General features: G+C 49.2%; 4 protein-coding genes across 10 annotated transcripts; 3 read left to right on the forward strand and 1 right to left on the reverse strand.

The window, feature by feature from the left end:
- Window positions 1-5,800: 5,800 nt before the first annotated feature.
- TTLL9 (tubulin tyrosine ligase like 9) lies at window positions 5,801-46,594 on the forward strand. Of its 3 annotated transcripts, XM_047747202.1 has the most exons (15): window positions 5,801-5,871; window positions 9,022-9,065; window positions 15,825-15,917; window positions 18,562-18,673; window positions 19,384-19,569; window positions 28,811-28,879; window positions 29,523-29,597; window positions 31,116-31,206; window positions 32,574-32,614; window positions 33,522-33,609; window positions 38,457-38,515; window positions 39,329-39,525; window positions 40,893-41,006; window positions 42,256-42,380; window positions 46,369-46,594. In XM_047747202.1, the coding sequence occupies exons 1-15, from the start codon at window positions 5,857-5,859 to the stop codon at window positions 46,443-46,445; spliced, it is 1,386 nt and encodes a 461-aa protein (XP_047603158.1). In that variant the 5' UTR covers window positions 5,801-5,856; the 3' UTR covers window positions 46,446-46,594. The 3 variants fall into 3 exon arrangements, 2 of the variants coding, with proteins under 2 accessions (XP_047603158.1, XP_047603159.1); XR_007130435.1 differs by lacking the exon at window positions 46,369-46,594 and having other exon boundaries at window positions 39,329-39,454; window positions 42,256-42,364; XM_047747203.1 differs by lacking the exon at window positions 33,522-33,609 and having other exon boundaries at window positions 39,329-39,454.
- Window positions 46,595-48,658: 2,064 nt separating this feature from the next.
- On the reverse strand, window positions 48,659-54,546 carry PDRG1 (p53 and DNA damage regulated 1). The gene is made up of 5 exons (XM_047746678.1): window positions 54,372-54,546; window positions 52,807-52,882; window positions 52,212-52,286; window positions 50,188-50,268; window positions 48,659-49,578 (listed from the first exon to the last, which is right to left on the reverse strand). The coding sequence occupies exons 1-5, from the start codon at window positions 54,456-54,458 to the stop codon at window positions 49,496-49,498; spliced, it is 402 nt and encodes a 133-aa protein (XP_047602634.1). The 5' UTR covers window positions 54,459-54,546; the 3' UTR covers window positions 48,659-49,495.
- Window positions 54,547-69,133: 14,587 nt separating this feature from the next.
- Window positions 69,134-96,408, forward strand: XKR7 (XK related 7). Its single transcript, XM_047743652.1, has 3 exons — window positions 69,134-69,720; window positions 89,733-89,935; window positions 91,196-96,408. The coding sequence occupies exons 1-3, from the start codon at window positions 69,134-69,136 to the stop codon at window positions 92,149-92,151; spliced, it is 1,746 nt and encodes a 581-aa protein (XP_047599608.1). The 3' UTR covers window positions 92,152-96,408.
- An 8,644-nt stretch (window positions 96,409-105,052) lies between these two features.
- Window positions 105,053-121,556, forward strand: CCM2L (CCM2 like scaffold protein). 5 transcript variants are annotated; one of them, XR_007130154.1, is made up of 11 exons: window positions 105,053-105,134; window positions 106,981-107,148; window positions 108,702-108,785; window positions 108,882-109,065; window positions 109,636-110,096; window positions 113,599-113,734; window positions 115,638-115,701; window positions 118,627-118,756; window positions 119,320-119,458; window positions 119,565-119,781; window positions 120,349-120,484. XR_007130154.1 is itself a non-coding variant. In XM_047746006.1 (10 exons), exons 1-10 carry the CDS (start codon window positions 105,105-105,107, stop codon window positions 120,660-120,662), a joined length of 1,710 nt encoding a protein of 569 aa, XP_047601962.1. In that variant the 5' UTR covers window positions 105,053-105,104; the 3' UTR covers window positions 120,663-121,556. The 5 variants fall into 5 exon arrangements, 4 of the variants coding, with proteins under 4 accessions (XP_047601962.1, XP_047601961.1, XP_047601964.1 ...); XM_047746006.1 differs by lacking the exon at window positions 119,565-119,781 and having other exon boundaries at window positions 120,349-121,556; XM_047746005.1 differs by lacking the exon at window positions 119,565-119,781 and having other exon boundaries at window positions 108,702-109,065; window positions 120,349-121,556.
- Window positions 121,557-138,208: the final 16,652 nt, after the last annotated feature.

The raw sequence follows: 138,208 nt of genomic DNA on the forward strand, positions 1-138,208 counted from the left end.
AGGGGACAGACTTAATATTTTGGCAGTGTAGCTGATGGGACTTGCAAATAGGTTGGACATGGGGAAAAGGGGGGAATTCTAGGACCATTCCCCATTTCCCTGCCTTGAAAACCACTGTTTGTATCACAGAAGTGAAAGCAGGACCTCATCTATTCAACACATATCTGTTAGGCAACAAGTTATACATGAGTCATTACACCAAAGATGTGCTGACTTGAGTTTCCCAGAATGCCCACCCCACAGATGGCGTAAAGAAATGCTGGTGGAGGGGTCTGCAGACTAGTTCCTAGTTCTGGCCCTGGCTTTAGCAGCTCTATGGCCCTGGGCAGGCGACCAAATGCCCCTGGATCAGTTTCCTCATTCATAAACGGGCAATAATTAACAGTGCCTTGGACTTGGACTTGGTTGTTGGGGGAATAAGCAAATCACATGTACAAAGGATCTCCATCACGTTAAAAGTTCTGTAAAAACACCAGCTGTAGTTATTAGGCTTAACACATTTAGTGTCTATGAACTGTTCCGCCTTCGGAAGTGTTAGCTGTTGCAAAGCTCAGTTTGCCTTAAATAAGTCAGGGAGAGATTGTTTTGCAAAACCAGGAATATGAAGATGCTAAAACACAGGTCTCACTTTGTCACTTCCTTGCTTAAAACCCTTCAACGTGGTTCATTGTGGTAGGCAACATAACGGTCTCCCCCAAGAAGTCTATGCTCTAATTCCTAGGAATTGTGAATATATTATGTTAGATGGGGGCATTAAGGCTGGTGGATGGAATTAAAGTTGCTAATCAGCTGATCATGAGATGACAAGACTGTCCTGGATTATTCACGTGGGCCCAATGTTATCCCCCAGGTCCTTAGAAGCGAGAGAGGGAGGCAGGAGTATAGAGTTGGGGGGGCGGGGGTATCTGATGGTAGAAACAGAGGTCAGGAGTATTATGATTGCTGGCTTTGAAGATGGAAGGGGGTTGGGAGCTGAGGAATGCAGGTAGAAAAGCAAGGAAACAGATTCTCTCCTAAGGCCTCCTAGGAACCCAGCCTTGTTGACACCTAAATCTTAGCCTAGTGAAACCCACTTCAGACGCCTGACCTCAAAAACTACAAGCTCATACATTTGAGTTCTTTCAGGTCACTCAGTTGGTGGTAATTACAGCTGGAATAGGAACCCAATACACCCACCAACGTCCTTAGGAAAAATTCAATCTGTTCAGCATCGGACGCAAGGCCTTGTGGGATCCGGCTTCTGCCTCTCTGACTTTGAGCAAATTTCTTAACTTTCGTGAGTCTCAGTTCATCTGTAAAATGGGGAGGAAAAACCTCTATAGGTCTGTAGTGAGAGTAATGGGAGGATATACTTCAAGTACCTAGTAGAGAGACCGACACATGATGCGTCATCATTATTATCATCGTGGAGCATTTGACAAGGAGTTAGGAGGCCATGGTTCTGCTCTCCTCACTAGGGCTCTGTTTCCACATTAGTAATAAAGGAAACAACAACAACATGGGGGTTTGGCAGCCTCATCTCTCCCCTCTTCTTCACGTTCTCCTGGCCACTGACCCACATTTGTTTCCACAAACATGCTTCATTCTCTCTGATTCCCAATTTCGCACATACCATTCTCTCCACCTGGAATGTTCTTCCCATTCCCATTACCAGTCTAACTCTCATTTCTTCCTGCCAGTCCTTGCTGACCCCAATAAAAAATGGTAAGACCCCACCATTATGCATTCCCAAGGCATCCTAAACTTCTTCCTCTATGGGAGTACTGATAGTCTTCTTTTTTTTTTAAAGACTTTATTTATTTGACAGACAGAGATCACAAGTAGGCAGAGAGGCAGGCACAGAGAGAGGGGAGGAAACCGGCTCCCTGCTGATCAGAGGGGGCTTGATCCCAGGACCCTGAGATCGTGACCTGAGCCGAAGGCAGAGGCTTTAACCCACTGAGCCACCAAGGTGCCCCTGATAGTCTTCTGATATCCTTTTTTTTTTTTAAAGATTTTATTTTTATTTATTTATTTGACAGAGAGATCACAAGTAGGCAGAGAGGCAGGCAGAGAGAGTGGGGGGAAGCAGGCTCCCTGCTGAGCAGAGAGCCTGATGCAGGGCCCAATCCCAGGGTCCTGGGATCATGACCTAAGCTGAAGGCAGAGGCCCAACCCACTGAGACACCGAGGTGTCCCTGATATTCTTTTTTCAAAATATTTTATTTATGTATTTATTTTTAGAGAGAGAGAGTGCAAGTGAGAAAGAGCATGAGCTGAGGGGAGGGCAGGGGCAGACGGAGAGGCAGAGGAAGAAGCAGCCCGCCAGCTGCTGAGCAGGGAGCCCCACAGTGTCGGGGGGGCGCCATCCCAGGACTCTGGGATCATGACCTAAGCCAAAGGCAGACACTTAAATGACTGAGCCTCCTGGGCTCCCCTCTAGTCTGTATTTTTAAATTTTTAATACCAATATCCCCATAAGTATGTAGAATATAATCTTGTATGTTTATAATTAATACAAATTTCAATCTTTAAAAATATTTATCATTCTACAACTCTTTTATTTTTTAAAGATTTTATTTACTTGAGAGAGAGAGAGCATGATCTAGAGAAAGAGCAGGAACAGGGGGGAGAGGGAGAAGCAGACTCCCCACTGAGCAGGGAGCCCAATGCAGGGCTGGATCCCAGACCCTGGGATCATGACCTGAGCTGAAGGCAGACACTTTAACTGACTGAGCCACCCAGATGCCCCTACAGCTCCCTTTTATTCATTCAACACTAGGTTTGGGGGATATTTTTATGTTGGTATAGATCTGGGCCATTAATTTTTATCACTATATAGTATTTTTTTTAGAACTTATTCCATTTTATTAATCATCTCATTATGAGTAGACATTTAGATTTTTTCTAGTATTTCCCATAATTATAAAGAATGTTGCAATGAACATCCTTGTACATATGACCTATGAACAAGGATGAGAATTTCTTTAGGGAAGAATGTCATCTGGCACATTAGCTCCAAAGTGATAGTCCCTGGGCTGTGTAGGTGTATTCAGAGAGCCTTTGGATATCTGTCCAGTAGAGGAACCAGGTTGTAAGTTGTATGCATTTTCAACTTTATGAGATATTGCACATTGTGTCCCAAATTGTGAATCTACCAACTGCATATGATAGTTCAGATTCCCACATCCTCAAAAACACTTGACTTTGAAACGTGTTTTTATTTTTGTCTAGGTGATATGTTTAAAATAATATTTTATAATTATTTTGATTTACATAGTTTGATGTTCTTATTGGCTACTGGAGTTTCTTTTGCTTAAAGTCCTCTATTCATATCTTTTGTCCATTTTTCTTTTCTCTTATGAGGTGGGGGGTAGTCTTTTTCTTAATGGTTGTAGTTCTTTGAGTACTAGTCCTTTGTTACACCTATTGCCTCTTAGTGTGTAGCTTGTCTATTAATAATCTTATATAATTATGTATTGAGAGAGAGGACATGAGTGGGGGAAGGGGGTAGAGGGATAAGCAGATTTCCCACCAAGCAGGGAGCCCGATCTGGTGCTCTATCCCAGGACCCCAAGATCACAACCTGAGCTGAAGTCAGAAGCTTAATTGACTGAGCTACCCAGGTGTCCTATTTATTTATTTGAGAGAGAGAGAGAAAGGGCACAGATGAGAGCACAAGGTGTGGGGAAGGGCAGAGGGAAGGAGGAGAAGAGGAGAATCCCACATAGACTCCACCAAACACAGAGCTGACTCTGGTATCGATTCCAAGAGTCAGTCGCTTAACTGACTGAACCAACCAGGTGCCTCACCCCCTTTTTAAACATTTTAATAATTTATTTATGTAGCTTGTCTTTTAGTTAAACTTACAATGTCTTTTGTATTATGGCAGTTTAGATTTTGAGAGAGCCACAGATTAATTTTTTCTTCTATGAATTGTGCTTTATTAAGAAATCCTTCAAGCATCTACCTTCAGCTCAGGTCATGATCCCAGGGTCCTGGGATGGAGCCCTTCAAAGGGCTTCCTGCTCAGCAGGGGAGTCTACTTCTCCCTCTGCCTGCTGCTTTGCCTGCTTTCTTTCTCTCTCTCTCTATCAAATAAATAAATAAAATCTTAAAAAAAAATCCTTGGGGCATGTGGGTGACTTAATCAGTTAAGCACCTGCCTTCAGCTCAGGTCATGATCCCAGGGTCCTGGGATTGAACCCTGCATTGGGCTCTCTGCTCAGCAGAGAGCCTGCTTCTCTCTTTCCCTCTGCCTTTGCTCTGCCTGCTTGTGTGCTCTCTCTCTCAAATAAATAAATAAAAATCTTTTTAAAAAAATAAACACTTCCCCACTTAGATATCATAAAATATTATGTATATGTACTTATTTTTCTAATAGCTTGAAATATTTGTTTGCCATATTTATTCTTTAACATGCTTGATTTTTTTTATTCCTATGCAAAGCCAGTTTCTCAATGGCATTTACTGATTTATGATGCCACTTCTATTGTACATGAAGTTAAAACACACACACACACACCTGTACCTGTTTCTAGGATCCCCATATCATTCCTGATATTTGCATCTCTTGTGTTGAGAAGGTTTCTCAAAAGTCCTGGTTGGATTTGAAAAAATACACATCTTTTTTATATTGAGTCTTCCTGTCCATGAACATGGTTACAGCCCTCCATTTATTCAGGTCTCCTTTAATGTCTTTCAATGTTTTGTAATTTTCCCTATGGGAATATAAACCCCGCAAGAGCAGATACTTGGTTTTGTTCACTGCTGTGTCCTCATAGAGTCAAGAATGAAGCATACTTGGGGCACCTGGATGGCTCAGTTGGTTGAGCAACTGCCTTCAGCTCAGGTCGTGCTCCTGGAGTTCTGTGATGGAGTCCCAGGTCCAGATCCCAGCTCCACGGGGAGTCTGCTTCTCCCTCTGACCTCCCCTCTCATGCTCTCTTTCTCAAATAAATAAATAAAATCTTTAAAAAAAATGAATGAAGCATGTCATAGAGGCTTACTAAGAGTTTGTTGTTTAACAAAATGTCTTGCATATATTTTATTAGATATATTCCTACATAACATATTTTGTTGCTATAAAACAAACAACACCTTTTTTTTTTTTTTTTAACAGTTTCTAATTAGCTATGGTGGTTGGTGTGTAGATCCAGGACTGTGGAGAAACGAGGCAGGGAAAGGCGGGGAGCCGATACAGGGTGCAATGACAAATAAATTGCTACTTCAGGTCACGCGCCGTGGAGAGATGAGACCGGATTGGTGTTCTTCACGAATTGTGCTCTTCAACTGCAGTGCCAAGAATGAACTGGAATGGATAGGGCAAAGGTGGGCACTGGCCGACTGGTGAGGAAGCTACTACAGGCGTTCAGGTGAATCCTGGCTTCGAGTTGGGGCCTAAGAATTAGAGAAGTGTTCGAGAAAAAGCAGAAGTGGCCGCGTTACTAACTAACCAAATGACGAGGCGACTTAGTGAGGGGCCGAGGAAGGAAACTTAGAACCATTGCGTTTACCAAGAGCTGACAACTTTTCAGACTGAGCGCTCGCAGCTCCCGCGAAACGCAGCTGGAAGAGGCGCTGGGCAGTCAGTGCCCGCCGAAGGCAGCCAGTCCCTGGCGGAGCGCGCCCTAGAGTCGCGGAAGAGAGCGGCTGGCAGAGAAAGGTCTAACGAATAAGGCGGTCTGGGCAGCCGCGGCGCGCAAAAGTTTCAGGGTCTGGGATCGGACACAAGCCCACGAATCCCGCGGAGAGGAGGGCCCTCGGCTCATCCAATCAGAGCGGCGGATCCGGGCGCCCTCTGTCGCTTTGGCAACGGGACGCGAGGCCTGAGCGCGGCTAGGCGGCGGTTGGGGTCCCGCGCTGGGGGATCGTACCATGTCGCGCCCGAAGGTAGGAGTGCCACGGGATCCAGATGTTTTCATCGTCCTTCGAGAAAGGAGGGAGGCTACGGAGGCATCCGACTTGGGGTCCCCGCGAAGTGGTTCTGGATAGAATGGGAAGAAAACGATGAATACAGACAGAGAAAAGACTTCAAGCCCTGGCTGGCCGCGCGCCGCCGGAGGTGCTGCGCGGGTCCACCACCAGGCTTGCTGGCGGAAAAGTTAGGAAAATCTGGGATTCTAAACTGTAATCAGCGATTTCTGTGACCCTGGGGGAACATCAGAATTTTCGATTTCCTGACCTGAAAAAGCTCTTAGAAATCCGTTCATCCCGCCTCTCTCTTGCCTACCCATCCATCCATTCATTCATCCTAAAACGCTAATCAGGGCCTTCTTTAAACTGAGCCCAGTGCTGACCAGTAAGGACACGGAGGTCAAACAGACAAGTCCCTGTCCCTTAGGAGTGCACGGGCCAACTCCCCCACTTTAAAAAGGAGAAAAGTGGGGGGGGGGGGAGAAAAATGCGACCCAAAGAAGGGTAATGAATTACTCTGGAATCCAGCACCCCTCCCAAGCCTGCTTGTATCCCGTGCTCTACTTCTCATGAATTGGCACCCCCATTTCTTTAATTCCCTCTCGCAACAAAAGAGTGATTACATTGGCCCCACTCAGATAATCCAGGATAACCTCTCTATTTTAAAGTCAGTTGATTATATCTGCAATCTTAATTTCCTCTTGTAATGTAATGTATTTACAGGTTCTGGCATATTAGGACATGCACATCTTTTGGGGGAGCATTATTCTGCTTACCACAATATTCTATCATCAAATAATTGGAAAATGAAATTTTAAAAATATTATTTAAGATAGCATCACAAAATCAAATACTTATGAATAATTTAATTTAAAAGGTCCCAGATTTCTGTACTGAAAACTAAAAAATATTGTGGAAAAAAAAATTTTAAAAAGACTTAATTTAATGGAGAGATAGACCATGTTCATGGATTGGAAGAGTCAATACTTGATGATGTCACTTCTCAAAATGATCTATAGATTCAATATAATCCAAATAAAATCCCAACACACTTTTTTTTGGTAGAAATCAGCAAACTGATTCTAAAATTTATATTGAAGTGCAAATAACCCCAAACTGCAAAGGCAATCTTGAAAAAAAAAAAAAAAAAACAAGGATGGAGGACTTATAGTACCTTATTTCAAGATTTACTAGAGGGATGCCTGGGTGACTCAGTCGTTAAGCATCTGCCTTCAACTCAAGTCATGACCCTAGGGTCCTGGGATAAGAGCCCCCACGTGTCTCTCTGCTCAGTGGGAAGCCTGCTTCTCCCTCTCCCATTCCCCCTGCTTGTGTTTTCTCTCTCACTGTTTCTCTGTCAAATAAATAAGTAAAATCTAGAAAAAGAAAAAAGATTTACTAGAAAGCTATTGTAATTAAGACAGTGTGGTAGTGACATAAGGGTAGACAAACACTCTAGAGATAGACCTACATATACACAGTCAACTGAATTTCAACAGAAGAATCAATGCAATTCAGTGAGGAAAGGAAAAGTCTTCTATTTTTATTTTTTTTAAATTTTATTTATTTATTTGTCAGAGAGAGAGAGCACAAGCCGGGGGAGTGGCACGCAGAGGGAGAAGCAGGATCCCTGCTGATCAGGGAGCCTGATGTGGGACCCTATCCCAAGACCTGTGATCATGACCTGAGCAGAAAGCAGATGCTTAACTGACTGAGCTACCCACACACCCCAGGAAAGGTTTTTCAACAAAATACTGGATAAATGTAAGGAAAATAGAACTGAAAATGTGAAGGAGTATACAAGATATAATCAAAAAAGAGTAGGACACTTTACAGTGCTGGGGGAGTTGGAGGGGCTTGAATATGATACTGGGATAAGAGTCCATGTGCTGTTGTAGGGTGTTAACTTCCGTCAGTTTCATAAAGCAGTATCCTCTATCCATTCCACTGGCTTTTTGAGGGATAGGATGGTGTGGTAGGCAGAATTCTAGTAGGCCCCCAAGATTCCCACCCTCTGTGTACACACCTTGTATAATTCCCTCCCCTTGAGTGTGGGTGGAGCCTGTGAATTTGATGGGATAGTTACTACCATGATTATATACCATGCATCATACAGGGGTGACTTGGAGTGGGGAGGGTTGGAAGTCAGAGGGATGAGCTCCTACTGGCCTGGAAGAAAGCAAATATCCATGTTGTGAACTGCCTAGGGTGCCATGATGAAAGGAACTGCAGGGGGCCTCTAGTTGCTGAGAGCAGTCCCTAATCAATAGCTAGCAAGTAAACAGAGACCTCTGTCATTGCAACCCCAAGCAACTGAACTCTGCCAGCAATCTGGATGATCTTGGAAAAGAACCCCAAGCAGATGCATGAGAATCATAACCCAGGCCGTCATCTTGGTTGTAGCCTTGTGAGACCTGGCTAGAAGATCCAGCTAAGCTATGGCCATGGAAACTCCAAGACATAAATTTGTACTATTTTAGGCTGACAAGTTGGTGGTAATTTGTTATGCAGTATTAGAAAACTAATGCAGATGACAAGTCTGTCCAAGTTGCAATGGTCATCCTGAACAAGACCAGTTTTGATTTCTTTTTTCATACCTGCCACTAGGGATTAGTCTTACCAGGACTAAAGGCCAAACTGTTTTAGATGCGGTAGAAGCAAAATAATACCCACCCCCAACACCCATTGAGGATTTGAAAGGTCCATTTTGGGTGGAAGAAATTAACTTCATTCTGAATCTTTGACCCAGCCCCTTCTGGACCATGGATCTAACCAAACATTCAAGTTTCAGTTCCTTCTCACAGAGCCTGCTGATCTCAGCCCTCAAAACCGGGGTTCAGGGTTGGACCTTTGGAGCACTGAAAACTACGTATTCACTCTACTGGTCATGCCTGTGGAACAATCCTATGAAGTGGGTCCTTGAATACTTAGAGATTTATTCCAAGGATCAAGTTGCTGGGAACATGTTGACCAATGTGAACTTGGCCAGGCTGGTCCTTCCTGTCTCAGGATCTGGGCAGTGTTGTGTCTAATAGTTTGAGCTTTTTAATATCTGCAGTAAATTGAGCTGGGAAGGCAGGGTGGGTATACAGAACCAGTTACATCGCTTTTCTTTTCTTCTTGCAGAATCAAAATTACAAGGGCCACGGATTGTCAAAGGGAAAAGAGCGGTGAGTGGTCCCATGCAATCTAATAAACCCAGAACTAATGAACTAACTACCTTCCTTCCTTCCCTTTTTCAATCTCTCCATCCCCCTTCTTTACTTCAATAATGATAATGATAATAATCAATCACTGAGCACTTAACCATGTGCCAGGCTGTATTATCTCCTTGAGTCCTTACGACACTCCTTTGAAGTTGATACTACTATTGGGTCCATTTTATAGATGGGGAAACTGAAGCTCAGAGAAGCTAGGTAACTTGCTCGAGACTGTAGGATCATAGTGGCAGAACTGGGCTCCCAGGCCCATGTTGTATCTACCTATGCCCTCCTGCCTCCTTCAACGACCATGTGCTGGCTTGATAAGTCCAATGTCTACTCTACTCTATTCTTCTGCTTCCCTCTACGGCAGTAACCCGGGTGCAGAACTCAGCCCCTCGCTGGATCCCCCAAATGGAATCCACTCACACAAAGCAGGAGGGAGCACTGTAGGCTTGACTGAAGTTTTTTTGTGGGGAATCAGGGGAGGTTACATCGCACACACTGACACATATTCTAGATATTTCTATTCTTATTTCATTAGCTATTTCTCTTCTTTCTAAAGTCACTTCTGGTGGCACTGCCACCGAGGAGGGCATGTGTAGTCCCTGATCCTTCCGTCCCACAGCACCCATCAGAGCAATTCAGCACTATTCCAGGTGCTAACCCTGAACTTACACACCCACTCCCGCCCCAACCCCAAAAAAGGGCACTTCAGTTAATGGGATCTGTTTTAGGGTGGACACCAATTAGAGATGTGTTTAGCTACAAGTAATAGGAAACCCCACCCAAAGTAGTTTAAAAAAAAATTGTATTAACTTTCTTCATGTAACAAAGAGTCTGGAGGGCCGGTGAGGTGCTTCAACACTGTCAGAGCTGGTGTCTCTGTGATGGTCTTGACCTTCACCCTATGGACACTAAGTGGCTGCTACAGCTCCAGCCTTCATGTTGAGATCAAGATGGGAAGAAGTGGGGAAAGGAAGTCTCAAGCCACATCTCTTTCTCTCTTTGTTTTAACCAAAAGAATCCATGCTTTCCCAGAATGCACCCTCTTTAGCTATCTTAAGTTTTTATCTTACTGACCAGAATTGTGTGATGTGGTCCACCTCTGGCAGCATGAGGCAAGGAAAATGTCACATACATGATGTTATACTATTATTCTGTGGGCTGCTTTTGTCACATAAAACTATATTTTCAGTATTTATCCATGTTGGTACATTTTAACTACTCTGTGTGTTCCATTGGATACCGCTGGTTATTTACCTATTTCCCGTTGAAAGGCCTTTCGGTTGTGCCTTAGTATTGATTTCCTCCAGAAGCAGACCCCGAGACAAGGATGCGAGAGCAGTTTATTTGGAAGGTTGGAAGGTGATTCCAGTAAGCACTGGCAGGGAAGTAGGGATGTGAGACAGCCAAGGGAAAGAAACCAATAAAAGGTCCATTACCGACAGGTTATTGTGGTGGGCACGTGAGGCTCGGTCCCACCGGGGCTTCCTAGGAGATAGTGCAAAACACACCGCAGGCTCATCCCAACAGAGCCAAGAGGGGCTGGAGGATTTATCCATCAACTCTGGTTGTCATTGGTTGAGTGCCGTTGGGGGAGGGGCACTTTGGATTTGCTTTAAGCCTCCCCCACCCTCATCCCCCCACCCTTACTGTGTGCTGGCAGTGGAAAGCCCTCTGACTGACTTGCACAGGAATAGAGAATGCCCAGAGAACCAGGGTGGACCACCAACTGTGTGCTGTAGGTTATTTCTATAAAAAAAATATGAGCAGTTACAAATGAGCTTCCCCGTACCTGTAATGCCCAGTTGCATATGTAAGGTAGCTATCTAGTGTCTAGACCTAGGAGGGGTCTGCTGCATTTAGAGTATGTGCAAATTCAGTTTTACTAAACACTGCCATGTGTTCCCCAGAGTGCCTTCTACCAGCACAGCAAGAGTTTCCAATTTTAGCCCATTGTTGCCAAACTTGGACTTTTCGAGTTTTTGCCAGTCTAATGTGTACGAATAGTACCTGACAGTTTTAATATGCCAAATTGCTCTCTAAAGATTTATCCAATTTCCAGTTCCATCAGCTTTAGAGGGTAATTATCATTTCCACAAGCTTGCGAACACTTGGTATTTGTCTGATTAAACATGTCCACCAATCTGATGGATTTTGAAATTGTACCTCTTCGTTGTTTGGGATTAAATTTTTTAAAAAAGATTTTATTAATTTATTTGACAGAGAGAGATCACAAGTAGGCAGAGAGGCAGGCAGAGAGCGGGGTGGGAAGCAGGCTCCCCACTGAGCAGAGAGCCTGATGCGGGGCTCGATCCCAGGACCCTGTGATCATGACCCGAGCAAAGGCAGAGGCTTAACCATCTGAGCCACCCAGGCGTCCCTGGGATTAGATTTTAAATACTCCTTACGTAACTACTTTAGAGCAGTGGTTCTTAAAATTTGAGCTCAGTAGGGGAAGGGAAGGAAATCTGAAAGGGGAGGAGTCAGAGAGGGAGACAAACCGTGAAAGATTATGGACCCTGGGGAAACAAACTGTAGGTTTCAGAGGGGAGGTGGGTGGGGGATGGGGTGACGGGGTTGGGCATTAAGGAGGGCATGTCTTGTGAGGACTACTGGGTGCTACATGCAAATAATGAATCATTGAACACTATATCAAAAACTTATGATGTACTATACAGTGGCTGACAGAACATAATAGAAAAAATTAAGCTCAGGATCTCTCTGCTACTAAAAAACTATTGTGGACTCCTATTAATTTTTGTGTGGTTTATATTTATCAATATCATATTAGCAATTTAAAATCATTAATTGAAATATATTTATTCAGTCATTTAAAAAGCAACCATATATTCCACCTGGTAGCATAAATAATGTATTTTTATGAACTATAACTGTGTTCCCCCTCCCCCAAGTTTACTAAGATGAGTAGTCATTGTTTTTACATTTTTGTGAATTTCTTTAATGACTGGCACAATAGAAAACATTTGGCTTCCCAAAGCTTCTGGATTCAATCTGTTGTGATACGTTGTTTCGGTTGAACAGGAAGAAAATCCAGCCACACAAAGATATGTAGTTGGAAAAGGGAGGCCTTTATAAACCTCTGAAAGAGGGTTGGAGACCCTGAGGAATACTGGGACCACCCACCAAGAACCGCTGTTCTAGGGAATTACAATCCGCATCCTTAACTCATCAGCATCCTTAACTCATCACTGTCTACCCTGAATCGGTATTACACCACTTTTGGCACAACCTGAGAACCCTAGAACTGCGTGCTCTGTTCACTTCCCTCTGGTCCTTGGTGCTGTTATTTTTGTCATGTATTTAAACACTAAAGAAAGTTCTTCAGCCTGAAGGAAAAGTATACCGGATGGAGATTCAGATCAACAAGAAGAATAGTGTGTGGAGACAAAGCGAGAGAGAGACTGATTTTCCAGAGACTGTAAGCCCTTTGCTCTGACTAGTAGTTAGGTTGGGGCTGATCATTAGAGTTCTCCTAAAGCTGAGTGGAACATGGACTGGGCTGAAACGTTATTTTATTTATTTTTTTTTTTAAAAGATTTTATTTATTTATTTGACACAGAGAGAGAGAGATCGCAGGTAGGCAGAGAGGCAGGCAGAGAGAGAGGGGAAGCAGGTTCCCTGCTTAGCAGAGAGCCTGATGTGGGGCTCGATCCCAGGACCCAGAGATTATGACCTGAGCTGAAGCCAGAGGCTTAACCCACTGAACCACCCAGGTGCCCCTGGACTGAAACATCAGTTACACTGAATTCACTCCAAGCCCTCCTGTACTGCTGTTTTGAGCTTCTGCCCTGGGAGGGGGTGGACAGCATTTCCATTTTTGTTTGTTTATTACGGTTTTTTGGTTCACTTTTGGATTCAACTCTGGCAAGGCTGCCTAAATGCACACACCACATTAATGTGCGGGAGTCTGGGATTTCTCTCTGCTTTACTGTGTTCTCTACTCTCTTTCTTTCTTTTTATTTATTTATTTTTTAAAAGATTTTATTTATTTATTTGAAAGACAGAGATCACAAGTAGGCAGAGAGGCAGGCAGAGGGAGAGGAAAGGAAGCAGGCTCCCCGCTGAGCAGAGAGCCCGATGCGGGGCTCCATCCCAGGACCCTGGGAGATCATGACCTGAGCCGAAGGCAGAGGCTTTAACTCACTGAGCCACCCAGGCGCCCCTGTCTTTCTTTTTAAAGACTTTATTTATTTATTTGACACACAGAGAGAGTACAAGCAGGGGGAGCAGCAGGCAGAGGGAGAGGGAGAAGTAGGCTCCCACCACCAAGCAGAGAGCCCTACGTGGGACTCGATTCCAAGACCCTGGGATCATGACCTGAGCTGAAGGCAGACGCTTAACCAACTCAGCCACCCAGGCATCCCAACTACTGCTTCTTTTTGTCACTGTGTTGATCTGGTTTGGTTTGGTTTTGGAAGGGGTCTCTTCCAGATTTTGATTTGGTTGGCCACCCTACTTACTGTCTAAGCTCAGCTGCTTTCCCCTGGTGCCTGCAAGGTCTCTCCTCCACGGCTGGCTCATACCTCCACTGGCCCTCACTCAGACACCCCTAGACCTAGAAACTTCAGCATCTCTCTGCACCCCCACAAGGGGTTTCTCTCTGGAATCAGTTGGTCATGTTTCCTTTTGTCCATGGCTCTCCACTAGCCCCATAGTCAAGTGTGATATTTATTTTGTACACTTTTCCCCCCTTGTTGTTACTATAGGATTAGACGTCTTTCATATCCTTTTATGTTGTAACCTGTAGCAGAAATCCTTTCTTTGGTATTTTAATTTACTTGGTTGTTGGGAAGGTTGAGTATCTTTACACATGCATACTGGTAAGTTTCCTCTCTTGTGATTTGCCTGTTCATATCCCTTAGGCACATTTCTATTGAGTTCTTTGTCTTTTTTTTTTTTTTAAGATTTTATTTATTTATTTGACAGAGACACAGGGAGAGAGGGTACACAAGCAGGGAGAGAGGGAGAGGGAGAAGCAGGCCTCCCTGCTGAGTGGGAAGGCCTATGCAGGACTCGATCTGAGGACCCCGGGGTCATGACCTGAGCCAAAGGCAGATGCTTAACAACTGAGCCACCCAGGCACGTAGAGTTCTTTGTCTTTTTCTTAATGACCTGTAGGAACTCTTTTTGTGCTTAGTCCTAATGTTTTATGGATTGTAAGCATTGCAAATATTTTGTCTTAATCTATAGCCAGTCCTTTAACTTTATTTGTGGTATATTTTGTTACGGAGTTCTGTTGTAAGTACAGAAAGGTGTATACGTCATAAGTTTACAGCTCAATGAATTTTCATCAACTTAATATGCAGGAAACAACATCACCAACACCCCAGAATGCCATTCATGCTCTCTTCCAATCATTCCCCCACAGAAGTAGCCATTATCCAGACTTCTAAAGATGTGTTACATTTTAAAAAAATTAAATATTGACTTTGAGATAATTGTGGATTTGTATGCAGTTGTAAAAAATAGTACAGTGAGATCCCATGTGCCCTGTACTTGGTTCCCCCAATGGTAATAGAGAGTGAAACGATATAGTACAGTATCACAACCAGGATACCGACATCCGTAAGGAAAATTCCCACCACTACAAGGATCTCTCATATGACCCTTTTTTTTTTTAAAGAATTTATTTATTTATTTGACAGACAGAGATCACAAGCAGGCAGAGAGGCAGGCAGAGAGAGAGAGGGGGAAGCAGGCTCCCTGCTGAGCAGAGAGCCCAATGTGGGCTCAATCCCAGGACCCTGAGATCATGACCTGAGCCGAAGGCAGAGGCTTAAACCACTGAGCCACCCACATGCTCCTCTCATATGACCCTTTTATAGTCACACCCACTCCCTCCTTCTCCCCCTGCCTGCTACTGCAGTCCCCCTCTTCCCCCACAATGTCCTTAATGCTCAGCAACTGCTAATCTGTTCTCCCTTTCTTTCTTTCTCTCTTTCTCCCTTCCTTTTTCTTCCTTCCTTTCTTTCTCCCTCCCTCCATCCCTCCCTCCCTCCCTCTCTTTCTTTCTTTCTTTCTAGATTTTAGTAATTCATTTTCCAGAGGGAGAGCGAACACAAGCAGCGGAGTAACAAGCGGAGTGAGAAGGAGAAGCAGGATCTCCACCGAGCCAAAGGCAGCCGCTTAACCAACTGAAACACCCAGGCGTCCCTGTTCTCCATTTCAATAATTTTGTCACTTCAAAAAGTTATATAAATGAGATTGTACAGTCTGTAATAACGTTTGGGATTGGCCTTTTTCACTCGGCATAATTCCCTAAAGATGCATCCAAGCCGAATATATAAATATTTCACTCTTTTTTATTGCTGACTAGTATTCCACTGCATGGATGGACCACTATTTGTTTAACCATCAAAGGTTAAAGGACATCTGGAGTTGCTACCAGTTTGGGACGACTTTTTTTAGGATTATTTATTTATTTATTTATTTGTCCAGAGAGAGAGAGAGAGAGAGCGAGAGTGCAAGCACAAGCAGGGAGAGAGGCAGGCAGAGGGAGAAGTAGGATCCTCACTGAGCAAGGAGCCTGATGTGGGACTCGATCCCAGGTCCCGAGATCCTGATCTGAGCCAAAGGTCGATGCTTAACCGACTGAGCCACCCAGGCATCCCCTAGTTTGGGGATATTACTAGTGAAGCTGCTATGAACATCCCTGTCCAGGTTTCTGCGTGATCCTGAGCGTTCCGTTGCCTTGTCTTGCAGAGAGCAGAGAGCGTCCATCCGATTCAAGACCACTCTCGTGAATACACTCATGGACGTCCTTCGCCACAGGCCAGGCTGGGTGGAAGTAAAGGAGTAAGACGCCTCCCCGGCCCCTGCCAACCTTGTCCCTTCTTCCCTTTGCCTCAAGGTCCTTGTCTCCCTCTGTTTTCTCCCAGTTCCCCTGGGTGGCAGCTGGGATTTGTCCCAATTTGGCTGTGATAGGGATCTTTGTATATTTAGCACTCAAAATGTGTCGGACGCCTTACACATACCCTCTGTCTTATTTAAGCCCTACAACCATCCAGCAAGATATGATTACGGTCAGAGGTATTAAGCCAATCATTGAAGGTCACACCTTACAGAAGTGTTAGAGTGAGGTTCACACCCAGGTGTGAACAGCTAGACTGTCCAAAGCCAGTGTCCTGGCGTTCTCCAGAGAATTAAGGAATGTAGTCATGACCAACTAGCTAGCTTGAATCTGCCAATGATGGCAGGTCCAGGTCAAAGGCTTCTCTTCCTTGACCACTTACTGGTTCTGTGACCTTGAACAAGTTACTTGACCCCAAGCCTGCATTTCTTCTTCTATGCTGAATCCTGGGGATACTGAGATGAACAAACATCCATGCCTGGCACATAGTAGATGCTAATCTAACTTAGGGTTAAGGTTTGGATGCATGTAACAGAGACCCAAAGGAAAAGAGGCTTTGACAGACTAGAAGTTTATTTATCTCTCTCATTGAAGTCCAGATGTAGGGAGTTCAGAGATGGTATAAAAATTTGGATCTGGGGTGTCTGGGTGGCTTGGTCATTAACTGTCTGCCTTCAATTCTGGTCATGATCCCAGGGTCCTGGGATCGAGCCCTGCATCGGGCACCCTGCTCAGCAGGAAGCCTGCTTCTCCCTCTCCCTCTGCTGCTCCCCTGCTTGTGTTCCCTCTCTCACTGTGTCTCTCTCTGTCAGATAAATAAATAAAATCTTTTTTTAAAAGAAAGAAAGAAAGAAAGAAAGAAAGAAAGAAAGAAAGAAAGAAAGAAAGAAAGAAAAGTGAATTTGGATCCATCCATTTCCATCTTTCCATTCTGCTATCTCTTGGATGAGGCCCTTGTCCTCACAGTCTAAGGTGAGCCCTAGCCTTACATCCAGAGTCCAGAGTCCAAGCCACAGTCCCTCCATAGGAAGGAGGCAAGAAAATGCACGCCCTGCCCTTGAAGGACTCAGCCTAGAAGTCTCTCACACTAGCCAGAACTTAGCTTAGCTGCAAGAGATTCTGGAAAATGCAGTCTTTATTTTGGAAAACATAGATGACATTTTCCCAGGTAAATGTCGGGAATTCTGTTACTATAGAGAATAGATATGAGGGGTCAGGACAATCAGCTGCCCTGATGTAGTGCGCAGTGAATATTGTTGTCTAAAAGCAGCTAAGCCTGTTGGACGTTCTTGAGTGCGTTCCGTGCATGACGTCTGACCTTCTGGGAGCTGCTTTTATCGTATCCATTTACTGAGAGTGGGAAAGCTGGACATAGAGGAGTAAAAACTGCCATGTTTGAGGTCACTCGGCTTGTGAGGGCTTGGGCTAGGATGGCACCTGGTCAGCCTGCGTGCCGAGTCCAAGGCTCATCTCTATCCTGTTCTCACAGCTTCTCCATGAATAAGGAAACAAGTGAGTGAATGGGGGAATTCAGGATTCCCACTGCCTGGTACTGGAGTCTAGTCTCCTCCACACGGGGCTGTAATTTTTTACTTAAGAAGAAGTTGGGGGCATCTGGGTGGCTCAATGGGTTAAAGCCTCTGCCTTCAGCTCAGGTCATGATCCCGGGGTCCTGGGATCGAGCCCTACGTCGTCGGGCTCTCTGCTCGGCAGGGAGCCTGCTCCCCCCCACCCCCACTGCTGCCTGCCTCTCTGCCTACTTGTGATCTCTGTCAAATAAATAAAAATCTTAAAAAAAAAAAAAAAAAGAAGTTGGAAGCCGGCATGGTGGCTTCCCACCCACATAGTTTTCCCACCCACATAGTTTTCCCACCCACATAGTTTTCAAGCGCTTCCTCTCGGCCCCACAGCTGTGGCATCAGACTGGGGAGACTAGCCTGGTTTCCTGTCCCTCTCTAGTGTGGAGGGAAGAAGCAGGTGGGAATTTGGTGTTGGGCAGGCACCTGTAGGAATCCTGGGGCTGCCAGGGCCTCGGTGAGCAGGGTCATCCTCATCTGAGGGCTCCAGGGACGATTGCTGTCACCTTTTGAGGTTGCTCTGAGGCTTTTTGGACTGGGAAGGCCTTGCAGATGTTACCTAACTGCGCTGCTTGGTCATGTGGGCTGGGGATGGCGGGCTGGGCCACAGAGATGTTTCCTGGGCCCAGGCAAGGAATGTGACCAGGTGAGGCTGGCTGGTTGTCATGGGCCATAGGGAGTGGTGGGGACTGTGACCTGGAGGGGGCGTGCCCTGTCTAACTTGGCGGTGGCTCCTCCCTCCAGCTGACAGGTGCCAGGAGGCATCAGGGCACTGTGCAGCTGCTCTGCTGATTGGTCAAAGGAAGACAGCAGCCTGGATTTGTGCATGAACATTTCTCTAGTTTTCACTCTGTCCTCACGGACAGCACCGCCCCCACCCTGCCCCCTGCCAAAGACTCCTCAGGGACACACTGCCACTTGCCACTTGCCCCTCGCCCAGACCCCCAGCTGTGCTGAGGTCCTCAGGTCATGACCTTTGTTGTATCCTGTGTGTCCCCCCCCCACCCCACAGTGAAGGGGAGTGGGATTTCTACTGGTGTGACGTCAGCTGGCTCCGGGAGAACTTTGACCACACCTACATGGACGAGCACGTGCGGATCAGTCATTTCCGAAACCACTACGAGGTGAGCTGAGCTGGGGCAGCTGGGAGACCAGGGCGGCCAATTCATGTCACTAGATGTGGCAGTGGGCAGCTGTGAGGGTACAAGGACCGGCAATGGAAAAGCGGAAGGGAATGTGGGGTAGGTGCCAGGTGGGGAGCACGTGCACAGATACACGAGAGCTAAACAATGTGAGAGAGTGAGGACCTGGTACCTAAACGACAGGCTGCCTTGGCGTGGGGACTGACGTCACAGTCTGGTTGGCATCTCAGCACTGGAGATGGGTGGGGCATGCCGAAGCAGCGGGATTTTTGAGCCATATGATGACTTCAGGGGAGAGACAAGTTGAGCAACGAGGAGTCCAGAGATGGGAGGGAGGTCCAGGAGGAACCAGACGGCAAAGATGGGACCGGAGGAGAAAACGAAGCCGAGATTTGAAAAGGTTAGTGCAGCTTAGCGTTAGAAACATGAACTTGGGAGTCAGACGGGCCCGGGTCAAATCCTTGCTGTGCCTCCGTTAGCTGGGTGACTCTGGGCAACTGACTTAACCCTTCTGAGCCTTGGTTTTCTGGCCTATAAAATGGGGATCATTACAGAATTGCAATTACTCTTCCTGTGACTGTTACTTGGCAGGCCAGAGGTTGCGAGGACCGGCTGGGATGGTTGGGGCTGGGGGCCGGAGCAGGACGACAGGCACAAGCACTAAGGGCCTGCTCACCCACCCTGCTGCGCAGCTGACCCGCAAGAACTACATGGTCAAGAACCTGAAGCGGTTCCGGAAACAGCTGGAGCGCGAGGCCGGAAAGCTGGAGGCAGCCAAGTGCGACTTCTTCCCCAAAACCTTTGAGATGCCATGCGAGTATCACCTGTTCGTGGAGGAGTTCCGCAAAAACCCGGGAATCACCTGGATCATGAAGCCCGTGCGTGCGCAGTGCCGGGAGCAGGGGGAGGGGGGCGGTGGGAGGGAGGGCTTCCCAGACACCAGACAGAGCAGGGGTCCCTCATGGGGCATCCCAGGAGAGAGCTCTGCCTGGCAAAATCAGCCTTAGAGGCACCACCTGCCTCCCGCCGAGGGCTGACTTCATCTCCTCTTTGCAGTGTGTGAACCCAGCAGCTATGACAGCTAGCACATAGTAGGTGCTCAATGCGTGTTTACTAGATGAACAAGTGATCCTCAGGACACCAAGGCAGGGAATCGTAAGGCTTGCTGGAGCTCAGATCCCCAAGAGAAACACGTGTCAGGCCATGCCCAGCACTTTCCCTGTGCTGCCCGGGTCCCAGGATGGCCCTTGGGAGGAGCTATTACCTCATTTCAAAGAGGAGGAGAATGAGACCCGTGTATTCAGACATTCCATAAATACTCATGGAGCACCTGCTACATGCCAGACTAGGCGCGCTGGGGACGCAGCCCTCAGCAAGCTGGAAGTGGGTCTCTGCCTTCCTTGGTGGCAGACAAAACAGAGGACGTCTGCATGCCTCGTGTTGTGTTAAGTGTCAGTAGAGAGGAAACAGTAGGCGGCTCCCCGCTGCCTGGCAGGCTTTTCTGAAGGGAGACTAGGCTCTGAGGCCAAACCCCTTGGTTCAAATACTGCCTGGACCCCTTACTAGCTGTGTGACCTCAGGTAGGTCACTTAACTTCTCTGTGCCGCAATTTCCCCATCTGCAAAGTGAGGCTGCAGTCCCTGGCATATAATGCTGTTGGGTGACTAAGTGAATCACCACAGGCAGAGCGTGCATGAAGTCCTCCATGAGTGACAGCCGCTGCTGCGGTTATTGTTACTGAAAGGATTAGTATTGGCCGTGGCCTGAAGGATGCAGAGGGTCAGATCCCCTGGAGAAGGGCAGACACAGGGAAGAGCATTCCAGGAAGAGGGATGAAGGCCTTGCATCCAGAGGTAGCCCTCGAGGGATCCAGAAACTGAGTGGAGGCCACGGGTGGCAAGTACCCGCCAGCCCCTCGGTCCCTCCTCGTGCCAGGGCTGCTTTCTCACCACAAAGCCACCAGAGCCTTGAATGGCATAAGCAAAGCCCCCTACTATTTCCCAGGCTGGGACACAGACCCCAGGAAGGGAGCTGTGCAGAGCAGAGTTGGGGGCAGCCCTTCCTGGTGCAGCTGGGAATGCAGGCCAGTGTTGGCCAGTGTTGCGCAGTCGAAAGGGCAGACGAAATCCTAGGATGCTCCCAGCTGAGTCCCAGGCAGTCATTTACTGGGGCCTCCTGCTCCTGTCCCTGCTGAGGCCTGCTGAGAGCCTAGCATCCCCTTCTTTGCAGCCAGAGTGGAAGGGGTTAGGCAGATGAGAACTGCAGCCCACTGGGCGGTTCTAGCTCCCAGCATTATCCTCCGAGACAAATGGTAGTTTGTGCTAATTGGGACGAGCAGTCGCATATTAAGTTGATGCCTTTCCCAGCCCACGGCCTTTGTTAGAGGCAGACGCAAGATGGCTGTAATTAAGACGTGGCATCTTGGCGGCAGGGGAGCGTTCTTGCCCCCGCAGAGCTGCGACAGCGTGTCTGGGGTGTGGGGTGCAGAGAGTGGGTGCTCTGGGCTCTCTGTCCCTGCTGCTTGTGAGCCGGCTGACCCCGAACGGGTTCCTCGGCCCCTCTGGGTCTGCATCCTCATCGGCGCTACAGCGGAATTGACGAGTGTACCTGCCTGGCGGGGTTGGGAGAGAATCCAACAAAGGGATAACACATTACAAACGTGAGTTATACACGTGATACAAAGGGCTTGGCCCTTAGGTGTCTAGGCATGAACCATTTTTACTGGGATTTCTGAGAGTCCAGGCAACACCCTCTCTCCCCCTGCCGCTGGAAAGCATGAGGTCCGTGCTTCCCAAACCCACCACGCACCCACAATCATTGGGCCTCTGGTTCAAGGCAGAACCTGGTAGGGCCCGAAAGTCTGAGTTTCTAACCAGCTCCCAGGGGTGAGGCCCCTGCAGCTGGTCCCCGGACCACACTTTGAGGACCAAGACTGTAGAGAAGTGATTCTCAAACCTGAGAGCGCATCAGAATTTTCTGGAGAGCTTTTTTTTTTTTTTTTTTTAAGATTTTATTTATTTATTTGACAGAGAGATCACAAGTAGGCAGAGAGAGAGGAGGAAGCAGGCTCCCTGCTGAGCAGAGAGCCTCACGTGGGGCTTGATCCCAGGACCCTGAGATCATGACCTGAGCCAAAGGCAGAGGCTTAACCCACTGAGCCACCCAGGCCGCCCCTCTGGAGAGCTTATTAAAGCCCCTCCTCCATTCCTTAGTGTCTGATTCAGTAGGTCTGGGGGAGGGGGGGCGGTGGGCTAAGAATTTGCAATTCTAACGGTGTCCCAGATACAGTAGCCAGCGTTCTCCAGAGCAGTGGAGCTGAGAACCACTGGGCTAGGGTATTAGGCCGTGCAAAATCAATCAACAGGTCCTGTTGTGTGGATTCCTTTGGGGTAGGAAAATGTAAAAAAAAAAAAAAAAAAATAGGACATTACTCCAAATTTAGAAAACAGAGGGAAAAAAATCCCAAATCCCTCCACTCTTTCCACAAGGCCTGTGTTTGTGAGCCGGGTTGTCCTTGCACACCCACACATAAGAGTTTTCACATAGTTGCCGTGGTGGGGCTGGGGAGGGCAACCACGGGCCTGCCTTCCCCTCTGGCATCTCCTCTGCGTGGTTCCCTAGGGCCTGCTGACTCTTCTTCCTCTTTAGCAGCAGCAGAGCAGGGGCAATGAGGGGGCGAGTTGGACTCTGAAGGAAATAAGCAGCATTGTCCCCTCCATGTCACCCTCAGGGACCCCTCCTCCCACAGAGCCTGAGCCCCAGCCCATCTCGGAGCTTTGCTATCGCTCTCAGACTGTAAGAACAAGCCCCTGGATTTGCCAGGTGATGCAAAAATGGCATCGATCCAAATTTCCTTTCCATCTGAACATTCTCTCCTGTACCTCAGGCCCTCTGTGTTGGCAGGAGGTAGACAGGACCCAGAACCTGGGACCACAATTGCTTGTCTAGCCTCCCTCACATGGCTTGGGGCGGCAGGAGGGAGGCAGGTGCTGGCTGTCAGGGCCCAGGCCTGTCCATCCATCCTAGGGCCTGTCCATCAGTCCCTCCGTGTCCGCAGATCTGGTTGAACATTTCACTCAGGGCTGTGAGTGTCCTGGGCAACCACTAAGATGCTCCCAGCTCTGGGGGCCTCTGTCCAAATTGCAGACAGGAAGAGCAGGATTTAACCTTCTGTTTCTCAAGTTTACCCCATCAGAGCTTCTCAAACCTTTTTACTGCAATCGTCTAAGAGTTCGGGGGTGCTTTGGGCAGCACATACCAGAAGCCCCAACTAACGGGAGCTCAAACAAGACGGCAGGGGCTCTTATGAGTCTCTTTGGCATCTGATGAAAATTGTGTTTCACACTGTCACGAAAGAATGTTTTTAAAAGGATAAAGTAATTTGATTATAAAAGGAAGCAACTACATTGAAAACCAGTTATGAAACAGTGAGTGGGTCCCCTGAGAAACAGATGCCAAGGCAAGATGGAACATGCCAGGGGTTTAGCCTGTAAGGAGTAGGGGGAGGGAATAGGGGAGCTGGGACGGTTGTCAGGCCCTAGTGTGGGAGAGAGGAAGGAAGAGAAGCATCTAGAGGCCTCGAGAAGGCCTCTGGCCAGAGGAGGTCCTTGTCTCCCCGGAGTGGGCCAGGCTTCTTGTCCCCATGGTCCTCAGTTGGTGACAGGAGCAGCCCCTGCAGGAGAGGCACAGCACCAGGCAGGCACAGTGCCCACGGCTGGAGTGGTCGCTGACCTTTGGTCCAGCAGTCAGCATGACCCTCCCATTAGAGACCAGCTAGAGCCTCTCCAGGACCGCCAAGCCAACTATGAAATGTTCTTGATGCCACAGCAGTTTCATTAACAGCTCAGGAGAGCCTAACAGCAGGTCCGTAGTTAGCCTAATTTCAAAGTCATAATGAGCGTAAACAATGTTTTGAGATATTGGCCACAACCATAACGTGGTATGAAAATAACTGAGATTTCTTTTGAAAGTGAAGTCACAGGTGTGGCCAATACTACTCTAGTCTGTTGTCCACATTCATGATGGAAGGCCATGGGAAAATCTGCTTAGGATGAAAACTGTTCTTCTCATTCTAGTTTACGGATGCCAGGACATTTCCTTTAGTGATGAAAGGTCGATTCCAGGAATGACTCAACAGCCTTGGTGGTCAGCCCAACAGCGTCATCTGTCCCCACCCCAGTGGGCTGGCTGCTCCCCTCGGTCTCAGTGTGGCTGCCACACCTTTAGCTTTGTCTCCTCACCCCTCTACCTGCCACAGGAGTAAAGGAACACCCTGGTCTTGTGTCCCTTTTGAAGAAGACACGAACTTCCCAAAGGTCACTGTGGCAGACTTCCCCTGCACCTGTGGGCCCATGTGTGAATTATCCAAGTGGCGGCAGGGGCGTGGGACCACCGGGAAGGCTCAGACTCCCAGAGGGCAGGACCACTGGGAAGAGCTGATCCAGGTGGGGTTCTGCTTGGGGGAGCCTGGCTGGCTCAGTGGGCAGAACGTGTGATTCTTGATCTCAGGGTCATGAGTTCAAGTCCCACGTTGGGGGGTAGCGCTTACATTAAACAAACCAAAAAAACAAATGGGGTTCCATTGGCAGGGGAAAAAAGGGAATTTTTCCCTACTTAGGGTTGCTGAGTAGACCACCAATCACATCTATAACCCCCAGTGAATGCCACGTGATGAATGGCCCCCAGGGGCAGGGCAGGAAGCTGGCAGCGGGCTGAGGGTCATGAGTGACCACAGGTGGTGCAAAATCAAAGTATGGGTCATTTGGATAATCCGTTCATATTATTTCCCAATTGATTTATCTCTTTTAGAAAAATAATATATTTTAACTCCCAAATTATCAAGTAAGCTTGCTACTCCCAGGAGTAGGACCATGTCTGGTGTGTGATTTTGTGTCCTCCCTGGCCCTTTGCAGGCGGTGCGTGAGCCTCGGGCTTGTGAAGCAGATTTCACTACTTGGGTTTGTCACCTGCTGGTTGGGTAACCTTGAACAGAGTGCTTGGCCTTGTTGCTTGGTTTCCTTGGCTGCAGAACGGGGATAGTATTAATGCCTACATAGAGGATTTTTTGGAAAAGCTTTAACGAGGTTAAGGTGTGGAAATCTTGGTGCCGGGCGCGTAGGAAACAGCCACAATTGTTATAAACCATTCCCCCAACATTAGTGCTCGGGTTCGATGGCTGCACCCCAGAACTCAGTGGCTCCAAACGAAAGTCATGTCTTATTTAGCTCCTGAGCCTCCACTTTGGAGAGCGCTTGACAGGGAAGGCTCCTGGCTGCTCCAGTGTGTGCTGGGATGGCTCCCTCGAGGGCTGAAGGATTCGCTTCCAAGCTGGCTCACTCCCTCAGCTGGCAAGTCGGTGCGTGCTGCTGGCTGGGAGCTCAGCCAGGGTGGAGGGCAGGAAGACTCAGTTGCCCTCCGTGTGAGCCTCTCCATGTGACCCGAGCTTTCTCCCAGCATGGTGGCTAGCTTCCAAGGGCAACCATCCCCCAGGAGAAAGCTATATTGCCTTGATGTCCCAGCCTTGGAATCCACACAACGTCACTCCTGCCGTATGCGCTCAGTAGAGACAGACCTAAACGCTCGCCCAGATTCAAGGGGAGGGCACATCGACTTCACCTCTTGTCAGAGGGTGGGGGTAGCAAGGTTCTGGAAAAACATATGGGACTGGAAATATTTTTGGGACTGTTTTTGCAAACTACAATCTGCTGGAGCTAGATAGTAGGTGATTTCCAGTCTTAACAACCTTGATATATTACCAAGCAGGAAGTTTATTTCCCTGTTGGGGATGGTTCCCCTAGGAAGGCAGCTCCTGGAAAACGCATGTTTGCTAACATACTGACAATGCTTTAAACAATAAAGGCATTTTATTACCTCATCTAACAAGAAAGCCAGAGGTAGGAAGTTCCAGGCTTAGGGAGGGGCTCAATGATGCCATTCAAAGCCCAGGCTCCTTATCTTTCTTACTTGTCTGATCACTCTGCAGCCTCTGCGTATTGGCTTTCTGCCATCAGACATGTCACCGTGTCACACCACGTGTGACAGCCGTAAGCCTCACCACCTCAGACGACAGCATTCAAAGAAAGAAGGAAAAGAGCCAGGCATCTCTTTGTCTCCCCCTCACTCCCTCCCTCTCTCCTCTTCCTCCTCCTTGACGCTGATCTTTTTAAGGAAGGGTTATATTTTTTTATATTTTTAAGGGTATCTTTAAGGAAGAAAGTCATTCTTAGAAGCCCCAAAGCCCCAAGCGGGTGTCTCTGTAGGTCTCATTGGCCAGAACCAGTCACGGGGTTCCAGACAGCTGCAAGGGAGGCCGACAGAACAGGTGTGTGGTCTCTCTGGCCTCCGTGTGAGAGGTGGGCTCTGCTGGCCAGAGAGAAGGAAGGGAATGACTGTAGGGAAGGCAGCCCATGAAGGTTGGGGAGTGGGGGGCTCCTAGATCAAAAGGCAGGAGACTTAATAAAACTTCTCCCCTGAAGTTCAGCAAAAAATATGCGCGAGTTATGGGGGCACAGCTTGGTAAATTTTCACAAGTTGTGCACATGAGCTCTGAGGCCATAGACCGAGCAAAGCCGCCAGCCCCTCAGCAGCTCCCCCGAGACCCTCTCCCTCTCACTACCCCTCCAGGCCCCAACAGCATAGATGCCTTTGTACTTTATATCCTGGGAAACATGAGGTATGTCTGGTCTCTCTCCATCAACGTTGTGTTCACACCATTCATCCCGACTGACGTGGGTGATTGCATGCTGCTCGTCGTCATTGCTGTGTCCTGTTCCGCCGCGTGACTCTTTACCCACCTGGGAGTTTCAAGATTGGAGCTGCTGGGACTCGTGCTGCCGTGGACATTCCTGCGCGTGCCCGTGGGTGCCCGGGTGCACGCGTTCCTGCCGTGCAGGGGCCTAGCAGAGGACCTTCCAGGCCGGAGCAGGGGCCTGGGTTCAGCTTTCGTGGATGCTGTCTGGTTTCCAATGATGTGCACTCTCCCACCAGCAGCTGTGAGGGCGGTCTCCCCAGTCTCACTGACCCTGGCTATTGTTTGTTTTTCATGTTTTAATCTTTAAAAAAAGATTTTATGTATTCATTTAAGAGAGATAGAGATCGGGGAGGGGCAGAGAGAGGGAGAAAGATTCTGAAGCAGACTCCACACTGAGCGCAGAGCCCGGCATGAGGCTGGATCTCACCACCGCGAGATGGTGGCCTGAGCCGAAACGAAGAGTCAGTTGCTGACCTGCTGAGCCACCCAGGCACCCCGCTGTTTGTTTTTAATTTAATTTTTTTTTTTGAGTTTCCTTATGGTTTTTAAAATTTTTTTAAAGATTTTTATTTATTTATTTGACAGAGAGAGATCACAAGTAGGCAGAGAGGCGGGCAGAGAGAGAGGGGGAAGCAGGCTCCCTGCTCAGCAGAGAGCCCGATGTGGGGCTCGATCCCAGGACCCTGAGATCATGACCTGAGCTGAAGGCAGAGGCTTAATGCACTGAGCCACCCAGGTGCCCTCAATATAATTTTCTTTTATTATGTTAGTCACCATACGGTACATCATCAGTTTTTGACGTCATGTTCCATGGTTCATTGTTTGGGTGTAACACCCAGTGCTCTGTGCTATCCATGCCCTCCTCCATACCCATCACCGGGCTCACCCGTCCCCCCCACCTCCCTCCCCTCTAAAACCCTCAGTTTGTTTCTTAGAGTCCACAGTATCTCATAGTTCGTCTCCTCCTCTGATTTCCCCCGCTTCATTTCCCCCTTCCTTCTCCTAATGTCCTCCGTGCTATTCCTTATGTTCTACAAATAATTGTCTTTCTCTGTTTGACTCAAGGAACATGGAGTGGTATCTTCTTGGGATTTTCATGTGCATTTCCATGAGACTTATGAAGTTGAGTGACTTTTCTTTGTTTACACTGGGTGAGCTTCTTCTGTGAAGTGAATTTAAGTCTTTCGCAGGGCCATAAGCTGTTGGAAGCCCTTATGCGCACTGAGAAGGGGCTTTCCAAAATAGCAGTGCCCAGGAGGCGTCGCCTGAGCCACTAGCCATCCTCCATAGCCTGTGGGCACCCTGTCTTCTGGGTGTCCACAACTCGGAATCAGGCACGCAGCGCTGTTGGCATAGCGGGGCTGGGTTTCGGCTCCCACTGCTCCCAGGGCTGGGGGCCCTTCATGCTTTGGCAACCTGGACAGCCATACCCGACCATTCTACCTGCCCCTACATTGTACAGAGAACCTCACACTGGCCACCTGGGCCATGCTCAGAGGAGAACAGAGGGAAAAGAGAGTTTGCATTGTCTGGGTGCAACGACTCGGGGGGACCTGCTCGTGGCTACAGATGATCAAAGGGCTGTTCTGGGGCCCAGGGATCAGATTTGTTTTGGGAGGCCCTACAGGCCAGAGCCAGGCAGGCAAATCTGAGCTCAACAGAGGTTAGGCTATGAAAGCTCCATGAGGTCTAGGTCACTGTGAGTGCATCATGCCCAGCACACAGTAGTCACCTCGTATTTGCCTTTGGGGTGACTGCTGAATAGTGCTGTCCTGCAACAGATGGGCTGCAGCAGGAGGTGGGGTTGGGTAGTGAGCTCCCCAGCACTGTGGTCAGGCAAAGCCAGGCAGGTGACCATGATAGAGGGATTTCACGGAGGGAGTAATGCGTTTGGCGCTGACTGCTCTGCATGATATGAAAGATGTTTCCAGCCCCTAGACTCTGTGAAGCTTATGAATTACCCATGCCAGGATTCAGTAAAGGCAGACTGATCAGTATTAGTTGAAGCAAAACCTAATTAGGAAGGCAAATTGATTTCCAAAAAAAGAATTGGAGGATGTGTTCCCAAGACTGTTAGAAATGGTTTTTTAATTGTTGGCTCTTTTGTATTATTCATGCCACTGTATGCCTTTGTGAGCAAAGTGGGCCTCTGTCTCCTCCCCACTTCCTCTCCCTCTTGCCAGGCTTAGAGCTTTCTCTGTGGCCAGGCTGCATGGTGCTGGGCTGGGTCATTCCTCTGGGGAGAGCTGGAAGCCCATGGGAAAGGCAGAGAGGAAAAAATGGTGGGGAGGTGCCCCAGGCACTCCGGCCAACAAGGAGCCACACGGAGCTGAGAGCCGCCCTCTCTGTCCTCCCCCCTCCCACCACAGGTAGCCCGCTCGCAGGGGAAGGGCATCTTCCTCTTCCGGAGGCTGAAGGACATCATGGACTGGAGGAAGGTGAGCTTACCTCTCCCCCTTGCACCCGAAACCTCCCTCTGCCCTTGCTGCAATGAGGGGGCCCCCCTTTCCTTCCTTCAAGGCTTGGAGGGCTGACAGGGAGGCTCTGGAGCAGACCCCTGGAAGGGGGTCTCCGAAGCCAGATTGCCTGGGTTAAAATCTTGATTTTGCCCCTTAATAGCTGTGTGACCTTGGGTAAGATACTTCATCTGTCTGTGCCCAGGGAAATAGGGGATAGTAGTAATAGGACCTGCTGAGGACGCAATGAGTTAATATGACTAAAACCTGAGAACATGGCCTCTGTACCCAGGCCTCCTGCTCCCCTGGCCGGGGAGAGTTTGGCCAACTCTTCCTGCAGATCCTAGGCTGAGCCTGAGGTAGCTCCCTCCCTCCCCACCACGCCATCCCTACCCCAGATGTGGTGTTAGTGGAAATCCTGGGTCCAGTGCTGTCTCAGTCACTTGGCAGCTCTGTGGTCTTGGGAAAATTGCTGAGCCCCTCTGAACCTTGGAGAGGCTAATAGTGCAGAGTGAGGGAGAAGGGCAGGATGACCTCCTACACAACCAGCACCTGCCGCATGAGCTGGTACTCAGTGAATTTCCCCTTCCCCTGCGTCTCCCAATTCCTCCCATGAAACCGGCAGGGTACCGCAGGAAAGAAGCTCACTAGCTTAGAAGCCCCGCCAGCCCGCAGCACTGTCAATCCTTCTGGAAGCCATGTGAGTACAGGTAGGGGGTGGTCCCGCGCCCAGGAAGGGAAGGCCCGGTTACCTTGGGGTGGGGGTGACAGTAAGTCTAGGAAATTCTGCCCTGGGGGCCAGGAACCCTGACTTCCAGGGGCTCCCTGCCAGTGGGCTGTCCTGTGACCTCACCAAGTGTGTGACACTTGCTTTCGGGCCTCAGTTTCCTCACAAGGTTACTGTGAAGGGGAGCAGTGGGTGAGAAATGGCTTTGCAGATGTTAAGGTGCCGCGCAGCAGGGAGAGAAGGCGTTGCTGTCTTCCTGAGCTGGGCTGGCAGGGAGAGAACTTGTAGGGAGAGAAGGGACAGGAATGTCCTTGGGCATCTGTGTGGTGTGACAGGCAGCGCTGACCCATGGAACCTTCTACAGAGCGGGGGAAGGGGGTGTGTCTGTGCTTTCCCCAGCATGGAGACCACTAGCCATGGTGCTGACATTGAGCGCATGAAAAGTTGGTGCCGCTTAAGGGCTGGATTTTTTTTTTTAAGTTTTTATTTATTTATTTGACAGAGAGATCACAAGTAGGCAGAGGGGGGTGGGAAGCAGGCTCCCCGCTGAGCAGAGAGCCTGACTTGGGGCTTGATCCCAGGACCCTGAGATCATGACCTGAGCCGAAGGCAGCGGCCCAATCCACTGAGCCACCCAGGCGCCCGAGGGCTGGATTTTAAACTTCTTTCCCTTTCTTTCTTTTATGTATGTAAAATTTACCATTCAGACTACTTTTCAGTGTAAAATTTAGTGGCATAAATTATATTAACATTGTTGCGCAACTGTCACCACCATTCACCTCCAGAACACTTTCATCTACTTTCAGAAGTCTGTCCTCAAGAAGCACTAACTCCCTATTTCTCCTCCCCACCCTGGCCCCTGGCAGCCATCCTTCTACTTTCCACTTCCGTGGATCTGACCACTCTAGGGACCTCCTCTAAGGGGACTCAAACAGCATTTGTCCTTTGTGTCTGGCTTATTTTGCTTAACATAATGTCCTCAAGGTTCATCCATGTGGGAGTACTTAATTTCATTTACTTTTAATCTTTTTTTTTAAAGATTTTATTTATTTATTTGACAGAGAGAGATCACAAGCAGGCAGAGAGGCAGGCAGAGAGAGAGGAGGAAGCAGGCTCCCTGCTGAGCAGAGAGCCCGATGCGGGGCTCGATCCCAGGACCCTGAGATCATGACCTGAGCCGAAGGCAGCGGCTTAACCCACTGAGCCACCCAGGCGCCCCTACTTTTAATCTTTTAAATAGAAATGGATGGCACAGGTCTGGAGGTTAAATGCCAAGGCTCTGGGCCCAGCCTACTGGTCTACCACTGCACGGCTGTGTGACCTTGAGCAAGTCAGTCCCCGCGCTGTTCTTCAGGTTTTCATCTATAAACCGGGGATAGCATGAATACTTCTCTGATAGGGATTGATATGCCCCGAGGAGAGTACCTAACAGAAAGCCTCCTACACAGGGAACGTTCCATAAATGTTAATAATAGTTATTATCACAACTAGGACGCAAGAAGTTCTGATGACCAAAAGGATGAGATCCCTGTGGAGAACTACGTGGCTCAGCGCTATATCGAAAACCCCTACCTGATAGGAGGTGAGATGGCAGCCTCTGCCCAGAACAGCGTCGGAGCTGTGTGGCCGCTCTCGCCTCTCCAGGCAACATCTTCCCCTCCCTCCTCCGGTGACCCCATCCTTTTTTATGGCTTTAAACACCCTCCCAGATGCCAGAGATGCCAGCTTTCTGTCTCTAGCTGAGACATCACCCTGACACCCTGGATTCTGATGTCCCACAGCCTGTGGCATGCCCTCGTGGGCACCTCCCAGCAACTCAACACAACAGCGAGCCTGAAATCCAACCTCACCCTTACCCTGCTATGCAACTCATTTCCCAGCGTCCCCAATGTCCCCAGCCCCTCCAGCCCTGGTTGCTAAGCCAGAAGTTGGAGACCATTCTGGGTATGTCGGTCTCTTCTTCTCCCTACTCTGACCTCCATCAGGCTCACAAACAGCTCTTGAATCCATCTGACCACCTCCATCCTGGTTCTGGCCACTGTCCGCTCCTGTTCTCACTGGTACCCACTACTGCTCTGGTCCCCTGTGCTACACACCAACACAGTAACAGGGGGACAAGTCTCCCTTCAGGGGCTTCCCATGGTTGGCAAAACAAAATCCAAAAACTGCACACGAACTCCTCCAAGACTGGCCCCTGCTGACCTCGCTGACTCTGCCCCCTCTGGGCCTTCTGCCCCAAGACCCACAGTCCACCCATGTGGGCTAGGAGGGCACCTCTCTTCCTCTAGGTCACCACTTCTCCATGAAGCCTCCTTGATCCCATCTCTTCACCATTTCCCCAGCATTTCTTAAGATTTTGTTTATTTATTTGATGGGACACCTGGGTGGCTCAGTCAGTTGAGCCTCTGCCTTTGGCATGGGTCGTGATCCTGGGGTCCCGGGATAGAGTCCTGCATTGGGCTCCTTGTTCAGCGGGGAGCCTGCTTCTACCTCTCCCTCTGCCTGCTACTCTCCCTGCTTGTCTTCTCTCTCTCTGACAAATAAGTGGGTAAAATCTTAAAAAAAAAAAAAAGAAAAAAGAGATCTTTTTGGCTTTTTTACAAAAACAAATATTTATTTATTTGAGAGAGATAGAGATAGTGAGAGACAGCATAAGCTGGGAGGGGTACTGGGGAGGGGCAGAGGGAGAGAGGGAAGCGGGGTCCTAGCTTAGGAGGTCTGAGGCTGGGCTCCATCCCAAGACCCCAAGATTGTGACCTGTGCCAAAGGCAGAGGCCTAACAGAGCCACTCAGGCATCTGGCCTTTCCCCGCCAGTCACCCTCTCCTTGTACCTTGTGTGCCTTTATTGGCGTTCACCTCTGTCCGTCCATCATTATAACCCTCAAACCTAGCACGCTGCTGGGTACACAGTTGGTATTTGTTGCATAAATTCTTTCCTTGCCTCACAGGCCGCAAGTTTGACCTACGTGTCTATGTACTGGTGATGTCGGTGAGTAGCTAAGAGGGTCCCCTCCTCCAGCCACAGGTAAGGAACAGCTGGACTGGGAGACAGGAGTCAGAAGCCATTCTGGGGGGCACTTATGTGAGCTTGTCTGATTTGGCCTGCCTGGGAGAGCCCAGGAGGCTTCTGAAGAGAAGGGGGAGGATAGGTAAACAGATCCCACTTTGCCATCCCAGGGTCTGGATTTGCCCTCTAACTGTTCTTTATTCACTCAACCATCCATGGTCACCACAGCTAACTTTTACTGAGCACCTACTAAGTACCACGCCCCGGTATTTGGCAGAGTTTATTTCATTCAATCCTCCTAATGACCAGAGAGGTCGGCTCTATTATTATCTTCATTTTACAAATGAAGAAACAGATACAGAGGGGTTGAGTGACTTGCCCAAGGTCACACTGGTGGTTGACAGAGTTGGGGTTCAATTCCAGGCAGCCTAGCCCCGGAGCCTGCTCTCAAAGGAGGAGTTGCTATGCTCCCTCCCCCGACCCACTCATTCAACAGCATTCAAACCTTCATGGTGTGCCAGTGTATGCAGGCGTAGGACATAGGGCTGTGGGAGGCAGGCCCAGCCCTGGTGCTCCTGAAGCTTACCACCTGGTGGGGAATAGGGACACACCCTGAGCTGGGGTATTGCTTGCTGTGATGGAGCAGAGACAAGACCTGTTCATTCTGTTCCCTTCTGCATCTTCTTCCTACTCCCAGCACCAGGAAGGGAGGGGATAGAATCAGAGGAGGCTGACTTTGGAGCGGATTCTTAAGGAGTGATGCAGTGATGCGGGAAGGGAGGAAGGGAACTCCAGGTGGGGGAAACAGCAGGTGCAAAAGCTCAGAGGAGCAAAAGAGCTCCTATTCACTCCCTCCTCTGCTTGTCCCTCCTTTCCCTCCTGGATGCAGTACATCCCGCTTCGGGCCTGGCTGTACCGGGATGGCTTTGCCCGATTCTCCAACACCCGCTTCACCCTGAGTAGCATTGATGACCAATGTATCCTGGGATCGCTGCCTACCCATCTCCCCTGCACCCTGCCCCTTTCCCATCCCCCAGCTGCTCAGGGAGAATTTATTCATTCCACAGAACCCCAAGCTGTGGTCTGGCCACAGCAGATAGGACCTCGTCTCTTCCTCTGGGCCCTGACAGTCTTGTGGGGGGTGGGGGAGCCGCTAGTGATCCCAGAAGAGCGGCCCTGATCCGCTCAGAGCATCTCTCCCCAAACTGCTCTGCTTGACCATCGTTTGGGTGGTGTGCCGGCCATGTGCACTGGTTCATAGTCCTTGGATGGGGGAGTCTGAGCCCTTTTGGAGAAAGTTTGCAGCCTTTCAGATGCTTTAGTCATTGACTCACGTGTTCACTCAAACACGATGCCCTTTCACCCATTGCACTGGCAGAGGCCAAAAATTTGGTAACACGCTATGCTGGCGAGGCTGGGGGAACACACGTGTTGCCCTTGGAGTAGAAATCTGGAGTAGACAATCTGACGAATGTCTATCAAAAGGCAGAAACACCTGTGCTCTGACCTAGCAGTTTCTTTTGGGGAATTTACACTCTACGTATACTCAGTATAGGAAGAGAGAGGTTGAATGGTTATGCACTGTATAGTCTTGTTTGTGAGAGCAAAACAAACAAAAACAAAACAAAACAAAAAAAAACAATAGGAAATAAAACGAATAGCTCATTTACACAGTGGGATATTACGTGGCTGTTACAAAGGCATGGGGGGTGTGCTTTATGAAATATTTAATAATCTCGGTGGTGTGTTGCCAACTGGAAAAAAACAAAGTATAGAACTCAAAAGTATGCTTCCATTCATGTGACAGATCATATCTGTGTGTGTGTATCTGTGCACAGATCTCTGGAATGAAGTACAAGAAATTGAAAACAGAAGTTGCCTTTGGGAGGGGACTTGGGCAGGTAGAGACAGGTGTGGGGAAGGAGATAGGTCCTCACACACATTTTGGAGCCTTTTGACTTTTGAAGCATAAAAGTGTATTATTAGAATATTAGAATATTGATATTAAAAATAATGTTTCTAAGATTTTTAGACGTAGGCATCAGAAGAAAAGAGGTTGACAGTACAAAAACGGAGATGAAACTAGGTTACCTGCATGTGGGAGAGAAGGAATGGCAGGTGTTGGGTCTGCTGAGCTGCTGGTGTGGGCAGCCCAGCCAATGCTTCTAGCCAATGCTCCTAGCCAATTCCCGCCTCTCGCCTTAGTTTTGTCTCTCGATTACGGGTCTGTCTGAGCTACTGTCTGTACGTTGCCCACATGCTGGAATGGGAGTGGGCCCTCCTGGCAATTTCCTAAGAATTTCCCCCCTATCTTTCCAACTTCAGCATTTCTAGAATGTTTGTTTCATTTTGTAATTCCAACAAGCATTTATCATATCCAAGTTAACATCTATTTTAGGTTCATTTTTTGGACTCCATGTGTTTGGTTAAGATTAAATCATGCACGTAAAGCACTTAGGACAGAGCTGAGCCCAGCATGAGTGCTCAGCACACGTTAGCCAACCGCTCTCCCCTATTTATAAATGTTTGTGTATCTCTGGGGTCGTGGGGCCTTAATAAGCAAATCCCAGCCTCCTCCAGGACTGCTTTCTAGTGGATGAGTCTTGCTGTTTGTGCAGTGAGTGAACACACATTATTTTCGACAATGTCTTTTCATTGCTTTTAATTTTTAAATGTTAAAATATTTAAAACATATAGAAAAATGAAGAAAAGACTCTCGAAGAAATCCTGGCACCCATCATCCAGATTTGATAGATGTTGATACTTTGCCACATTTGCTTCTATTACACACCCAGCTTTTAAAACAATGAAGCAACTTTGGGGGCACCTGGGTGGCCCAGGCAGTTAAGTGACTGATGCTTGGTTTCAGCTCAGGTCATGATCTGAGGTCATGGGATTGAGCCCCACGTCAGGCTACACACTTAGCACAGAGTCCGCTTGGGCCGCTCCCCTCTGTTCTCTCTCTCTCTCTCTCTCAAATAAATAAATATCTCTTTTAAAAAGATAAAATAATAAAGCAACTTTGGATCACAAAATAATAAGACCCATTTTAACCTGACCTTAAATATATATATTTACATTTTTATATAGAGTTCATACACACTTATTCCAATATTATATGCACATATATACATACACACACAAAATACAAGAATAACCACTTCAACACTGTAATAATAAATAGAAATAAGTTAAAATACCCTTGCAGAATGGTAAAAGGAATGCTAAAGCATCTGTATGAAATTGTTACATGGAGGTCAATTGGACTGTCTTGGAAGGGCATCCAAGATAGACTATTAAGTGAATAACAACATGCAGGGATAGAACCGGTAGGTTTATGATCCTGATTTGGCTTTTACGGAAGGATGTTTCTGTCTAGAAAAAAAGTAAGAAAGGATATTCACTAATTTATTAATTCTGCAAACCATGGAGGATTAGGATCAGGTCAGGAACTTTTATTTCCAACTTCACATGTTTTCCTGTATTATTTTTTACAACCATTATATAGTTCTTTAATAATAAAAATAATAAAACACTTAAAGAGTATAGCTTTCACAATACAAGTAGTATAGCTTTTTTTTTTTTTTTAAAGATTTTATTTATTTATTTGTCAGAGAGAGAGAGGGAGAGAGAGCGAGCACAGGCAGACAGAATGGCAGGCAGAGGCAGAGGGAGAAGCAGGCTCCCTGACGAGCAAGGAGCCCGATGCGGGACTCGATCCCAGGACGCTGGGATCATGACCTGAGCCGAAGGCAGCTGCTTAACCAACTGAGCCACCCAGGCGTCCCCAAGTAGTATAGCTTTTTAAAGACAAATCAGAAAATTCGGGAAATGTACAAAAAGAGGTGGAGGGGGGGCGAGGAGAAAAGCCTTCTCTAGTCCTGTTTTCTTCAGACAACTACTAACCCTTCCAATGTATTTCTTCCCAGGTTCATTTGTATGGCTTTTTCTTGTTGTTGTTTGTAGTTTATGAAGGAGTGATCCCACCATATAAACATAACTGTTTTTCGCTAAACGTGTCAGTATTTTCCTTGTAGAATTTTTTATTAGTTATAAAATATTCCACGGAGTGGATTTACTGGTTTACTAATCCTCCATGCTACAGGCATTTGGAAATATTCAGTTTCCTCCAGTTATATAGAATGTCACCAAGAAACATACTTTTTATAAATCTTTTACTATATTTAAAATTTTTCCTTCAGATGACATTGCAGAAGTGTAACTGCTGGGTCAAGGGCTTATGGCTAGATTCTTTTCCAGAAGGTTCTTTTGTATTTTTACTCTTCCATTGACAAGGCCCTTTTTATCCCTGCTCTCCAGTTCTGAAGACAACCATTTTAAAAAGACATTTCCAGGGGTGCCTGGGTGGCTCAGTCGTTAAGTATCTGCCTTCGGCTCAGGTCCTAATCCCAGGCTCCTGGGATCGGGCTCCCTGCTCAGTGGAAAGCCTGCTTTTCCCTCTCCTACTCCCCTTGCTTGTGTTCTCTCTCTCACTGTGTCTTTCTCTGTCAAATAAATAAATAAAATATATTTTTTAAAAAGACATTTCTGAAACAACTGGCACATGTAGGTGAAGTATATATGGGCATTCATTATACTTGCAATGATTCTGTGAGTTTTGAGTTTTTCCAAAGAAAAAGGTTAATACATAGGTAACCGACTTAATGGGGAAGCAGGGTTTTTTCTTAAAATTTGCATTTCTTCCAATTGTATTTTTGTCCCCTTTACATGCCTTTAAAATTGGGAATATTTTATTACTGGAAACTTCAGGCATTTTCCCAGATGGTATTTTGCCAGTTATGTCTCCTCTGGTGTGTTCGTATCCCTCTATCTACTCATCTCTTAGGGCCATAAATTTTTATTGTTAACAACTTATGTGGGATTTTCTTGTGACAAAAAACATTAGCCTGTCCTAGTTGCTACAAAGAATCTTGTCTCTAGTCATGCTTGCTTTTTCTTTCTTTTTTTTTTTTTAATATTTTATTTATTTATTTGACAGACAGAAATCACAAGTAGGTGGAGAGGCAGGCAGAGAGAGAGGAGGAAGCAGGCTCCCCGCTGAGCAGAGAGCCCGATGCGGGGCTCGATCCCAGGACCCTGGGACCATGACCTGAGCCGAAGGCAGAGGCTTTAACCACTGAGCCACCCAGGCGCCCCCATGCTTGCTTGCTTTTTCATTCTTGCCTTGGTAATCTGATCATTTTTATGTTTACATAATTGGTCCATCCACTGACTTCCTCTTGATTTCTATCGTCATTTCTTTTCTTTTCTTTTTTAAGATTTTATTTATTTATTTGAGAGAGAGAGAGAGAGAGAGAGAGAGAGTGAGAGCATGAGAGGGGAGGTCAGAGGGAGAAGCAGACTCCCCATGGAACTGGAAGCCTGACGTGGGACTTGATCCCAGGACTCCGGGATCATAACCTGATGCTGTCGCTTAACCAACTGAGCCACCCAGGCGCCCCTCTATTGTCATCTCTAAGCTAAAAAAAAAATTTCCTGCTGAAAGATTTTATAATGAATCAGTTCCATTTCTCTACAGATTGGTTTCGATGGTTTGCTTACTCTCTCTCGCTTTCTCCACCTCTGTACCTGACTTGTTCAGAGGTTAAGTGACTTGTTCAGGGATGGCATCCAGCAAAGATGCTGGCAGTATTTGAACCCAGGCCCATCTGATTCCAAGGCCCACATCGGTGCTGTCTGGGCTGTTTGGTAGCCTTCCTCTTCAATGGCCAAGAACAAGTCTTTGTTTGATCTCTGGCATGGGAAGTGGGACAGGGTTTGTCCTTCTTGTTCACACGAGTCCTTGACCATAAACCTCTCCTAGATGTTCACCTCACCAATGTTGCTGTGCAAAAGACATCTCCTGACTACCACCCCAAGAAGGTGAGGAAGCCGGGCTTCTGCCCTCTAGGTCCACACATTTGGGACCAGGTTGCGGTGGGGAAGTGGGGTGCCAAGGAGCCCGGGACAGGCCTATGTTGGGCTCATAGTTCCCCAGTGAGGTCAGGACCACCCTTCCCACTTACAGGGCCCAGGGCAGGAGTATGGATGGAGACCCCCACATCACGTGTTTAAATAGTTAATTTACGACTCAAAGAAACACACCTTAAAACAAAATGTGTTCTACCCTCCTACCTTGACAAGTGTATTCTCATCTATCTTTCCATCTCTCCATCTCCCTGTCATCTATCTACCTATCATCCACCTGTCCATCCATCTGTCTAATAACCTGCAAGACGAGGTTCAAATTTAGAATTCTCAGACTTCCCAGAGTTAAGAGCCAGAACAGTGGGGCACAGGGAGAACTGCCCCCCCAGCTCACACCTGCTCCCTTCCTTTCCCTCCCCCAGCTCCATCCCGCACAGTGGGGGTCGCCTGCATGCACACACTCCCATTTTCCCAAAAGCAGTAACCTGTTGCTCATCTTTGGGCCTTGGGCACACACATGGTCAGTGCAGTCTGTCCCCAGGAAGGCAGGCCTGGGGAAGAAGCGTGTGCAGGGTGTTTGAGCAATGACTTATGGGGTCCTGGGTATCCTGGAGGCACGGGCCCTGGGCAGGCACCCCCTACCTGGCCCAGCATGCCGTAGTTTTGCTTCATAAGAGGGAATGTTTGAGGGTCCCAGAAGGCCGGGTCCTGGTTAATTGAGGCTCCTTCTCCCTCCCCCCACCCTGACCCGGGCACTTTGGGCCCCAGGGCTGCAAGTGGATGCTCCAGCGCTTCCGTCAGTACCTCGCGTCCAAGCACGGGCCCGAGGCGGTGGAGACGCTCTTCAGCGATATGGACAACATCTTTGTCAAGAGCCTGCAGAGCGTGCAGAAGGTGATCATCAGTGACAAGCACTGCTTTGAGCTGTACGGCTATGACATCCTCATAGACCAGACCCTCAAACCGTAAGTGGGTAGCCTTGCGGCCTGGAGGGGGCAGATGTGGTACACACGCCATATCTGGGTTTGATCTCTGCCACTTCCTTGTGGTGTGCCTCTGTCTGCCCATCTCTAAAATGGGCATTGTGCTTATAGCATTAGTATGAGGAATGACTGATGTACTGTCTATAGAGCACTGAACCCCATGCCTGGCACAACAGACCTTTCCAGAACATCTGCTGAGTCAGGGATCCTTCCCTAGTATTGGGCAAGAAACTTCTTTGTAAGCCCTGCTGTTTTCAGGATACAAAGTGTCACGTAAGGGAATAGTTACCATGTCACTTCCTGCCAAGAATTTGGTGCCCTCCCACAGTGCCCACGGAGGGGGTTGAACTGATGAGGAAACAAGCCTGAGGTGCCAGGGACCATAGTGGTGGCCCTTATGCGATACAAAAGGACCCAGGAGCCCAGTGGGGTTGTTCAGACGCTTGAGGCTATGCAGTAAGTCAAGGACAGAGCCAGACCCTGGGTCATCATTTCTGGGCCAGCACTGAGGCTCCTGGAGCCAGCCCCTTCACCGGGGCCTGTACGGTATGGACAGGCTCTCAGAGGTAGGAGCTAGAACCCTAGAATGAGGCCTACGTCAGATGCAGCTTCGAGAGAAACAGGGTTCTATGGCCAGTCTCTCCTCTGCCCCCTGCAGCAGGACAGGGCTGGGGAAACAAGCTTGCGGCAGGGTGGGGGGGCTGCATCTGCCACCAACCTGCTGGGTGAGCCCTTCCCTCTCTGGGCCCCAGGTTCCTGTCTGTAAACGACTGGGTTGCACAAAATCAGAATTTGCAAGCTGGAGGGCCTTGGGCTGCTTTTGGCCCAGAGTTTGGACTTCAGATGATTTTTTATTTAAATACATTGACAATCTCTAAAAAAAACCAGGGAGACATTTACACAACAGTCTGGAGTTTTGCCTTTTCTGGAAAACCCAGAGGGTCTGCCGACTCTGGGCTCACACTCCCGCAGAGGGGCTTTGGCCGGCCTGCGCCAGTCTCCACCCCTCCCAGCTCCTGTCCCCTCTGCAGGCAGGCATTCACTGGGAAAGAGGTCTTGTGCTCGGGGCTCTATTGGAAGAAGAGCAATAGGAGGGCGACAAGATCATTCCACCCCCTCCAGCTTGCCTCATTTAGGTACCACCTGGCCCCTGTGGGGATTTCGAGTTTGTGACCATTATTTTCAAAAAGTTTTAGCCGCCGAGACCTTTCTCCTAGTGGAAAAATGGAAAGAGCGATCTTGGTTGAATTGAGGGTTAGGCCCATGCACACATGAAGTCTCTCTGCAAAATTCCAAGGGGCCCCATGGACCAGATAACCCTAAAGCCCTCCATTCCCATCCTTCCCCAGGTGGCTCCTGGAGGTCAATGCCTCCCCATCGCTGACAGCCAGCAGCCAGGAGGACTATGAGCTCAAGACCTGCCTCTTGGAAGACACCCTGCACGTCGTGGACATGGAGGCCAGGTGAGGGGCGGGGGCCAGCCTCGCTCAGGCACCCCTGTACATGACAGCTGGGGCTCCCAGCAAGGAAGACAGAGAACTCACAGCACTAGGACTTGAGCGGCATGTAAGGATGGCCTCGGTCTGCCTGCCATTTTATGGGTGGATAAACTGAGATGTCCACACATGGTTAGATCATGGTCCAAGGATTCAGCCCTTCTGGGGCAGAGCAGGACCAACTACAGGCTTCTGAGATTCATCCCAGCAGGATTTCCTCCACACTTCTTGACCATATGAGACCTTGGACTTCACCTGTCTCAGCCTCAGTTACTTCATCTATAACATGGGAAACATCATGTTTACCTCTCAAGATTGCTAAATTAATTTACCAAGATTATTTATTATAAAGTGCCTAGCTCACCATAAGTGTTCAGTAAGAGTCTATATATTGTTATAACAATGTGTATATAATGGGAAAATCCAAGAACGGACTTGAGGAATGGCTGAATCCAGGTGCTCCATTGATACTGGTTGGTCTGTCTGCTCACTGGCTCGTTCTCTCTCTGTCTCACTCATTCCATTTCTCTCCTTTTCTTCCTCCCCATTCCCTGTCTCTTCCCTATGCATTAGCTTTTTCCCAATTATTCCAGCAAGTTTGAAAGCTCTCATTCTTATTGGTGGGGATTCTGTCACATGTCCACCTCTGAACCAATCATCATGACTCTGATTAACTGGACCTACATCTCATGCCCATCTCCCAGGGTGTCAGGATCAGCCCCCACCTGAGCCATGTGAGTGAGAGAGGAAGGAGTGGTTCTCACAGGAAAAGCCAAGTACCCTTAGGCTGAAAGAAGCTGAAATGGGTGCTAAGCAGGTAGAACCTCAAGTGTCCTCTATATCTACCTTCACTTATTCATTCAACAAACATTTGAGACCCTATACTGTGCAAGGACATGTACTACACCCTGGGGACACAGTAGAGGACACAACAGACCTAGTCCCTGCTTTCCTGAATTTTATGGCCTGAGAAGGACAGCAGACTTTAAGTATAAGTAGGTTCATGTTACTGAGGGCACGGGTGGGAGCCTGGGAACCACATGGGAGATGACCACTCTGAGACCTGTGTGGGCCCCCAGGAAATGAGTGGACAAAAGAAGGAATTCTGACAGCCTGGGCACCAGTAGGGTGCGGGGAGGGATCAGGGGACTAGCCTGGGTCTCCGGCCCCCAACAGGTGCACCTTCTTTACCCCTTTGTATCTCCTGCCCATCCAGGCTCACAGGAAGGGAGAAGAGAGTGGGAGGTTTTGACCTTATGTGGAATGATGGCCCTGTCAGCAGAGAAGAGGGGGCTCCTGACCTGTCTGGAATGGGGAACTTTGTGACCAACACACACCTTGGTATGTGGGGCTAGATGGGGAATGGGGACTGGGGATGGGTTAGGAGAGGAGCCAGGTAGTCTAAAGACAGCTTGGCACAATGGTTAGACTGTTTTCATTTGACCTACCATTTACCAGCTGTGTGACCTTGAGCAAGGGATATAACCTCTCTGTTCCTCATCTGTAAAATGGAGATTGAAGAGTTTTTACTCTCAATATACGCCTAGAACACCACCTGGTACATGGGAAGAGATATTAATCTGTCAGGAGGTGGATTTCAAAAGGCTTATGTGGAAAACAACCAAAAAAAGAAAAAACCAAACTATGTTAAAAGAAATTAAGGACTTTAGGCCTTGATTTTATTCTTGATTTTCAAAAAATGAAAAATTTTCCTGATTATAAAAAGTATTCACTCATAGAATATTTGAAAACCCAAAGGAAGTAAACCATCCAGACATAACCAACTCTAACAATCTGTTGTATTTCCTTCCAGGGTTTAAAAAATGCATATATTCACAGTTTTTCTTTCACAAAATGGGTACTGGGCTGGAGTTTTGAGCCCCACTTTTCCACATAGCATATTCCATGTCATTCAATGATATTAATAAGAGCCTCTCTTCTGGAACACAAATTCAGAGCTAAATATTTTATATACACATACATTATTTCATTTTTAGGCAGCTTCTATCGTTTTACAAATGGGGAAATTGTCTCCAGATCTTACATAACTTGCTGAGGGTCCCAGTTATAAATGGTGAGCCAGGACTTGAACCCTAGTTTCTCTTACTCTAAAACCTGAATGGTTGGCCACTAGAAAATCCTGTCCCTTACCACAGTTAAAAGCAAAATTACTATACGGCTGTAAAGTATTTCAGCTCGTATATGTGCCAAACTTACTAAATCCATTTCTTATAATTGAGCATTTGGCAGGATTCCAATTTTTTAGTTTTATAAATAATGCCATTCCGTGATGAGCATCCTCTCACATAAGGCTCAGCTGAAATTTCTGGCTGTTTCTTTAGGACAGATTCCTAGAAGTAGAATTACTGGGTCAGAGGGATGAACTTATTATAACTAAATTGCTTTCTAGAAAGATTACACAAATGTGCCTGCTCTGAATTAAAAAAAGGGGGAAAAAAACACCCTTTGTCAACCTGATAGGCAAAAAGTTCTGATTCGTTTTATATGTACTGCATTGGTTATTGGTGAAGTTTTGGATTTTTCAATTTGCGTTTCTTCTTTTGTAAGCAGTCCATATTCTTTATGTATTTTTCAGTGGGCTGCTTTCTAAACTTAAAAAGGCCTTGGGTATTAATATATTGATGATATTACCCCTCTGTCAAACTTATGGTAAATATTTTCCTGAATTTGTTTATTTGTTTTTTAAATTTTATTTGTGGTTTTGTTTTTTTTTATTAGAAAAAGTTTTAAATCTTTTTTAGGGTTTGGTATGTTTTAGGATTGAGTTTGGCAGCAACCAACTGAAGAGCCAGCTAATAGTTACACAGAGAGGAGTGATCTATCTCGAGCCACAGGTCTTGGGGAGGCCAGGCAGGGCTAACACAATGGATGTAAAATGCCCCCAGAGACCCAGCACTTTCCTCTTTCTGCTTTGCCACACTTTGCTTGTTGCCTCAAGGTTGCAAGATGGCTGCTCCTACTCCAGACACCGTGTCCTTGTCCCAGGCAGGAAGAAGCAGGAAGGCCCAAGGGCCAAGGATCTTCTTTCAAGTTTTGACTCTATTCCAAAAGAATAGAGTCAACCCTCCTGGGGCTGACATCTTACTGGCATGAACTGAGTTGTGTGGCCATGCCAGCTGCAAGGAAGTCTGGGATGTCAAGTAATTTGCTTGAGGAAGGCGGAGGAGAGGGTGTTTATGAAAAGCTTTTCTCCATCCTATTCCCTAGGGTCTGTGGCATTATGTTGTTGGAAGATGACTATCCAGGGCTCTCGAGCTTTGATGTGCATGTAATCATCTGGAAATCTTGTTAAAATGCGGATTATGATTCAGTAGGTCTGGAGTGGGGGCTTAAGATTCTGCATTTCTAACAAGCTCCCAGGTGGTGCTCTATTAGTTAACTGTTGTTATATAACAAACCAACTCTTCCCAAACCCAGAGGCTTAAAGCAATCGCTGTCTTATTTGCTGATCCTTCAGGTCTTGCCTGGGGTTACTCAGAGGGCTGCAGGCGCCTGGCAGATTCACTGAGAGCCAGTAGCTTAGAATAGCCTCGTGTGGTGGTTGAGACTGGCCATCCGCTGGGCCTCTCTTTCCAGGAGGCCACTCGTCCTCCAGCAGTCCGGCCCCACACGGTAGTCTCAGGGTTCCGAGAAGGTGAGAGAAGTCCTAGGGAAGCCTCTTGAGGCCTAGGCTCGGAAGTCCCGCAGTATAGTGTCATTCTGCCGCCATCCACCCGTCAAAGCTGCTTCACCCCAGATTCACAGGGCCGGGAAGTAGCTCCCACCTTCAAACAGAGGAGCCACAAAGCCCCTTTTGCAGAGACACGTGCAGAGAGGAACGGAAGGGCTTGTTGTAGCCCATCTTTGCCAGCCACCTGCCTCAGATATGAATGCTGCTGGTCTCTGGACCGGGTCTGAGTGGCCAAGATGGAGAGAACCATGGTTCTCTCCATCTTGGCTGCCGGAGGACACCTGCAGGAGCTTTCAAAAATACTAATGCCCGCTGAAGGTAAAGGTACATTGGTCAGGCCATAAGTCTTCTTTATAGGTCCCAGGTGACTCTAAAGTGCAGCCTCGGTTGACAGCCACTGCTTTAGAAGTCTCTTAAGTAATTCCCCAGCCTCCAGTCGAGTGTCTGGATGGAGGGTAGTGAGTACAAGACGAGCTGGTTGGGGTGGGAAGAGCATGGACGAAGTGAGTTAGGGAAGAGTTGAGGGGTTTTTGGGTGAAAAGATCAGCAGGCAACTCAGAGATGAGTCTAGAACTCCAAAACCAGGTTTGCACTGGACACGAAGCTTTGGGAGTTATGAAAGAAGCAATTAAAGCTAGGGTTCTGTGGAACACACTTTGGCAAACCCTGGGGACACATATAGCAGGTCCCCACTGGTTGAAGCTTTGATGGCCAGTCAGTGCCTAGAAGGCAGGGATGGGGCGCAGGGCTGCTCAGAAAGATGGCAGGCACTTCCAGGTCAGTGTAGTGGTGGCCACAGCCATCTAGCCACTCAGCCAGCATTGGTGAGCACCAACCAAGGGCCTGGCACAACTAAATGACCATGGAGCTGTCTCGTGGACCCACCGCGAGGACAAGCACGAAGTGGGTGACACCATCAATGTGCTGGGAGAGGAGGCATCTCAGAAGCTTGTGTTGGCCTCTCAAGCGGGGACCACCTGGGACACGCTTCCAGGAGCATAGGGGCTGCTCATGGGGAAAGTTGATCTCTAACCGCTTGTGCCTGTCCTATGGGCTGGGGAAGGGGATGAAGGTAGCACCTCACCTGGTAGGGACCAGGCACTGTGCCAGCTTGCATGCGTTTCCAGCAAGTGCAGCCAAGAGGACAGGTCGTGTGGAGCTCTGGTTAAGAGCTTGGCCTCTGGTGCTACAGACCCTGGGTTCAATTTTCAGTTCTGCTACTTTTGGTGTGATTTGGAGCACATTTAACTTTCCTGAACCTCAGTTTCTCTTTTATATATCATTCCTGTGAAGGCAGAACATATGAATCCACATTCAGCACCTGGGTCAAAGTTAGCTGAAGTGAATGTTACATTTTGCTTTTGGTGAGCCTTATATCCACTCCTGAAAGCAGGTGTCCTGGGTTACGGATGAGAAAACTAAGCTGGAGGCGGGTCAATGACCTGCTCAAGGGCCACGGAGTGGAGGCAGTACGCAAACAAACCATAGGCCATCCAGGGCTGCACGGCTCCTGTAGGCCCTTCCTCCCTCCCTCCAGGTAGGGGGAGCACAGGCCCCATCCAGCCCCCCCACGCCCATACCTCCACTACCAAATCCAGTACCAAGGCCATCCCAGCCAACACTCCGATTCTCTTCTAGGCTGCGTCAATGACCGGAATAACCAGCTGAGGCAGCTGTTCCGCTCCCTTCAGAACCAGAAGAAAGCCTCCAGTTAGTCCTGGCTGCAGGGACAGCAACCCGACCAGGAGGTGCTCCCCCACAGTCTCCTCCCCACCCATTCCCAGCACAGTGGCACCTCCAAGCACTTACCTCCCTCCCTCTGGCCTGGCGGCAGCTTTGCAGACTGCCCAGGCTACTGCCTGCTCTCTGCTTCTCTGGGTCCCCACCCTGGGCACCTCTGCACCCAGAGACAGCTAATCCCTGGGACTGGATGTGTTTTAACCTTGTGGGATTGGCATGGCTATCGGGCCCAGTGAGAACAGCTGCGGCAAGCCCTACTACCCCAGAGAGACCACATCTAATAAATGAGCACAGGCCTTACTTACTTGGAGTCACTGCACACTGGGCCCCGGCTCAGGGGATGCTATTGGCTGAAGCCAAGTCCTCCCGGATTTGACCCTTTGATGTCTCAAAGATTAAAATGATCCCTCGGGAGGAAGGATTCAGGGGCTAGGGAACTGGTCTTAAGGCTGACTTGCAAGCAGTTACTAGATTGTATTTACTGGGCTCTGGGGAAGGGCTGATTCTTAAGTACATCTTTGTCTCCTTTCAACACCCTGACCTGGTGTGTCAGGGAACTCATGGAGCTCCCCCAACCATCTGAAAACCAGTGGACCAGAACATCCCCATTTCTCAGATGGACAAGGTAAGGATCGGGAAGGCAGGGCTGCTTAGCAAGTGTCTTTGCAAAGGTGCACTCATCTGAGTCAGCTGGGTGGTGTAGGTGCCTTCTGAGTCTTCCTGGGAGCTGAGCATTTTAAACCCGAAAGCCTTGGCTTGGCAGGAAAGGAGATGGCGTAGGGAGTTGGGCGAAAAGTCAAAAGTTCTGCATTTTCTCCATATTCCCCATTCCTAAGCCTCCTCTTGGTTTAAAAGAGATTGCCACAGGGCAGGCTGTGGGCGAACCGCTCCATGGGGGACCTACCTATGGGACCCAGGTAGCACCTGTTGCAACTCTCCCTGCTGCTGCGTGACAGCTCTTGGGTTGCAAATAGCAGATTCTGACTGCCTAGGGAAGGGCTGGGTGTTTGGAAGGAAAAATACTGGCAAACCCCAGAAGTGAACCATCTAGCCTTGGGAAGGCCAGAAGCCAAGCCACTCTGGGCCTCCTGCCTCCAGAGCGTGGGGACTTCCTTGCATCCTCGTGTCAGAGGCAAGACCAGACAGCCCCAGACACAGGCTCCTCATTTCCAGGACAGCCAATCCGATTGGCTCTCCTTTGGCCTAGCCACCACCCTGCTAGACAGGCAGGCGTTAACGTTCAGATAGGAATCCTGGGCCAGGGACTGCAACAGCCATGTCCATGTGTCCTTGTCTTTCACCCTTGTGCTCCAACCCTGCAGCTTCTGTCTTTGGGACAGGTCGGGGGGCACGGGACACCATGAGGCAGTGTGTGCACACAGATGATTGGATTAGACCCCTCTGTTCACTTGCTTTTCTCGCTTACTACATCTGGGAACTTACTCCCAGGGAGTGCTTAGAGAGCTTCCTCATTCTTTTTTTTTAAAGATTTTATTTATTTATTTGACAGAGAGAGATCACAAGCAGGGAGAGAGGCAGGCAGAGAGAGAGGAGGAAGCAGGCTCCCTGCCAAGCCGAGAGCCCGATGCGGGGTTCGATCCCAGGACCCTGAGATCATGACCTGAGCCGAAGGCAGCGGCTTAACCCACTGAGCCACCCAGGCACCCCGAGCTTCCTCATTCTTGATGAGTGTACCGTATTCCACTATCTGAAGCTATCCATTCCTTTAACTAGTCTACTATGGACAGACATCTAGCTTCCGATTCCATCTCCCCACTTTAGGGAAAGCACATGCTATTCTACTTAAACTCAAGATGCAGAATCAGGTATGGGCCAAATTTGGCTTATGTAAGGTGTATTGTTTGGCCAACACCCAAGTCTCTGAAAATCTCTGCATTAGCAATATTTGAAAGACAAAATTCAACTTAAAAATCCAAATTTCTAGCTCCTCTTGAAAACAACAACAAAAATAAAACATTAAGATCTGGCCATACCAGCCTATGTTCCTGAACCATTATGGGCTGGAGCCAAGTGGGGCGAGGGGACCAGGTGAGGCCATTACTGTTGTTACTGCCTATCGAGTCCTGCCATCATTTCCCAACAGGAGCCACTGTCCCTTCGTAGGTGATGTCCTCAAGGCAATGTGCCCTCAATTAAGGACAAGATGAGGTAAAGAACAGAGCTACCGTTCATTCCCTTAGGAAACGTTTATTAAGCCCTCAATGAACATGAAAGACACAGTGCTGCCCTCACAGCACACTGACCCCAGGATCAGAGAGCACGGAGGGCAGGCAGGAACTCTGAGCAGTCCAGCCCAGGGCCTGCCTTCAGAGGCGGCGGAGAGATGTGAAGAGGCAGCTCCCTCCCCCACCCCCAGCGCAGGACTCTGCAAGGACTTTCTGACTCAACAGCAGGTGCCGAGTCTGCTATGCAGCACCCGCTCTGGGCTCCATCCCAAGGGCAGGCAGGAAAAAAGGGCCACAGCGGAGGCCGTGGTGGGGAATGGCGTGTCTGCCCCACAGATGGCTGCGGTGACCTATGAAGCACCGAGATTCTGTCCTTCATTCAGAAACCACCTGTGAGCTTCCCGCTTTACTCTAATTCCACTACATGCTGCTTGAAAATGCCTCTGTTCCTGAAAGGAATGCAGGAATGATGCTCCCTGCTGCTGCTGGGGGCCCATCTGAACAGCAGGCCCTTGTTAGAAGTGCCTGCTGCGGTCATTCTCACCCCCACGGGCACTGCCCCCGCCCACCGCTGGTGGCTGCCAAGGCCCATCAATGGGTCTTGTGTCCATCCAGCTCCAATGGTGGGACCCAGCAGACACTGGCAGGCCGAGGGCTCCCTCCTGCCGTCACAAAGTCACAATCCCCACAGACAGAGGTTTCTCACGCTCAGATTCCTGACACCAATCTCCTAGCAGTGTAGATCATGTCCTTGCAGGTTATGAAGCTGGAGAGTCCCGGGTCCTCCATGACCACAGGGGGAGATGCTGTCATAGGTCCCCCATCACGGTTCTTAAGCTTCATCCTTTTAAAATGATCTTGAGAGCTTTAAGTTCATCCTGGTTGAGGGGGTTCAGGTTAAAACCCTTCAACTCTGGTTTGCCTAAGGGGAGAAAACAATCCATCAGCAAGTCGGGCCTCCTGTTGTCCTTCCTCCTGCTGGCCCTGGAGTCAGGCCCAGGAAGGGGTTTTTGCGGCATCCATGCTGCCAAACACTTAGCCTTAGGGTCTAACAGGAAGGGCCTCGAGTTCTGCAGTGTATTGGACAAAGCACACAGTCCCCAAGAACCTGCAGAGTCACGACTGCTGCTCACAAACCTACTGATTGCTGCCACACCTGCGACCGGTCTGCAGAGGTTAGGGTCACCCAGAAGTTCAGCTCTGACCTTGACCATCTGACCTGAGGCCCTCTGAGTCCCCTCAGTCAGAGCTGTTCTGGTTCCTGTACCATGCCCTAGGATAGAACGTAAGACACCCGAGGCTGTTCCTCTTACGGCAGAAGACAACTTGACACAGGAGTAACACCCCACAAACCTCTGTCCATTCCATCTCTGGGCAGCTATGACCACCACCCTGCCCACAGCCTCCGGGTGGCTCATGCGCCACCCAGGCCCTCGCCCACCCACCTGGGAGAGGCTTCCCACCCGTGCTCTGTAAGTCCATGTGGGCGGTTCTCTCCCCTCCCGGTTTCCAGTTCCATCCAGGCCCATACCTTGGGCCTCAAAGAGGCGGTTAACCTTCACTTTAAGTTGTTTCCGGAGTTTCTCTATTTCTTTATCCAGATGATCCTGATCTGAAAAAGATGAGGTGGGCAGAGGATGGGGTTATACTACAGACACACTGACCCAGAGGCAGCTGGGGATGTCAGCTTTTCTCCAGCCTCCTTGAAAGCAAGGGCTCCTGGCATTTGGGAAGAAGGGGACCTCAGAGACCAACTGAGGAAGGAACTAAAGAGCTAGAGGAGGGAGGTGATTTGCCCAAGACAGCTAAGAGAGCCCAGGACAGGAAGGACCCACCTCTCTGTCCACTGACCTGTTTTCATTATGCAAAGTACCTTTGGCTGTTCGGGGGTAGGGAAGGCAACATCTGGACAGTAGGTCCCCCACCCACTGTGAAATTACAGAATACTGAAACATGAGACCAGAATGAAGAACCTAGACCCAGCCCATCCCAGACGGTTGGAAAATGTGTGGCTAAGGAATCTCACAAACCCAAGTCCATCAAGGTGAGCAGTTTTTAAACAACATGACCGTGGTAACATGTGACCTAAACAATCAATGGGCAAGCCTGATGCTCAGGCTTAACCTATTCACCGTGAACAGAAAAGATTATCTTGCCAAGATGGATGCGCCTGAATGCAAACTGCACTGTGAGAAGTAGAGGCTACAAAGCTTGGTGATGCAACTGCCTAATGTCACCTGACTCCACCTGCTCACGATGACATGCTGGCTAGTCTATCCTCCCCACAGATTTTCGCTCTTTCTGATGGGGCGAACACCAGAGCAGCCAAGCCCTCTAGCCTGAGCAATGGTTCTGGCGCTCATGGTAAATGAGCAACCCTGGTCTCTTATGAGCTTGTTGAGCTCCCATCAACCCCCGAGAACCAGTGGTGATAATGTCCCAGAACCCTTCTAGGTATGGTGCCAAGACCACACTTGTGGGCCCAGACAGCTGAGGATCAAATCCTGAACCCAGGCCAGTGACCCCTCTGAAAGCTCAGCCTGAGTGGCCTCCCCACCACTCAAGTGCAATGACAACTCTTAATTTTATAACCGTAATAGTAGTGTGTATTTTCCAATAGGAATCTGGCAAGTTCTCTAAGTTGATACAGTCTCCTTTGCTAAAATTTTATTTCAACAAGGATAGAGAAATTCTGCCTTCAGGGACAGAGGCCACCTTGCTGGTCCTTTGGCACATATATTTTCAAGGGTAGGGGAAGAGAAAACATGCATAATCTTTCCTTTTTCCAGCCAAGGACGCATCTGCACCTTAACCTTTTGCCTTTATGATGGTTCTCCAAAGAGCCTCCAGGATCACAGTTGTGAAGATTTGAGTAACATGCTGAGTGCCCAGGCTGTGGCAGACCCTAGAGGCTCGCTCTCCCCAAACCTCCATTTTCAGTGCAGTCTCTACGGCAGGGCTGTGAAACAGAAAAGCGCACTGTGCCAGGCTCCCTTGCAGCTACAGGGGTGGGGGGCACATGACGCAGTTCTCGCTAATGAGATGTGAGAAGTCTGAGGAGAACAGCAATATTTCTAAACAGAAGGCAAGGCCATAAATGGAGAAAGCAAGCCCTCTGCCATTCCTGCAGGCTGGCCTATGGACATGAGGCCTGAGATGATGACACAGCCCCTCCAAGAATACATGAGGGTGACCTTGCTGAGTGTCAGTGCCCGTCCTAGACGGCCCACCTGTGAACAACTGACGAGAAAAACAGAACCAGATTTCCCAAACCTCCATTTATTGGGTTTTTCTGTATTTGTGGCCCAGCTCGTTCCTCACTGATAAACAAGCACTAAGCTATGTACACAGAGTTTTATCTGTGCTCTGGGGATGCATCCCCTCCTTCAGAGATGAGGAAATAAGACTGGCAGAGCAGGGATTAAAACCCACACCCGTCTGAGCCCTGTAATGCAGCTGCCTCTCATTAGATGGCCCAAAGCCTGACTCAGTTCTGGGTTAAGACCGAGGCTGGCAGGGGAGACGTGTCCCTGACGCATCCCCAGAAGGCCTTACCTTTCTCAATCATTTCCTTCGTTTGAGAATGAGGCATCTTGATAAACATGTTCCCGAAGCAAACCATCACATCTTCTGAAATGGCAAATGGTCACTCTGTCAACAAATATTTTTGAACACCTATTCTCTGCCAGGCTTTGCTTTAGATGCTGAGAACACAGCAGAACGAGACAAAGTTTCTGCCCTCATCGGGCTTATGATATAGTGGAGGAGAAGGAATAAATAAGCAAAGATACAATTTGTGAGACCCTGATAAGGCTAAGTACTCTGGAGAAAAATAAAGCAGGGTCAGAGGGATTGCCTCACTGATTATGTGACATTTGGGCAGAGATCTGAAGAAAGCGAGGCATGAACCCTGCAGACATCTGAGGAAAGAGTGAGCTAGGCAAAGGAAACAGGAACAGCAAAGACCAGTAATTTGCTTGGGGTCTTAGGAACAGCAAGCAGACCAGTGTCAGACCTGCAACATTTTCTTCCTCATCTCCACAAGCTGTGTCACATATGTGTGGCTTTTGGTCTCTCTTAGGGACAAGTTGAAAGCCTTGGAAGGAAAACAACACACCTCCAGGGCTATAGTGACAAAACCTTGACTTACCAGAGAGGCTGAGATCCTTCTGCAAGGCCCGTAGGCCCTCCCGGTTCTGATTTCTTTTGGTGTCCAGGTCCACAATCTGCAAAGCACAGGGGCAGGAGGGAACTCAGCTCCCTCCTGTCCCAAACCGCCACCTTCCAACAGACCAGGGGCTGTTAAAACCCAACAGAGACAAGGCATCATTCCTGGGTTTCTTCCAATGTGACGCCTAAAGCACACTGATGTGTAAATGTATTTCTTCCCCTATTCGCTTTCCAGGTCTTTAAAGACCATGCTCTGTGCAGGGTGCAGGTACTCTCCCCACAGAGAAGTGCTGGGGAAATATTTGCTGATTAAATGGGATAATTCATTATTATTCACAGGAGAGCTAATGCTCAAGCTTTAGAGCATTTCAGAATCAGGAGGGGAGTCAAAGCCTCCCCCTGGACAAGCTCCTCCAGCTGTTTCTGACCTAGCATCACAGAAGCTACTAAGGAAGTAAGGAGGCAGTACAGTTTCTTGAGAGCGTTGGCTCTGGAGCGTCTGCAATACCAAGTTTTGAATGTGAGCTGTGTAATTTCACCTTCTGAGAAGTGGAGAGACGAATGGCACCTACCTCCCAGGTTACTGAGCCAGGAACTAAATGAGCTAGCATAGAACCTGACACACAGTAAGTGCTTAAGACATTTTAATCGCTACTTTATTATCATCACGCATACCCTGATGCAGTGTTTAATTTAATGGGCACTTATCCCAGTCTTCCACTTTTCAGTAAATACCCTACCAATCATCCAATTATTCTAACTGGAAATGAGGAGTCATGAATCATTCTCCACTCCTCCTACTCCCTCAACCCACATACTTACCATCATCAAGGCCTACTAAATCCGCCTCCAAAATATACCTCTGACCCACTCATTTGTCTTCATCACCACCTCCCTGGCCCAAACCCATCCCTTGCCTGAACTTTGGCAGTGGCCCCTCACAGGCCCCTTGCCCCCCTACGTTCTGTGCTCCACACAGCAGCCAGAGGAATCCTTTCACAGCCTAAATCCAGTCACATCACTCTCCTTTCCCCCAATAAATCTCTCCAAACACTTAGCACTTAAATTAGCACAAGACCCAGACTTCCTATGCAGGTGTACAAAGCGTCCCCACCTGCCCAATCTCAAGACTACTTCGGTCTCTTTTCTCTTCCTCTTCTCCTGAGAGCCTTGGCGAAGGCAGTGCACCCACGGTCGGTGGGATGGGGCCTGAGGGGGAACTGCATTCTGAAAAAGGTGTTCAGGTAAACCACACAAAGATAGCGGCTCGGGATCCGGAGGGCACGGAGAGTGAGGGAGGAACGATGGAGACAGAATCCCCGGCACCGACCAGGCGCTCATTTAATACGTGCTAATAAATACGTGAAGCGCGGCGCCGTAGCAGATGTCTGGCCCACCTTGCCTCCCCACAGCCCCACGTCTGTGGTCACCGCCATGAGCCCCACCAGCCCACTGGGATTCCGAAACCCGCACGCGGCCTACGGCGCTCGCCGCCAGGCCCCAACCGCCGAACCCCGGCCCCAGAGCCACGAACGGGGCTCCTACCTGCCGCTTGTCCGCCAGCACCTCCTCGGCGAGCTCTTCCACCTCCACCAGGTACCGCAGCACCCGCTCCGCCTCTGGTGACAGCATGGGGTCCGCCAACTCTGACTCACGCCGGCCGTTACACCGCTTAAACTCTGTTCGGGAGCGGCGTCGGCTGCGCACGCGCCTGGGCAAGGCTTCCGGCGCGCAAGCGCAATTAAAAGAACTGTGGTGCGCAGGCTCCAACTCGCAAGCGTCCGCAGGACGCGAGAGGCGGGGCCTACCTTTGGGGGTGAGATTGGAGCGGCCCCTGCAGGCTCAGAGGGGATAGTCCACAGAGCGGCCTCCTATGCTTCCTACCTCCCTTCCTCTGTTGAGCACCTGCGAGGGGCCAGGCAGTCTTAGGTGCTGAGGGTGCAGCAGTGAATAAAACATAGTCCCTGCCCTCGTGTAACTTCATCTGAGTGGGAAACACGACAGTTCATGACAAAACAAGTAGTTACATACTATGGCAAGCAGTGATAAGTGTTTTGGCATAATACAAATCATTCTTCCCCTGTCTAAGGAACACCGAGAAAGCCTGTGTATCAGTGTGACTTCTATTTAACCTCTGACACCTTCAGTTTCCAATTTATAAAATGGAGTGATACAAATCCCCCTCATTGTCTCTCTGCAGGATCAGAAGGAGGCAGGAATCATTTTTAAAATTCAACTTTGGGGGCACCCGAGTGGCTCAGTGGGTTAAGCTTCTGCCTTCAGCTCAGGTCATGATCTCAGGGTCCTGGTATAGAGCCCCATATCGGGCTCTCTGCTCAGCAGGGATCCTGCTTCCCCCTTTCTCTCTGTCTGCCCACTTGTGATCTCTCCCTCTCTCTCTGTGAAATAAATAAATAGAATCTTTAAAATAAATAAATAAATAAAATTCAGCCTTCACCAGTATTTGTTAAACCTCTGTCTTGGGCCCAATGTCCAGAGCAGTTGACCTAGACCCAAAGAAGGGGCTGGAAAACCATGTGCAGTGAGCGATGAAGCGTCAGCTCAGAAAAGAAGTTCCATAAGTGCTAGAAAGCAAATCTGCGTAGGCCATGGGATTTGGAAGGAACTCCAAGAAAAGGAATGCAGGTGGAATGTGGCTGTCCTTCAGAACAAGAGGGCTCCCTAGAGATCTTCATGCCCAAACCCTTCATTATACATGTGAAAAAGCTGAAGCCCAGAGGGAGGTGAGGATCTTACAAAGTCAACAGCAGACCTGAGACTAGAATTCTGACCTCCTGCCTCCCTGATTCCAGCTTTTTTATGCTCTCATTCGGCCTCGCAACCAAGCCCTTTTATATCCCTTGTCTTGTTTGAATTTCACAATTTGTGTAGAGATGGGTTATTACTGCCCATTTCATAGCTGTAAACTGAGGCCAGGAGAAAGGCAATGCTTTGTCACACAGAAAGTCAGGAGCAAATGTGTGTCTAGGTTCTGGTCTCTATACCACGGCTGTCTCTGAAAACCAAAAAAACCTCTTCCCCAGATTGTCGCCCCAGAAACTCCAATAGGAACTCCTCCTTGCCTGGCCTTGGCTTCCTTCAAGTGCCAGAGACAGAGCTAATTTTCTCTAAAGCTGCCCTGCCTGGGGGAAGAAGGAGCTTCATTAAGGACTCCTCACTGAGGGTGAATTTGTCGCCAAACCCAAGATGTTTTGTGTAAACACCTTCTGGTTCAGAAACGCAGGCACAGGCCCTATGAAGGAAGGAGGAAGATTTGCCAAAGGAGAAACAGGGTTTACCAGGCATCCCTAGGGCCTAGACCCCGGGACCAGGTCTCTTCTGAAGACATTGGGGCCCCAAGAGGGCTAGAGCAGGCTGACCCTTGACCCCTGCCAAATGAGCCTGGATGGGGAAGGGTTAAAGTAGGCTCCCAAATTGACTGTGACTGTCCCTTAGAGAGCACTTCTGGCCACTGAAAGTGTTGGGGAGGGAAGTCATATGTTTCATTTGTGTTTGGAACCATTTATTTCACAAATATTTATTGACTGCCCAGACCCTGTTAGAGGACCTCTGCCGTGAGCAAAATCCAGACATGGCCCTTGCCCTCAGAAAGCTTCCAGTCTGGCAGGAGAGACAGATGATAAACACAGGAACAAGTAGATATGTGTCAGGTGGATAAATGCTATGGAAAACAGCAGTTCAGGACAAGATAGAGAAAAACTGATGGAGGGGCTATCTGCAACAAGGCGGTCAGGGAGGGCTTCTCTAATGAGGTTGCCCTGGAGCAGAGATGTGGAATAGGTGAGGGGTGAGCCATGTGAATGTCTGGGGGAAACATGTTCCAGGTGGAGGGAATAGCAAATGTGAAGACCCTGAGATGAGGCTTTGTTTGGCAAATTGGAAGGCTAGCAAGGTCAGTGTAGGTAGAACAGAATGAGCAAGGGGAAGAAGATAGGAGATGAGGTCAGAAAGGGGATATTGAGCAGACAGTTCTATAGAAGAGGTTGTAGGTGCCCTGCCCAAACCGGAGAAGCCCTCCCTGGATGTCAGCTGCACACAATGGTGCACAAGCCTGTGGCTTCCGGCTTCTCTCTGCTCACAGATGCGAGCTGACTGGGGGAATGCTGGTGAATGAAGGCCCACAGGAGTGACCCTTAACCAAGAAGACAGAAGAGTTAGTGACTGCATATTCCGGCTTCGTTGTCCCTCTTTGGGAAACCCAAGAGGAAGGCTGCTACAATCATCTAAGAAAGTGAGGATGGTCATTGCATCAAGGAGTAGCATTGGGGGTAGCAGGCAAGGGGGGGGGGGCGCATCTCAGGGCCTTTGCACTCACTCCTCATTAGCCTGGATTAATTTTCTCCTGCACCTTTGTACCTGTGTCAAGGTACACCTCCACTAATCAGCTTGGTGTCACCTCTTCCCAAGGGTCTGGAGTCTCCTCTAGACTCACACAGCTTCCCCAGTGTCCCCAACTCTGTGCTTAAATACTATCTTTTTCTCCAATCATCTGCCTGTCCAGCTGTAAGCTCGAGGGCAGAAACCATATCTGTCTTGTTCTCTGCTGTGTCTTTAGAACTTAGAACGGTGCCTTGCACACAGTGGGTGCTCAGCCAATGTTTACAGAATAAAAGAGTAGACTGAACATGAAGCAGAACTTTCTAAAATCCACAATATTCAAAGATGGGCAGAACTAAGGCGAGGGTAACTAGTTCGAATCCCAGAAGGAAGCCTGGACTGCCACATGGTCAGGATATTGCAGAAGATGAATCCCTCTGCAGGCTCGAGTGGGGGTTCAGGGGTGGACAGAGGTCTGGGGGTGCTGATCCCTAACCAGAAAAACCCTGCTTGGTCACACTGGGCACCCCCTGATCTTTTGTCGCCCTCAGCCCAGGCCAGAAGGGACATGGCTGCTGGGACTTTGGTGTTTGGGGACTGGAGCCAACAAGATTAATGCTGTACCCATCCCCCTAGGATCTCCTTTTACTGTGCACCCTCTTTGGATATGCATTCAATGACCAGCCCTTGTCCACAGGCTGCTGAAGCCTCCTGGGGTGACTTATCTTCTGCCTAAGCTATAACCCATTATTTCAGAGATATGAAAGCCTACCTTCCTTGCCTGGGATGCTGGTGCCTGTGTGGGTGGATAACTCGGAGGTATGACTTACATCCTACAGTCCCCCCATGGGCTCAGGCTAAAGTTGCCATTCACAGGACACCTGCAAGGTCTTCTGGGCTTCTGCTCCTTCCCTGTCCTGCTTCCCCCACCCCTTATGGTCAAAAACCCCCCCAAAACTCACATCTTACTCAGTAAAAGCCAAACTCCTTGCCCAGACCCATGAGACCCTCTCTGCCCAGCCCTGCCTCTCTGAGGCATTTCCTGCCTATCTCACCACTGTTTCCCTCTGCCCTCATGGCTGCACGTCTCCCTCCTTCCCTTGCTACAAGTCTTGGCTTAAATTTCACCTTCCCAGTGAGACCTTCCCTGACCACTCGCCTGCATTTAAAACTGTAAACCTGCTCGTCCCTGTACTCTGATCAACTTCCTCTGCTCCACTTTTCCTCCTTTTTCTCATAGCATTTGTCACTTTCCAGTGTGTTATGTAATTAACTTACTTGTATTTACTGTTAGTCTCCTTCTGCTAGAAAGGGAGTTCCGCGAGAGCAGGAATCTTTGTCTCATTTGTCACTGATGTATCCCAAATGCCTAGAACAGTGCCTAGTGCATAACAGGTGGTCAGTAGGCATTTTTGAGTGAATGGAGGAAGGAAAGAGCCAGAACTCTAACCGGGCAGATTCTCTTTGAGGCCAGGCTCTTAACCCCTATGCTGGAGGTGGGCAGTGGGAGTGGCAGATCGTGCCAGAACTTTTTGGCTAAGGTAAGGGAATTGGATTTTGTTCATAGATCCGTGAGAGGCTACTGGAAGGTTTTGAGGGAGTATGGAACATGATGGAGTTTACTTTGTGAAAGCATTCTCCGGCTGTGGGGCTAAGATGGGTTAAAAAGGGGGAGGGGAACAGCCCCAGGAGTGGGAAATTAAGGGTGGGAGAGTGATGATGGGGACTTGGAGAGGCAACAGGACCGTAGCTGCACTGGGGCTGGGAGCAGCAAGAAGCCCGCTTAATACCCCAATTCTCCAGGCAACCTGGGTGGTTGCCTCATGGGCTCTGGCCTGTGAGTAGTCCAGGCCGGGCCTCCCAGCTGCTGACAACGTGCCCCTGTCCCACAGATGGACTGTTTGCTCTCCTGGGTGGTCCCCAGCCCCTCTCTGCTTCCTTTGAGCCCTTGTGGGCTTGGCAGGTGGAGGGGAGGGCTCCACTCCTTCTCCTCCTCTGACCCAGAGAATAATCCTTATATTCATACGATCTTCCTCTGTGCCCTCACCTCATCCTCCCACACCCCCTAGTAACACAGAAACCTGATTCCCATAGGGCAGATGAAGACACTGAGGCCCGGAAAGGGGATGAGACCCCGCTGAGGTCATGCAGCCAGATGGGGACGCCAGGTGGGGACCTGTCTTCCAGCTCCCCTCGCCCCGATTTCGTCAGGCAACAGACGGTCCCATGGCTCGACTTGAAAAATCTTAAGTGACCTCAAAGAGAATGCAAGGCCAGAACATTCCAGGCCTCCTTGCACTGGACTTTACTACTACCTTAAACACTAAATCTATTCATTTTAAATTCCAGGAATAGATTCTTCTTACCAAAAGTGAAAACATTACAGAAAAGACTCAAGTTCCTTTTTGACACCCCTCCCCCCATCCCAGTTCCCCTTAGAGTTCCTGTTTGAGTGCGTCTTTTCAGAACTGTGATATTCATTTAAAGACATAGTTAGGAACACCCAGAAAATATGGGCAACCATCATGTGGGTGGCAGGGCGGGATGGCGGATGGAGGGCAGCACTCACAAATGCATCCCTCTGTAGTCTGTTTACTCTTGGACGTTTTTTTAAAAGATAATTTTTAAAATAAAGGTTTACTTATTTATTTATTTGAGAGAAAGAGAGCACAAGCAGGGGGAGAGGCAGAAGCAGACTTCCCACTGAACCAGGAGCCCAATGCAGGGCTCGATCCCAGGACCCAGAGATCATGACCTGAGCCGAAGACAGACACTCAACCACCTGAGCCACCCAGGCACCCTCTCTTGGACATTTTTGATTGGTATATTTAGATCACTCTCCTGCCTTCTGACAGCTGCCATGTTTTCTATGGTGTAGAAGTACCATGTTTCATTTGTTTCTCTAGCTTTCTAAATTAAATTTTACATTTATTTCTTATGCACTGAAGTACAGAGGGTTGACTAGGTCCCACCACTCAGTTCTTAGCACAGGGTCAGGAGGTAATCTGCAAGGATCCTCTCTTGTTTGTACCATTTCCTCCTTTTCCTCCCCAACCCCCTCAATTCTGACCTCACTAAAACTCTCTCCGTGTTTGATAGACGTCCTTAAATATTTGAGACTGCTTACAAAATGCACAATAGCTGTTTTGTGTGCTTATGGGTTTTTAAAAAAATTTAATGAAGGTATCACACACACAAAGAGAAGAGGACAAATCGTAAGTATATGACAGTTTGTGAACTTTCAAAAATGCAACACGCCTATGTAACCAGATCAAACCACAGAACTAGGAGATCCCTTCCAAGGCCTCCTAGCCACTGCCCTAAGACTAACCACCACCCGCACTTCTAATACCAGCCATTGATTTTGTCTGTTTTTGACATTTATACAAATGGAATCATGCAGTGTATGCTCTTTTGTGTCTGACTTCCTTTGCTCATCATTTTGTTCATGAGATTTATCTCTATTATGTGTGTAGTTGGGATGGATCACTTACTTTCAATGCTGTAAAGTATTCCACTGGTCGAAATACAACACAATTAAGCCATTCTGCTGCCATGGGTGACATATGGTGGGTTCCAGCGTGGGGCTGTTACAAAGTGCAGATAGGAACAGTTGTATGTCTATGAGTATAAACACGTATGTAAGCCTTGCTGTTGTGTCTCTATCCAGGAGTGGAGTTGCTAGGTTCGGCCAGTTTTAATAGAAATGGATAAACTGGATATGTGTTTTAAATCCAGATAAATATTATTGTGATACAACCCATGTTCATGTCCTGCTCCTTTATTTTTTCTCATCTGGTATTTTCAGCTCTATCCATCTACTCTGTGTATCTCTAGGTCCTTCCTCCTGGAAGCTCCAGAGAACCCGAGCTCCTTCTCCCCTCATTTCAATTGTCTTTTCCCTTGGTTGTGGATGCTTGAGTTCCCTTTCTTCTCTCCATCAGTCCACACAGAGCCACCCTGATCATGCTAGCGTGCTATTGCCTTGTCATAAGGCATGAATATGCTTCTTTTCCCTAAATATTACCACACTCCTCTCCAGAACGGCTGTGCTCATTTACTCCCCTACCGGTGATGCATATCCTCACTGATGTTGGACATTAGTCACCTGTCTCTGGCTGGTCAGTGTGGAGGTAAGCATCGTATTTATTGAACAATTCTTTCGTGAAAGGACATTTAAGTTGTTTTCTGTCTTTACTAGAAGTGCTGCAATGACCTTTTAGGGCCATGTCTCCTGGTGCTTGTCTGTGAGCTCAGCTTCTTCTTGGCCTCATCTTCCTCCACACTTCTTGAACCCTAGTCCCCCAACATGTCCCAAGGTTCTCACCTCTCTGTCTTTGCTCAGGCTGTGCCTTCTGCCTGGAATATTCTTCGCGTTCCTTCTCCACTTGTTGAGTGCTTACTCTTCCCCTAAGGCCCCTCCTCCTAAGAAGACACCCTCCCCCAACACCCCTAACTCCCCAGGAAGCTCACTCTCCCTCAGGTCTTCCACAGGAAATTTGGTCCTTCTTTTCTTTTGACACCAGTCATTTTTTTGTTTTGGACTACCTGGTTTTTTTTGCCACTGTTTTGGCTTTCTCACTGGTCTTGGAGCCCGCTGGGGCTAGGGGTTCCATGGGCTTCCTTTCAGGTCCCCAGGACCTGCAGGAGAGGTCTACTGAATGGTTGAGTGTACCCATGACCTAATCATGTGTTGGAGGAAATTAAGGATCCAGTCTGTCTCGCTCACCTCTCTCCTCTTCTTCACCAACTAGAACCTTTGAGGAGTTGCTCGTTCCACTGGAAAGAGGGTGAAACATGGAGTCAAGACTTCCCCTGTCTTGGGCGGAGAGGAGAGGCTCAACTCATCTGTAAAATAGAGGTTGGCATTCACTCAGTCACTCAAGGCAGTGGTTATTGAGTGTCTAGCCTATGCCAGGCCATGGGGACCCACTGGGAAATAGGACAGGCCTAGTCTGTCCCAAGTCCTGTGGGGTTTTAGTCACAAGGAAAAGATTGACATTTGTGCATGTACCATTCTTTTTTTTTTAAATTTTATTTATTTATTTGACAGACAGAAATCACAGGTAGGCAGAGAGGCAGGCAGAGAGATAGGAAGGGAAGCTAGCTCCCCGCTGAGCAGAGAGCCCGATGTGGGGCTCGATCCCAGGACCCCAGGATCACAACCCGAGCCAAAGGCAGAGTCTTTAACCCACTGAGCCACCCAGGCACCCTGCATGTACCATTCTTAACTGCAATAAGGTTCAAATGAAAAGCTCAGAGTCCAATAAGATTATATATCTTAACCTACCTTTAATCAGGCAGTGGAGTAAAAGAAGGTTTTTTAAAAAAGTGACCTTTGACCCAAGATCTAAGGATGACAAAAAAAGAAACTAAGCAAATGGAGAAGCTATGTGTGAAGGTGAGGTAGAGAAACTATTTCCAGCAGGGGGAACAGCACATGCAAAGACACTGTGGCAGGAGGGAACTTAGAGAAGTCAGTGTGGCTAGAACCCAAGGAGAAGGGGAAAAAAGGATAGGAGTTGAAGTTGAATGGGTAGGCAGGAGCGAGGTCACAATGGACGGCCTGGTGGGCAAAGTGACATTGAGAAGTGCACTCATTCACTCGATAAGTAATTATTAGACATCTTCTGTTAGCTGTGCTCCAGCAGTGAACAAGGCAGACAAGGTCCTTGTTCCCACAGAGCCCACAGTCTGGGGGCAGATAATAACATTAAGCAGAGGAGGAATGGCTAATCTTTACAGAGGCCCTAATGTGTGCCAGGAAAGGTGCTGAGCACTTTCCCCATACTATCTCCTTTGATGCTTACCACCACACATCATGAAGTAGGATACTTTTTTTGAAGAAGAACCAGGCTTAGCAAGGTGGCATGATCCCCCCATCTGCAAGGAGTCTTGAGGCTGAATTGCAGTCCATTTAAAAAAAAACCTTTTATAAGCACTTTTACTCAATGCCAGTATGTGTGGGACACATTGGCATGGTCTCTAGAGAGGTGTCTCTCTAAATTATCAACGCACATACCAGTCCATCAGCAAATAGATTTAGTCTACAGATACCCCAAATGGTGTGTCCACAAAATTATTCACTGACAGATTGTTGTAACAGACCAGAGACAACCTAACTGCCCATTATTTAGGGGGTTGGCGAAGTAGAGTATGGACCATCCTTGCAAGGGAATGCTGTGAAGCCATGAAAAAGAGCCAGGGCACTCTGCACTGACGAGGAGTGACCTCCCAAAGTGCTATTCCATGAACAAAACACAAAGGACAGAACCATGTATAATTAAGCTATGTGTTTCAAAATGGTGAAATAGGGTTTAGAGATAAGTAGATGAAAGAGAGACTGAGAGAGGAAACTTGTCATTAAATGCCTCCAGAAAGGAGAGTGATGGCTGGAGGACAAGGTAGGACAAACAAATGGGTCCCCTTTGCACCTCTGGACTTTGAGCCACGTGACTGTGTTAACTACTCAATAAGTAAGTAAATAAACACAATCGTTTAAAGGACTTTCAGATTCCATCGGAGGAAAGTGACATCAGAACAGGGAAGACCTTCCAGGGTCATTGAATTGAAGGTATCTTAGTGACTCCCTTGTTTTACAAATGAGGAAACTGAGGCCCAGAGAAGATAAGTGAGGTGACTCGTTCAAGGTCACCTAAGCAGGTAACGACAGACTCAGGACTGGCTGATACTTCAGTTATAGACTTGTGTCCTTTCATGTCACAGCTGGCTCACGATCCCTACACATGGATGTGCTAAGTTGCACTAAGTGTGGAGGACACAGTGGTGAACGACATAGGGATGATTGCTGCCTTCACAGATCTTACATTCTAAGCAAGAAACAAACAAACACATATTATAACATCATACAGTGAATAAATGTTGTGGATAAAAATAAGGCAGGTGAAGGGATAGAGTGTCAGGGGAGAGTTACCAGGAAAATCCTTCTAAAGAGGCAACATTTTACAGAAGAGTAAAATGGAGCCTTGTGAATACTTGGGGGAATTGTGGGGACAAAGCCAGGCAGGAGGGATTAGGTTGGGATGGTAAGAGAGTAGCAAAGAGCCAGTGACTGGAACAGAATGAAGGAAGGAAAGACTGGGGGAGGTGAGGTTAGAGAGGAGAGCAGGAAATTGTAGGCAGGGCTGAAGACTTTGGCTCAAAGTAGGGTAGGAAGTAGTCAGAAGGTTTTGAGTGGACAGGGAACCTGATCAGATTTCTTTTTGAAAAAGATCCCTCTGACTAAGGGTGGAGACTAAACATTAGGAGCGAAAAAGGGGCTGCAGGGAGCCCAATGAGGAGGCTGGTCCTGTCCAGTTGTCCAGGAGAGAAGTGACAAGACCACAGCCTGGGGCAGTGAATGGGGAGCAGAGATCCATCTCCCAATCTGTGCAGTGAAGGAGTTGGATGACATGGTCCCCTAGGGTCTTTCCAGTTCTGGCATTCGGTAATTTGGTGAATTAACTCAGCACACACCAAGTAGGTACAGCCAAGCCTGTTTTCCTTTTCTCACAGTCTCTAGACTTTTCCTTTGGATTCTGCGTCTGGACAGAGCCCAGTGATCCGAGGCTCGGAGCGGGGACTCCTGTCCACCCCCATCACTGCCAGCCTCGCTCCAGTCCCCACCTCCCAGGGACAGATGGGTGGGCAGCGGGAGGCAGCTGGGCCTCGAAGCCTGCAGGGCCCTGGGGGAGGGAATTATCTGAGAGTTCATAACCCCTCTCTGCCTTCCAGATCTTGAGTTAAAAGCCCCAAATGTCGCAGCCCCAAGATGCAAGGGTTTGAGGGTGCCAGGAGAGGGGGGCAGGACAAGGCACTTTTCTGTCCTCTGCTGCCCACGTGGGGGTGGGGCCCTGGGTTGTTGAGAACTCCAGCCCTGGGAGCAGGAAGCCATTAGAGGCTGAAACTGGTGGCCCTCAGGCCATGTCTGACCCACTGACCTATTTACTTGGCCTGAAAATTGTCTGAGCAAAAATGGAGCCAACATTTAAAAATCAAGAGATTGTACAATAAAATCCAGATTTCTGGCTTCTCTTGAGTAATTAGAAAATCTGACCATACTGACCGCTTATTCCCATATGACACCATTCAGCCTTAGCTGAGTAGCAGCTGTCCTCATTATTATTTTATTTTATTAATAGGTAAATACATTCCCATGATTCCAAAAAAAAATTATAAATGGGCACATAAAGAAGTCTCCCTCGTCCATCCTGTTTCCCTTCTGCCCTGTGCCTTCTTTGATAATCTCATTTTCTTATGTAGACTTCCAAAGTTTCCTTGTGCATACACAACAAATACAAAGATAGATTCTTATCCTCCCTTTCACCCAGCTTCACTCCCCACCCCACCCCCATTCTATCCCTTGCTTGTCCCCATGGAGACCTCTCTGTATTAGGAGACAAAGTGCTCCATGACCTCCCTTACTGCCATATGCCATTCTGTTGTCAGAAAGTCCATGATTTATTTAGCTGGTCCCCGACCGATAGGCATTTGAGTCATTCCCAATATTTGCAGTTATAAACAATGCTGTGCCAATTATCTGGTACATAGTTTACCCAAGAACTAAAGGAATATTATTAGAAACTGGTCCTAGTAGAGGGTGCAGTAAGCATGGATTGAACTTGCTTCCAAGAGCGATTTCCAAGATTCCCAACAAAGCTCAGAGACCATTCCCTTGGGGATGAAGGAAAGACTCCCAGATTGGTTTCTGCCACTTGCTAGAGGTGGGACTTCTCTTTGGGCCTCAGTGTTCCCATCTGTAAAATGTGAGAGGGCCTTGGGGAACTGGATAAGATCTCAGGGCCTGTCCAGATCTAAACTGCTGTCCACCCTCTCCTTCCACTCTAGTCACACCCATCCTCTTTTCAGCCCTTAAATGAGCCTGACTCAGTCCTATTGCACAGATTTTGCTCAAGCTGTTCTGACCACCCCCCCCCCCCCCCCCGCCACCGGCTTCCACAAAAATGCCATTGCTGTCCTTCTTATGGGTCCTAGTCTGAATCCCCGACCTTTGATCTCAGGCCATTCAGAACTCACCATTTCAAACCATTCAGGTCATGTTACCACCCCCTCTACAGTACCACTGATAGGTAGGTCACTCCCACCTGGTCCACACTTCAGGCAGCTCATCAAATCCTTCTTCTGTCACCGCTCCAGTTGCCTAAAGTAGAGTTCTTGAAAGCCAACTCTGCTAGTTCCTAACCAATGGCTTTGGGCAAGTGACAGCAACTGCCTGGGTCTCAAGATTTCTTGTGATTTAAAAAAAAAAAAGAGGGGGGCTGGTTTGAAGGTAACCTGTGGTAATATGCATAAAGTTCTTAGCACAATTCCTGACATACACAAGGCCTTGATAGTTCACCACCCTTGCCCTCAGTTACCTAGTTTATAAAATGGGGAGAACAACAGAAACTATTTCATAGAGTTGATCACTCACTCATGCATTCAGTGATGTTTATAAAATGCCTATTGGGTGCCAGGCACAACAATGGGCACTTGGCAATTGTTAGTGAAGAAAATAGATAAAATGTCCCAACTTTTATGGAGCTCCCAGGCAATTCCAAACAGACACACATAAAAGATTAAAATGCCAGTGTACTGATGTTAAGAAGGAAAAGACTAAAATGTCACGGAAGCTCATAACAGGGGAGTATCAAAGAGATTTCTCTGAGGGATAAGGTGTGGGGCACAGTTCGGTGGGAGATCCAGGAGGGCTTTCAGTGGAAGGCATCACCCTAGATAGAAATTAGCATTAATTATCCTCACCCCAACCCCAAAAGGAAAGCATTTGTTACCTTTCCCCATTTTGCTTTTTTCCCTGAAGCTAAGAGAAATTGAGGGACTGCCCAAGGTCATGGAGTCAGGAAGAGGTGAGTAGGTTTTGAACCCAGGCTTCCTGGTTCTAGAGTCTCAGACGTAAAAAGCATGTCATCTACTGCCTGTTTGAACAGGCTGATCCTAGGATGTGGATAGGCATGGGAGGGAGAGAAGTTGCCTTCACTGGGGTGGGGCCCAGAAGTGAGAACTTCACTGTCAGGCCCCATCCAGGCACCTGTGAGAAGGCAGAGATCCAGACACGTACAGAACTGGCCCAGGGCTGTTAGGGGGACCAAGGGCAGAGCTTCCCTCTGCCCAGGACTCTGTGCACTCCATGAGTCTCCCTGCTTAAGGCTGTAGAACAGAAAAAAAAAAGGGGAAAGATACTCTTCCTAAGTAAATCACTTGGGATTCAGACTCCCCTCCAGCCCAACCCACAAAAACTCCCACTAGTCTACACATGCCTGCGGATAGAGACTATTAGCTTTGAATCCAGCCTAGAAAACTCTCTTAATCCCTAACTCTTCCTACTCTGTTTTCAGCTTTGGGCCACAGCTGGCTCTCCAACCTCCTGAGCATTGCTGGGACCAAAACAGTCCCTGGACATGAAAGGGATGCTAGGCTGCAGGACTGCAGATGGCTTCTCCTTCCTGACCCAGGGCAGCTGTCGCCCTTCATCTTCCCTTCCCAGCTACTCTGAAGCAGGGTGGTCCTCAAGCCTCCCTTCTTCACTTCTTCCCCTTCTCACCAAACTCTCCTTGCCTTGTGAGATAGCAAAGCCTACTCTAGGGCCACATGACGGCTTGAATTTGGTTCAAGCACTCAGTAACTGTGGGGCTCCAAACAAATGAATTAACTTCTCTGTGACTCAATTTCTTCTTCTGTAAAATGGGAGGTAAACAACAGAAACTACTTCACAAATTGGGACGATAAAGTGAGTTAGTAATTGCATAATGACTCCAGGGACCTAGGCAAAGAGAAACTGCTACATGAGTGTTTGTGCAATAAATGCCCTGACACATCCAATCTGAGCATAGGGGTTAGGGGTGAGCTGGGGTATCCAGGATGTATAAGCAACCCCACCTCCTCTCCTAAATTCCTGTTATATTCTCTCTCTGTCTTCTCCACCCTCAAGCTGTTTCCTAGTGAGCATTTCTCTCCTCTGGCTGCAGAGGGGCTTCTTTCCAAATCCAGACTTGATCACATTTGTCTCCTGCTCAAATTCTGCAGTGGTTTCCCATTGCTTCCTGGGTAAAGTACATCTTTTGGACATTTAGGATCTCATCCCTCAGAACTATCCAGCCCCATCTTTCCACCTCCCTGGATCTGTGGTTCAGAATTCCTTGAAAATATGCCCTTAAATCTCAGGCCTGCAGACCTTTTACTTGCTCTTTCCTCTACCTGGTGTTCCCTCTGATGTTGCCCCTTCCCTGCCAAACTCTACTAGGGCTGTGGCCAGAAGAAAACAGTCCCTGAGGGAGGGAAAGGGGAGAGTTGGGGGAAGGGGAGAGTTGGGGGAAGAGACAGCAGCTCTCAGAGCTGCAATTTTCTCATTCAAACCAATATGAAAAAGACAATAGGAAAAAGGACTCTTCAAGATCAAAGAAAGGGATAGAACAATATGCAAACACTCTGGAAACTAGGAAATGGCTAGTTAGCATCCAGTGATTGATAAAGAGTTACTGAGGTGCCTGCCTAGGCAGCCCCTTGCTTCCAAGTCCCCTATCCCCTACCCTCCTCAGACCTAGGCCACTGGAGGTAAACAGAGGAGATAAATGGCAGAGGAGAGTTTGGAGAGGGGGCGGTGAAGAAAAGGGAAATAAAGAAGTGCAGTGGGGTGGGGGTGAGAGGCAGAAAGCGTGTGGCTGGGGCCCCACGCCTCTGAGGAAGGAAGGAGAGGGTGACCTGGGATGCTCTCCCCTCCCTTCCCCCCTCCCTTCCCTGGGGAGCTGCCCCCATCCGGCCGCAGCCCTGGCGGGGTGGGGGAGGGACGGGGGCGGCGCCGAGGGGAATGAATAATTGAAGTAGAGGGAAGGAGGAAGAAGAGGAGCGGAGGAAGAGGAGGAGGCGGGAGCCTCCCGCACAGGGTCCTCCCCACTCCGCACCCCACCCCCTCCGCCGCCCGGAAGTCGCTCCCCGCCTCCTGCTCCGCCAACATGGCCGCGAAGTCGGATGGAGCGGCGGCCGCGGCCGGCCCGGGGCCGGAGGGGGCGGCCGGAGGAGCCCGGAGTGGTGCGGGCGGGCGCGGGGAGGCGGCGGCAGTGGCGGCCGGGAGCCCTGTAGTGACCGGGGCGGGGGGCTCGGGGCCGCGCTACGAGCTGCGGGACTGCTGCTGGGTGCTGTGCGCGCTGCTCGTGTTCTTCTCCGACGGCGCCACGGACCTGTGGCTGGCGGCCTCCTACTACCTGCAGGGTCAGCACACCTACTTCGGCCTCACGTTGTTATTCGTGCTCCTGCCCTCGCTGGTTGTGCAGCTGCTCAGCTTCCGCTGGTTCGTCTACGATTACTCGGAACCCGCGGGCGCCCCGGGACCCGCCGTCAGCACCAAGGACAGCGAGGCCGGAGGGCCCTCCATCAGCACCAAGGACAGCGCCGCCGCCTTCCGGACCAAAGAAGGCAGCCCCCAGCTGGGTCCCGGGCCCGCGCCCTCCTCGGCCAGCGCCTACCGCCGCCGCTGCTGCCGCCTCTGCGTCTGGCTGCTGCAGACCCTCGTCCACCTCCTGCAGCTCGGCCAGGTCTGGAGGTAGGAGAAGCGCAGGTGGAGGGAGCTGAGCTCGAGGAGTGGGGGTGGCGAGGGGTCTACCTGTCGCCCCAACCCTACTCTGACCTCTCCAGGCCCCCCTTGCGTCCTGACCTCCGCCCCGCCCCACCCTATTGCAGCTCTGATTTCTTCTCTGCCAGCTTCTCTCTGACCTCTGCCCTCAAACTCTGACCAACCCCAGTGCCATCCTCTCTGATCTGGCCATTGAGGGAGGAAGGAATGGGACAAGAAGAGAGAAAGTGATCCTCAGGGGTGTGAATGAGAAGGGCTGAAGGGGATGTGTGAAGCTTGGAACAGGGCCCCAGGGCTCCCTCCAGCCCACTCCTCTTCCTGAGTGCCAAGCCTCAGCTTAGGAAAGATCTCAGAAGTCCTTCCTTGCTCGCAAACGGTTCTCAGTTTGGAATTGCAGTCCACTCCCAGCCTCCCGGGAGAAACAGAATTTGAGGCAGCTAAATGAATATCCCGCCCAAACTTTTTGGACTTCTGGTTAAGGGTGTGCCAGACCCTGCTGAGAAGCAGTTTGGCTTCTTCTGTTTCCTAGGAGTCCCCCACTCTCTCCCCTACCCCAACAGGGCCAAAGGGATTTGGGATCTTCAATCTGAGATTAGATGGCCACTAGCTGTCCTTTAATCCCAGGGCAGTAAAACAAAACTGAGGCTTTGTACAAGCAGCCCACTTCCAGTCTGTCTGCTGAGCTGAGCTAATTGGAGACGGGGGAGGGGGGGGCCAGTGGGGGAATTTTGAACCTGGGGTTCCCCTTGAATCAAAATTGCTCTGGTAACTTAGGCTCTACTGTGCACTGAGAGAATGAACTTGCCCACTATGTGATCTTAGATAAACCTCCCTCCAAGCCTTAGTTTCCTCACCTGTGAAACAAGGGAGAATCCCTCCTTATCTCATCTCACTGGTCTACCATCACCTTTTCTTACCTGTTGGGATGATCAGGTGAGAGGAGGTCTATGCGAAGGCCTTGCAGACTGTAATGTATTTTAGGAATGTAATAGATTATCATGATCACAGATGTGGGGAAAGCACAGAAAAAGTCAAAGTCACTATAGAGATGTAAAGTGTGATTACTGCTGTTGTTATATTTATTCTGCTACTTGTTAACACATTCTGCCTAACTCAGAAGATTCAGTACTGGGCTGAGGGTTGGAAACAGGACTCCCAGGGTTTGTCCCAGCTGCTCACTTGCTGTGTCACCCTTGTTGTGTTGCTGAGTTTCTCTGTGCCTTGGTTTCCCCATCCATGGCTTGCTGAGATGATGTGTATATTCCATTTAGCTTGCCCTGGGGGAATACGGAGGTGGAGCTCTATCCACACAAGGTGGTGTTATTATTATTAGCTTGACACATAAAAATATTCATGTCTACATCCAGGAACTAATCTGCATTTATCATTCTGTGCCCGAGTGGACAGATGGTGATAGATATTTTTAGATTCTGAAATGGTAACTTCCTATTCTTGGCAGCCAAATTCATCCCCCTTTCCCTTTAGCCTAAAGTGGGCCAGCTGCCCCTCAACTCACTGGCTACCTCAAACCCCCTCCTCCCCTTGTTCAGAATCTTCTTACAAGAAACAAATACTTCTTTCTTGAAGATAAACTGAGTTTCCCTTAAACAGGGCAAAAAATGACCATGGGGGTAGGGGTGAAGGTCTCAAGAGAGTGGCTGAAGATGGCTGAGGGTCCCTCAAGCTCCATGGCTTCTCAGATACAAGAGCTATTTCTACTCTCCCCCGTTTGTAAAGTGAGGGGGTTGGGATGAGATGATTTTGCAGGGATGACAAACTAATGATCCTGGGGTTGAATATGGCTTACAGAAGTGTCTTGTTTGGCTTGTATAATATTTCAAAAATCCGGAGTTCTAGCTTCTCTTGGGTAAAAAAAAAGGAATCTAGGAGTATCAGGCCTGTAGCAATTTAGACAGGGGATATTTGCTTCAGTTTGTCCAGTTTCATTCCCTTTGATCACCTCTGGACCATTTCACTTAGGCATTAGGAGTATGAGAGCCTTAACTTATAGTTCTGTAACAATTATTTTATTAGGTACTCCCTTTGTGTCAAGCCTGTTGGTTGATTTTTTACCTGTTTCATCTCCTGTGTCCCTCCTAATACTCCTGGGATGTGGTTGTATTGTCATTCCTACTTAACAGCTGAGGGAATGGAGGCTCAGAAAGGGGGCATCCTTGCCCAAGGTCACACAGCTAAGGAGTAGAAGAGCTGGGACTTAGGACTCTCTGTCTTCAAAGCCCAAGTTCAATTTATCCACCCTGCAGTTCTGCCACTAAAGTGTTCCCCAAGCTCAAAGAATTATGAGTCTGAGAGCCCAAGATTCCAGGAGATAGAAGCCAGAGCTTCTGCTGCACTGAGATAAGAATGTGAAAGGAGGGGGAGGGATTTGAACATTGTGGGCGAGGATGGGGAGAAAGTGTATTGTGGGGATCATGCTGGACTGGGGGCGAGGATCAGGAAGCCCATGGCTCCATCGAGGTTTGTAACTAGCTTGCTAGGTGACCTTGGGTAAGACTCTTCCCATCTCTGGGCCTCAATTTTCCTGTGTAAAATGAGACTATCAGATCTGATGACCTTCTTTCTGGAATTCTGACACTGGGACTGGTTATCAGAGCTAAAGCCTCTGGACCCCTGTCCCCAAAGCTCTGGATTCTAAAATGGCTGAGGGTCTGGCTAATGGAGGAAAACCCAGACGAGACAGAGAGAAGCCACTGGGGCTGGCATTCCTAGAAATTAAGCAATGTTGGCATATGTTTGCTTACCACGTGAAATGTTCCCACAATGAACATGTTCACTGTTTGGCAGGCCTTGGTGCAGATGTTCTGAGTGGTAGAACCTGGAGTAATGAGGGAAGAGAGGTATGTCTGAGCCCTACAGGATCCAACCTGGGAGACTGGTCAGTCCACCTTCTAATCCCACACCCTCAATTCTGAATAAAATACTTTGAATTATAAAAATTACTTGCAACTCCTGAAGCTTAACAATGCTGAATCAAAAGTCTGTGTACTTTGAAGAGCCAGGTAACACAGACCTGTGACGGCACATGGGTTCAACTGATTAGGCTGGATTCTGTTCCCAAACAACCCTGTGGAATGGGCATTATTATTATTTTAAACACAAAATGGGGCTCTGAGCAGGCAGAGGAAGGGAAGGAATTCATGGATCCTGCCTACCCAACAGGCCCTTTATGAGGTGCTCCAGACCCTGGCTCTCATCTTACCCTGAAACCTCCCCTCTGGTGACAATTGATATACCCCGCCAGACAAGAAAATGAGGCTCAGAGAAGTCAAGTAACTTGTCCAAGTTCATCCACTGAGGAAGTAGGGGGAGGGGAGGTGCCAACCCAGCTTTCTCCAACTCCCAAGGCCAAGTCCTATCTCTGGCACCCCCACACTGGCTGCATGGGAGGATCCCGGAGCCATGGACTCACACAAAGACAGATGACTCCCTGAGAAAATCCTTTGGTGGGACATGAAGCTGGCTGTGAGCTGGACAGCAACCTGCGTTTTCATTCCTCCCTGGCTCCCCAGCCCTAACCTTCGGAGTTGTTAAGCCACTCAGGGTTGTTAAGCCAATTAAAGTCCTAACCCTGTCTTCTCTGACCCTGTGGGCAGCAGAGCAGTAAACCATGAATCCTGCTTTCCCTAATCTTGAACTCACTGGGGCCAAGCTTTGCCCAGATAAGCATAGTTTGCTAAACCAATTAGTGGGAGATGATCTGGCATAGGATTCCTCTGAGGCTGTCAGGATCTGGGGATCCAAAATGCGGAGGGAGGGATGGAGGGAGGCAGGCAGGCCGGCCTTTAGAGGGAAGGCCTTACCTCTAAACACTCCCTCTATGCCCACCACTGCTCCCTCCCTCTGCCTCCTCACACCTGCACTCAAGAGAAGTTCTGAAATGAATTAGTGACCAACTGGGTGTGAAAGTCAGACTCTGGGTCTTCTCTCTGGGAAGCTATATTATTGGCTTAAAGGTTAAGAGTCCAGATTCTGGATTCAAATGTCCTCAGCTCACTTTCTGTATGTGATGGTGACAAGCTATATAATCTCCCAGTGCCTGAGTTGCCCCTTTATCATCTAGGGCCCATCATCGTACCACCTTCTGGGTTGTTTCTAGTTTCATCTGATAATGCCTGCTGAGGATTTAGAGAAGGGCTGGTCCCATTGTTAAGTATTCAGGACCCCTGGAGGTGAGTAGTGACATCACTACTCCCTTTCATCGCTGCAGAAGATTTGCTCACTTCGCACATGACCAAGGAGGGGGCAGGAGGGCAAGAGGGCCTCAAAGGTACCTGTTCATTTAATCTGTAGTCATTCATTCCACACATATATATGCGGCACCTACTGTATACCAGGCACTGTGCTACATGCTGGGAATAGAGTGGTGAATAAGACGAAGTCTCTGCTCTCGTGGCGATCAATAGTCTAATGGGGGAAACAATAAACAAGTAAAATCAAATATGATATATATTGTAAACATAATACGAAATCTAATGGGTCAACTGATAAGTGCTATGGAAGAAATGAAATAGCTCAGGGGGCTACAGTGTCCCAGGGAGGAGGCTGTGGCTCTTTGAGGGAAGGTGATCCAGGCAGGCCCCTGCCAGGACTTGGCATAGGGACAGAGGACTGAATGAGGTGAGGGTGAGCTGTGTGGAGGCCTAGGGAAGGATGGCCAAGGCAGAGGGAAAGAGAAGAGCAAGGAGAAGGCCCATGTGGCTGAAGCAGAGAGTCCGGGGACAGTGGAGGGGCTGGCGGGAGCTGGGTCATGCAGGGCTCCACAGGCCATGGGAAGACTAGGCCTTTCACTCGAATGAAGTGGGAGCCCCAGAGAACTTGAGCAGGGAAGGAAGAGGGTCTTGACTTCTGTTTTACAATGGGCACCCTGAGTGTCAGAAAACAGAGTGGTGGGAGGCCAGGATAAGTCTGGAGACCTGGGAGGACGCTGCTCCATGATCCGGGTGAGGGAAGATGGGAGCTGGACCAGGGTAGTAACTGCAGGGGGGGGGGGTCTGTTTCAGGCACAGCGGACAAGGTGTCTGTCCCTCTTAGTATCTGTCCCTCTTTTGTCATTTTCCCCACTGGGGCCAGAATGTTAATGATTAAGAACTCACGCTCTAGAATCCGCCACATACATCCTGTGTCTGCCACTTCCTGTGATGGGGGCAAATGGTATAACTTGTCTGTGCCTTGGTTTTCTCATCTGCAAAATGGACATTCTAATAATGGTACCTTTCCCATGTGGCTTGAGGGGGGAGTTAAATTAAATAATGTATACCTAGTGCTTAGCACGGCTCCTGGAACACAGGAAGTGTGCAAATCTCTTCAGTGTTTACTCTTTAAATTTTGTTTTGTTTTGTTTTTTACTATTTGTATTATTCTCTATAAAACTGGTCAGGGGTTGGATTTCACAGTGGTTTTCAGACTCTTTCACTGCCTTCACACCATCATTGCAACCTGAAATCTGAGTCTCTCTTTTCTGATATTTGGGTTACCTATCTAGGATTTTGTTTTGACCACCACAGCTGAAACATTTTACAAGCCTTCACCCTCGATCCACCTCCCAACTCAAGGATTATCCACTAGGTTCCTCCCTGTTCTGACTTTGCAGGGTTGTTCCAGGCCAGCCTTGCCACCCACCTCCTGGGAGACTCCTCTCCTGGAGGTGCTCCCCCACCCCCCACCCCCTTCTATCTGCCCATCCGGCTGCAACAGGCCATTAGAGCTGCTCCTAACAGACACAGCAGCGGCAGCTGGGCCCAGCGTCCCCTGTTTGATCTATAAAGACCACACAGGAGAAGCCCTGTGGGGAGGATGGAGGGCTGCCAGGAAATGGCTTTGAACCCAGGCAGCTGGGGCAAAGGTCCCTAGGGAGAGAAGGAGGATGGGTTGGGATCTACTCTGGCCTCTCCATTCACCACCCTGCCTTTGTTAGGGTCTTGAAAGTCCTCCCCTGGGAAATCCTATCAGCCTCCAGTTCCCCCCACCCCACCCCACCCCATCCCGCCTCCACCTGCAGCCGGAAGGATATTTCAAATGCTCAGCTCGGACCTTGCCATCACTCCAGAGCCAGAGGGCCAGCCCGGGGTCCCCTCTGCCTCTCGAGCAGGTCCGGATGCTTTAGCTTGGTGTCAGAGCCCTTTGCCTCTTGGCCTTTTGTCTCCTCACTGCTCTGACCCTCTAAAAAGCAAGCCACACAATTTTTCCCTTCATGCCTCTGAGCAGCTGCCCATGGTCCTTCTAGCAATACCCTGTCCCATTTTCCTCCCAGTGAAATTCTGCGCATCCTTCCAAGTCAAGCTCAGAGGCTGCCTGTTCTGAGAAACTTTCCCTGAACAAACCCATCCTGCCCTCAAGACCCTTCAGACCCCACCTCCCACTCTGTCAGTCAAGTTGTTGTTGTTATTGTTATTGTTGTTGTTGTTGTTTAAGCTTTTATTTATTTATTTATTTATTTATTTATTTATTTATTTATTTATTCGAGAGAATGAGACAGAGCAGAGAGAGAGCATAAACAGTGGGGAGGGGCAGAGGGAGAAGCAGACTCTCCACTGAGCAGGGAGCCCGATGCAGAGCTCAACCCAGGACTCCAGGATCATGACCTAAGCTGAAGGTAGACACTTAACCAACTGAGCCACCCAGGAGCCCCAAGTTGTTACTTTCAATCTAAAGTGGAAATTGTTTAGTTGTCGTGTCTGTTTATAAAGGAACTGTAGGCACTTGTTGAAACCTCAGGTGGCACAGAAAAGGTACAAAGACTCCTCTCCCCTCAAAATCTTGGGGGGGTGGCACACAGAGGTGGGGTTATGAGAGATTGCCACTTACTAATTATATATTTCTTGTATTGCTTAAAGATTTCCTTTGGTTTTTAATTAATTAAGAAATACATGTATACACTCACCTGCTTTTAGAAAGCCAGATATTACTGAAAATTTTAGTTACCTTTATAGAAACTTCAATGAGATCATTCCTCTTCACCACAATTCTGTCAAGTAGGGGGTGTGGTGACAAAGAACGAGGGCTGTGGAGCTCAAACTCTGACTCTGCCACGTATGAGCTGTATGACCTTGGGCAAGTCACTTAACCTCTCTCAGTTTCCTCATCTGTGAGGTGGGATGATAACATCCCATGGCTAGACAGGTAGCCATAGTGAAGGCTTATTGATAAATGTAAGGAGCCTGCTTTGTCCAGGACTCAGCATAAGTGTTCCATTAGTGTGAGCTAGCCTTACTGGCCCATACTACAGATGTGGAAATACAGTACAAAGAGCTAACAGCTTCCCAGTTTGTAAGTAGCAAAGCTTGGGCTTAAAGGGATGCTGTCAGGCTCCCAAGCCCACATGTGTGACCACCAAGCGACCCTGCCCTCCGCTAGTTAAGAGTATTCTTACAACACAATCAACCATGTATTGCTTTGGAGAGGGAAAAAAAATCAGAAAGATATTTTTAAATTTTGATTTGATTATAAAGTACCCATTGTTAACATGCTGGTTCTTCCTCTCAGACTTTGCCCTCTGGGCACAATTACTCATTCCTCTTCAGTCCCACAGTCCCCAACATATTCTGTTGTGATCCCCTGCCCACCTAGCCGGTTCTCCTACCAGATGACAAGCCTCTGGGAAGGTGAGGCTTTGTCCTTTCTTTTCCCTGGTCCCCATGGTGATTGGCCCAGAGCAGAGCCTCTGTTGCTGTCAGGGACCCTGCACTTGGCCAGCTTCAGCGAGGTACCTAGTAGTTATTAGAACATGAGTCTGTTGAAGCAGGCTTTGTGTTCGTGGCTGATGTGGGGGTGCTAAGGCAGTGTGGGACCCCAGGGCAGTTATGGGCACTGCTGGGGTCTGCCAGGCCTCCATCTGCAGCCTTCCACAGTGGCAGTGGACAAATGCAGGCTAAGGGCAGCAAATTTATATTTGTATAAGATGTGGTCGGAACAGCCCTGGGGCTAGGTTCCCAGGAGGATGCTGGTGTGGTGAATGGCTGGCTCAGGAGACGGATCCAGTAGGTGCTCAATAAATGTTCTTGTAAACTGAATGGAATGTTTGAAATCAGAATCTTGAGAAAGACACTTCCCTGCCTGGGATTCAGTTGCCCCATCTGTCAAGTCCAATCAGGGGCTCGAGAACACTGGGTGAGTTCCCTAGGGCTCAGATGTGAGGGCAGGGTAGCTGAGAGCTTGGGGTGCTGGTGGGCTCATGGCTCCATGATTTCCTCGTTGTGTGTCCCCGGGCAAGTTGTCTCAGCAGCCAGAGCGCTAGTCTCATCTGTGAAATGGGGATGGTGAGCGTACCCGCCTCTTAAAGTTCTTGTAAACGTGTCCTGGGATCACATAAATGTATGGGACTTTCACATATCTATGTTCAGGAAATATTTATTGTTATCAGTATTATTATTGGCCCAAGTAGCAGCCCACCTCACTTACTTAGTCAAAATAGGGGGAGGAGGAGGGGCGTCAGGGCTCCGAACGTTCTCTAACCCTCATCCACAGACAGCCTTTCAAGGAAGGACACTTTTTTCCTGTGGCTCCAGAGATAGTGTGAAGACAGATGATAACCCAGTGTCCAAGAGAGGCAGAATCTGGATAGGAACAAGACAGCCAGACAATCAGGCTGTCCAGGAACAGAGGGGTCAGTTCCCAAAGCCGTGAACTCCTCCAGGCCACTCGCGTACAGTCAGGAGCAGCTGACTTTGGCAGGGAAGCGATAGCAGGGCCTCCTGCCCCCCCGTTTGGAGGGTAAACTAGATGATCTGCAAAGCCCCTTACAGTTTTAAGACTCTCTGGATCGAACTTGGGGCCTTTACGAGGCTTAGCTGTCACACCACTGGTTGCAAATCAGTGGCCTGCGGGCTTGCGGGCAAATCCAGCCCAAGGATGTGTTCGTGTGTCCCTACTGCTTGATGAAACCTTTCATTGTGGAAAAAATTTAAATATACAAAAGTAGAGAGAACAGGATAATGATGCCCCCCCGTGCTACAGCCCTGCTTCAGCAATTTACTCCTGGCCAACCTTGCTTTATCTAGGCCAGTGGCATCCAATAGAACTTTCTGCCGTGATGGAAATGCCCTATGCCTGCACTGTTCAATACAGCAGCCACTAGCCATGCATAACTATTGAGCATTTGAAGGGTGCTTAGTGGACTGAGAAGCTGAATTTTAAATTGTATTTTATTTTGATTAATTTAAACTTAAATAGCCATATGTGGCTAGAGTGGGACACTTAGATGTTGGACACTATAGGTCTGGATCCTACCCCAATTTTTTCCCTTCCATGTTATTCTGAAGCAAATCTCAGACATCATACCACTGCATCCATAAATATTTCAGTACATTTCTAAAAAGTTAGACTTTTGGGTGCCTGGGTGGCTCAGTCGTTTGGGCGTCTACCTTCAGCTCAGGTCAAGATTCCAGAGTCCTAGGATGGAGCCCCGCATTGGGTTCCCTGCTGGTAAGGAGTCTCCTTCTCCCTCTGCCCTTCCCCCTGCTCATGCCCTCCCCCCCGCCTCAAATAAATAAATAAAATCTTTTAAAAAAAATGAAAAGATAGACTTTTATAAAAAGTATAACTAAAATATGTAATACCATTATCACACCTTAAAAAAAGATTAATAATTTCTTAAAAATTCATATGGTAGGGGTGCCTGGGTGGCTCAGTCAGTTAAGCATCCAACTCTCGATTTCAGCTCATGTCATGATCTCAGAATTGTGAGTTCAAGCCCCAAATCAGGCTCTTTGCTGGGCATGGAAGCAGCTTGGGATTCTCTCTTTCTCTCTCCCTCCCTCTCTGCCCCTTCCCCATCGCCTCTCCCTCTCTTAAAAAAATAATAAAAATAAATAAAAATTCATACAGTGTTTTTAAAAATTAGTTGCCAACATTTCTAAATTGGAATTTTTGGGGGCACAAATATTCTCATTTCCATCTATTCCTAAAAAATTGAAATTCCATCATATTGGGCTCACATTCTCCCAGGGCAGGAATCAGCTAGAGCAGCTCTGCTTTCTAGACAAGACACCCAGCTCTCTTTTCCCAGAGTACCCCCATAAGAACAGCTTGGCCTCTCTACCTTCTAGGGGCTCACGGGCCAGGGACAGATAGAAGTGGTACTTTTTGCCTTCCTTGGTCTCCTTTCAGATCAGTACTTTCAGATGCCACCAAGAGACTGGACCCAGCCCTCTTCCCCCACTGGCTCATGCCTGGCCACACAGGGACAGCTCTGCCCAGGGATATGAGGAAAAGAGAGAAGTAGGGGGATGTGGAGCAACAAGCCCTGGGCTAGAGTATGGGGTACTGGACTTTAGTCTCTGCTCTGCACCCATTTCACCGGTAGGGAAAGTGAGACCCAGAGAGAGGCAGAGATCTGGCTGCATTCATACAGTGAAGGACAAAAGAGGTGGGAACCTGGTCCCAAATGCTTTGCCGGAGAGGGGCTGCCTGCTTCCCTGCTGACTGAAAAGAAGAGCTGATGGCAGTGGGTGGGAGGGGAGAGGGTCTCAGCTTTTCAGCCAGAGCCTAAAATTAGTGGCAGGGAAATGTTTGGCCTTAGCCCAGCAAAAAAAGAGGTGCCGTGACTTCGTAGAGGGCTGCTAAGGAGGAGGGAAACAGCCCGGCTCTCAGCGCTGCACGAAATAGGAGCCAAACGTGTAAAATCACATTCTTTTCTGACATTTATGACTCATTTGGCTGCCAACCCCAGGAAGGTCCCATTTTGCATCCTTACAGGAGCGCTCAGTATTGAGGGATAGACAGATGGGAAGGGAGCCTCCAGGCCGTTCCCTGTAAGAGCTTTCTGGGCCCCATTGCAAGGAAGGGGAGGGGGTCCAGTTTGTCCCAGAGGACTCACAGACTGCATCTGGGTCCTCAGGGCCTGACTCAGCTTGATTTGCACCTGGTGGTGAAATGCCAGAAACACTATTCCTGAGTTGAGATGCAGCTCTGATGCTTCTGGCTGTTGACCTTGGGCAAGTCACGTCTCCAAGTGCCTGCTGTTTGCTTCTGGAGTCCATGCCCTTCTGTGGGGGGCCATACTCAACTCTCCCACCTTCCTCCCTTGCCTCTCCCCGCCTCTGCTGCCCACAGAATGCTCCCTCTAAAAGGCAGAGGTACGAGCTAGCTGTACCATTGTTCCCTTGTTTAAAATCTCTCCATGGCTCCCCATTACTCTTATGATAAAGGCCAAATGCTTCACCATGTCCCCCTTCCCCCCACTCACTTTCTCACCTCCTTCTCCAAGCTACAGCCCTTCTGACCATGTACGGCTTCCTGGCCACTCAGGACCTTTGCCCTTGTTGTTCCTCCACCAGAAATTCCCTTTCCTCCCTCCTTCAGCCGGTTAACTCCTGTGCCTGCTTCAGATCACAGCTCAGTACCCACCTGCTACAGAAGCTTTCCCTGACGGCCACGTCTCCCCGCAAGCAGAACCAGGCCCCGGCTTCCTCAGTACTGGAGCCCAGAGTCCTGTTTGGAGCATGTCCGGAAGCCAGGGAATGTTTATCCCCGTTTACACATTGATTTAAATAATGTCCAGCTCTCCTACTTGGGTCACACCAGGTGGACTGGGTCTGTTTTGCTCACTGTCGTGTCCATCAGCATTTTAGCACAGGTCTTGGCACACAATAGGTTTTTAAAAATGCTGGGTGAATCAATGTCAAATAACCCTCCTCTTTTCAGAGACTCCAGAAAATGGGGATCGTGCCCACAAAACCTCCCAGGGCTGCAGGGAGAATTTTAGCCAAGTACATTCAGAAGGCCTTCCAAAGAGTAGCAGCTGTTTTCAGGGGAAGGACAAAGACCCCCAAAGAAGACCCTGCCCTAGGATTCCCCACAAAGGGACTTCTCTGACCCTCTGCCTCCTGGGGACAGATTCAATGAGCACCTGGGAAAGCCAGCCTGGGAGCAGGTCTCAGGTCTACCAGGAACTAAACCAGAAACTACAAGGCCTCCGCTTCGGGCTGGGTTCTCTGAGTCTCCCAGCCTCTTGAACCTCCCACTGGTCGAGCGCCCACCACTGGGCTGGAAATTTTATGCATATCACTATTTTCTGATTTCATAGCTACCCCATAAAGTGGGCATTGAGCTGAGGGGTTCAGGGTGGGAAGCAGCTTGCTCAAGACTACGCAGACAATAAATGATGGATCCGGAATCTGAACACAGGTCTCCCCCGGGCTTGGGTCCTTGACTGCCTTTCCTTGGGGAGCTTCCAAAGCAGAGTTTATAAAGTACATTCACACATTCACTCATTCAAGAAACAAATAAATATTGAACATTAACTCTATGCCAGGCCCTAGGGGCATAGCAGAAAACAGGACAACCAGGGTCCCCACACCATCAGAGAGACAGATGACAAATACGGAAGCGAGAAATTAGACCATTTCAGGGGGTGATATGTGTTAATTAAGAAAAGAAAACAGGGTGACAGGATGGAAAGCGGCCAGAGGGGCAGGTAGAAGTGCTTCGTGGTGGGGGGGGGGGGGGTGGGGTCTAGGAAGGCCTCCCTGAGGAGGTGACACAGAGCTGAGAGGAAAAGAATGAGAATTCTCTCGGTGAAGCCCCTTCTAGGCAGAGGCCCAGAGGCTGGAATGGGCCTGGGGCATTCAGGAAACAGCTGGGGACTCATTAGAGGGGAAAGATGGAGGGAGTTGAGGTCCTAGAGGTGGACAAACCTGGATCTCAAGGTCACGGTGTACTGTAAGGCGTGGCGTGGCCTGATCTAGGATTTTACAGGATCCCTCAGGTAGCTGTGTTAAGACTAAGCTCCAGGAGGGCAAGGAAGGAAGGAGACCATCGAGGAGGGAGGCCGCCATGGCTCAGAGTTCAGTGGCCGGCCCCAGAGTGATGCCACCTGGTGGAGGGAAGTACTTGGGTTCAAGACATCTGCCGTCACCAGAACTGGACAGGTGGGGCGAGGGGTCTTATGGAAACCCCTTTCCATAGGCAAGAATCCTGTTACTAGGGCTCGTTTTGCAGAGGGGGACTGAGGCCCCCAGAGGGCTTGGACTTTCGCAGAAAGTCTAGTGAAGGATTGAGCCTGGGTCCCCTGACTCCAGTGACTATGGTCACCTCTCCTGTTTTCTCTGAACCCGTGCCGTTCCAGGCAAAGCTTTCAGGTCCATCCCTGCCCAGCATCGGTCTTCCCTGGCAGCCGCGCCACCCACATTCCAGGGAACCAAGCCACCTTCTCCAAGGCAGGGACCCATGGAGAACGAAGTCTGAGTCCTAGGTCTGACGCTAATTTGCTGTGGGACTTTATACAACTTCCACTCTCTTTCTGGCTCTGTTTCTTCATCTGTAAAGTGAGGATGGTAATAGTGCCCACCTCAAAGATTGGCTGGGAGGAACGGACAATCTGTATGACAAGGCTTAACGTACAGTTGGTGCTCAATAAATGTGAGCTATTATCATTATTATTCATACCTGCACACTGTTCCCCTACAGACCCACAGAACAGTAAGGGGCTCAGCTCGCGTGGGGTCTCTGCTCCTTCCTACCAGCCCTGCCGGCTCCGTGCCGCCTGCTCAACCTTCCAGAGTCTGCAGGCCTGGCCTGGGTGGAAGACAGGAGAGCTTGCCGTGCAGGGAGGTGGTTCCTGGATGGAGCCCGAGTGGAGGAGCCGCTGGAAGCTGCTGTGTTTTTGGCCCAGAGCCATGAGGGGGAGTGGAAAGGGGCGAGAACACACACTCAGAGACGCCGAGACCGACAGATGGAGGAGCTGAGGATGTGAGAGACGCAGACAGACAGAAAGAGACCCAGAGTTGGGAAAGGAGGAGCAGGCAGGGGCGGATGGCAGGAGAGCTGGCAGTCATGCCGAGCCACGAGATGAGCAACAGACCACCAGACAGACCAAGCAGCTGAGAGACTGAAAGATAGACAAACGCACCAATAGGCATGCCCAGAATTCTAGAGACAGACAGACAGATGAAAAACCAGGCCCAGTATCCAAAGGGACAGATAAGCTATCCTGACATCCAATGGACAGACAGACTGATGTTCCCAGCCTCGTAGAGCAGACAGACAGGCTGACCCAGGACCCTAGGGTCAGTCTGACTAGTATTTGAGTAACAACATGACCTCTAGCACGGGGACAGACAGGTGGACTGACTCAGGGTCTCAGGGCAAGACTGACAGATTGACAGATAAACAGAAAAATAAACAGTCTAACCCCTCATTCAAGGGCTGATTGGAGTGGCAGACAGAGAGAGTGGCCCAGACCCAGGATGTGAAGCCAGACAAAAGGACAGGTCCAAGCTGGCTGTCTGCACAGAGACGGAGGCCCAGACCAGAAATCCTGCCTGGTACTGGAGACTCCAGCTGACATGAGAACCAAAACCAGGAGAGAGCAGGTCGACCCAGACACTGGGCCCAGAAGCTTCCTGGCTTCTTGGGGACATGAAAGCCCTTCCTCCTTCCTTCTACCCAGTAGAGAGGAGCCTGTCGCTCCCCACCACCGGCCCAGGTCTGGGGGACGATGGGAGGTTCCTGGGTCACAGAGGCAACCAGATCCAGGAAGCAGGGAATGAGCTCCGTCTGTTTCTTGACCCTGCTGCCTGCTCTCAGAGGCAACGGGGTCCAGAAGAGATGGCTTTACGGAATCCTGAATAAGATTTCACACACTGTCTGCTGCCTTCTCTTCTCCCTAGAGCTGTGTGGTTTTTTTGCCCCCAACCCCACCTTGAACAGGACACACTTATCTGCTCTTCCAATTTCCTCCAGGACATGCTTCTCTGAGCACATGATAGGCAGTCAGCAAATTAGACACAAAATAGACCCCTAAGCACCTGTTCCCACACGGTAAACCTGTCTGTTAAGTCTGGTTCACACTGGCCTCGGGCAGTTGAAGTCAGTGCTGTGGGGGGGCCCAACCAGGCGAAGAAATACCAAGGAAGCCTTCCTGGAGGAGGAAGGACAGAAATGAGTCAGTGAGGACAGGAGTTGCCCAGCAGGAGTTCTGGCAGTAAGCAAACTCTGCAAGGTCAGGAGAAAGACACAGGCAAACACTCTCTCTTTATTCATTCAACAAATATTTATTGAATGCCTACTACACATACGGATGCTGGGAAGACGGGAGTGACCAAGGCCACCCAAGTCCCTACACTCATAGAGCTGCAGTGATAAAACAGAAAATCGGTGTGTACATCAATAAGATTGTTTGATAGCGTATGTTATGAAGAAGATCCGACAGGGCAATGTGACAGATGAGAGGGGTTTGGTGAGGACTGGGGGGCCACATGGGATGGGTGACCCGGGGGGCCGCTCTGAGACGGTGACATGGGAGCCACTAAGGAGCTAGCTGCAGGAGGATGTTGGGGGAAGGGCGTTCCAAGCAGAGCAAGTAGCAAGTGCAAAGGTCCTGAGTCAGGAACATCAGACTGGGTTCAAGGAACCTCCAGGGCAGCTGGAATGCCGGCAACAAAAGAAGCAGTGGCTTGAGATGAGGAAACAAGTAGGGCTGGATGGTTTAGGGCCTGCAAGCCAAGGGAAACCCTTGAACTTTATTTCAAGTGTGATGGAAGGCCCTTCCTTGGAAGGTTTTGAGAAGGGGAATGACACGATCGGACTGATTTTTCAAGTACCCCGCCTGTTGTCACGTGGGGAATGGACTACAGGGGGGCAGGAGTGGATATAGGGAACCCACCGAGAAGGCAAAAGATGATGGTGGTCTGAACCAGGGTGGAGAAAATGGATGGACTGTTAGAAACAAGACGCACCTGCCCCCCTCCCCAGGTGGGATTCCTTTCTCTGAGATGAGGCATCCTTCTCTGTGGGTGGTATTCGTCCCATCTGTGGTGAAAACCAACTTCTTCCAACTTCCCTTCAACTAGAGTGGAATAGGGTGGGTTTCCTGGAGGAGGTTTCAAGGGAGGCTGCTTGGTGATCAGGAGCGAGTCTTCTGCCTACCATGTACTCCCTCTCCCTATATGCACACCCTTTTTAAGTGTACAAATTATTTTCAAACCCATCACCTCATTCAATGCTCACAACAAAGAGGAAAATGAGGCTCAGAGAGGCAAAGAGACCACCCGAGGCTACACAGCATCCAGGTCAGGGCTGGGAAGCAAATCCACAAGCCCAGCGTCTTGCCATCTTGCCTTTCACCCCAGGGGCTGTGACACAGGCAGGATGGTGAGTGCTGGCCCCTTCTTAAGGTAAAACTGAGGCACAGGGAACTAGGTTACATGTCCTGGGCAGGGCCCCACATCTATCAGGCATATTAAAATGCAGCCACATCAGGGACGCCTGGGTGGCTCAGTTGGTTGGACAACTGCCTTCGGCTCAGGTCATGATCCTGGAGTCCCGGGATCGAGTCCCGCATCGGGCTCCCGGCTCCGCGGGGAGTCTGCTTCTCTCTCTGACCTTCTCCTCGCTCATGCTCTCTCTCACTGTCTCTCTCTCAAATGAATAAATAAAATCTTAAAAAAAAAAAATGCAGCCACATCAAACACCAAATGTAAATTATATATAACCAGATAAAAGCCAAATTGTGTCGACCAGCTGATATCATGTTCTGTTTTGCAGACATTTAATTAAACATTTATTAATTTTGATTCTGCAGTTTTTCCCTGTGTTTTAGAGCCAGTTTTTTCCCCAGGCCTCCAATGGTTTCCTAGGCCCATGAGAACCTTGCAGGCCCTTGGCAATGAGCATTTAGTGCCGGCTGGAAGGAACAGTCACGGTTTTGGGTCCTGTTGCCAAAAGAGGCAGAGTGAGGTTGAACCCAGGTCCTCTCATCCCCAGACTGTGCCATGGTCTTCCCTCACTGCCCAATGCCACGTTTTTGGGATTCAGAGGCCTCCTTTCTTCCCCTCCCCTTCCCTACTCAGCCCACAGCAGCCTTGGGCTGGGTGAGCCCTTTGTCTGTGGTTATCTGGGGCGAGGGGCCCTGGGAGCCAGCCGAGGAGGGGGCAGGAGTGGGCAGGGAGGTGGGCAGGCAGCCTGTCAAGTGGTGATGGATGCTGGCCGGGCCAGGGCCTCCCTCATGCTGACCCGGGCCAGGAAACAGATGGTCCTCCAGCCTGAGAGAAACTTCCAGGGTGTCGCCCTCCCCCCAACTCCCCAGGCCCCTTCACGTTGGACCAGCTGGTCTCTCCTTTCTGTTCAAAGCCAGAGCCACAGGAATGGAGAAGGGAATAGGTCTGGGGGAAGAAGGAGGCTGGAAAAGGTAGTCTGTGTTCTGGGCTCCCCAGAAGCCCTACAGGGCATCCTGGTCTCTCTCGTAGCCCACCCACCACCCTTGGCCGTCTCCTCCTCTGCTCTCTGCCCCTCCTCGGTGCCTTGCCTTAGCTCAGCCTGTCAGCTCAGGCCTGGACCAAACTCCAGCCTCTCCTGGCTTTCCTCCAAGCCAGCCTCCAGAGCGAGCTTTCTAAGCCAGCAAGCTGATCACATCCTCCTGACTGTGGGATAGAATTCAGATTTAAAATAAAAGATGAACTCTTCAGTCCAGAATTTGATGCCCTTCACAATTCCGGTCTTCTATGGCCTTTCCTATGAAAAGCCACACCTCCAGGCCCTGCAAACCACTGGCCATTACCCTAAAAGGCCGTGCCCTCTCATGCCTCTCTGCCTTGGCCTTGGCTGGTTCTTCTGCCTGGAATGTCCTTCTCCCTCCTTCCTGCCTTCTAATCCTACCCATGATTTAAAGCTGAGATCAAATGTTTCTTCCTCTGGGCAGCCTTCCCTGATCTCCCCGCTCCAGCTAAAGCTACCCATCTCTTCTCCGGGTACCATAACATCTTAGAGCATCTATTTCAGGTCTTACCTTGTCTCTGTCCCACGGGACTCTGAGATACTTAAGGGCACAGAGCCTGGCATATAACAAGCTATCAAAATATATTTGATACATGAATCTATGCTTCAGGGATCCTTATGGCGGGAGCGGTTCAGGGGCCTTAAGAGTGGAAAGTACAGGGAAACAAATTTCTGTGCATCAGAAGAAACACAATCCAGGTTTGGAGGTGCTCAGGAGCTCCAAGAGGTGGGGACTCCCCATCCTGGAGAGCACGCAAGCAGAAGGTGTAAACACATGGGGCTGGGATTTGCGGAAGGATTTCTAGCATTGGATGGGAGAGTTAGACCAAGGGGTCTTTGCTTTTGTTGATTCTGCTTCTGAGGGAACAGGCCTCTTCCCCTTCCCAGCTGCTAGTCCCACACTGTGTCATGTTGAAGGTGTTTCTACACCATTGATTCGTGCCTGGAAGACCCAGGGATGGGGAGGAGGGCCCTGAATGGGATGTTTCTAGTCACATTTTGGGGAAGAGAGTTTGAGTCCCAGAATGGTAGCTCTAAAAGGATCTCCAGAGTCATCAAGCCCATCCTTCTTGTTGGCAGATAGAGAAACTGAGGCCCAGAGAGGGCTATGCCATTCCTATGACTGGGATACTCCTCCTGGGAAACTCTGGGTATCAGGTGATCCCAAATTCCAGGGACTACCCTGATGCCTCTCTTGGGCTGGCAACACACAGTTGAATACAGTGGGCCCCCAGGTTCCCAAACAACATCTTAAAAATGCCAGCGCTTCTCATCTTGTAGTAGACCCACAAACACCTGGTTCTCGGATCTCAGATTCAAGTAACAGGATCACTGAATCTGTGTTGGGATTTTCCTCCCTGATTTCTGGGGAGATAACTTCTGGAGGAGTGCTCTCTAGTTTCAGCAAAGGGTGCGCCTGCCCCATGAATCAGAGAACTCAGGGTTTGCGGGGCCAGGGTCTGTGACTGCAACTGGCCGGGGCAGAGCTGCTGAGCAAAGAACGAGGGCAGGGAGGAATTCTGGGTGGCGGGCCCCTTCTTATCCTACACGGGCACTGCACTTTCCAGGTGCAAAGCATTTTCAAATCCATTTCATCCTTACAGCCACTTTGGGAGGTTTCACTAAGGCTCAGAGAGGGTCTGGCTCGAGGTCACACAATAAATTAGAAGCAAAGTCAGCCCTTGAACTCAGGACTTCAGAATCCCTTCCATACCCCCTACTGGGTGACCAGAGTTCCATTCAATGAAGACAAACTTGCAATCATGCCTGCGTTCACTCTTTGAGCCAACATGGACTGAGCACCCATTGTGTGCTAAGAACTGAGGGTACAGCAGTTAGCGAGCTGCCCTGTCATCCTCACAGAGTTCAGAGTCTGGGGGAGATGGATGAAGAAACAGGCAGTCACAGCCCACTGTGGGTTAGAGAGAGCCTGTGTTGAGTGGTCCCAACCCCAGGTAGAAAGCGGTCAGCAGAGGTTTCCTGGAAAAGGTGACTTTAAAAGCTGGAAACTTGGAAGAAAAGCAGGAGTTACTGGGAATGGGGCTGTAGTGGGGCTGGAGGACAGGGCAGGGGGTTCCAGATAGAGGGAACAGCAGGTGCAAACGCCCAGCGGTAAGAGAGAATATTGGGAGCCAAGGTCTGTGGCATGTGCAGAGCAGCTGGAGCCATAAAGTTTGTTGAGGGAAATGGCTCAAGAGGGAGCAGCAAAGTCTCACCTGCCAGGGGACCTATGAGCAGCTTCCCTGTGCCCTATGGAGAAGAACTGGGCACTAAGAGGTGGGGTTGGGGAACAGGCCAGGAAGCTGGGGGTTGAATGCCTGGGTTTGAATCCTGGTTCCACTGCTTCCTAGTTGGGTGACCTTGGACAAGTGGCATACTTCTCTGGGTCTCAGGTTTTCTCGTCTATAAAGTGAGGACAATAGCGGGGCTAGTGGAATCTCAGTGCACTGTCAGGTGTCAGGAATCCTGTGAGAATGATGATGAGAATGCTGAATTAAGGGCTTACTTTGTGCCGGTGCTTTAAGCTAATGAGCACATTCGGAGTTCCTTCCACTACAGTCCCGGAGGCGATCGTTCCGATATGCCCATTTTACAGCCAAGGACACCCGCTCTGCTGGGCGCAGTGAGCGACGCCACCCTGCGCACCTGTCCCCCCTCCCCCCGGCGCTCGCCTGCGGGCCGGGGGTGGCTTGAGAGCCGCAAGGGGGACGCGAGCGCACGGAGGCCTGAGCACGGCGTCCCTCCCGCAGGTACCTGCGCGCTATGTACCTGGGGCTGCAGAGCCGCTGGCGCGGGGAGCGGCTGCGGCGCCACTTCTACTGGCGGATGCTGTTCGAGAGCGCAGACGTGAGCATGCTGCGCCTGCTGGAGACCTTCCTGCGCAGCGCGCCGCAGCTCGTGCTGCAGCTCAGCCTTCTGGTGCACCGCGGCGGCGAGCCGGACCTGCTGCCGGGTGAGCTCCGCCCTCGCGCCCGCCCTCGCCCCAGGGCTCGTTCCTCTAACGCAGTCCGCTGCAGGGGCACCCGCCCACTCTTCCTACCACCCCCACTTCGGCCCACTTGCTGTCGGGGATTTGGAGGCGCCCCTCCTCCTGCTACTCTCACCACCCTCCAGGCCGCTGGAGACCCCCATGTCCCCTCCAGTGGCCCAGTTACCCTCCGTGTCCGGAGGGGCCTGGTCCCTCCACCTCCTTGCCTCCCTTTTGGGACCGCTGGGTGCTCCCGCTCTCCCCCTCCTCCCTTCCCCCTTGCCAGGGCAGAGCAGACCCCATTTCTGCTAAGTCCAAAGAGGCCCTTGACCCCATCGCCGCAGCTCAGACCCTGCCCTTCATTCCCCAAACTGTCCTGATCCCAGATTGCATCCACCAGGGGCACCCCTGACTCACAGATCTGCTCAGTCACCCTCGGTCTCCAGGGAGCCTGTTTATCTACCCTCTCGTGGTCTTCATTTCCTGGGGACTCCTGCCAGGCTTAGCTGGGTCCCGGCTCTCACCCCCAACCTTGGCCCTCCCCTAACTCTGATAGACCAGGCCAACCCATTCTGTGTCAGAAAAACCACACCCCCGGGAGTCCTCCAAGCTTCTCCTACCCAGACACTGTCCATACTACCTTTGATGACCCAAAAGATTCTATCACCCCCTCTCAGGCCCTTCAGGACCCCTTGCCCAGGATACTGGGCCCCAGTCAAAACTTCCCACGCAGATGTCTTCCCATGCCCTCAGCTGTGCTCAGCTTGGATACGCCTCTCCACAACCCAGCTTCACCCTGGTGGCCTGTAGCTACTAACTGTCCCCTCCTGGCTCCTCCATACCCTAATCATGACCACCCAACTCTTCACCTTCTTTCTTGCTCCCAGAATCCTGGACCCTAATTTTCCACCCTCACACCGAGACCCCTGAACCCCGACATCCCTGTTCTAGAGACCTGGCCCTGACCCTTATGAAGACCAAAGTCACCCACCTTCCTTCTTCCTTTATGCTCCTCCTCCTGCAGAAGTCCCCAGCCCCATTCACGCTCCCTGCTCCCATCACTGCTCTGGAAGACTGCCCCCCCAGACCTTCCCCACAGCCCTGATTTATAGACCCTTCCCTCACACCTCCTCAGAACCCAGCTCCTGACCCAGAACCCTCCCCCTTTCCCCAGACCCCCCACCCCGCCCCCAACCCAGACCCACCCCTAACCCAGCCCACCCCACCCTCACCCTGTCTCTGCAGCCCTGTCCACCTCTGCCTCACTCGTGTCCCTGGCCTGGACGCTGGCCTCCTACCAGAAGGTGCTGCGGGACTCACGGGATGACAAGCGGCCGCTCTCCTACAAGGGCGCTGTGGCCCAGGTGCTGTGGCACCTGTTCACCATCGCGGCCCGCAGCCTGGCCTTCGCGCTCTTCGCCAGTGTCTACAAGCTCTACTTCGGCATCTTCATTGTGGCCCACTGGTGCGTCATGACCTTCTGGGTCATCCAGGGCGAGACGGACTTCTGCATGTCCAAGTGGGAAGAGATCATCTACAACATGGTGGTAGGCATCATCTACATCTTCTGCTGGTTCAATGTCAAGGAGGGCCGCAGCCGCCGCCGCATGACCCTCTACTATTGCATCGTGCTGCTGGAGAATGCCGCGCTCACGGGCTTCTGGTACTCCAGCCGCAACTTCTCCACTGACTTCCACTCGCTCATCCTGGTCTGCGTGGTGGCTTCCAGCTTTGCACTGGGCATCTTCTTCATGTGTGTGTACTACTGCCTCCTGCACCCCAATGGGCCCATGCTGGGTCCCCAGATGCCTGGCTGCATCTGCCCGGAGACCCCAGGACCCTGTGGCCCCCCAGCTGATGCTGTCACGAGTCCCCCAAGGTCCCTGCCGAGGACTACAGGTGCCGAGAGGGATGGGGTCTCTGTGGGGGGCGAGCGTGCAGGGACCCCCACGCCACCTGTCTTCCAGGTGCGGCCTGGCTTGCCTCCCACCCCAGTGGCTCGTCCTTTGCGGACAGAAGGGCCTGTCATTCGGATTGACCTGCCCCGGAAGAAGTATCCTGCCTGGGATGCTCATTTTATTGACCGCCGGCTCCGGAAGACCATTCTGGCACTGGAGTACTCCTCTCCTGCCACACCTCGGCTACAGTACCGGAGCGTGGGGACCTCCCAGGAGCTGCTGGAGTATGAGACCACGGTGTAGGCCACAGTGTCCCCCACCAAGAGGGACAGGCTTGGCTGACCCCACATCAACCACAGTGTTGAGCCCGGAATGTCAGGGCCACCCAGTTAAAGGGGTGTGGATCCATTGGTCCAAGGGTAGAGTGGCCCACCCCTGGGTACTTTCAGGGGAGGGGACAGCCTTGTGGAGGCCTCAGCCCTAGGCCCTGTTTTCAGCCCTGCGGCCCATTTCCTAATCTCCCCTGAACTAGGGCCCAGGGCACCAACTGGTGCTACAGTCCTCATTAGCTGCCCCACTTTCATGAAGGCCTCCACACCACATCTGGTGCCAGGGGCACCCCACACTCTCCCCTGCCTGGAGTCACCCACGTGTTGCTCCCAGTGGACCTGCCAGAGACAGGGAACTGCCTGGGGCCCATGACCTAGGCGCTGTGCTCCTCGGGGGGTATGGGGGGTGGGCTGCTTCTCTGGGGAGAGGAGATCTCTGAGAAGGATGGAGGAGGCCATGGAAGATGTGAGGGAGGTGGGGGCATCTGGTGGACCAGGTTGGTACAGTTCCTGCGGGCTCTGAGGGCTGGATCCTGGGCAAGAAGGGAATGAAAGGCGGGAGTTGGGGCGGGTGGGGAGTTGGGGTGGGAGCGGACAGTGCTATAGCTGGAGAGGAGGAAGAACCCTGAGGCAACTGAGGGGTTGAGGCCAGCAGAGGCACAAAGGGATTAGCAGGTCTGGGGGCGGGGTACCCTCAATCCACCGCACAGAGAATGTTCCCAAAGTGAACTCCTCAGGAGACACCCTTTGTTGTAGGCTCTAATATGAATGAGGTTCCGGACACCTCAGGTGAAATGTTTCCAGGAGCCATCCTGTGTTCTAGATGAGAATCTAGAACATTCCTTCTAGATAAAGGTCTTGAATACAACAGATAAAATGTCTAGGAAGCCACTCTGGGCTCAATTATACATGAGGTTCTAACACATTTGACAGAGAAACTGGTCCAGAGAGACATTCTTAACTCTGGATTAAGTTTTAGAACACTTGGCTGATAAAATGTCCTAGGGAGTCCCTCTGATCTGGATTCTGTGATGAAGGCGAAGGCCCTGGAGCCCCGCTATTCTGTTCTGGGAGGTTCTAGCTCCTGCCATGGGGGTGGAGGAAGGGGCTCTAGAGCCCCATGTAAGTGGAGTAGTCTAGAAATGGGTAATCCAGTTCTAGATTTCTCAGATTTATAGTTCTATGCCCCATCCACCTTGGTCCACAGCTATCTTCCCCAGAGGAAATTGTCATCCTAACTCTTGAGACATTTCAACTGCTAACTGGTTTCCAGCTGAAAAAAATTAACTCTGGGGACATGACATAAATCTTGGCTCTCAGTCACCGTGCAGATGCAGCTCTCTGAGATAGCAGCTGGAAAACTGGCTTGTTTTGCCTCCGATCTGACAAATCCCTAGGACCAGTAGTCTATTCCCAAACATCGTGGAGTGCCCATGGGACCACTTACCCATAGCCCCTCCTGTCTATCTGGGACAGTGAGTCCTGGGTCCGGCGGCGGTGGGGAGGACAGGAGCAGAGAAGCAGTTGCCTCTGTGGGGTGAGGGGACAGAGCCTGTAAAGAGAACTTGAACCACCCACCATGTCCCTACTTCCCCAGTCATGCCAACTAAGTTGCATTCACTACAAGGGCACAGCGGGTAGTATTAAGGACAGCTGCAGACCTGGGCTGGGGGTGAGGAGCCCCATGAGAATCCTAGACTATGCAAATTAGAGAGTCACTTTGCCCTTTCTGGTTCAGACCCCCTTGGGTGACAGATAGGAAAACTGAGGCCCAGCCTGGCTGCTAGTCTCACGGGTCCCAGAATCCTGCTGTCCCATCAGATGGTAATGGGTGATAGTGAATTTACTGAGAATACAAGGTGCCGGGCGACCCCAAAGGCAGAGAGGCCAAGACTGCCCATATACACACATACGCATACATGCAAGTACACATCACACCTGTGACACAAGTAACCTCACCCCCTGCCACACAGGTGACTGCATAGACATTCATGTGGGCCCAGATGGTGTGTGTGTCCCTCCCACCAACACACAAAGAATGCTTTTATTGCTTGCTTTCTTCTACTTCCCCAATCCCTAAGAAGCCTCAGAAACCAGGCCTGAGGGAATGGGTGGCAGAGGAGGTCTGGGGTGACCTAGACCTCCTCTGGTGAGTTCACCCAGCCACTTTGTCTTCCGCTCAAGTCTGTCTCCAGAGGCTGAATTCCATGGCCAGTTGGGCGTTAAAGCCCTTCGAGAAGCGACAACAGTGGAGAAGCGGACTGAGGTCCGGCTGACAGCTTCTCCCCTAAATTTGCTCCTGCCTGTGACAGCTCAACAAGAGAGCTTTGAGCAACCCAGCTTACAGAGGAGGAAACTGAGGCTCAGAGAAGTGACATGAGGGTCAGCCTGGGCAAATTTTACTCCCCTGCATCCTCAAACAGCCCATCTGGCTGCACCATTAGCCAGCATCCTAGAAGGAAAAGTTAGAAATACCCTCTCTGGGAGTTGGGAGTCCTCACAGCTCCAGAAGGCACCAGAGAACCAGGACATCGGAATGAGCCAGCAGTGCTAAAATGTGGTACAAGGCTCTCAGAGGAACCAGGGCCACATTTTGGACCTTCCTCCATCCCCACCTTCTATATTTCTCTCCCACAAAACCCACCTTCAGGGCCTCTGTCCCTTCTAGGGACAACTGAGCCCTGGAAATGGCCACAGTCAAGGGCCGCCAGACAGGCCACGGACACCTTCTCCTGCCTTTCACTCCCAGGAAAGAGCTTAGCCTCCAAGGACCACCACCCTTCCACCACCCCCATATGGCCAGGAGCTCAGGACTCCATCCGTTCCTGTCCTTTTAGTCTGCTGGCCTGTCCCCCATTACATCTGGTCCCTGTCAATCCTTTTGTTTCACTGGGATAGAGGAGTCAGAGTGGAGAAGGGGCACCATCTCATTCATGGTTCTTTTTCTTTTTTTTTTCCTGTGACACAATCTACCTCAGCCAATCCCTCTCCTCCCTGTCAGAATTGGACCCCTTGGGTCCCTGCCTCCTGCTCCCCATTCTCTGTCCTACACCCCAGCCTGGCTGCTTAGTCCTTCCCAGAATCACTACAGAGTCTTTGCAGTGAGAGAATATTCCAGACCCTTGAGGTCCCCTAAGCTACCTACCCTCCCCATCTATTATAGAGGAGATACGGAGGCCCAGAGAGAGCCAGGGACTGGCCCAAGATCACACAGAAAGTCAGTGGGAGAGTTAGGCTGAGCAGTAGTTAGGTCCGTCTTAATTTTGCCAGGAAGAAAACAGGACACTAAGTACCAAATTTGCCCTCACTGTCTCTACCCACAGGAGACATTTCCCCCATTTTCAGGGTGGACTTCTGTCTCCCAGTTTTCTTGAACTGATCCCCCAGCTTGTTGACTATGCTCCCCAAACCTCTCCAGGCACCACACACCCCTCATCACACCTCCATGCACTGATAAACCATGTGCCTTGTAACTGTTACCCCGACTGGACAGCACAGACCTCCACCCCTCCCAGCAGGGGTTCCCCAACAAGGAAGGCTTTCTTGGTCCCCTCCTCTCATCTGTCCCACCCTGGTGTCTCCCCGCAAATCTGCCTTACCCCCAGCCATCTCCCTGCCCCTCTGAGTCCCACAGAGGTGTGTCACCATAAGAGTCAGGGAAAGCAGAGGCCGGGGAGGGTGAGACCTGGCGAGGGGCCAAGGGGCTGAAGTACTAGGGAAGATTTTACCTTGCAGCCCAATGCTCTTCTCAGGGCTAAAGTCCCTCAGGGCCTGGAACTCACTTGGGCTTGGAGTTCACAGAAACCTTAGGTAGTGAGGAGGTTTTCCTAGACAGGGGTGTATGGGTTTCAAGTTCAAATGCCTTCAGGTAATGAAAATGAAGGAAGAACAAGTGATATGCCATAGGGAGTGGTGAGGACTCTGGAAAACAGGGCAGTGCCTGCCCCTCCCGATAGGACCTAAAACTGACATTTTTGAAGAACCCTGTGCTGGCCAAACTAATCTCAGATTTGGCCCACGGGCCTCCAGTTTGAAATCTCTGGTTCAAAATATTGAGAAGGTTCTAGGAAACCACGCAGATGCTGATAACCCCTCTGGAGAACTCAAGGACAGAGGCCCTGGCTCCCTCTGAGAATTTTTAAAACCCCCACCAACTGACCCCCTGAGAGCTGTCCGTCCTTCCCCCTTCCCCTGAGAAGTGGAAAGGGAAGGGAGCCCCGGGCCTTCACAGGGTCCCTGCCTGGGGAACCATCATCTGATAAGGCCTAGAGGCCCCTCCATGCATGAAGGGAGAAGTTTACAAGCTGGGGTCTTCTCCGGGGTTGGGGCCCCCAGTCAGGAGGAACCTGCGGTGTGTGAAGGGGGAGTCCAGGGAGGGGATAAGGAAAACTGAGACCCAGATGCCCCCATCACATGCTGGCCCCTGTCACCCTTTGGCACCTATCTCCCTCCCACATAAGCTGGAGGTAGGGCCTGCCCGAGGAGGAGCCACAAATTTCCATATTGATATGCTTTGTGAGGTCTCATTGAAGGGGACTGGATGAATACCAAGCCACCTGGGTAGCAGCGGGCATGGTGACTGAGCCCCTTCTCCCTAACAAGACCCTGGGCCTGGGGTGGGGCCAAGGGACTAAAACGTGCCATTCTGGGTGGGGAGGGGCTAGGACATTCCTGGGTCTAGGGGAAGAAGAGCAGGAAATGGTTGAAGTGGGAAAGGAACACCCCTTTCAGGAATGGACTGGTTCCTAGAGGCAGAAAACTCCCCAGTGGGGGAGGGCTGGTTAATGCCTGGCCCCATCCACCTTTCCCTGATCACAGCAAGGTAGGCGCTGCCCTCTCCCCAGCCCTCTCCCTGGCCTTTTTTCTATGCACAATCATTGTAAGGGCACCCGCAGGCCAGGCAGAAGCGGGGGAGGCCCTTGGGGCACCTGCGATAATACCAGAGTGGAGCGTAGCCTAAGACAAAAGCAGAGAAGGGCAGGGGGTAGGGGGTGGAGAACATTCCCCCATTTCTCTCACCCGAATATCCCAGAACCCAAACCAGGCCTATCTCCCCTGGGCTAACCCACGGAACTCGGCAGGGGGAAGGAGGGTGCGCTCAGATAAACACAACCCCCAACCAACCCTCTTGGTTTTGCAAACTAGTAAAATAGCTAGAAAGGACCTGAATGATTCCCAGACCCCTCTTCTGATTTTCACCCCTGAGGATCCTATAGTCTGGGAGACTTTTCTTCCAAACAAGCCTCACTTCTTAAAGAATAATTCATCTTCCCACATTAAATTAACTCAAGCTGAGCTTCTGATCATAGATAAATGCTACCAAGGCCTCAAGTTAGCTTTTAGGGCTTGAGGGTGATGGGATATCTGAATTATATTGGAGCGTCTAATACACAATTCTCAAGAGCACTCCTGGGCCCCCATGCCTGCCTCCCCTGATCCTTAGGGATCCCAAGTTGAGAATCTGGTTCACTCATCCAGCGTCCTGTTTTACTGAAGGGGGAACACCCACAGAGGTAGCCAGCCCAAAGTCACTGGGCCAGTTGGTGGCAGGGTGGGACCAGAGCCCAGGTCCTTCGGGGTCCCACCAGAACATTCCCAGCACTAATGCTTCCCCTTCCACTCTGTCTCCAACTCCAGGAACCACTAGCCATGATTGAGGGGCTGATTTCCCTCCCTCAGCACAATTCCGGGTGATTGTCCCCTCCAGGTTCTTTCTTTCTTCCCTAACCGGCCCCCACCCTTGCCCACCCCTGCTTCCCATTCCTGGTCCCACCTCCTGGTATTTACTACATCTGTGCCATCCTTAGTCCCCTGCCCCCACTCCCCACTCCTTGCTTCCCCCAGGAGGGGGAGGAGACCCCAAGCTGGGGCTTCTGTACTGAGACTCTTTTGTACACCACAAACTTTTTGTATATTTTTAATTTTGCTGCGACATGAGATATTAAAAGTCATTTCAGTACGTGCTGCTTGTGTTCTATTGCTTTGGTTGCTCTGGGCCGGAGGAAGGAGGGAGAGGGAAGGAAGGCTATCTTCTGGCACAATCCCTAAAGAGACAAAAGCATTTGGTTGGCACCGGAATAGGAGAGTACACAGAAGTCCCTGTTGATTGGACAGTGCCTCAATCAATCAAAGAATGCCCCTCCCCACCACGTTTTTAGGGACTATCTCCAATCTCTTCATTTTACAGATAAGGGGGGGAAAGGTGCGGCTGGGGGCAGACTTGTCAAGGGTCCCAGAATGAATCCGAGACAAAATCAAAACCCAGACTGAAGTACCTAACGGCACTAAATCAAATATTTGTTCAGCACCTACTATGTGCCAGGCGCTCTTCGAGGTTCTGTGAACAAGAAAGATAAAACAAGCATGGCTGGCGCCTGGGCGCCTCAGTCGTTAAGCGTCTGACTGCCTTCAGCTCAGGTCATGATCCCGGGTCCCAGGATCCAGCCCCAAATCGGGCTCCCCGCTCAGCAGGAGAATCTGCTTCTCCCTCTCCCACGCCCCTTGCTTGAGTTCCTTGACTGTCAAATAAATAAATAAGATCATTTTTAAATTAAAAAATAATAATAATACAAGCATGATCCCCACCCTCATAAAGCTTACCTTCTAGTGAGTTTTGCCCCTAAGAGTTCTCCTTTGCCTCTAGGGTTTCCACCCTCTATCCAGTGGTTCTCAAACTTCGAAGTGCACAGAATCACTTGAAGTAGAGGGGGTTTCCATCTCCCGAAGAGAGGTGGACAGAGTTTGCCTGGAAGCCTGCATTGTAAAGGCTCTCCAGGGCATTCTGGTACAAGGGGTTTGAGAACCTCACTTTGGGGACCACTGCCTTCATGCATCCTTATCCTCTTACAAATTCTATCACGACAGTTCCTTGCTTTAGAATGTCCATGGTTCCCCAGGGCCTTCAGGATAAAGATTGAAACCTTTGCGTGAGGCCAACTTTTCACTCCTGGACCCCCCAATACTTCTTGGTCCTTATCTCCACCTAGCCTCTCCAAACCATTCATCTTCCCATTTTCGTGAGCCTCTCCTGCCTGCCACCCAGTAGCCTTTCTCACTAGTCTCTCCTGTAGTTGGAGCCCCATTCCTAGGGACCCCCATCCCAAGTGCTCAGGGAATGTAGCCCCCACCTGGCCCCAGGAGCCAAGTCACAATTAGCCCAAGACCTCGGTTATCAAAACGCGGTCCCTAGACCAACATTACCAGGAAATTTGTTAGAAATGCTGATTCTCAGGCCTGACCCAGACCACCTTATCAGCCACCCGTGGGATTAGGTGGAGAGCCACATATTTTTATAAGCCCTTCAAGTGACTCTGATACTCACTCAAGTTTGAGAACCCCTGGTCCAAGATCATTTCTCTGACCTAGGGTTGGTGGGAAGCAGGGGCATGTGACTCAATTCTGTGAGGCAGAGACAGCTTTGGTGGTCCCCAGTATCCATGCTTCCCTCTGTCTATAAAGGAATTTTTAGCGGGGCCCTGTGGCCCCCTGGAATAAAAGACTACATTTCCCAGCCTCCTTTGCAGTTGGGTGTGGCCAAGGAAACAAGAGTTAGTCAATGGGATATGAGCGGTAGAATTTTGTACTACTTACCCAACATCCCTTTAAAGGGAGGGGTTGTGTTCTCCCTGGCAGGGTTTACCCTTCCTATCAGCTGGACGGTAGCTGTGTTGAAGGTGAGAACAAAATCCCAGTATGGCATAGCAACAACATAGGAAGCCCCTGGGTCCCAGACCCAGCAGTCCCAGGTATGCTGCCCTGAACCACTTAGGGGAATAGAAGAGAAAAACTTCTATTATGTTTAAGCCGCTGTTATTTGTGTCTTTGTTGCACCCAAAATATATCCTGGCTAATACATCTGGCTCCTAGACTCCTAAGGGAAGTCTTTTGAAGCATCTGTGGGACAGGCATTCCTTCACAATAAAAAGACACTCAAGACGGGGAAACACTTCCGCCTCATCAAGGGTTGATGGAGTCAAAAGCAGGATAATGATGAATGACATCATGTCTGTATTATTCCAAAAGCCACTGCAGGCATCTGGCCAACTGTATGAGTTTGTTAGGGCTCCCATAACAAAATGCCACAGCCCGGGGGACTTAAAGAGCAGAAATGTATTTTCTCACTGTTCTGGGGGCAAGGAGCTGAGATCAAGGTGTCGGCAGGGTTGGTTTCTCCTGAGGCTTCTCTCGTTGGCTTGTAGATGGCTGCCTTCTCACTCTGTCCTTGTGTGGTCATTCCTCTGTGTGTATGTGCCCCTGGTACCTCTCTGTGTGTTCAGATTTCCTCTTCTCAGGATACCGGTCAGATTAGATTAGAGCCCACTCGACAGTCTCATTTAAATTTAGTTACAACTTTAAAGGCCTTATTTCCAAAAACAGCTACATTCTGAGGTACTAGGTATTAGGGTTTCAACTTATAAATTCGGGGGGCATAATTCAGCCCATAACAGCAGCACAGTAAAAAAATGTATGGGACTTGGGTGTCTGGGTGGCTCAGTGGGTTAAGCCTCTGCCTTCAGCCCAGGTCATGATCTCAGGGTCCTGGGATCAAGGTCCACATCGGGCTCTCTGCTCAGCAGGGTGCCTACTTCTCCCCCTCTCTCTGCCTGCCTCTCTGCCTACTTATGATCTATCTCCATCTCTGTCAAATAAATAAATAAATAAAATCTTTTTTTAAAAAATGTATGGGACTTGATGCCGTTTTGGGCTGCTCAGTTAGCCAGCCCTGAAATCACTTGCCTTTGGACTTCTTGTCTTGAGAGGTAATGTATTTTCCTTATTGTCAAAGCCCTTTGATTGGGCAGTCTAATCTCTGCAGCCAAAAGCATCAAACCCAGGCACTGTGTGTTTGCTCAGGCTGTGTCCTCTGTCTACAGTGACCTTCCTTCCATATGTCCTTCAAGGCTTGGCTTGGATATAACAGGGCTTGGTGAATGGCTCCTGATTCTGCCTTCCCCAGACAAGTCGCTTGTCCTGTCTCCAAGATTTTGCTTATGTGTCTTTCCCGCTAGCCTGATTGGGGTCAGCATATATGCTGACCACCTGCTGCCACATTCCCGCCTCCCGTCCCATGGCAGACATTGATACTCAATCCCTTTTTCCTGCTGAGAGTAGATCTTGTTTTTATAATCTTCTACATAGAGCTGTAGGCAGCCCCTGCCAATCCGCTGAAGGAAGCTTCAAAGAAAGAAATCCTATTTGCCACAACTGTTCAGTCTTTGAGAGCAAGGACTTTGTTTTACTCATCTTTTTTGATTCAAAAGTTAGTTTTTTAAGATTTTATTTTTACGTAATTTCCACATCCAATGTGAGGCTTGAACCCACAACCTGGAGATCAAGAGTCACACACCCCCCCGACTGAGACAGCCAGGTGCCCCTAATTTTTTTTTAATTTTTCAAGTTTTTATTGAAATTCTATTTAGTTAACACATTTATAATATTAGTTTCAGGAGTAGAATTTAGTGATTTGTCACTTACATGTAACACCCAGTGCTCATCACAAATGCCTTCCTTAATACCCATCCACCATTAGGCTATCCCCCCCACCTCCCCTTCAGCAACCCTCAGTTTGTTCTCTATAGTTAAGAGTCTCTTGGAGTGCCCGGGTGGCTCAGTCAGTGAGGCATCTGACTCTGGATTTCAGCTCAGGCCATGATCGCAAGGTTGTGGGCTATGGGATTAAACCCCTCCTCTGACTCCACACTCCGTGGGGAGTCCAGTCAGGATTCTCCCTCTCCCCCTCTGTCCCGTCCCCCACTCGTGCATGCACACTCACGTGCCCACGCTCTCTCAAATAAATCTTTTTTTTTTTAAGATTTTTATATAATTGTTTGACAGAGAGAGCGACAACGAGTGTGGAAACACAATTAAGAGGAGTGGGAAAGGGAGAAGCAGGATTCCCACCGAGCAGGGAGCCTGATCTGGGACTCGATCTCAGGACCCTGGGATCATATCCTGAGCTGAAGGCAGATGCTTAACCAACTGAGCCGCCCAGGCGCCCCTTGAACAAATAAATCTTTAAAAGAAAGGAGTCTCTTATGGTTTGCCTCCCTCTCTTTTTTCCTTTCCCCTATGTTCATCTCTTTCATTTCTGAAATTCCACATGAGTGACATCATATGGTATTTGTTTTTCTCTGACTAACTTACTTCACTTAGCACAATACCCTCTAGTTCCACCCACATTGTTGCCAACAGCAAGATTTTGTTCATTTTTTATGGCTGAGTAATATTCCACTGTGTGTGTCTGTGTGTATACATATGTACATACACATATATACAACTTCTTCTTTATCCTCACAAGCTAATTGTAATCATCAATGTTCCTATCATATATGCTTCTATTCCCATTTAATCCCTGCAGCAGCCTTATGAGACAAGCACATCATCATCTTGCTTTTGACACATGAAACTCTGGGGCTCCGAGAAATCACCTGTTCAAGGCCATACACGTTTGAACCTAGGTCCACCTGTCTCTGCCAACTTCCACTGACATTTACTAAGCGCTTGACCTGTTCGTGGCCCTGGCATGGGCATTACAGGCTATGCAAAGAGAGTTTGCTATTTCTAGCAGCATTCAGAATGCTTCTTGTCCTATTTGATATTCCCAGCATTCCGGTGACACCTGAAGTTCGTTCAAGGAACAGAAGTCCTTGTTTTACAGATAGGGACACTGAGGAATTTGGCACTTGCTCAAGGAGTTAAGTGGGAGTATTGGTGTCTGGAGCAGTCAGGAATTGGGTTGCACATCCTGGCCTCTTCCTGTTGGCCTAGCAGGCTGTGGAGAGCTCACTTCCTGCTACTGGGACAGGACAGCCAGCCGGATACAGGGGAGCAGGAGGGAGAGACTCTGTGAGCTAGCACTAAGCAGCTTAGATCATTTCCCCTCCCCCAGAGGGAGGGAGGGGGGAAGGCAAGTGGGGGAAGGCAAGTGGTTGGAGGTTCCAGTGCCCTCCACTCCCAGAGGTAGTGGGGAGCTCTTTCTCACTCCAATGGGCACTGAATTGGCACAATTGTGCTTCTTTCTCTCTCTTTCTTTCATTCATTCTCTCTTTCTTCCTTCTTTTATTTCTTTCTTCCTTCCTTCTTTCTGTACACTTACGCTTTCAGAAGAAACTTTCTTTAAAAAAAAATATTTTATTTATTTATTTGACAAAGAGAGACACAGCAAGAAGGGAACAAAGCAGGGGGAATGGAAGAGGGAGAAGCCAGCCTCCTGCAGAGCAGGGAGCCAGATGTGGGGCTCCATCCCAGGACACTGGGATCATGACCTAAGCCAAAGGCAGATGCTTAATGACTGAGCTACCCATGCGACCCCAGAAGAAACTTTCTTTTTTTTTTTTTTTAAATATTTGTTTAAGATTTTTTTTTTTTTTTTTGACAGATCACAAGTAGGCAGAGAGGCAGGCAGAGAGAGGAGGAAGCAGGCACTCTGCTGAGCAGAGAGCCCTATGCGGGCTCAATCCCAGAACCCTGGGATCACGACCTGAGCCGAAGGCAAAGGCTTTAACACACTGAGCCACCCAGGCACCCCCAGAAGAAACTTTCAAAACAATCCAGTGCATGGGCCCCTGCACTTCACGATTCCCAACTGCTTTCTCATTCACAGTCCGGTATCTTTCTCACCACACCTCTGACTAAAGGGCAGGGCATCTGGGATCATTGTTGTCATTGGAAATATGAGGAAGTTGAGGCCCAGAGAGGTTAAAATAAGCAAACTGCCCTAGATCATACAGCAAATCAGTCCAGAACTGGGGCTTCCAGAACCCATGTGACATGGCAAGGCATGGATGGGTCAGTCGGAAACTTCTCAACTGTCCTGGGTGGGACCTGCTGAGCACGCTGGCCCTAGAGGTAGGGAACCAGGCTTCAGATTCAGACTGACCAGAAATCCCGGGTCCCCCTCTTATAAACTTGATAACTTTTTTTGGGTCAGCCTCTGCAGTTGAGCCTGATTTTTCAATCTATATAATAGGTATAAGGATACCCCAATATTGTAAAAAATAGGAGAGATGACGTATGTAAAGTATGCATGTATGTAAAGTGCTCAGCATACAAAGAGAAACTTGCCTTGTTAATATTCTCCCAAGAGACAGTAAAACAGCCCAGGACACAAGGACACATAGATAGGTAAATAGTTAATATTTACTGAACATTTCATGTGTGTCAGGAGCTCTTCCAAGTGCATTTAATCCTTACAAGGTCACCATGAGGTCAGACTGCTATTATGCCCATTTTATAGAAGGGGAAACAAGTGGATAAGGGACTTGCCCAAGGTCATCACCCTAGTAAGTGACAAAATCAGGATTCAAACTCAGGCAGCCTATCCTCAAAGCCCATGTATACTGCTGTCCTTAATGGTAATGATTAATATTTAAAATCATAACTTGCCTGGACACAGTATTCCATAATTTAGGAAGCATTTCCCTCTCCACTCATGCATTTATCTCTTACCGCAGCAGCCAGAGAGGGAGGCAACGTTTATTTCTACCTCATAGAGAGGAGGGGGCAACCAAGACGGTACAAGAGGGAACTGCCTTGCCTTGCCAAGGTCACACAACAAGGTCAGTGGCAGAAGTAGGGTTGGAATTTGGGATTCTCGGACTCCAAATTGGGGGACTCTTCCTAGCCTTACTGGATTCCCAAGCCCCCTCAACAGCAAACCTTCTGGAGGGAGGCTGGAGGCATTCTCCCTGGTCAGTTGCTCTGGCTGGGCTTCCTTTCACTCTTCAGCTGGAGGGGCCCAAGCCTGAGTCCTCCACCCACTGTCTCCGGCCCCCCACCTCTGCTCACTATCAGACAGGAGGGGCAGGAACTCCGGGGCTGGTGGAGTTTCCGACCAGGCAGGAAAAAGAACAAAGGAACTGCATGGGGGCGGGGGGGAGGTGGAGGGGATGGTCAGGAGGGTGGCAACAACGGAGGGGACGCTTCGCCATGGAATATGAAGTCAAGAAAGGGAAAAAGGTAGGTGGGAGTTTGGGAGGGATGCAGGTAGAGAAATGCCCCTGGAGCTGGTAAAGTGGGAGGCCTGGGGTGGGGGTGGGGGGCAGGGACTGGCATGGGTAGAGTCTTTCTTCTCATCTGAAAAGACTGTCCTTCCAACCCTTGGGCGGTCAGACTTTTGGGCTCAAGCTCCCTAACCTGTCTCCCCTACTCTCAAGTGGCGCCTGCCCTCCCTGGAACAGACAGACAGACAGACAGACAGATACCTTCCAAGGAAACCCAGACAGACAGATTGCTGGGAGATACTCCCAACCTGCTTCCAGGGCTTTCCTGGGGTTTCTTCAGACCGAGAGCCCAACAGACACCCAACAGACCCATTCCTCTGCTCCTCACCTCCCCAAACAGAAGGACCTCAGCCAGAGCAATTCTGTGCTACAAGACTAGCTATCAAGGTGGAGACACCTACCTGCTCCCCTGCTGGGTTCCAGCCTGCCCCCTCCCCCTCTTTATGTCAGGACAGCTCTGTTCTGAAAGCCTCAGTCTGAGGGTCCTCCCCTTCACCCCCTAGATCCTCACCCCTCCTTACTGTCAGAAGTTTTCTAGTCTGGTTCCCTGGGCGCCTCACCTGGCTGTCTTTGCCATTCAGGGGGTCCCTCAGATTCCAACTCCCACACCCACCCAGCCCTCTTCTTCCAAGAAACCCAGATCAGGCTGGTCTAAAGGGTTCATTCATCTCATCATTCAGCCGCAATAGACCTCACACATCTCCAGGCTCACACTCAGCCAGCCCCGGGGTTTACACATGCTAAGCCCTCCGCCTGGAACGCTGTTTCCCAGATCATTGGTTCTCATTTCTCAGAACGTCCAGATACTTCATCTAGGCTCCAAGATCCTGGTTTTAAGATACGAGCTGGGCCTGTATCAGAATCACCTGGAGCTCTTGTTAAAACATAGATCGTTGGGTCTCACCCCCAAGCTCTGATCCGGTAGATCTAGGACAGAATGGGAGAATGTGCATTTCTCTTAAGTTCCTTGGTGCTGCTGAGGCTGACCCAGGACCCACACTCACTGAGAACTGCTCTAAAGAGGGGCTCACTCTTGACTGTGAGATTTAGATTCCGTTGGGCTGTGCTGGAGCCCAGAACTGGCTTCTTGAACCTTGCTGTGGGTCATTTTTTATGCAGGTATCTGTGGATTCTCCTGAAATGTACTTATTAGCCATTTCTAATTTGGCGGAAAGTACACAGAATAGCGTGACAAATATCTATGCACTCACCACTCAGCCACATTGAATCTTTTTTTTTTTAAGATTTTATTTATTTATTTGACAGACAGAGATCACAAGTAGAGAGGCAGGCTGAGAGAGAGAGAGGAGGAAGCAGGCTCCCCGCTGAGCAGAGAGCCCGATGCGGGGCTCGATCCCAGGCTGGGATCATGACCTGAGCCGAAGGCAGAGGCTTTAACCCACTGAGCCACTCAGGCACCCCAGCCACATTGAATCTTAATATTTTTCTTACTTGCCCCAGCCTAGACCCACACCTTCAGCCTGGGCCTGGGCCTTAGTAGGCCCTCCACGCTCCCCTGGGTGTTTAGAATGGAGGTTTTAGAGCCAGACTGCTCTCATGATTCTACCACCACTACCTGGTGACCTTATCAGCTAGTTCCCTCTCTGAGGCTTAGTTTCTCCATCTATAAAATGGGGATCACAAAGGTACCGCTTCTGCAGAGTCTATGAGAATTAAATTAGGTACTATGTAAAGAAGTCAAATGTCCAATGGGGAAGTGTTCGGAGAAAGCCAGTTGCAGTTGTTACTGTTGTTTTCCCCCACAACTCCCTGTCCCCCACCCCCCCAACCCCTGTTCCCAGGGCTTTGTATCCCCCATCCGGAGGCTGGTGTTCCCCAAGGCTGCGCGCCGGGCTGCCTTTCGGACCAGTGTGAGTCGCCGGCCCCTGCACTCGATGCCCCTTTACCCCCCCGACTATCTCATCGACCCTCAGATTCTGCTGTGTGACTACCTGGAGAAAGAGGTCAAGGTACGTGTGGGATGAGGAGAAGGGCACGCAGACTCTTGGGGTGAGGAGTAAAGGAGGGGTAAGGTTTTCATCAACTCTCTTAGGGTCCCTGGCTGGGTCTGAAAATGAAGCCAACAAACACAGATGAGCAGGAGAAAAGCGTGCACATTTTATTAAATGTTTACATGTCCGTGAAGAGCCTTCACAAGAGAATGAAGACCCAAAGAAGTGACCAGAGCAGGAAGCTTTTATATCTTCTTGACAATAAACTTATGAAAAACTGACAAAGCAGAGGGGTTTGGGCTTGGGGAGTAAAAGGTGAAGAAATAACAAGGTTTGTTTATACAGCTTTCTCGGCCCTAAATTCCCTATGTCTGGTGAGAAGGAGGTCTCCCTCCAGGAACAGGGAGGGGACGTTTCAGGTGGGAGATTATCTCCTGCTTTCAGGAAAGAGGGGTGGGGGAAGGTCAGAGTAACTTCCCACTTCTACCATTTTCTTCAGTTCCTTCAAGCTTAAGATATTCCATATTTTTTTGTTATTATCACTATTAAAATTACTCTTTATTTAAGAAAAAGATATTCCATATGCCAAGATGCCAGATTTTGGTGTAGCGTGTTCTGGATCCCATCAGGAGGGACTGTACTTCTCTCCCTCACACCAAGCCCTGACCAGCCCTGTCTCACATAGGGGAGGCTCAGGGAAAAGAGAGCTGGGTTCACGCCAGCCTAGCTCCTGCTTTATGCTGAGGACCTTAAGCAAATGACCTCCACCCTCTCAGCCTCAGTGTTTCCATTTCAACATAGGGAAGAGAGATGGGCAAAGCCATAGCTTCCTGTGAGATTTTACCGACAGTGGATGAACTTGTTAAAGGAACCCAGTTCAGCAAGCCAGAGGGGACTGAGGTCATGCAAGGGTTTTACTACTATTTCATGAGCACCAGTGGAGAATCCTCATTATCCAGGGAAGGTTGGTATGGGAGTAGGAGGGTTAGATTTGGCAAAAACGGGCTGCCAGTTTAAATGTGGATTTCAGAAAAGCAGTGAGTACTTGTTTAGTATTAATATGTCCCAAATATTGTATGGGACTAAAAATACTTTTTTAAAAACTTAAAAAGTATTCACGGTCTATGTGACATTCAAATTTAACAGGCATCTTGTATTTCACCTGGCAACCATATGTGGAGGGTAGAGCTAACCAATAAATCTACTTAAAAATTGGGGACTGAAATTTCATAGAGAAGAAAAGAAGAAAAAAGTTTGATTGGTAGAATTCACCTAGAAGAACAAAGCTAAAAATAAAAAAAGAGTTAATTTCTTACATTGAATAACATTAAAGTTCGTGATGACATTAAGTTATAACTGAGAATGAAGAATTATTGTGTTGGTTTAGGGCATCATTTTGGGGGGTCTGGCTTCTGTGTCCACCTTAGTAGTTATTATCAGGTTATTATTAATTCAAATAGTTCTACCTCAGTCTATATACACTGGGTCAATGAGGAGTTCTAGGCTATTCCAGGCTTCAAGGTGACTTCTCTGTGCCCTTCTCCCACCTCTACCTCCCATGTTCTGTCCAGTTCCTGGGCCACCTCACCTGGGTTACCTCCTCACTGAACCCCTCCAGCCGCGACGAGCTCCTGCAGCTGCTGGACACGGCCAGGGTGAGGCCCTGGGGAGGGTTAGGGCTGGGTCTTGTCCCCTTCTTCCTCTCCCACCCGAGCCCTTCCGGAACCCAAAAGATCCAACCCACCCTGCAGCAGTTGAAGGAGCTGCCGCTGAAGACCACGGCGGAGCAGGACAGTATCCTGAGCCTGTCGGCCCGCTGCCTGCTGCTCACCTGGCGGGACAACGAGGAACTAATCCTGCGCATCCCCACGCATGAGATCGCAGCCGCCTCCTACCTGCAGGACGACGCGCTGCACCTGCTGGTGCTTAAGACCGGTACAGCGAGTGGGGCGGGGCCGGGAGGTGAACCGGGAGAGAAAAAAACCAGCGTCTAGTTTTGGGAAAGGCGTGACCCGGAGTGGGGAGGGGTGGGCTGCGGAGGGTGGATGGTGTGTGATGGAAAAGGACTGACTACACTACCCTGAGATTAAGGCAGGCCATGGCCATACGCAAGAAGACGCGGCCCCAGGTTGAGGTTGAGGTTGAAGGGTGGACCGCCTGATCCACCGGCCTAAGGCTGGAAGAGCCCAAATTCTGGAACCTAAAGTTAGAGCGCGTGGTGAAGCAGAGCCCGGCAGCCGCGCGCTGGGAGCTCGGGAGGGGGGCGGAGTCTGAACTGGGGGCGTGGCCGCATCCCGGGGAGGCGGAGCTCCCGGCTGGGATAGCTGTGGGACGGGTCAGACCGCGAAGAAGACTAGGGTGGAGCCGAGGCCGGGGGCGGGCCCCAAAAGTAAGGGACCTCGGGGGGCGAATCTGGCCTAGAGGGCCAGGCGCCGCTGGTCCCCAGCGGGTCTCGGGAGGGGGCTCTTAGCCAGGATCTCCTGACCGCGGTCCCGCCCCTCCTAGGTCTGGGCGTGGACCCGGTGCCAGCCGGCGTAGACGCCAGCCCCGGCGGCGCGGGGCGCGACCCGGGCCAGCCGGGCGCGGCGCCCGAGAAGCGGCGGGGGGGCACCACGGAGCGGCGCCACACCATCTGCAGCCTGGACTGGCGGATGGCGTGGGGCGGAGGTGCGAGCGCGGAGGCCCGGGCCGGGGGCGGCGGCGGCGGCAGCCTGGAGCGCCAGCGCGCCGGGGCGCGGGCGTCGGGCAGCTGGGAGCGGCGGCAGACGTTCAGCGGCAGCTGGGAGCGGCGGCACGCCGGCGGCGGCGGCGGCGCGGGCAAGCCGGGCGGCAGCTGGGAGCGGAGGCAGGCGGGCGGCGGCGGCGGCAGCTGGGAGCGGCGCCACCCGGGCTCCAACCCTCTCGACCCGCAGGATCCCAGCCCCGACGCCTACTGCAACCTTGTCATCCTGGCCGTGGCCAACAGGGTGAGCCCGAGGGCACCCGGAGCCCCTGCGCCCTGCCTCCCCCGCGCGTCGAGGGGATTTGGAGGGCGTCGTCCTCCACCCCACCCCGCCCCGTTCCTGGGGTCTACCCTGGCCTCTTCCCTTCTTCCTCCTGAGGCCCTACCTAGGACTTCGGGTTCTACCTGTGCGCTCCAGACGCCAAAGGGTTTCTAAATCTGCAGCCTGGACGCCTCCTCCCCTTGCCATCCCAATGGGATGAAAACTCAAAACAGCCCAAACAGATTTGATCTAACCCCCTTTCCAGCCCTGCTCCTTCTCCCGTGTCGTCAATTTCGGCACAACCACAGTAACAATCACGAAGACACTCATTACCAGCACGAATGGAATGCCAACCTGTGCCAGACAAGGAACCAGCACGAACACATTTCACTCTCTCACTAACCCCTAGAGGCAAACATCACAACCATCCTCATTCTATAGAGGAGGAAACTGACACCCAGAGGCTAAGTAACTTGCGGAAGGTCACACAGGAAACTGGTGGTGGTGGTTTCCACACTGGGACCCAGGATGTTCAGAGCCTGTACTCTTGTTAACTATGGCAGTCGTTCAAGGCAGAAGCCTTCCATTCTTGCCTCTCCTCCCCTCCCTCCATTCTCCATATTCACCTTGCTTCTATTCCTTTGACCATCTTTATTGAGCACCAGCTTTGTCCTAGGCATTGGGCTAAGTGCTATGGACACAGAGGTGAACAAGACATATTTGGGGCCCTCCCTTAGGGAGCTCACAATCTAGAGAGACCTTCAAGTCCTGAGCTGTCTAAGCTTCTCCTCTAACCCAAGGCCCCCAACGCCTCCCCCAACTCCATACCTACCCTAGTGAACAATAATCTCATGGTGTTTAAAACACTGAGAATGCCCCAAATTTTATCTCTCAGCAAATCTCCAGACTCCTTTCTCCAATTGGCCTCTCCATTCGGTGGGCTAATGACCATCTCAATGTCCCAACACATCTGAGGCTAAGAGCCCAGTCTTCTCCCCCAAACCTGCTCCTCCCTTTGTCTCCCTGTCTTGATTAATGGCAGCTCTGTCCTTGCCTCATTCAGATCAAAATTTGGCAGTGACTTGTGGCTCCTCTTGCTCTCACACAACACACATCCATTCTGTCAATAAATCCTGTTGGCCCTATTTTTTAAATATAACCCAACCTATCTACTTCTCGCCAACCCCCAGGTCCACACCCCATTTTCTATCATTCGGGTCATGCATCTAGATCACGGGTTTGGCTCTTGCTTATAATCTGTCTCCCATCCCCCCACCAACACACACAATCAGAGCAGTTCTGTTAACATGTAAGTCACAACATATCACTGCTCAAAATCTTCCTGTGGCTCCCCATCTCACTCAGAGTAAGAGCTGATGTCCTTACAATTGCTTGTAAGTCCACCCTCCACCCACCTTATGGTGGTGGCTGAAGCCCATTTCCTCTCTGGACTCCTCTTTCTAGGTCCCCCTTTATGCATTTCATTCTAGCCAGACTGGTCTCCTTGTAGAGTGCAAAAGACCTGTGCATTCTGGATCGTTCACTCTGTTATCTCTGACCCCTAAAACAGTGGCTGGCACATGATAAATATTGAATGAATGGACGAAGAGATAGGGATTATATTACTATACCTTGGGACGGGGACCAAGAAGAAAACAAGCAGATTGCAGTGATAATGAGAAAGGAGATCCACTTTCCAAAGAGAAAGTGAGTTTGTGCCTTTTAAACTGAAATGTGAAGGGGAGGAAGGAGTGAGCAAGGCAAATTGGCAGGAAAATGAATTTTGGGCAGAAGGAACAGTGTGTGCCCTGTTAATCTCACTGCACTGTGAGGGCTTTAGGGTACAGACCTCATCTAATTCACCCCGAGACCCTAGAGTCTGGCCCAGTGCCTAAAATGGGACTAAATGAGAATTTGCAAAATGAGTAAATAAAGAGTTGTTTTTCAGGAGTATCTGATTCTCTGACCTCCTCTCCAAGGCCTTGGTCCAATGGAGGGCATAGGAGTTAGAGTAAAAAAAAAAAAAAAAAAAAAAACAAACCTGAGTGCTGGTGCGGCACCTGGGTGGCTCAGTGGGTTGGGCCTCTGCCTTCGGCTCAGGTCATGATCTCAGGGTCCTGGGATCGAGCCCCACATCGGGCTCTCTGCTCGGTGGGGAGCCTGCTTTCCCCTCTCTCTCTGCCTGCCTCTCTGCCTACTTGTGATCTCTGTCTGTCAAATGACTAAATAAAATCTTAAAAACAAAAACAAAAACCGAGTGCTGGGGTACCTGGGTGGCTCTGTCGGTTAAGTGTCTGCCTTTGGCTCAGGTCATGATCCCAGAGTCCTGGGATTGAGTCCCACATCATGCTCCTTGCTCAGCAGGGACACTGCTTCTCCATCACCCTCTGCTGCTCTCCCTGCTTATGCACTCTCTAACTCTCTCTCTCTCTCTCTCATGCTCTGTCAAATAAAAATCTTTAAAAAAGAAAAAAAAACCCGAGTGCCAATAATAACCAATGCTAAGAACTTGCTGTGTGAGCTGGGTGAGTCACCTGACCGCTCTAAGCCTCAGTGACTTTAACTGTAACAGAAGGATCTTCCGTGTCTGTTTCATAGGGTTATTGTAAGGATCAATCCTGCCTCTCCTGGGTTACATTTTAATCCATACCCTGAGCTTTCTAGAGGCACAAAATAGGAAGTGGTACCTGAAGATGTTCTCATCGGTGATTGTCTTTCTGGGTCTCTTGCTTAAAGACATAAAGAGGTAAATTAGAAAGGCAAATTCTTCTTCAAATTTGCAGTCTTGAGAAACTTTCACCCAAGAATTGAAATTCCTGCCTCCTATCAGAGACTGAAGTTTATGTATTTATCCTACTTCCATTTTTGCCCTGGGTGCCAGGAAGCTCATACCTAAATATGGCATCCAGTAGTAGTAACTATGTTGAGCCTAAAATTTTTATACATGTAATTCTTCCTCCTCCTAGTATGTATCAGGAGTCCTGGGTTCTAGTCCTGGCTAATGACTTCACTTCTCTGAGCCTCAACTTCCTACTGGCAAATTTAACTAAACTGGGGCTTATTTTATTTTATTTTATTTTACTTTATTTTTCAAGTAGGCTCCATGTCCAGTATGGAGCCCAGTGTGGGGCTTGAACTCATGGCTGTGAGATAAGAGAACTGAGCTGAATCAAGAGTTGGATGCTTAACCCAGTGAGCCACCCAGGTGCTCCTAGGGCTTATTTTAGATAAACTTCAGGAGGTCCTACGAATCCCCTAGAAATATGGGGTGCATTTTTCAGAGCAGAAGACTTAGAGTTGCTGCTGGACTCTATAAAGGAGTCCAAAACTTAGAGGATGGCCATATAATTTTGATAGGGAATGCCCTCCAAAGTGCCCATAGGTGCGTGTATGGCCCCACAAGCCTCCTGACACTGTGAAAGGGGGTAGGGGTACCCTGGCCGCTGGAGAGGTCCTGAGCACTCTGTCTTCCTCCCTGGGCCAGGATGCTGCCGAGGAGTCCTGTGCCCTCATCTGTCAGGTCTTCCAGATCATCTACGGGGACCAGAGCATTGAGTGCGTGGACCGGGCCGGCTACCACTACACGTCCACGCCCGAGCGGCCGTGGCTGTGCAGCCGCAGTGAGTATGGGAACTCCTGGCTGCCCTCCTCCCTGTGAAACAACTCATAAGGCTGGGGAGGGGGGCTGCCCCAGGAATCAGGGCCAATGATCGCCTTTAGGGGTCCTGATCTCTACCACAGTTAAAGGGTCCCCCCCCCCACTCCTGCCGCCCTTATGTAGTTAAAATAAAATGTCGGTTTTCACGATGACCTCCAACTTAGCTTCTTCACAGATGTTCTGGCTGCCAGATTCAGAATGAGCTCCTCAAAACTGAACTTTTCTCCCCGCTTTCATTTTTGATGCCCTTGCTTTGCAGAAATCCAAACATATGCACTTTCTGGTTCCTGAGCTGTCTGACTCCACCAGGAATCTAGGTCAAACCCAAGATCTTCAGACCCACCCTTGAATGCAATCAAGGGCTAGAATGAGAATAAGACTAATAGAGGCATTTATTGAGCACTCACTGTGTGCCAAGCACAGTACCAATGTGCCAAGTCTTATTTAATCCCCATAGCAACCTTGTCGGTCCTATTCGCATTATATCCCCTGTGCCTAGCACAGGACCAAGGACATCACAGATGCCCGACAAGTATTTTTTGAGTAGATGAAAGAACTCTCTGAAGCCTTATGATTCCAGTTTTACAGATGAGGACATTAAGGCTCAGAGTGGTCAATAAATTGTTCAAGGTCACACAGTGAGTAAATGGCAGAGTTGGGATTCAAACCCAGATGTGTCTGATTTCTTTTTTTTTTTTAAGATTTTATTTATTTATTTAACAGACATAAATCACAACTAGGCAGAGAAGCAGGCAGAGAGAGAGAGGAGGAGGAAGCAGGCTTCCTGCTGAGCAGAGAGCCCGATGCAGGGCTCGATCCCAGGACTCTGGTATCATGACCTGAGCTGAAGGCAGAGGCTTTAACCCCCTGAGCCACCCAGGCACCCGAGATGTGTCTGATTTCTAAAGCTTCTATCTGCAGCAGCCTTAGTCCCATGCTGCCTTCAAGGCCACTAAGTGAATTTCCTCAGCCACAGCCCCCTCAGTGTGCTCCCTTCCTTCATAGCTCCAGCAACAGAGCTCTTTCCTTCTGGAGGCATTCCTATCTGTGGGCTGTGGTTATGGGGAAGCTGGGATGGCTCATCAGCTCTCACAGGATGATGGGTAAATTAGATAAGTCAACAAATATTTCAACTTCATTCTATTCAACAAATATTTACTGAAGCACCTGCTATCACGAGGATATACTGGGGATTAGAACCAGACGTGCCCCTGCTCTCACAAGGCTTGCATTGCTGTGGTAGGCCCACAGTAATTAAATAGTTGCATAAATAAAATGTAGCCACACATTGTACTCTGAGAACACAGACTGAGGAACCCGCCTCACCTGGAAAGTCACTTCCTGAGGAAGTGACACTGAGTGAGCCAAGATCCGAAGGGTAAGGCTAGTGGATTCAGAGAGTAACAGGCCTAGGTAGAGGGCAAGTTCTCAGTAAATAGTGCTTCTATCCTCTCAAGATTTGGGGTTCTTTCCCTCAAAGTTCTTCTTTTTCTTGCCTCAAACAGTTTTCAAAACATTACCTCACCTGTTACCTTACCTGCTATTCCCAAGACCCCCTGTGAGGCAGGCAGGAAGGTGGTGTTGTCCCAGCCTTGGGGAAGTTGAGGGCGAGGAGAGGGGGTGAGTTGCCCCCCAAAGGCTGTCTGTGTGTTGGTGGTGGGGGTAGGAATCATGGTCAGAATCTTCCAGCCGCTGCCTGATTTCACTCAGGGTAAAAGCTAATACCCTTACGGTTGCTTACAAGCCATCCATGCTCCAGCCACCAGCCCAGCTGCAGGGAGGGGCTGAGGTTGGGGCCTTAGGGAGCCGGGGATGTCGGTCCCTGGTCTGCGGCCTCTGACAGCCACCCTGTCTGCTGACCCCAGGTGAGAGCTGCCGCACGGATGGGACTTACGCCTATGACGCCGACTTCAGCTGCTGCAGCTCCTTGTGGGTACCGTCCTGCCCCCCCCACCCCTACACAATTAAGGTTACTCTTCTGGGCATTCTTATGCCCCTTGTGGGCAAGAGAGGGTGGGAGAAAATGACCCCACCTCGATTTGTGTTGACACCCTGGACTCTGAGGGTGGGGGGTAGGTAAACCGATCCCTCTGGGCTTTAGTTAGCTCAGAGGATCCAAACCGAGACTCTGAGAGGCCCAGGGGAGGGCCAGAACCCAGAACAGGGCCCACGTAGGCCTGTAGTTCTCTGCTCGTCTTCCAGACATAGTGGCCTGCAGAGCCCAAATCAGAGCTAATACCAAAAAATGACTTGGGTTTACTTTAGTTTTAATTCCATGTGGTAGAAAACCCTAAAAAAGGTAGAGCTTTAAACAAGATAGCTTTTTTTCCACCTTGTCTCTTATATAAAATAGATCAGGTGTTTATGGCCTTATGGTCAACAGGGGTCCAGGCCTCTCTTCTCTCCCCTCCTTAGCACTTGTTCCCATCCTCAAAGTCACCTCATGGGCCAAGATGATGGTCAAAGCTCCTGTCATCACAGTGTCCTCCAGGGGCCTCAGTAAAGAGCTTTGCTGGGAGTCCCACCTGACAACATCTGCTTATGTCTCATTGGCCAGAACTTGGTCACGTGGCCACCACTAGTGGCCAGCAAGGCTGGAAAGTGCAGCATAACAAACTCACCCAGGAACATTGTTCAGGGTTCTGTTTAGTGTGACCAGCCTGCCCCCCTGCCCCCTCGCCCTTCCAGCCTTGAGGGCATTCCCTGGACATGGGAATTTCAGTACTAACACCAGGGAAGTCCCAGGCAAACTGGGGGACAAGTTGGTCATGCTGGTTCTGTTACTAAGGCCTTAGGCTTGACTGGTAGCAATCTCTGCCTGTAATATACGCCTGACCTCCCCTCCCCCGCCTTTGGCGGCAATATATTCACCTTCTTAATACTGTGTGCACTTGGGCCGGTCCTTAAACAACCTGGTATCTGCCAGAGAGATGGCAGTCATGATAACGTCTAACCTTTGAGCTTGCTGTGTGCCTAGTGCTGTTCTATAAAGCACTTCATTTAAAAAAAAAAAAAAAAAACTCTACCGCCAATATGGGGCTTGAATTAACCACCCCAAGATCAAGAGTCACGTGCTCTACCAACTGAGCCAGCCAGGTGCCCCAAGCACTGCATTTTTTTTTAAAAAACGCATGTAGCAACATTACAGTGGCTATTGTTCATTTACTGCTTATAGTCCACGACTCCAGGTGCTGTACAGACTTCTCTAGTTCTTGTGACAGCAATTTTTGTCATCCCATTTCACAGATGGAAAAACTGAAGAATAGAGAAGCTAAGCAGCTTGCCAGGGTCAAACAGCTAGTAAGTTGTAAGCCTGAGATTTGAACCTGAGCAGGCTAGCTCCAGGTCCACATCCCTTAACCACTATGCCACACTGCTTTTCTGGAGGTAATAATGCAAGATGGTTCTGGAACAATTTAGAAAACAGGAGGCAGGTTAACTTTTTTTTTTTTTTTTTTTTTTTTTGAGAGAGAGAGCAAGGGGTAGAGAATCTTTTAAATCTTTTATTTTAAAAAAGATTTTATTTATTTATTTTGAAAGAGAGACAGAGCACACAAGCAGGGGGAGGGGCAGAAGGAGAGGGAGAGAGAGAATCCCAAGCAGGGGCGCCTGGGTGGCCCAGTGGGTTAAAGCCTCTGCCTTCAGCTCAGGTCATGATCTCAGGGTCCTGGGATCGAGCCCCACATCGGGCTCTCTGCTCAGCAGGGAGCCTGCTTCCTCCCCTCTCTCTGCCTGCCTCTCTGCCTACTTGTGATCTCTGTCTGTCAAATAAATAAATAAAAATCTTTGGGGGAAAAAAAAAAAGAATCCCAAGCAGACTCCAGGCTGAGCTTGGAGCCTGATGTGGGGTTCCATCCCACAACCGTGAGATCATGCCCTGAGCTGAAATTAAGAGCTGGTGGCTTAACTGACTGAGCCACTCAGGTGCCCCAGGTTGAATTTTTATTAAGCAAGATTTCTTGAGTATCTTTCCTGCACCAGAGACTGCTGTGTGCTAGGGTTACAGTGGGGAGCCAGACAAGGATGAGACCTGTGCTTGGCACTGAACAGGTACTTAACAGACGAAGAAACCAAGGTCCTTCCCTTGCATGGTTTACGGCGCAAGTGCAGTTAGAGTGTCTGACACAGAAGATGATGAAATCATGATTTAATAGAAATAAGCATTAATGGTAAGCATGAAAGAGAATAAGCACCTCAGGATGCTGAGAGAGAGGCCATGGGAGCCTTCCACATATGGGGAGTTAGGAGGACCTCTCAGAGCTGATGCCACTTGAACTGAGACCCAAAGGAGGAAAAGGGAGGAGCACCCTAGGCAGAGGGCAGACAGTGCAAGGGTTCTGAAGCAGGATGAAGCTTGGTGCACAGCAGCCAAGAGGCCACTGTGGACATTGATTGGGGGATCTGGAAAGGCCTCACATGTCATGATTGGACTTATGGGTTTGTGACCACATTTGACAGAGGATTTAACCCAGTTATCGGGAGGGGGGTCAGGGAAAATGTTGTCGAGAAGGTGACATTTAAGCCCCAGTGATGAGTAGGAGTTAGATGAGCAAAAGACAGGGGGAGAGAGGCATTTCAGGCAGAGGGAATGGCATGTGCAAAGGCCCAGAGGTGAAGAGGTACTTGGAGTCCTAGAGGAGTAGAGAGAAGGCAGAGTGGCCTGAACACGCAAAGTGAGGGTGCAGTAAGGCAGCAGGGAGACTCAGGGCCAGATAATGTGTGGCCCTAGAGGCCAAAATGGGATCTAGGATGAGGCCTCAGGCCCAGAGCATTGGTAGCTTTGCCTTCCCACCTCCACCTGAGAGGAGCTGGAGGGAGGTGAATGAGGGCTCCCCTTTCTGCCTCTCTTTGCAGCAATGGCTCCCAGGATACATTTGAAGCGTGTTATAGTGGCACGTCCACACCCTCTTTCCATGGCTCCCACTGCAGCGGCAGTGACCACAGCGGCCCGGGCCTCGAGCAGTTGCAAGATTACATGGTCACGGTGAGCTGGGGCAGGCAATGCGAACAGCACAAACAGAGGCCTGGAGACTGGAGAAATCACAGGGAGCATTTCAGGAATCGTGAATAATCCTGGACATAATTGAAGCCGACGTTGAAGATCAGGGCATGAGGTTAGGAAAGTAAACAGAGGCCAGCTTGTGAAAGCCTTAACAAGTGTCAGCTAGCATTAATTGAGTGTTTGCTGTATACCAGGCACTGTTCTGTGCACCCTTTATGCATTTTTTTTTAAATTTCAATAACCAAGGTGGGAAGTGCCACCATTATCCTCATTATATATAAGAAAAGTAAGGGTCAGGGAAGTTGCCACCTACCCAAGATCACAGAGCTGACCAAGGGGCCAGGATGTGAACTCAGGTAGCTTGAGTCCACATCCATGCTTACATGCAGCCCAGAGGATCTGGATGTCCCCCTCCCCAATAGGCCATGGGAAAGTTTCAAGGGAAGTCTTGGCCAAATATAGCCTTACAGAGGGCTTTGGGTCTTTTAGGCAGAGATTGGGTGGGGATTGCTCCCTGGGACTGATCTTGAATCTTGTCCCTGCAGTTGCGGAGTAAACTGGGACCTCTTGAGATCCAGCAGTTTGCGATGCTGCTGCGGGAGTACCGGCTGGGGCTGCCCATCCAGGACTACTGTGCAGGCCTGCTGAAGCTCTATGGAGACCGGCGCAAGTTTCTCCTCCTTGGTGAGCCCACCCCAACCCCCCCCCCCCAAGGTCAGCTAAGGCCCCTACATAGTCCATGACATTCCCAATCAGGCATCAGCTAGACGTGTTCACTCCTATTCTTCAGCCTCCAATAAAGCCAAGATCGTGGAATCCATCTCAGGGAGGAGAAAGGGGCAGAGCGGAAGAGAGACGTGCTTGCTGTCACGGCACATAAGAAGAGAGCACTAGGATAACCATTCACCTTCATAGCAAAACTGGGCGAGGAAGTGATTCTCCCCATCCACCCCACAGGCAGCTGAGGCTCGCAGAGGCTAAGGAACTTGTCCAAGTTCACGCTGCTGGTAAGGAAGGCTAATAATAGCATCAGGAATGATAATACTAATAAGCTAACAGGCATTTTGCAGTTACCCTCCTTGAATGCGTCAATTTTGGAAAATGGAAACTTATTGCCCCCATATTGCAGATGAGGACACTGAGGCTCCGAGAAGCAAAGTACTGAAGTCACATGGCTAATGAGTAGAGATGGAGGCAAAACGAGCTGACTTGTCTGGGACCCTCAGTGTGTGCCAGACACCTCCTCACAACCCTACCGGGAGAACTGGTGCGATTATCTGAGTTTTTCAGGCGAGGAAAGTAAGGCCCAGAATAGCTATTTAATGAGGGTCACAAAACTAATAAATGGGGATGTAACCGTTACAGTCACAACGACAAGCTAACCTCTATTGAGCGTTTACTCTGTGCGGAGCATTAGGTCATTATGCTCTGGCTCAGAGGTGAGGAATTTGAGCAAGGCCACCAGCCAGCGGGCGGAGCAGGGATTTGAACTCAGATCTCTGCAGAAGGTGGCTCCGATGTGGGAGGGGAAGGGCTGAACCTCGAGGAGTACCCCCTGCCTCTCGGCCCCGCAGGGATGCGGCCCTTCATCCCCGACCAGGACATCGGCTACTTCGAGGGCTTCCTGGAGGGCGTGGGCATCCGCGAGGGCGGCATCCTCACCGACAGCTTCGGCCGCATCAAGCGCAGCATGAGCTCCACGTCGGCGTCGGCTGTGCGCAGCTACGACGGCGCGGCCCAGCGACCGGAGGCGCAGGCCTTCCACCGGCTGCTGGCCGACATCACGCACGACATCGAGGCGCTGGCCCCCGACGATGATGAAAGCACGGACGAGGAGGCCAGGGACTCCCCGGGTGGGGGGGACGCGGCGGAGGAAAATTACCTGTAGCCGCAGACGAAGGGGACGGTGGGGCCGCAATCCCGGCTGCGTCTCACTGGCTCCTGCTTGTGAGACCCCGGGCCCAGGGACCCCCTCGCACCCGACGCGGACCTCCACTCCCCTCGGGTGTCCGTCCCTGCCCTCGGGGCTCCAGTCCCTGCAGTACCAAGGATGTCCTGCAGGGGGCGGGCCCCTAAAGTCTCGGGCAGTCGCGGGAGGCTCAGCGGGCCCCTCTGCCAGACCAGGATGGGCAGCGCCCCACTTTGTCCCGCTAGCCCCAGGCGCGGCCCCAGGACCGCTCATCTTCCCTCCCTCCCCTCCCACTCCCGCAACTTTCTGGAGGCCAAGGGAGGGATGAAGGGTGGGCTCCACCTGCTGGCAGACTGAGAAAGGAAGCCCCAGAGCCCAGGCAGTTCTTCCTCTCTCACAGTTTGAGAAATTAAGGTTCAAATAATGGGAAGGAACTTAGGGGAATCTCCTATTTCTCCTTAGAGATTACCTCAAGCTAACCATACGAAATAGCGTCGAGGGTCTTCTTAGGACTCTAAGTGTCAGGGTCGCCCCTCCCCTGATAGCAGGAATTAGATCATCAGTGTGAAACAGAGGTTTTTCTCTCCTGGCCGATGGTTGAGTCAGAAGTAGATGATTGGGGTCCCAATCCTGGTCCTAAAACTCTGAAGGAGTTGCTTGTTTAGATCTTGGATTTGGAGCCAGACAGACCTAGGGCTCCTGTCTGGTTAGTGTTCTCACCTCTCGGTGACTTCCATTCCCTAATCTGTCGGATGAGGTGGGCGCCTCCCACTTCTCAGGGTGGTTCTGGGGACTAACAAAAGTCAAGGTCTTGGGGCTGGGTCCAGCACCTGATAGGCACCCAATAAAAGCTGTTCCCTTCCACACCTAATACTTTCAGACTTGGTCCTGCCTGTCTTACCTGGGAGCAGTGGGGCAGGAACTGAGGAGAGGATGGGCTGTAAGAAGACCCTTGGGGAAGTTTGTGAAGAGGAAATAGGACTTGTTCCCCATGGCTCGGTTGCACCCTGGCTCTGGGCTCAAGCCCCAGATGAAAAGTCCCCCAGACTCCACAAGCTACCATCCCGGGAGTCCAGGGTAGCTGAAGAAACCTGATGGCAAGGTTGGAGAGGCAGAGAAGTCAGCATAAGGACAACAAGTAAAAGTAAAGTAAAAGCCCTGAGAGGAGACCAGAGACTCACACAGAACTGCAAAAATTTATTTGTAAAACTTCACAGAGCCTTCCATGGCCAGACACATGGTACTCACCGTGAGGCAGGTACAATGATCACAATTTTAAAGTAATATTATTAGGGCTTTAGGTCCAGAGTTCCATGATTTATCCTCGGTTTGTAGCAAATGGCCATCCCATCATAATTAGTCCTTCAACGCCCTCTGATGTTTTGTTTTGCTTTAATTCACCCCTCATTCCCCACAGTCCTTCCCCTCCCCACAGTGCACACCCACCCTACGTGTTGATATGTGTCCCTGAACATGGTACACACAACGCTTTGTGTGTATATTTACACTACATGAATGGTGTTGTGTGAAAAATCTAATTCCATTGCTTCCCCTTTTTTCACTCCATCATATGATATTTAAGATAGACCCACATTGGGGTGCCTGGGTGGCTCAGTGGGTTAAGCCTCTGCCTTCAGCTCAGGTCATGATCTCAAGATCCTGGAATCGAGCCACGTATTGGGCTCTCTCCTCAGCAGGGAGCCTGCTTCCTCCTCTCTCTCTCTCTCTGCCTGCCTCTCTGCCTACTTGTGATCTCTGTCAAATTAATAAATAAAAAATCTTAAAAAAAAAAAAAGACCCACGTTGCTGTGGGAAAGTCTAGCTTATTGTATCAAATTGCTGCAAAGCATTCCAAGTTGAGCATCCATGGTTTTAATTATTCCCTCCCCCACCCCAATGATGGACAACCAGATGGCTTCCAACTTCCTTTCATCACAAACAACACTGTGATGAACAGCTTTGAACATGACCCTATGGGCTTATGTGAAAACTTCTTTGGACCCTATACCCGAGTGGAATTAGCGGAACACATATATGTTTTAAATGTCACTAAATCCTATTAATGGCATGTGAAAGATGCTTGTCTCCCCACATTTTCATTAGCTCTTACATTATCTGACTGTAATTTTGGCCTATAGTTTGGGTGTAAGGTGGCATCTCATTGTTTGAATTTCTCTGATTATATGAGATTCAGAATCTTCTCCTATACTTGTCGGGGTTTGGGGCTTTGCCTTCAGTGAACTGCCCATTCCTGTCTTGGGCCCGTTAGCTATTGGGTTTCCTATCTTTTTCTTGTCAATTTGCAGAAGTAACTTGTAAATTTTAGATATTAATGCCTCGTTGGTTGTTGATGTTCCCAATATCATCCCCAATATGTTGCTCACGTCCGGTTTGTCTGTGGCGGTGGTTCTCGAACTTTACCATGCACCAGAATCTTCTGTAAGGCTTGCTAAAACACAGATCGCTGAGCCACGCCCCGGAGTTTTTGACTCAATAGAGCAGGCCTGAGGCTCGAGATTCTACATTTCGAACAAGTACTCAAGTACCTGATGATCCGGGGAACACACTTTGCAAATCACTGGCCCGTTGTGCCTTCCTTTGAACAAATTTGCTCCATCGAACAAATCCTTAATTTTGATGTTTTAAAATTTATTTATCTTCATTTTACAGATGAGGGAACTGGAGCTTAAGGAAGTGAAGTGAAAGACGCAAGGTCACACAGTGAGCTGGGATTTGGACCCATGTCTGGCCAACCCCAGATCCCATAGTCCTAACTGCTCTGCTATCCTGTCCACCAACTTTTGGGATGTAGTGACCACAGGCTGAGGCATTTGTCCTGAGACTATGGGGAACTTTAGTAAGTTCCTGCGTGAGACAGACACAGAGGGAGAAACTTAGCACAGGGCTGCTGAGAGTCACTGGGACAGTTCTTACCCCATAGTTCCAGGGATGGAGCAATTTCCCTCACACCCCAGGAAGTCCCCACCCACCCAGGAACTACCTTCTTACCAAAGCTGTGTAACCTCTTGGTTTCTGAGGTCCAAAGAGCCCTGTGTGGGGCAGTCCAGGCTCTCAGCATGAGGAGTCTGGCCACACTTCTTCCTGTAGTTTCCAGGATCACTTCTCATTATGGTTTCATTCCTGGCACTGCAAGAGGGGGGGAACCACAGGTGGTTGGACAGCTGCTTCCCAAAAACCTCTAGACGTGGTATAAGGATGGGACTTCCCTACCAGCTAGATCTCAAGGGGACAGTTTTGATCCATGGTCAAATGGTGACATTAGTGAAATTGTCTCCAGCTGCCCCTTACAGTGGTGACTCTTTTCATTTTGGGCCCTGCAACTTCCTACACTCTCCCAGCTTCCCACCAGAGACTCCTAGCAGACCTTCACAACAGAGTGTTGGGAGGAGTCCTCAGGCCACTGTCCTTTGGTCACCATATGTTTCGAGAGCATGCACTCTGTACCAGGCATTGTGCTAGACAAGAGGGAGATATAGAACAAGCCCTGTCCCCTGGTGGGGGTGGGGGGTGCTCACGGCTTGATGGGGGAGACAGGTCCCTAAATAATTACAGCATAAAGTTCTCAATTGTGAAACTGAAGAGTGAGCAACTAGCTCTTCCTAGGGAAAACAGAAAAGGCTTTGCAGAGGGGGTGACTTACAAGCAAGACTTTGAAGGATGAGCAAAACGTTTGGCAAGTAGAGGAAGGTAGACAGGAGAGCCCTCCAGAAGGGGCCATCATGAGCAAAGGGCAGGGAGCTTGAGGGAGCATCACACCCTCCAAGACTGGTAACTAGTTAGCTCTACGACACCAGTGAGGCACCGCGGCCCCAGGGGCCAGACTGAGTGAGTTCTGAATCCCAATTCTATCATCTGCTAGCTGGCCGACTTTGGATAAGCTCCTGAATGTCTCTGGTCTTGGTTTCCTCATCCATAAAATAAGGATAATAATAACTCTCGTAGATCTTGTAGTTCACTGCAAGCCTTCAGCATGACCCATGTAAAAGGACATACAGGAAGTGCTCAATAAATGTGACCACAACCATTGTTGGAGGAGCATAAGGTGTGGAGGGTGAAAAACAGGACTTATGGGAGAGGAAAGCAGAGGAGCAGGTGGATTGAGAAGTCCCTTGAAGTGCAGGTCGTGGGGAGTGACCACAAGGGGTCTAGCTGCTTGGAGGGGTGGGTTGACTACAGGGTAGAGGAGAGCCTGCACCCTGAGAGCTGGGGCAGGACCTGATGACAAAAGCTGAGACCTGACTCAGATGTGGTAGGAGGAAGGAAGAGGAGAGAGCACGTTCAGGAGGGGCAGGGGTAAGAGGGCTCCCTCCTCTCTCCCTGCTCAGAAACTCTGCCTCTCACTACCTTTGATTAGGTTCATTCATTCATTTGTGCCTGCCTGCCTGCCTTCCTTCCTTCCTTCCTTCCACAACTGTTTAACATTTGAACCCTGGCCTCATGGTGTTTACATTCTAGAAAATCTATACTACTATTAAGCAATGTAGCTTGGAGCTTCCAGATCCAGTCTCCACCCATTCAGGCTTAAATGATCAGAAATTGGCAGCCCTATTGGTGTGTCCTCCCATTTCTTGCCTATCCTCAGACATTTCAGATGAAGGGCAAAGGGTCTTAGAGTTAGGCCAGCCTGTCCTGCTTACTTCCTGGGATGGTGAGTTCACAGGTGACAGCCCTTTCCATCCAGTGCAAGAATTAACAACTGCCTCCTTGGCCCCCTCCTCCCACCTCTCACGCTCCCCCAACACACACACCAGAACCTTACAGGGCACAGCTGCTCCCTAGACCATGGGCAGCTCTGCCCCGATGCCCGGAAAATGACATGACCTGCAGAAACTTCTCATTAATGTCTAAAAGTGACTTGTTCCAAAAAACAAACCAAAAAATTCTTGTTTTTGAAGCTTATCGTGTAGACAAAGGGATAGTGTCTTTGATGTGCAAAGAAGATATTCAAACAAATAATAAACACTCCCAGTGCAATAGAAAAATAGGCAAATTATTTGTACGGGCCGCAGAGAAGAAAATACAAGTAACTCTGAAATGTGGCAAGTGTCAACCTCACGTATAGTAAGAGAAACATACATTAACACCGCATCGAGAGAACATTGTTCAGTCACTGGAATGGCTAAGTTTGGAAAGTCTGGTCACTTACCATGTGGGTACAGGTGTGAGGAGACAGACATTGTCCCACGTTGCTCGTGGAAATGTACATTGCTATAAACCCTATTTAACAATATTTTACGTGCTTGGACCCATTGACACAGCAAATACACAGCCAGGAACTTCTACATTTACACTCACAAAAGTGGAGGTGATGGATGTGCAAAAAAAACTGTTGAGATTAGAAATAAACAAATGAGGGAACCTAGGTGGCTCAGTGGGTTAAGCCTCTCCTTTCGGCCCAGGTCATGATCTCAGGGTCCTGGGATCGAGCCCCGAGTCGGGCTCTCCACTCAGCGGGGGGGCCTGCTTACCCCTCTCTCTGCCTGCCTACTTGTGATCTCTCTCTCTCTCTCTCTCTCTCTCTCTGTCAAACAAGTAAATAAAATCTTTAAGAAAAATAAATAAGCAAAAGTTCAGTGATCGGAGACTGGTTAAGTAATCCGCAGCTCACACAGATAATAGGATGCCATACAGCCATTAATAAAAATGAAGAAGCTTTCTATGAACGGATGGGAAATTACTTCCAAGATAAAGTAATCGAGGCGGGAAAAGCAGGATGCAGAGAGTCACGCACTTTGAAGAATGGTGTCCTTTTGTCTAAAGAGGGTGGGAAATGTCTTTGTGTATATGCACAGTGTATATAGTTCTGAAATGATATAAGAAATGGGTTCCAGTTGTTGCCAAAGCTGGAAGAGTGTATAGTTATATAATAAGGAGAGAAGGAAACCCTCTTTCATGCCGTGTCTTGAATGTTGTACCACAAATACAAATTACATAAAAGCAGTTTTGTTAAAGTCGCTATTGTGATACTTATTGTACTCTGTAACACCATCTGTTTCCATGTCTGTCTGATCTCCCCCCACATCCACCACTCCCAACACACACACACACACACACACACACACACACACACACATCTTGTGAGGGAAAAAGGGATCGTCAGTTCTGACTCATTCCTGTACTCCATGGAGCCCAGCATCACACCCAGCACAAAGCGAGAGCTCAGAAAATTTGAATACATGTTCATAATGACTACCTTCTCCAAGAAGACCCCAGTTGGTCTAGCCTCGTAGTAGTCTTGCTTTTGTGTAGACCACTCCCACATTGAATAGGGATGACCTGTGGAATCAACAGGCTACTTCACCTTGCTCTCCTAGATAACTCTTTCTTGGGGGAGAGCTGCCCCCATGTTGGGAGCACACTCAGGCAAGCCTTACCGAGAGGTTCTCTTGTTGAGGAATGGGCACCTCTTGTCCTGGGAGTGAGGCATCTTGGAAATGGATCCTCAGCCCCAGTCAGTCTCTCACATGATTCCAGGCGGCTCTCGACTACAGCCTCATGAAAAATCTCAAGTCAAACCACTGAGCTAAGCTGCCCCCCAATTCCTGACCCACAGAAACTGTGTAAGATAATAACCCTTTGTAATGTTTTAAGTTGCTAAATTTTGGGTAGTTTGTTACACAACGATATATACCTAATGCAATCAATAAGTCTTTAATAAGCATTTACTGAGTTTCAGTTCTGTGGGGCAGTGCAAGGGAAAAAGGCATGCTTCTGCCTTCAGGGAAACAGGCCACGTGCACATTCATTCCTTCGGCTATCATTTATTCTTTTTTTTTAAGATTTTATTTATTTATTTGACAGAGAGAGAGAGATCACAAGTAGGCAGAGAGGCAGGCAGAGGGAGAGGAGGTAGCAGGCTCCCTGCTGAGCAGAGAGCCTGATGTGGGGCTTGATCCCAGGACCCTGAGATCATGACCTGAGCCGAAGGCAGAGGCCTTAACCCACTGAGCCACCCAGGCACCCCAATTTATTCTTATTTTTTAAAAGATTTTATTTTTCACCCAACGTGGGGCTCAAACTCACCACCCCGAGACCAGGAGTCACACACTCCACTGACTGAGCCAGCCAGATGCCCTTCAGCTAACATTTATTGAGCACTTACTATATTCCTGGTCCTGTCTTGAATGCTGGTCATAGAATGCTGGCAATCAAAATACACTATGGGACAAGAGGAAACTTTCTACAGTGACAAAATGTTTATCTTACGGAGTTGAAGTTATGTGAACGTGTATGCATTTGTAAATACTCAGCAAATGTACACTCAAGCTATGTATTTTGTTCAATGTAAATTTTACATAAAAAAATACTATAAACAGTGGTACCTGGGTGGCTCAGTCGGTTAAATGTCGGACTCTTGATTTCTACTCAGGTCATGATCTCAGGTTCCTGAGATGAGACTTCCATGGGGGTCCCCCCTAGCCATGGAGGCCGCTTGAGACTCTCTCACTCTCTGCACCCCCCGCCCCCCCTTCTAAAAAATGCTGTAAAAAAACCATTGAACTCTAGTTAATAATATGTGGGCTGAAGTAATTAATTTTGAAATACATTTTAAAAAGATGCATTGATGCGGGCCTCTGGGTTGCTCAGTGGGTTAGGCGGTTGAGTATCTGCCCTCCACTCAGATCATGATCTCAGGGTCCTGGGATGGAGCCCCCCACCAACCCCACTGGGTGCTCAGTGGGGAGTCTGCTATCCCTCTGCCCGTCCTCCCACCCCCTGCTTGTGCGCTCACTCTCTCTCAAATAAATAAAACCTATTTTAAAAAGATGAATTGGGGCGCCTGAGTGGCTCAGAGGGTTAAAGCCTCTGCCTTCGGCTCAGGTCATGATCTCAGGGTCCTGGGATCGAGTCCCACATCAGGCTCTCTGCTCAGCAAGGAGCCTGCTTCCTCCTCTCTCTCTGCCTGCCTCTCTGCCTACCTGTGATCTCTGTCTGTCAAATAAATACATAAAATCTTAAAAAAAAATGAATTGATGGATAGCTGGATGGACAGACATGTGATGAATCAAGCAGAATGTTAACAATGGAATGTAAAAGGTAAGTACTATAGAGCTTCTGTTGTAAATCTTTCAAATTTGCTGTATGTTTGGAAATTTTCCTAACAAAATGTTTAAGGAAAAGACCTTCAATAACCACATATCTCAGCCCTCTTGTTTATTATTACTATTTTAATTACACAAATAAATACGGTGGAGTTTAAAAATGAAAAAAAAAAAAAAACCCAAAAACCAAAAATCTGAGAAACAGTCACCATCTCTTCCCCCTGATTCCAGTGTTCCTATCTTCCTCAGGGACAACTTCTGTTCTTGTGGGCCGTAGAGTTTCCACATCTTTCCCTTTAGGTTTACATACAGATATAGGTGAATACAAAACCATGATCCTTTTTAAGTGTACTTTCATAGTACTCTGCAAGTATGTCTTGGGGATCTCTCCATGTCAATTCGTGCACACTGCCTCAAGTTTGTAGGATGTGCCTTGTTCAAGGTGCAAAGCTCAGAGAGGAGGTCTCGTCCAAGAGCAGAGAGCAAATAAAGAATTGCCGGGTGGGACTGGAACCTATTCTCCGGGTTCTGGAGCCTGGGCGCACCCCTGTGGGGGTGTGGCCGCCGCCGAGTGGGGGCGGGGCCGGGACCTTGGCCTTATTTCGCAGAATGCTGGCGGATGGCAGGTCGGGCTTAGCACCCTCATCCGCCGAGGGGACCTGCCTGAGCTTGTGCGCACCCGGACCCAGGAGGAAGTCCGATGAGTGCTTCCTCTTTTCTTGCCCTCCGGGGACGCTGGGGGAAGGCAGAGGGTTGTGAAACTGAACTGTCCCCCAACTCCCCTGTGTGTGGGGGGTGGGGGGTACGGGGAAACCCGTCAGCTGGAGGAGGCACGCAGCTGGGGTCAGAAAAACAACTTCTTGGGCTCCCCTCAACACCCCCATTCCCGCCCAGTCCCGCCAGACCCCTGAGTAGGAGGTCAGCTGACTCTAGGATGGTACCTGGTGTAGGTAAGCTTCTGAGACACACCAGTAGTCTTCCCGGTCACCCACCAGAGAAAGCCCCAGCTCCTTATCAGCTTCTGCAGCCGTTTCCAACCTGATTTTCCACCTGTCTTCTGCGCCCAGGGGCTTCAGGCACCAACAACACAGTAGTGTTTGTGGTTCATCAGCCAAGCCAGGCTGTTTTTCCCTCCAGTCTTTGTCAGGCTGTCTCTTCTGTCTGAAATACCCTTTGCCATGATCTTCTGTTAGCATCCTTTAAATGTCGACCTATCGCCTCTTTCAAGAAGTCCTCCTTGATGCATCCCAGGCGGGACCAGTGGCCCTCCTACTTAGCCCTACAAAACAATGGGCCTCTCAGTATTTCCCCCAGCATTTTCCACTCTGTATTTGAGTTGTCGGTTTAAGTTTGTCTCCCTGATTTGATTGGATGTTGCTTGAAGGCATCTTGTTCATTTTTTTGTGCTTCCAGCCCCTGGCAGACATGCACATAATAAGCCCTTTATAAATATTAACAGAATTAACCAAAGAATAAAGGGTTTGGATCTCAGTGTTATCCTTCACTGGCTGTTTGCAAACCTTAAACTTCAGTTTCTTCATCTGTAAAATGGGCCGATGAATAGTACCTGCATGGAACTTGCAAATAAGCAGAAGAGACAGACAACAAACAGATTAACTTATTATAAATGTGTATTATAGTGCCTGGTGGTGACAAGTTCTCTGGCGAAAACTAAGGCAGGGTGGGGGATGGAGCTAGAGGTGATGGAGAATGTAGGAACTTTAGGAAGGGGCATCAGTGACCTGTTGGGGTGGTTGTGAGTTTCTTAGGAGCAGGTCTTCTCAGATTTTCATTTACCTCTCTCGGAAAATGAGGGCAGCAGTGACCTGCCTGGGAGAATATTGCTGTCAAATGAACACTGACTACTTTGTAAATAAAAGGGGAAATATCTGAGCCCTGAAGTAATGACTGTGGCTCTCTTCCCCATCCCCCATCTTGTTTTGAATATAGAACAATCAACAGTGGTCCCAAAGAATTTGAAATATGAAATGCAAATGCCCTCTGAGATAGGAAAATATATTTTTGAAAGAGCCATCATCTGACTCACCGTAGAGTGAAGCCAGTGTTGTTCCCCAGCTCATGCCCTCCCTCCAGGACTGAGCCCTGAGATGTGTCCCCTAGTCCGAATTTGTCTCCCTACTCCTCAGGCTGCAGGGCACTCTTACTGAGTTTGTGTACTCATTACAAGCACAGGCTTTGAAAGTACACCGGAGACTCACAGAACTCGGTTTAAATCCCAGCCCTGTCATTTGCTGGCTGGGTGACCTTGGGCAGGTGTCTTTACCTCTCTGAGCTACCCATTTGTAATCATTCCTGTCTCAAAGAGATTTAAATCAGATGATACAAGTGAGGGCACCATAATAAGAGCTTTTAATGTGATGATTTAATGACCTGGTGAAGTAGGTACTCTTATCATTCCACTTTGCAGATGAGAAAACGAAATCACAGCTAGTGAAAGGTAGTTAGTCCATCTTCAATGCCTTTGCTTCCATCCTTCCTCCATCCCTGACCCACGGTCAAGTACACACCAAAAACTATTCTTAACTTTTTCATCCTCTAAAAATCCTACCCAGCTCTATCTATCTATCAATTCTATCTCTGTCTCTGATTTAAGTATTTTTTTTAAGTAATCTCTACACCCAATGTGGGACTCAAACTCACAATCCCAAGATCAAGAGTCACATGCTGGTAGACTGAGCCAGCCAGGCACCCCAAAGTCTCTGATTGTTAAATTGACTTTTAATTTTTGAGCAGTTAATATATTTAAGTGTTTCACAATTCTAGAGTACGAAGGGTATACTAGGACCAGTAAGTCTTCTTCCCTGCTCTGTCACCCAGACCATCAACACTTGTTATTATCTGTCTTTTTAATTTTAGCCATTCTAATGTGTGCAGTCACATCTCTTTGTATTTCCCTAATGACTAATGATAATAAGCATCTTTTCATGTGCTTGTTAGCTATTTGTATAATTTTTTTTTTGAGAAATGTCTATTCAGATCTTTTGTCCACTTTTCAATTATGTTGTCTTTTTATTGTTGAGTTGTAAGGGTATACATATTTGGGTAACCAGTCCAATAAGAGATCCATATTCACCCCATTCTACGCATTATCTTTTCATTTTCTTGATTGTCTCATTTGCTGCACAAGTTTTTGGTTTTGATGAAGACTAATTTATCCTTTTTTGTTGTTTTTACCTGTGTCACATTTAAGAAGGCTTTGCTTAATCCAAGGTCATGAAGATTTTTATAGTTGTAGCTCAGACATTTATCTATGATCCATTTTGACTTATTTTTGTGGATGGTGTGAGGTAGGGGTCCAATTTAATGATTTTGTGTGGGGGATACCTAGCTCTTCTAGCACCATTCAGAGAGAGCGCCGAATCCTAACCACTAGACCACCAGGGATAGCACCATTCAGAGAAAAGATTATTCTTTCCCCCTATTGAATTGTCTTGGCACCCTTGTTGGAAATCAGTTGGCCATAATGTGAGGGTTTACTTCTGGACTCTCAATTCTGTTCCATTATTATATATTTCTATCTTGATAAAGTACCACACTGTCTTGATTACTGTAACTTTGTACTAAGTTTTGGAATTGGGAATTTTGAGTCCTCCAACTTTGTTTTACTTTTTCAAGACTGCTTGGTTGTTCTGGATTCCTTGCATTTCCCTATAAATTTTAGGATGAGCTTGTCTATTTTTTCAATATATGGGAATTATGTTGATCAATTTGAAGACTATCATCACCTTCACAATATTAAGTCCTCCAATCTATAAAGAAATATCTTCTCCATGAGATATCTTGCTCATTCTATAGGATGACTTTGTTTAGGTCTTCTTCGGTTTCTTTCAAGGGTGATTTTTTAGTTTTTGAATTATCTTGTACTACTTTTCTTAAAATTATTCCCAAGGATTTTATTCGTTTTGGTGATATTGTAAATGAAATTGTTTTCTTAATCTTATTTTCAGATTGTTCATTGCTAGTGTATAGAAATATGATTAGTTTTGGGGCACCTGAGTGGCTCACTCAGTTGAGCGTCTGACTCTTGATTTCAGATCGAGATCAAGGGTTGTGAGATCTCAGGGTCATGAGATCAAACCCCGCGTTGGGCTCTGGGCTGGGCATAGAGCCTGGTTAGGATCATCTCTCCCTCTCTCCCTTTGCCCCTCTCTCCCAATAATTAATTAATTAATTAAATTTTTAAATGCGATTTGTTTTTATACATCCTTATTCTTTTTGACAACAGCTTGGTACTCCATTATTGTTATAGGTTATTTCCAACCCTTTCCTAGTAAAAGTGATGCTGTATTGACTTCCCTTGTACATACCTATGAAGTCTCAAGTATTCTGATCTTTTCTCTCTCTGAGCTCTTATAACTGTCAGTTGCCATCACCTTGGCCCATGCCACCATTATATTATCCTTGGACGACTGCCTCGGTCTGCTCATTGAGTTCCCTGCTTTCCTCATTCATGCCTTTCTAGACCACTCTCCACCCAGCAACCAGACAGATCCTGTTAAAACACAAGCCAGTGTGGTTTACTACTCTGCTCAAAACCCTCCAATGGCTCCCATCTTGTGTCAGTTAAAGTTTCATACCAACACCAAGACTTCTTGGCCTCATAATCTGACTTCACTACCTTTTCAACATCGTCTCCATCGCTCTCCTCTGCACCCACTCTGATCCAGCTACATGGCCTCCTTTATTCCTTAAACACACCCAAGTGCAGTTGCACCTCAGGACCTTTGCCATTACTGTTCCTTCTGTTTGGAACACACTTCCCTCAGATTATCACATGACTCATTCCCCCAATTCACCAGGTCTCAGCTACATGCTACTTCCTCAGTGAGGTCCTCCCTGACCACTCTGTCTTAAGTCACCTTCCACCCTCTTGCCCTGATTTATTTTTCTTGTAATCCTATCACCCTTGTTCATAAGATGTCAATTGATTTTCACAAAGATTCACTGAGATAAATACTATTGTTTTTTTCCACCCCATAGCTGAGAAAACTGAGGCTCAGAGGGGTAATCTGATTTGTTCAAGATCATTCCATTGATAAATGGCAGTGCCAGGGTTTGAACTCTAGTTTGATCCCAAAGAGGCAGCATTTAGCACTACTTCTTGTGGTCAGCTATATTCCCCAGGACAATGAATGAATGAATGAATGAATTATTTAATTAACTGATAAAATATTTGCCACCCCCAGTACTGGTAAGGCAGCATTTTAGGGTAAATTTGTAATTGTATAAATGTTCTTTGATGCTAATATGAGTTAGATGGGAATTTTTTTTAATTAAAAGAACAACAAGGGGCACCTGGGTGGCTCAGTGGGTTAAGCCTCTGCCTTCGGCTCAGGTCGTGATCCTGGGGTCCTGGGATCAAGCCCCGCATTGGGCTCTCCGCTCAGCTGGGAGCCTGCTTCCCTTCCTCTCTCTCTGCCTGCCTCTCTGCCTACTTGTGATCTCTGTCTGTCAAATAAATAAATAAAATCTTTTTTTAAAAAGTTAGATTGGCCTTTAAAAAATAAATAAATAATAAAAATAAAAATAAAAAGAACAACAATACCAAATTGGCAAGGATGTGGAGAAACTAGAAACCATACATTGCTGGTTGGGATACAAAATGGCATAATTGCTTTGAAAACCAATTTAGCAGGGTATTATCAGGTTAAAAAATACACTCACTTGACCCAGCAAATCCAGTCCTAAGTATTTCCTCAAGAGAAATGAAAACATGTCCACGCGAAGGCTTGTGCATGAATGTTCATAGCAGCTTTATTCATGTAACCAAAACCTGAAAAAAATCCAAATGTCCATCAACAAGGAAATGGATAAACAAACTGTGGTATGTCTACACTATGGAGTACTACTCAGCAGTGAAAAGGAACAAAATACTGCAACACGTAACAACATGGAAAATCTCAAAAGCAATATGCAAGTAAAAGAAGACAGACATAAAAGAAACATATGGTATGATTGCATTTATTTGAAATTCTAGAAAATACAAAACTAATTTATAATAGACAAAAAGCCAAAAACAGTGGTTACCTAAGGCAATGGAGGGGGGAGAAGCTGACTGCAATAGGGTACAATGGAACTCTTTGGAGTGATAGAAATGTTCTATATCTTTTTTGTTGTTGTTGTTTATTTATTTATTTGACAGAGAGAGAGAGAGAGAGAGAGAGAGAGAACACAAGCAGGGAGAATGGAAGTAGGGGAAGCAGGCTTCCTGCTGAGCAGGGAGGCTGATATGGGCCTCGATCCCAGGACCCTGGGATCATGACCTGAGCCAAAGGCAGCAGCATAATGAATGAGCCCCCCAGGTGCCTAGAAATGTTCTATATCTTGATTAGGGTGGGGTTACATGGGTGTATACCTTTACCAAACTCAACAAGCTGAATATTTTAATGGTGCATTTTATGTATGAAACTATGCCCCAGTAAAGTTGATAGGAGCTTTGGAAACACATGCATAGATTTTTACTGCAGCATTATTTCAATAGCAAAAAAAAAAAGTTGGGGGGGGGGAGGTGGAATTGACTGTTAACAGGACAATGTTCCAGCTGTCTGGTCCTTTGCCATCAGAATGACGAACTTGTGAAAGATGGTGTAGCTGATGCTAATGATGACTGTCTCGTGTCCCCAGAACATGTATCTCTCTTCCTGGAAGCTCTTTCTGGTGGCTGGAGCATGCAAGGGGCAGGCCAGAAATGCTGGAGGATTAATGCCCCCCAGGAGCATCCCTCATCCAATGTCTGCTGGGAGTTAGTACATTAATGCCCCCTCCCTCGTCTTCCAGGAAGGATAACTATGAAATGGGAATACCTCAGTGTCTCCAGAATTCCTTCTCCAGCAGGAGTGAGTTCCAGGAACCCACAGTTGTAACATCATTGGCAATGGTCTCTTAATTGGCTTTCTTCCCTGTCCTATCTTATCCACCTCCTCCCCTACCAGGGTTTTCTACGTCTCTCAGATAACCTACTTTCACTGGAATCCATGTGTAGGGTCTGCTTCTGGGGAACTCTAATTAAGATTAATGGATGATGGCTGCCTGGGTGGCTCAGTTGGTTGAGTGTCTGCTTTTGGCTCAGGTCAGGATCCCAGGGTCCTGGGATCCAGCCCCGCATTGGGCTCCCTGCTCAGCAGGGAGTCTGCTTCTCTCCCTCTGCCCCTTCCCTGCTCTTGCTGTCTATCTCTCTCATATAAATAAATAAAACCTTAAAAAAAAAAAGACTGATGGATGATACCAAGAGTCAGTCAAGATGTGGGGAAATGAGGGGAGGAAGTTGGGGGGATGTGGTAACTGGGTGATGGACATTAAGGTGGACATGTGATGTAATGAGCACTGGATGTTATATAAGACTGATTGAATTTAATTATTTTTTTAAAAGATTTTGTTTATTTGACAGAGAGAGAGAGATCACAAGTAGGCAGAGAGGCAGGCAGAGAGAGAGGAGGAAACAGGCTCCCTGCTGAGCAGAGAGCCTGATGCAGGGCTTGATCCCAGGACCCCAGGATCATGATCTGAGCCAAAGGCAGAGACTTTAACCCACTGAGCCACCCAGGTACCCCAGAATGAATTTAATTTAAATTTTAAAAGATGTAAGTATATGTTAGGAGAAGAATTTTGGCAGCAGCCATCTGCACGCGTCCATCGTTCTTGGCAAAGCAAATCTTCACAAAATTCTTACAGAGGTGCACAGGGGACATAGTAGCCCGAAGTTTGTGCCATCTAGTTGTCCATGACTAGGTGGGTGTACAAATAAACTGTGGAGGATGCAGACAATGACCTTTAGCAACACAGCTAAATATTAATTACAGTGATGGAGTCCGGGGCAGGGACGGTGAAGCACAGAATTGAATAAGTACCATTCAAGTAAATTAAACATGGAATTAAAATTATTTTTAAAGGGGCATCCAGGTGGCTCAGTCAGTTGAGCATCCAGCCCTTGGTTTCAGCTCACGACATGATCTCAGGATCCTGGGATTGAGCCCCACATTGGGGTCCACGCTCAGTGTGGAGTCTGCTTGAGACTTACACTCCCTCTCCCTCTGCCCTTTACCCCCTAAAATACATAAAAAATATTTTAAAAATGTATTTTTAAATAAATTTTGTCATTTAGTAGGTGGAGTCCAGGAATGTTGCTCATCATCGTACTATGCCCAGGACAGCCCCACAAAACAAAGAATTATGCAGCCCAAATGTCAATCGTACTGAAGTTAAGAAGCCCTGTGTATCCCTGCACTCAGTACAGTATTGCTGGCTGAATGAATGAGTGAATGAATGAGTGAATGATGAGATGATGGTGGCCTGAAGTGGCCTGTAGCAGTGGGAATGCAGAAACGCTGTGAGATTCTTACACATCTTGGAAGTGTAATTGGAAGACTTTAGTGCGACAATACCTCCCTTTTTCCAGGAGCAGATGTGCTCTGTCCTTGCCTGGTCCTGGGCACATCTCATTCATGTGGGACCTCCAGTTGCCCTCCAGGCGGGCATCCCGCCCCCTCAATTTTCAAAGTCCTCTGAGCTGCGGGAAACCGTCCAAGAATGAGCCAGGGCGGTGACTATGGGTGAGAAACTTTGCACGCCATTTGAATAGCGCGGGGCCTGTAGAGGGGAAACCACTGACCACAGAAGGACCCGGAAGGCCTGGGACGCGATGTGGGGGAGGGGCCTGGCCTCGTAAGAGTGGATTAGAATGGTAGGGAAAAACTGGTCAGATGCTTGGGGCGGGAGCGGGGAGATTAGAATCCTGTGGAGTGACAAGGCCAGGGGTTAGGATTCTTATGGGCCCAGTTGGAATTCTTTGATGAGGGATTAAAATCCTGGAGGGTAGGGTTGGAATTTTTGGATGGATCGGATTAGAATCCTGAAGGTGGATTAAAATCCTTTGGGAACAACATTGGGATTATCTAAGAGCAGGATCAGAATCCCTGGTGTTTGGGTTATGAATCTGGAGGTGTGGGTCAGAATCCTTTGAGGAGAAGGGTGAAGATCTTTTAGTTGGCGGGATTAGAATCCTTGGGAGCAGGATTAGAAACCTTTGGTTGGGTGAGGCTAAAAAATCCTTCAAATGTGAGATTCAAAATTCTTTGGGGGCAGAATTAGGATTGTGGAAGGAGATGGTGTTGCAGTTCTTGGGAGGACGGGTTTAATCTCTTTGGGGACCGCATTGGGATTTGGAGAGGCGGGGTTTATAATGAATTAGGGCAGGTGTAAGGGTTTTTGGAGGAGGGGGCAGGGTTCGGATCTTTGGGGGACGGATTAAAATTCTTAGGGGCGGGGTTATTATCCTTCCAGACCAATTAGAATCCTTAGGGGCAGAATTAGAAGCCTCGGTTGGGCGGTATTTAAAAAAAAAAAAAAAATCCTTGGAGGCGCCTGGGTGGCTCAGTTGGTTAAGCGTCTGCTTTCGGCTCAGGTCATGGTCCATGGGTCCTGGCATCCTCTAGTCCCCCATGG

The sequence above is a fragment of the Lutra lutra genome, chromosome 9 (genome assembly GCF_902655055.1).
Source record: "Lutra lutra chromosome 9, mLutLut1.2, whole genome shotgun sequence".
NCBI classification, from domain to species: Eukaryota; Metazoa; Chordata; class Mammalia; order Carnivora; family Mustelidae; genus Lutra; species Lutra lutra.

What these genes read in the sequence shown, in the direction of transcription:
- CCM2L (XM_047746005.1), top strand. Translation starts at nt 105,105, where the DNA reads ATGGAATATGAAGTCAAGAAAGGGAAAAAG. An exon ending in GCCGTGGCTGTGCAGCCGCA is followed by an intron (nt 113,735 to 115,637) that starts GTGAGTATGGGA and finishes TGCTGACCCCAG; the next exon opens with GTGAGAGCTGCCGCACGGAT. An exon ending in GCGCAAGTTTCTCCTCCTTG is followed by an intron (nt 119,459 to 120,348) that starts GTGAGCCCACCC and finishes TCGGCCCCGCAG; the next exon opens with GGATGCGGCCCTTCATCCCC.
- TTLL9 (XM_047747202.1), top strand. An exon ending in CTGACTACCACCCCAAGAAG is followed by an intron (nt 38,516 to 39,328) that starts GTGAGGAAGCCG and finishes TTTGGGCCCCAG; the next exon opens with GGCTGCAAGTGGATGCTCCA. An exon ending in TGTGACCAACACACACCTTG is followed by an intron (nt 42,381 to 46,368) that starts GTATGTGGGGCT and finishes ATTCTCTTCTAG; the next exon opens with GCTGCGTCAATGACCGGAAT.
- PDRG1 (XM_047746678.1), bottom strand. Translation starts at nt 54,458, where the DNA reads ATGCTGTCACCAGAGGCGGAGCGGGTGCTGCGGTACCTGGTGGAGGTG. An exon ending in TGCTGGCGGACAAGCGGCAG is followed by an intron (nt 52,883 to 54,371) that starts GTAGGAGCCCCG and finishes TGTGCTTTGCAG; the next exon opens with ATTGTGGACCTGGACACCAA. An exon ending in GAAGGAAATGATTGAGAAAG is followed by an intron (nt 50,269 to 52,211) that starts GTAAGGCCTTCT and finishes CATCTTTTTCAG; the next exon opens with ATCAGGATCATCTGGATAAA.
- XKR7 (XM_047743652.1), top strand. Translation starts at nt 69,134, where the DNA reads ATGGCCGCGAAGTCGGATGGAGCGGCGGCCGCGGCCGGCCCGGGGCCG. An exon ending in CAGCTCGGCCAGGTCTGGAG is followed by an intron (nt 69,721 to 89,732) that starts GTAGGAGAAGCG and finishes TCCCTCCCGCAG; the next exon opens with GTACCTGCGCGCTATGTACC. An exon ending in CGAGCCGGACCTGCTGCCGG is followed by an intron (nt 89,936 to 91,195) that starts GTGAGCTCCGCC and finishes CTGTCTCTGCAG; the next exon opens with CCCTGTCCACCTCTGCCTCA.